Source organism: Sceloporus occidentalis, unplaced genomic scaffold (assembly GCF_023333645.1).
Source record: "Sceloporus occidentalis isolate IW3139 unplaced genomic scaffold, rSceOcc1.0.p SCAF_343, whole genome shotgun sequence".
In the NCBI taxonomy this organism is placed as follows: domain Eukaryota; kingdom Metazoa; phylum Chordata; class Lepidosauria; order Squamata; family Phrynosomatidae; genus Sceloporus; species Sceloporus occidentalis.
Window position 1 is genome coordinate 204277 of NW_028317323.1, and position 144179 is coordinate 348455.

The following is a 144179-nucleotide window of genomic DNA, read 5'->3' on the forward strand; positions in this document are numbered from 1 at the left end:
TACACCATGACATTGAGAGGTCCTCTCCCCGTAATCATCCCCAGAGTCCCTTTGTCCCCTCATTCACTAAACCACACCTCTCTTTTACTTACTCCCTGTAGCTCAGGTATAGATCAAATAAACAACACATGGAAACAGCTCTCCAGGTATTGATCAACTGAATAAGACATACAAATCCTGTATTTGCAGGTAAACATAAATAATGTATAGAAACATAGCATAGCAGATATAGACCAACACATTAACACACAAACCCAGCTTTGCAGGTATAGATCAATTGGAATTCACCTAAAAACTCAGCATTAAAGTTATAGATAAAATGCCCTAAATTACAGGCATAGATCACAGGTTGCACACCCCAAAGCCAGTGTCCACATTCCCCACATTGAACCTGACCAGCACCCAAATTACACACACATAGGACGTGTCATCTTTGACGCCAAACAGCCCAGCATGAGTCAACATTGTCCCCAAACAGCTGAGTGTACACCATCTTTGTCCCATAAACACCCTGCCTGTGCCATTTTGTCCCATAACCACCTTGCTTATACCATCTTTACCTTTTTGACAAATTAATTATACACCTATGATTTACACACTTTTACAGTCATTCACTATTTCACTTTCATTCACACAATTCATTCACACAATCATTTATTCTTTCACACAAATTATTTACACATATTCATTGATGCATTCACAAATTAATTTATTCTCTCACTCATTCACACAATGCATCCACACATTAATCGATTAATTTCTCTCATTCTGACTCTTTATTTCAATATTCTTGCTACCTCCTTCTCACTCCCTTCTGCCCTATCTACCCCCCTTCTCACTCCCTTCTGCCCTATCTACCCCCTTCTCACTCCCTTCTCCGTATCTACCCCCGTCTGGCCTATCTACCTCTTCTCCCTATCTATCCCCTTCTCCCTCCCTTCTCCCTATCCACCCGCTATCCCCCTGTCTCACTCCCTTCTGTTCTATCTACCGCCTTCTCACTCCCTTCTCCGTATCTACCCCTTTCTGGCCTATCTACCTCTTCTCCCTCCCTTCTCCCTATCTACCCCCTTCTCCCTCCCTTCTCCCTGTCCACCCGCTATCCCCCTGTCTCACTCCCTTCTGTCCTATCTACCCCCTTCTCTCTCCCTTCTGCCCTATCTATCCCCTTCTCTCTCCCTTCTGCCCTATCTACCCCCTTCTGGCCTATCTACCTCTTCTCCCTTCCTTCTGCCCTATCTACCCCTTCTCACTCCTATCTACCCCCTTCTCTCTCCCTTCTGCCCTATCTACCCCCCTTCTCTCTCCCTTCTGCCCTATCTACCCCCTTCTCCCTCCCTCCTCTCCCCCCTTTGAAGTTCACTTACCTTCCAGGAGTGCTGCAGTGCCAACTCTCCCAACTATACCGCGGTGCGTGCGGCTTCACTGCTGAGCGCCGGAATATTTACTCACATCATAAAATGCAATTAAATTGGTCTGACGTGATCTGTTTTTCACAAAACCGTGCTGCCTCCTACTGATGATATCATTGTTCACAATATATTCCTGTATGCCATCTCTTAATAAACTTCTTCCCCTGTTCCTGAGTAGCATTTAGTTAATTAAGACAGTTGCCCATTTATGCTACTAGCCAAACCTGTAATTCGTGGATGTTATTTTTTATCTTCCTATCATATCTATTATTTTTAATTGATAAATAAATATTGGTGACAAAACCAGGCATTTTACTTTCAGTTCCTGAGTACTGGTTTAATAGTAGCATATATGTGCTACCAGCCAAACCTCTAATTTGTGGACAACACAAAATATCTTATTATTGCTTTTGGCAATATATGGCATTTGACTGTTTCAAATTCTTGCATAGGGTGTATATGGGGGAAAAAAAAAAGGTAATTTATTTTCATTTTTACCAGCGAGTATAAAAAAACATTTCAAAATGTCCGTGAGGAAAAGTTATTTCAGTGTTTAAAATCTAGTGCACATCTTGTTAGCACCAAGGGCAGTTGTGCTTGTACTGGTAGTGATGGTTTTATTCTGTACTTCACTATAAAATAGTTTGCAAGCTATCTTCACCCTGGATACTGACCACTCAGTGAGTCCTTGGTTGTATTTGTGACTAGAACTGTGACTGTGGTAGGGAGTGGCCTGGAGTGGAGCTACCACTACCATAAGCACTGGCAGCACTTTCCAGAGCTAAGATGGGTAGCAAGCAGTGGCACTGTCAGATGAAAGCAGCAGATTTTTTTTTTTTTGCCCCAGAAGATACTGAGGAAGAAGAGCTTTCGGGTCCCAATAAAGTAGAAGATCCTTTTCCACTTGGGCAGAAGGTGTAGATTATGAACCAGGCTTAATAGTCAATAGACACATCTTCCAGTTTCTCTGTTGAATATGTTCCTCCTTCCACTGTGCAGAAATTCTACTATTTGTCCTGAGTTTACAAATACCCAATGTTTTTATGTTTTTTTGCTTTTTTTCTGCACGTTGTGGTGCAAAAAGTACCAGTAGCGTTTTGCTATTTCAAAACCATTTTTTCCCCAAAGCTGGTCATTCTGGCCCATGTTCTATTTCAGGTATCTTTGAAGCCGGCCAATGAAATTCACCCCATCAAACCATATATTTTTAAAAACTAGACACCCCAAGGTATTTCAAATGCTGGTATTTTAACCATTTCCATGCTCAAGTTCTACCATCAGCCTTTATCAAACTTTAGGGTAGTAAAAAAAAATTGTATTTTTCACACACGTTGTACTCCAGGTATAACTTTACTGCACCTGGTATATGTCACTGCCAAACACCACCCCAATATGTGTTCACCAACATCTCTTAAGTGCAGTGATACCCCACATGCATGGGTTTGTTAGATTGTTCGGGGACTAAAAGGCCGTTTTTGAGGTGTGCATTTTTCAAATTGGAATTTTGACATGTCAAAAAGTCTGCCCACATATCCTATTTCGGGTATCTTTGAAGCCGGCCAATACAATATACCCCATCAAACCAAATATTTTTGAAAACTAGACACCCCAAGGTATTTGAAATGCTGGTATTTTAACCTTTTCAATGCACTAATTTTACCACCAACCTTTGTGAAACTTCATAGTAGTAATTTTTTTTTGTATTTTTTTCACACACGTACTTCAGGTATGAATTTAACGCTCTTGGTATATGTCCGTGTCAAACAACACCCCAATATGTGTTCAGTAACATCTCCTGAGCGCAGCGATACCCCACATGCATGAATTTGTTGGGTTATTTGGGAGGTAAAAGGCCAAATCAAATCATACATTTTTTAAACCCATCAAATCATAAATTTTTTAAACGTAGACACCCTATGGGCACTTATAATGCCAATATTTTAACTCTTTCCATGCGGGAATTTTTGTGAAGATAAAGAATTGTAGGACTTGCTCATAAAAAAAACGTATTTTTTCTTTTTGGTGACAGTAGGGATTTTTACATGTTACGATTTTTTGAACATGAATTTTTTTTTTTTTTACTAATCACACTGATTAGTGAGCTGGGCTCCATTGACCTTGCATGGTTGGATGCAGTACCTGCTCGAGAGTTCTCAAGACCCTCTGTTTTCTATTGTTGATGCCATCTTGTGAATGATTTACACAATGGCACTTGTGGTTGCTCTTCGGAGCGATCACAAGGCAATCAGGGTAGGGGGATTGTGTTGCTACATGCCTCGATATCGGGCTTTGTCTTTATCACGTAAGATATCATGTACGGGCTTTGTTGTTAAGGGGTTAAATTCTATCCTGCTCCACTCTGGGGAACATTTTTTCTTTAAAACAAAAATTCTATAAACGGAAGGTACAGACGGTGTAAGGGAGCTCCCTCTTTGAGGACGCCCTCTAAATGCCATTCAGAATCAAAAAAGGCACAGCCGCGAAATGAAATTTGTTGCCCAAAAATAAAACAAGAATTTTGTCCAAAGCGATTTTGCTCGCCATGCGCAAGTCCAGTGGAATGCATTATCTATAAAAATAAAAAGTTAACAAAAACCCCAATTCTTAAAAAATATTTTTTTTTCCCTTTCAAAAAACTAAGGGAAGATTTTTTTTTTTTTTTTTTTTTTTTTCTATAATGCCCTTTAGTCTTTCCACTGTAAGTGGTTGTGCTGATCACAACGTGATCTTTTCGGAGGAGCAGTGGGAGAAGGTATGCGGTCTGACCCATCACTGCTGTATGAGCAATAGGGACCAGGAAATGTCGTATAAGTTGCTGGCTCTTTGGTACAGGCCCCCAACAGTGGCGACGCATTATAACCCTACTGTTGTGGATGCATGTTGGAGATGCAGAGCATCTCCTGGCTCCTTGCTACACCTGTGGTTGCCCACGAATTGTCCCCTTTTGGACGGCCGGCTGGCCAGCCAGCCAGCCAATCCCCTTTACACCAGGATTTTTTCTTCACCAGCATATGCCTTTTCTGATCTCATGGTATGTCTTCTGTTGTGTGTCACTTGGGTGACCAGTCCTTTGCAGTGGGGCGACCCAGCCCCTCCTTCATTGTTGGAGTTGGTTCCGGCGGAAGCAGATTCTGGAGGAATTGATACACTGACACTGGTTCCATTGGTCTCTCTCCAGCTCTCGATCCGGACCCTTGTGGGAGTAGAGTGGGCGGCGAATCAGAGGTTTCCCCCTGCGTGTCCTGCATTTCCCTTCTTTTTCTTTGCTTTCTCCCCCCACTTTTTCCTGTTGATTTACCCACAATTTAAGCTAATTTGACCAGGGCATAGACAACCTCTGCTGCTGCCTGCACTCTCGCCGGCGCTCCGTTGTAGCCACCCGCTGTAAGTGCTGGCAGTAGCTGAGGTTACCAGACAGGAGAATCCAGGTCCCCCACAGTAGGGGACCTTTATTAGAAGACGACCTCGATTAGAAGACAAGGGGTATTTTTCAGAGCATTTGCTCTGGAAAAACCTTGTCTTATAATCGAGCAGATACAGTAATAATCCACTCACTAACACTGCACAACTACTACAAAAAACATATTCCTAACATTTGACACCTTCATGGATATGGCATGTGTGAAATGGTTTTATGGCCCTCCTAACCAGGGAGTAAATTTATCGAAGATGCTCTGACTGAACTGTATATCTATTCCATGTTAGTCTAGCTAATTTACTGCAATAAATTCCTACTCTAGAAATTCTTGAAAATGCTCTACCCTTCCAAGGGGGTGGGTTAGAAGAATTTAGCCAGCGTACATGTCCTTTTAACATACACCTATCAGCCATTACATTATGACCACCTACCCAATATTGAGTTGCTCCCACTTCCGCCAGCAAAACCCATTGAGGCATGGACGCCACTAGACCTTTGAAGGTGTGCTGTGGTATCTGACACCCAGATGTTAGCAGAGCTAAGCTGTAAGGTGGGCCTCCATAGATGCATTCCAGTGCCACGTTCTCCAAGTAAGCAACACACACACCCCTAGCCATCCACACGATGTAAAAGAAAACATGATTCAGCACATTACCCCATCGCTCCATGGTCCAGTTCTTATGTTCACGTACCCATTGTAGGTGCTTTCTGCAGTGGACAGGGATCACCATGGGCACCCTAACTGGTCTGCAGCTACACAGCCCCATACGCAACAAACTGAGATACACTGTGTGTTCCGACATCAGAGCAAGCCTCAACCTTTCCAACAATTGGATCTGAACACACAGGCCAGCCTTCACCTACTCCAGTGGTGGTGAACCAATGGCACACGTGCCACAACATGCCCGCAAAGCCCTCAGTACTGGCACTCACCCAAGTTGCTGACTCACCAGCTTTTTCTGATTGTGTTCTGGTGAGCAGCTTGAAGGTGTTACAGGTGGGAGAAGGGCTGCCAATTATAAATTATTATATTGTGTTCTGTTATTTGCAGCTCCCTGGCTTCTTCACGGTTTTAGATATATATTGCTTTACTTTTAGTAACGTTGCTAAAAAGTTTAGTAATTTAATGTTCTTGATCCTGCAGGAGAGTTGGCAGACAATGCAGGACAATTACTGCAAATTGTTAGGCTCCATTTTGTTACACACCAATATAATTTCAGTGCAAACGTGAACGTTATTTAATAAAATCCTTTTCACGAATAGACCCTCTTTTCATGTGTTGTTCAGCTTGGGCAGGTCGATGGGCCAAATAGTTCTGTTGACACATTCTATGGAAAATTTAGACGGGACAAATTGATGAACTGTTGTGGATCGTAATTTTGTACCAAAAAAAAAACAAAAAACTTCCTCTCCATGTGTAATATGCATTGTTAGCACTTTGAGGTCTGCAACTTGTGTGTGTGTTGGGGGGGATAAATAATCAGGCACTCTGGCTCAAAAAACATTTGCCACCACTGACCTACTCCAATGATCCTTGGTCACCAATCACTCGTTCTACACATTTCCTAGTTACTGACCACTGCAGACCTGGAATACACCACAAGAGATGCTCTGACCCAGTGTTCTACCCAATTTGGCCTGTCGGTCACTCAGACTTATGCTTGGCCATTCTTTCCTGCTTCTAACACATCAACAATGACCAAGTGTTCACTTGCTGCCTCATACATCCCACTCACAGGTGCCATGATAATCTTATCAGTCTTATTTACTTCACCTGGCAGCAGTCATAATGTTATGACTGTTCAGGGTATATCCACCAAGAGAGGATAAGAGGAAAATAACACACAACCCTTCGAAAGGACTTTCTTTACTATTCATTTTTCATGAACAATAGCACTTTACAATTTCCTTTAAGACCATTCAGTAGTTGTTCCAACCCACTCAGATGCCTGAGCAGTTGGGGCAGCAGACCAGTCATCTGTGCTTGCTGGTTGGGAACTCCAGTCCTCTGCTATAGAAATTGAAGAGATTAAAGGTTAGAGACTTGCACATATTAGGAACAAATTCAGTGCCTAAATCAATTCAGCAGGGCACAAATATACCAGATATTAAAGCTCTAATAAAAATCACTTTTCTGGGAAATCAGAAAAGCTGATGTACAGAACTGGAAAGTCAAATTAAAATAGAAGTGCTAGTCATTGAAGCAGTTATGTAAAACCTGTTCCTCACCTTGAGGTTTTGGAGCAGCTTGAATGTCTGCACGTTCTGAAAATGAGAAAAAAAAAAAAAAAAAAGTAAAATAAAAGCCAAAATCAATAAGTGGGCCCCTCAGTCTTTTAGAGCACTGCAGCGTGGCAGTCTCACCTGGCGCAAACTGCTGAATAGGCACAGATGGAACCTGTACGCCCTCCGACCAATCCGTAACCTCTGCCGGTGGAAAATCTGGGACTGGTGCAGTCCATTCACCTTGGTACTCTTCTTTTGTAGCAGCCTTCTCTGCTGCAGCTTGTTCCTCTTTATCAATCTGAAAGCAGCAGAAATTTATCACAAGCCAGCAGTTTAACACCCCCCAGATCTCATGGAAACCAATTTCAGATTGAAAGGCATGTTAATCAGTTTCACACTCTCATGGCTGCTGAAAATCAGTAAAGTAGTTAGACCAAAACTAACCTCATCAGGATCCCTGTAGAAGTACAAGTCAGGCATAACCTCCCATGGGTGTTCACGAGAAATTGTACCCCTCATACGCAGGACCTCACGAGCCAACATCCACCACATGAGACCAACGGAGTGTGCACCCTGAAGAAGCAATGCCAAATATATCAGTGTGTAAGTAGAAGACTCAAAGATGTGAAAGGCTGTGGCAAAGTTACTATCCAACACCACTCACTGAAGCATTAGGGCTACTTGTGGTGTTGGCGAAAAACCTGCCATATCACTGTAGCACACATCCTACACTCAAGAGTTCATAGACCAGATTGGTCTCAGCTCAGAGTTCTAACTGTGTGCAAAGCGACCCAGTGTTATCCAATCACATAACAGATAAGTGCCACTTTTTGTGATCAGAGAAGGTATAATATGGCACATAAAATCCAGGTAAGCTGGAATGACTATTGCAAGAAGACAATGTTACCAAGTACCTCTGTAGCTTGCAGTCTTGGCAGAAGGGATTTGACAATAGAAATCCCTTAACTCGAAATAAGTCCAAGCCATTGCACAGTAACATTTTTCACACTAGAAGGTTTTCAGCAAGTAAAAAAGTCAGTCAACTGACAACTCCATGACTAGCTTTAAACAAATTAGTGCACAACCAGACCCCGAAGCTAAATTATGAACCATAGGATGTGTCACTTTCTTGCTATGGCATCTGAAGCAAGACAATCCTTACCTTATTGTTACAAGGAATAGCAATATCCACATAGCGCAGGGGTGAATCTGTATTGCACAACGCAATGGTGGGAATGTTGACATACGATGCCTCAGTGAGGGGTTGGTGGTCAGCCCTAGGATCGGTCACCACTAACAGCCGTGGCTCACGAAAGGCAGCCTGGATCTGGTTGGTGAATGTACCGGGTGTGAAACGCCCAGCAATTGGTGTGGCACCACACGCAGACGCAAACTTCAGCACTGCACGCTGGAGAGAAGAAAGTTGCAATGAAACAGTTCTTCCAGGTAGTAATGTCTCACTTCAATCTGCAGACAAAAACTGTAGCAAAGATCACTATCAAACTCCGATCATTGAGCACGGGCTCTGACGGTGTTAGCGAAAATCCTGCTTCTGTATTAATGTAGCACACTTCCGACACTCAAGAGTTCACCAAGCTATATTATACAGCTGAAGCTCTGAGCTTTAACAGTGTGCATGACTAGGTATCCCATTTAGTTATGCTATGGAAAGGCACAACAGATGTAGGTGGTGTGATTACAAAGATATTTGTGTCCACTAATTAGTTGAGCCAACTTTTACAGTTTATAGCATCTGAATATACCACCATTGTTAAATGTAGAGCATGACAAGGATTTATAATTCTAGACACATCTTAACTTTCATATTCATCTAGCACAGGATACCAAGCAATGTTAAAGACCAAAAACATAGGGTCAAGATTGGTGAAGAGGGTGTCCAGCAGACATTCAACACTTAAAAACGTTCAATTTGATAACCAAAGTTGCATACAGTTAACTAGTAATTACTTGACCAGTGTTCCTTGAAGAGATGACACAAACATCAGCAGGGTTTTCAATGGCTACGATGGCACGAGCTGCAAGTAGCAACTTCTCCCATGTGCGCTTTAGGTTTATTATGTAAATACCTAAAAAGACAACAGCCATGTTAAACTGGAAAAACCTGGCACAGATACAAAATTTGTGTGGGGGGCTCAGGAGGGTTTGCATTGTGCAGATTGTGAATAGACAGCCTAATCTCCCATGTTGCTGCAGGAGGATTTCCCTGCAACAAAGTGGTGACTTACAGGTGCTTCCTAATCGACTTCTTTGCACAGCTTTTTAAGAACATACTGATACATCCAGTCATGGAGGTACATTAGCCATAAGCCCTTTATTTGAAAATAACACCATTATATGCATTATTCCATTCTCCCCTGCAAGCTCATTATGGAACTCATGTGAAATTTCCCTGATCCTTGGCTTGCAGGCCATTGCCTGAATGCAGTTTACACTGCCAGCTCTGTACAGGGCATGCAAGAGCTCTAGAAGGTTTAATGAGACTTGACACATGGGCAGAACTAATTCACGTTAATTCAAATGCGAACACTTTCCAGCCAGTAACTTTTGATGGGGCTGCACAGGGAAAAGCACATATCTTTCAACATTGGCCAGCATATCAGAATATAAGCATTTGAGCATTCATGTCCTACAATGTCACTAAAATCACATAGGAAAAACTCAAGATTTAAGTGCACTTGTGCAGGTGTAAAGGGTAAACAAGATGTCACTTTATAGGGCACAACATTTTCACCTAAGCATTGTGCTTGAAAATGTAGAGTTACCGTAGCAACAAAAATAATTTATATTTGCTACAAGTTTGGCGAGCATAACACAAGTGTCCTTACATGCACTGGATCCTGTTACCCACTTTAAAGTCAACCGTACACTCACCATCACTTTTTCTCTTGTAGATATATTGCTCCATTTGGAAGTCGAGGTTTGTGCCACCCAAGTGAGTTCCTGCAGCCAGGAACTTGAGGACATCTTCCTCCTTCATTTGAAGGACTTCAAGACCTCCGGACATTGTTAATTACCCCCTTTAAAGCAACGATGGGGAACCTGAGAAAACAATTACACATAATTGAGGCATAATGAGCAGCTTATTAACACTGTAAATATTTTAAAATACACTACACGTGGCTCCTGGTGGCATATTCGTAAATAAACCACTAGTATGAAGGGGGTATACTGGTACATTACCACTGGTTATCACAATGGTATAACATTCGAAACACGTTGTTTAAATTATAGCTTCAGACCATGCGAGGCGCCATGTTTAATATATAGGAATACCTCACGTCTGACCCACCGGAGGACATTTTACCAAAACTCCGATAAACACCTCGACTTCCACAAACCCGCTCACGCATATTTACATCGTTGTATGGGCACGTTAAACAGAAACGTTTAACACATTTAAAGCAATGCGGCTCTAAACACATTGTGAAAGAACGTCATTCCCCTCCCCAACCCTTTACTTGACATATCAAAGGAATTCAATGAACAAGTGCCTAGTTATAACATTCAGCTTGGATAACAGTAACGAGCAACGTGCTACGACAGAGTATGACGCTTCCACAGCAGACCGCGGCCATTTCGAATAATCCATACGAACACATTTAATGTTAACTAGGGCAAACTTGATTGAGTAGCACTACGTTAATCGTTAGAATAATATTACCAAAGTAAACGCACTTCAGATACCATAGGGCAGAATGAAGGCGTACACGGAGGTGAACCGCTACTAAATTTCATGGCTTTAAAACTCAACTCTTGCACGCGTAAGAGTTGTTGTCTAGTGGTGAGTATTTAAACCAATTAACAAAACTCCAAAAACACTCACTGGACACAAAGCCGTATGGAGATCCCGCCTCGGCAGCTTGAGCAAAAGAGAACGTGAAATGGCAGCGATTCCTATAAGTATACTACTAATTGACCAATCACTTACAGTGTTGTACACCCATGCCTTAAGGTGTCCAATGAAAAAACGCTTTACTCCAAAAAGAAGGCAGGGCACCAGCCATATTGGTACTCCTGGAAAGGCGTGACGTACCTACCGATTGCTGTCTTCTTACGTCTAGTTTTATACGTCTGATGCGGGCCTTTGTGGTAAAGCATTTTTGGTAAAGATGATACCTTTATTGTCTGACGTATAATGGATTGCAAGCAAATGCATTGTTGTGCAGGTGGTGTCCCTCCATGTTAAACCTTTACAACGAACTGTCTGATATTCCCTGAGGTTATTGTCCGAAAGAGTAATGTGTTCGCAGAGCCAAGTAAATTACACACCCATACCTCCCAGCATTTCAAAATGTGAAAGAGGGACACTTTTTTTTTTAACATCGCTCTCGCTGATACATCAATACAATTGCACTTTACAATGCCGCCCTTGCATCGCTACTTAAAACACTCTACATTTTTGTCAGCACAGTCATACATATTAAAAATAAAGAACACATCGCATTCCCATGAGGCTCAGCCAAACATACTACTTCCATGATGCTGGCTGAGCATGATGGGAAGTGCAGTGAACGGTAGATATTAGCTGTGAATTACAATTCCCATGATGCTCAGCCAGCCAGGTGTCCACACAACTAGGCATCGTGGGAGTTTAAATTCACAACTAACGCTTGTCATATCATCTGCTGTTAACTACAGTTCACATGAAGCTCAGCCAGACATACTGCTTCCATGATGCTGCCTGAGCATCATGGTTAGTGCAGTCAACAGTAAAGCTGCAGATGCTAGATGTGAACTACAATTCCTGTGATTCTCAGCCAGCCAGGTGTCCGCCATAATGCTGACTGAGTATCATTGGAAGAGTAGTCAACAACAGCAGAGATTTTTTTTAATTAAAAAAAAAAGACTAATCTTCACACTGCCTTTATACACACCTGCCCATAAACACACACATATACACATACACTGTCCTTACACACACATATAAACATATACTGCCCTTACACGCAACTGCCTTTACACACATATACATATACACTGCCCTTACACAAACCTTACAAATACACTGCTCTTACACACACCTGTCCATACACACACACAAGCTTAGAAACACATACCATATTTTCTGGCGTATAAGACGACTTTTTAACCCGTGAAAATCTAATCAAAAGTCGGGGGTCGTCTTATCCGCCAGGTACTGAAACTTACCGAGCCGGACTGGAGAATCACGAATCTCTAGGGGAGGGGCGAGCGGGGAAGCCACCTCCCCTGGGCCGGTCTTCAGGGCCGCGCCGAGGTAGCTGCAAGATCGTGATCTCCCCAACTAGCCGTGATCAGCGGGCGCCCGATGAGCCGGGCTGGTTGGGGAGATCACGACCTCCCTCTAACTAGCCCAACATTAGGGAGATCGAGGTCTGGCACTTCAGACCTCGGCTTCCGTGCTCCCTAATCAGTACGCGCCGGCTATTGATGCCGAGCGCGGGGATGACGTCATGTACCGGCGCTCGGCATCAATTGCCGGCGCGTAGTGATGAGGGAGCAGTAAAGCAGAGGTCTGAAATGACAGACCTCACGCTCCCACAACTGGATGGAAGTTAGAAGATGAGAGGTAAGAGATGGGGAGAAAGGGGAGTAAGTGCAGTGTATGTGTATATATGTGTGTGTAAGGTTAGTGTATGTGTATGGTCAGGTGTGTGTAAGAGCAGTGTAGGTATTTATGTGTTTGTAAGCTGGCGTGTGTGTATATATATATATATATATGTGTGTGTGTGTGTGTGTAAAGGCAGGGGTGTGTGGTGAGGGCAGTGTATAAATGTGTATGTATGGACAGGCGTATGTTAGTATGTGTAGATATATATATATATATAATGTGTGTGTGTGTAAGGGCAGTGTATGTATGTATATGTCTGTGTATGGGCAGTGTATGTGTATATGTGTGTTTGTAAGCTGGTGTGTACGTGTATATGTGTGTAAAGGAAGGGGTGTGTGAGGGCAGTGTGTGTATACATGTGTGTGTGTGGACAGGGATATGTTAGGGAGAGCTGACCCACCCAATTCAAGCAGGCTTTGTATACAACAACCAGCCAATCATCGGTAAGGTACATCGCTTGCCGTGATTGGCTGGTTGTTGTATACTGGGTAGAGGGGTAGTCTTGTATGGCGAGTATAGCCCAAACTCTATATTTTAACTGGAAAAGTTGGGGGTCGTCTTATACGCCCAGTCATCTTATACGCCGGAAAATACGGTACATATTACACCCCATTCTCCCCATCTCTTACCTCTTCCACCATCCTTCTTCCTTCATTCTTCATCCTCCATCCTGTGTTGGGAGCATGAGGTCTGTCACTTCAGACATCGCTTTACTGCTCCCTCATCACTATGCGCAGGCTGTTGCTGCAGAGCGCAGGGATGATGTCATATCCCTGCGCTTGGCATTATTTGCCGGTGCGTAGTAATGAGGGAGCAGTAAAGCGAGGGCTGAAGTGACAGACCTCGCTCTCCCTAATGTTAAGCCGACTAGAAAGAGATTGGGATCTCCCAACTAGTCCTGCAGGCTGCAGCTGCTGATCGGGTGGCTGTGCCCCCAGCTGCACCTGAGGTGAGAACGGCTCTCACCTTACCCTAACCTCTGCCCCTGGGAGAAAGGTAGGGATAGAGACCCAAAATCGAGACTGTTCCGCTCAAATCAGGACAGTTTGGGAGCATGCAGATAAGTACATCAAAGAATATAAGAGTACAAGCTAATACAGGGCTCGACAAATCCCAGGCGCCAGGTTGCCATGGCGACAGAGAATTTTGTCCTGGCGCCTAGGTTTTGTCAGCCTCTTACATCCATTAAAAAATGTGGATGTAAGAGGCTGAGTAACCACACGGGGGCGCTGCTGCTGCTATCTGCCCAGGAGTCTGGGCAGACAGCACAGCTACTCCGAGCCCGCCCCCGAGCCTGAGATCCCTCCCACGGAATGATCCTGTAGGCTGAAACCGCGGTTGCTGCAAAACCAGCAATCGTGTTTATAGCTGCCACAGGCAGCTTCAGGGAAGGGGGTTGTGTGTTGATTGGTTCCCCACACAAGTGTGGGGACCTGACCCAACACCCCCCTGCTGCCTGATCGCTCCATGAGAGCTACAGTGCACCGTTAACCCCTTCAATGCCGCGATCGCGGCATTTAGGGGTTAATTCCCGTTTTGTACGGGGCTCTGCTGCTGGTGGTCTGCCTGGAAGCCCAGGCAGACCAGCAACAGCAAAAACGAGCCCCCACAAGCCCTTTGATGATTCCTGTAGGCATGGAAGCCTACAGCAGTCATCAAATACTCCCCTCCCTGCAATGGCTGCTCTATAGACCAGCAATTGAGTCCCAGCTGCCAGAGGCAGCTTCAGGGACAGGGGAGAAGGTTCTTTGGTCTCCACATGAGTGTGGACACCAGCCCCAACACCCCCCTGCTGCCTGATCGCTCCATGAGAGCAATAGTGCAGCGTTAACCCCTTCAGCGCCACACTTGTGTATGATACATTCGTGGCATTGCAGGGGTTAACATTTTTCCCCACAAGCTTGTGCGGACTAAATATCAGTCAATGCTGTGCTCCAATGGAACATCAGCATCGAAAGAGTTAAAAATTTTTTAATTAATAATAAAAAAAAACAGCACTGACCTGAAAGTCCAGGGTGCTTCCAGGTCAAACGCTGTGAGTTTAGTAAGTGGACTGATGATGATCAGATCACTCCTAACCAACTGTTAGTTTAAAAAAATCCTGGCTCCTAACTTTTTTACCTGGCGCCTAGATTCACAACAAATTTGTCAAGCCCTGAGCTAATAAGCTTGTATGGTTCCCTGGCAAATGTTTGGAATGAGGGAAAATCTACCAAAAAAGGGCTTGTGATAAGTTTGTACACCAGGCTTGTGATGAAGAGCATACCATTTTCTAAAAGGAGAATTAGCACGGTTTTGGGTTATATAGGCAGAAAGAGAATATAAATTAATATTCAAATTTTGGGGTCCGTCTTATAATCAAGCAAATACTGTATATAGATTCGAGGAAAGAATAGAGAGGGGCTTTGTGACTTGAATAGATTTAACAAAAGTACAAGAGGGAAGTTTTTTTATTTAAAATTTGGAGAAATTTTTGAAAAAAGTCAGTCTACAACTATAGGGTCAGAAGCTTAGATATAATGTCAAGAAGTTTAGTTTACGAAGAGAATGGTACAAACGTGGGAAAACCCTGAAAAAACCCTCACCTTATATTCAAGAAAATCGATTCAACTAATAGATAGTGAAAATGCTTTTCATTATTGATTATTATCAATTTTATCGATTAGTTGTTGCAGCCCTACCTCAATAGAAGAGTAGTATGGGAAAAAAAGATTTGGGTATGGATACCTGAATAGAATGTCATGAGGCTGAAGAAAACATGCAAGGGGGGGTCTCTCAGACTGTCTCAGGTGTTCCCTGGGTTCTCTCTTTGTTACAGAGACTGTTCTGTCTTAAACCCGCACAATTATTTGAATTTGTCTTTGACTATCTTAATGATGTCAGTATTTATCTGAAGGCCTGAAATGGTTCTCTTAGTATTTCTACCGACGGATATCCCTTCTCCCACACACAAATGTACTATTTGTTGGCTCATTTTAGTAAAAGTGGCCCAGGCTCATCAATGAAACACAATGTCCTGATATGGGGATATTCTTACTATTTTTGATTCCCATACACAGATGAACATAATGTTCCATACACTGATGAATTCTCTAAATAGGTATGATAAGGCCATTTAGCTATTGTGGGGTTGTCTGTTAACTTGACATTGTTGTCTCCTTCACTCACATAGTGTCCTTTCTCTCCCCCAAATGAGATTAATATCCAAATTAATGACATTTTACAGCTGCCACTTTCACACATTGGCTCATCACCCATTTTCCGTAACCTGTAGATTCTCCTCTTCCTTTTGGCTAAGATCAAGTGAGTACCCCACAGGAATGCTTGGTCCTCTGGGTTTGAGGCTGAGCTAGCTTGAAGTCCAGAGGGCGCTAGGTTTTTTTTTGTTTTAACCCCTTAACGTCCATTGACGGCACGTCATGGAAAACGATCACTTAACGACCTATGACGTGCCTGACAATCACTTTCTTCGCTTAAGCGCTGTAATACCTTGATGTCTAGGCATTCAGCAACACTGAGATCTGCATCATGGGCCATGTCTGCCCCCTCCCCGTGGGCTTCAACATCCGCCATACAGTGTATGGTGGCGGAGGCCCATTTTAAAAGTTTAGGAGGCGATCAACGATCACCTCATAAACTTCAATGGTGTTGCTGAAATGCCTCGGCGACACCGAACACTCACCCCAGGATGTGCTGTGACCGCTCCCGTGCGAGTGATTTTGCCACTCGCAAAATGGCGCCGCGTCCTTTAAAAAAAATAACAAAGTTGGAAAAGTTTGCCAGAGGGTTTCCAGATCCTCTAGAGAACTCTGGCTCCACTTGCAGGTTGAATACAGGTACAGCATTCAACCATGCAAGTCAATGGTGCCCAGCTTTCTTATCACTATGTGATTAGTAAAATATTTAAAAAATAATTAAAAAAATATATATGGGGGGGGGAGTGGTAACATATAAAAATCATTATGCATCAGAGGAACCATCCAGTTCCAGCAAAATGTAAAAAAAAGTCCAAAAAGAATAAAATTAAAAAATAAAGTTTATTATTATGAGCAAGTGCAAAAATTAGTGCTGTATCTTCCAAAAAATCTTGACATGGAAAGAGTTAAAGTAAAAGCATTTCAAATACCCAAGGGGTGTCTAATTTAAAAAAAAAAGAATGGTTTTATGGGGTAAATTGGAGTGGCACAGACTGACCAAAATGGGGGAAAAAAGCTCACTTCCCAAATGTGGCATTTTAACCCCAAACTCGGGAGAAGTTGCTGAACACACATTGGAGTGTTGTTTGATAGTGATGTATACCTCAAACTTTGGCAAAGGCTGGTGGTAGAATCTCATGCATGGAAAGGGTTAAAATACTAGCATTTGAAATATCTTGGGGTCTAGTTTTCAAAAATATATGGTATGATGGGGTAAATTGAATTAGCCGGCTTCAAAGATGGCCCTATTAGGACATGGGGTCAGTAAGACCAGATGTAAAAGTTCTACGTTTAACAATGTGCACTTCCTAAATGTGGCGTTTTACCTCCGAAACAACCCGACATACCCATGCATGGGTGGTATCACTGTACTCAGGAGATGTTGCTGAACACATATTGGGGTCTTGTTTGAAAGTGACATATACCAGGAGCTGTAAATCCATACCTGAAACACAATTTTATTGATAAAAAAACACTAAATAAATTATTACCACAAAGTTTGACTAAGGGTGGTAGTAGAATTAGTGCATGGAAAGGGTTAAAATACCAGCATTTGAAATACCTTGAGGTGTCTAGTAAATTGCATTGGCCAGCTTCAAAGATACCCAAAATAGCACATGAGGTAGAATGACCAGCTTGGGAAAAAAATGGTTTTAAAATAGCAAAACGCTACTTGTACTTATTGCCCAATAACGTGCAGAAAAAAGCAAAAAAAAACCCAAAACATAAAAACATTCGATATTTCTAAACTCAGGACAAATAGTAGAATCTATTTAGCAGGTTTTTTTTCATTAGCTTTTTTTGATGAGTGAAAGATTTTTAGGGTAAAAGTCAGAAAATGTGTTTTCTTTTTCAATTTTTATTTTTTTTATTTTTATGGAAAATTAGATAATATGATCAAAACTATGGTATCTGAAGAAAGCCCTTCTTGTCCTGAAAAAACAATATATAACTTGTGTGGGTACACTAACTGAGTGAGGAGAAAATTACATCTAAACACGAGCACCACAAAAGTGTTAAAACAGCCTCGGCCCAAAAGGGTACAAAAGGTAAAACACAGCCTGGTCCTTAAGGGGTTACAATTACTTGCATTTACAGATATCGAGTATGGGAATTTTGGAATCACCGAAAAGACCCTGGTGGAACCAGGTCCTCTAAAAAGAAAAATATTTTTTTCTGGTGCGGAAAAAATTAAGTACCCCTTATGAGTGACCCCCTCTCCCCCTTTACCAATGTTTTTAGCAGTCACAGAAGCACCTAAAAACAAATCACTATTTGCTGCTTTGCTGGCATCACACAGTGGCATTAAGGGAGAATGTTGGTGTAAAAGGGTTAATGGTACAAAACAGCCTGCAGGACTGCTCTCCCTGCAGGGCCCAGAGCAACTGCACCCTAACCCTGAATCTGTTCACCCCACGACCCCCAAACTTTATTTGCTACCATCACCAAGTTCTGTTGAGGGGCAGTGTAGATGGACCCCAAATTGCATGTTGTGACATGAATGCTCAGGATGTGGGAGTTCCCATCCACTGATATTTTAAGAAAGGTAAGAGTTGTGCTAAATCAACACATAGTTCAAAAAAAGGGAAGATGCCAGTGAGCGTTGTGGCAATAGTACAGTGGATTCATCTGTATGAAGACAGAGCTACTGCGCAATTGTTGTTTGAGGGTTTTTTGTCTGGTTTTTGTATTCCCTTTCTGGGCATTCCCAGTTCTTTCAAAGTTAAGAATTTGCATTCTGCGTTAAATCATCCTAATGAAGTTTGTGAGAAGCTCGATTTAAGGATTTAACCCTTGGAACTAGTGCCAAAAAAGGAACCTGGTGAATTTCATTATTATTCATCATCTATGATATCCCAGGAGGGATTTGTGTTTGGATTCATACACATCATTTGATGCGGTCTTAAGTTAGGTAAGACAATTTGGGTGCTCTTCTTGCTGAAGTATAGAATCATCCTTCCAGTTGTTACCGGTTAGCCCATCAAGCATACATTTAATGGGTTATATTTGGGAAGGCTTTTATTTTGTTGATTGTTGTTTACCTACGGGTTGTTCAATATCTTGTTCTTATTTTGAAAAATGTAGTTCATTTGTAGAGTGGGTTGTGTGTCGGACTTAATTAAATCCTGCATTATTTACACAATTTCTTACGTTTGGGCCCTCCAAATTCCAATGTGTGTGCTGTACTTTAAGCAACATGTCAGGCCATAGTAGGCAGACTCGGGATACCTTTGATACCTGAAAAAAACATGTACCATGTACCTGCAGGGGATATCCTGTCCTCCAATGAACTTCCCGCTCGATCGGGCAGTTTAAATGTAACAGCTTTCCGACTTTCATGGGGGGGGTCCAGGCTGTCAAACGACAGCCTGACCTTCCGTGCAGAAGCAGGGATGTGTCCCTGCCGCTGCAAGAAAGGCTGGACATACCGGTACGTCCATAGGGGATTCTTGGGATGCGTTTTTTTGGACGTACCGCTACGTCCACAGGGGACTGAAGGGGTTAAAGAGGATTTAAGGTGTGGGAAAATATACCGATATCTTATAATGGCAGATCATGGCTGTTGGAAACTACTTTAAACAGGGAGCTTGAGTTGTTCACAGATGCAGCTGGGTCTTTCGGGTTTTGGACTTATTTTGGGGGCACTGGTTATCAGGTGCATGGCTGGAATCTTGGTGAGCATGGGGCTGCACACATAATGTAACGTTGTTGGAACTCTTCCCTATTATTCTTGCAGTAGAGATATGGGCCGATGAGTTGCGTAATAAGCACATTTTATTTAGGTGTGATCACTTGGGGTGGAGGACGCTCTCAACCTGCAGTCCGGTTGTTGCTGCGGTATATTAGTAGGGCTTACAGTAAGGTTGGTCAGTAGCACTTATCAATAGAAAATGGCTGTGTTACCCTTTTTATTTAAGTTAAAAGGTTTTGTAGATATAATGAAAAATTTTTTGTATAGGGTATAGGCCTAGGGATTTGAGGTACTCGGTGTCTTTTTCTGTTAAATGGGGGGCATAAGGCATTTCTGGAGGCAGAGTGCTCTGTGAAATGCCTTTTAACCCCCTTAATGCCACTCTGCCTCCAGAAATGCCCTTTTAACCCTCTATACGCCACTCTGCCTCCTGAATGCCTTAAACCTCCCTATATGCCACTCTTCCCCATAATATGCCTTTTAACCCTCTAAATGCCAGAGTGGCATATAGGGGTATAAGGCATTTCTGGAGGCAGAGTGGCACATAGGGGGTCAAAAGGCATATCATAGGGCACAGTGTTATATAGGGTTAAAAGGCATATCATGGGGCACAGTGGCATATAGGGGATATAAGGCATTTCTGGGGCAGATGTGCATAACTGGGGGGCAGGTTGGAAAATAGAAGGAAATAAAACCAAAATATTTTCTCAATCATAGCTTTTATTAAAAAAAAAAATAGTTTAGATGAATTAACATTTACTGGTAAAACTTTTTTCCTATAGGGTCGTCTTATATTCAGGCTTTTTCTTTTTTTCCTAAATTAATATTCAGATTTGGGGGTGTCGTCTTATAATCACAAATTACCGTATTTGCTCGATTATAAGACGACCCATCTTATAATCGAGCAAATACGGTAATTTGTTTTTTCTTTTGGATACAGCATCCCAACACCAACAAATTGGGTCAGGGTTTTAATGTAGTTTTACATTTGGTAAAAGTTTGTCAATGGCTTCTTAGTTCATGAAGGTGAAGACATTATCTCAATATCAATTTGTAGCTTATTAAGTGATGAAGTTCATCTCAACAACGTTGGTTTAGACATATCTTGTTCTGGTTTTCAAGGCGGTGTTGAACAGGCTCTGGCGGTTTGGAGGGGTCCAGAAGTTAAACCCCTTAATGACAATTGACGGTCCGGGCACGTCCCCCGAAAACGAAGGGTTAACGACAGTAAGTTAAATTGGTGCGGAAGATTGTATAGTGAGCCGGCCCATAATAATGTTTGAAAGCTTCATGGATTTGTGCTGGTGCTAAAAGTGTATTATTGCATCTTATTCTTCTCTCTGTTCTCAATTTCAGTTTACTTGTAGATGCAAAGTAAACACATGTTGCAGAATCTTGTAATACCTTTTGGTTGTACCAAAAGTATTTAGTAACGATAACTTTTTGTCAGTCTTCCCTTAATCAAATCAAAAGCACGTAAAATAAAACACACAGGATAAGTCTCACAAGTATATGCCCTGATCAGGAAATTCTAGAAATTGCTGTACCTCTCTACAAAGATAAGTGTTAAAAGGATTCTGATGAAATCGAATAAATGTACTCTCTAACCTGGTCTGGTAGAATATTGAGGATTATCCCTGATGACCATGTACGTATGAGCGTGATCAGACCATAAGGCAGTAGCGTACCTGGCGGGGGGGCGGTCAGCACTGGGTGCCGCTCATCAGGGGGGTGCCAACTTGCCGGCACCCGGCACCCCTCCAGAGACGGACAGTAATGTCCGCCGCTGGAGGAGAAGGCTCGCAAGGGAGCGGTATATAGCAAGATAGCGCTCCCTCGCGATCCGCGCGGCAACTGCTGCTGTGCGCCGGGGTTTGTTGTCGGATCCCGGCGCACAACACTGAAGCCGCGCCCACCGCCGTCCGTGGCCTCTGAACTGGAAGAAGACAGAAGAAGAGGAATGTGTGGATTGGTAAATGTGGAATCTGTGGATTGGTATGTGTGGATTGGTAAATGTGTGAGAGTGATGGGTGTTATGCTGTACCATTTCCAATGTCTTTTTCATTATGCTCTAAAGTACATCATAACTCCCATCACTCTATACTGTTCCATACAGTGGCAGAGCTGGGAGACAGAGGCCTTACACCCCCACCGCAGGACTCCTGAAAGGTAAGTGAACTTCAAAGGGGGGAGAGGGTAGATAGTTAGGAGGGGTAGATAGGGAGAAGGGAGTGAGACGGGGGGATAAGGGGTAGATAGGGAGAAGGGAGTGAGACGGGGTAGGTAGGGCAGAAGGGGGTGAGAATGGTTAGATAGGGAGAAAGGAGGGTAGCAAGAATATTGAAATAAAGAGTCAGAATGAGAGAGCGAAAATGAATGGATTAATGTGTGGATGAATTGTGTGAATGAGTGAGAGAATTAATGAATTTGTGAGAATCCATCAATGAATATGTGTAAATAATTTGTGTGAAAGAATAAATGACTGTGTGAATGAATTGTGTTAATGAAAGTGAATAAGTGAGTGACTGTAAAAGTGTTTGTGTTAATCATAGGTGTATAGTTGATTTGTCAAAAAGGCAAAGATGGTATAAGCAGGTGTTTATGGGACAAAAATGGCACAGGCAGGGTGTTTATGGGACAAAGATGGCACAGGTAGCGTGTTTATGGGACAAAGATGGCGTACACTCGGCTGTTTGGGAACAATGCTGACTCATGCTGGGCTGTTTGGGGGCAAAGATGGCACGTCCTATGTGTGTGTAATTTGGGTGCTGGTCAGGTTCTATGTGGGCAATGTGGACGCTGTTTTTTTTGGAGGGTTATTAACCCCTTGATGACAATTGCCGCTCCTGGCACGTCACGGAAATTCAAGTCGATAACGACAACTGACGTGCCAGGACCGGCACGTCATTAAACGGGTGCAGAAAGCGATCTATTTACGCTTTCTGCACCGAAACGGCGTTGCTGTAATGCCTCGACCTCGAGGCATTCAGCAACGCCATTATCGGCAGAAAGGGGCCATCTCTGGCCCCTCCCCGGGGCGTCAACATCCGCCATACTTTTTAAAATGTTTTAAAAGCGTTTAGGAGGCGATCAACTTAAACTTAAATGGTGTCGCTGGAATGCCTCGATCAGGAGGCATCCAGCGACACCAAACACTTACCTGGGGATGGACTGTGACCGCTCCGGAGAGCGGTCACAGCCGCAGCTGCCGGTGATCTTCGCCATCAGCAAGATGGCGGCGGCCCGGGAAAAAAAAAAATAAAGATGAAAAGGTTCGCTAGACGGTCTCCTGACCCTCTAGAGAACTCTGGCTCCACTTGCAGGTTGAATATAGGTACTGCATTCCACCATGCAAGTCAATGGAGCTCAGCTTTCTAATCACAGTGTGATTAGAAAAAATTAAAAATAAAATTATTAGAAAAAAAATAGTAAAAAAACAGTAAAATGTAAAAATAATTTCCCACTGATGTCACTATCAGGGGAACCTTCAAGTTGAAAAAAGTAAAAAAAAATAAAAAAAAAAAATATATATATATATATATATAAAAAATATATTTTTGTGAGCAAGTCCTAAAATTAGCATATTAGCTTAAAACAATTCTCGCATGGAAAGAGTTAAAATACTGGCATATTAAATGCCCATGGGGTGTCTACTTTTAAAAAATGTATGATTTGATGGGGTAAATTGAATTGGCCGGGTTCAACAAGGTCCCAATTAACACGGGGGGGAAGGATGGCCACACATCTAATTTCCAATTAGAAAAATGCACACGTACCAAATGTGGCCTTTTAGTTCCCCCCAAAAATGACAAACCCATGCATGTGGGGTATCACTGTACTCAGAAAAATGTTGCTGAACACATATTGGGGTGTCGTGTGACAGCGGCATATACCAGGAGCTGTAAATTCATACATAAAGTAGGTGTGTGTGGGAAAAATACACACACAAAAATACTACTGCAAACTTTGAAAAAATGCTGGTGGTAAAATGTGTGCATGCAAAGAGTTAAAATACCAGCATTTAAAATACCCTGGGGTGTCTAGTTTTCAAAAATATATGGTTTTGTTGGGCACACTGAAATGGTCCGGCTCAAAGATGTACCAAATAGGGCATGGGCAGTGGATCCCCAAATGCCAAAGTTCAACATTGAAAAATGTGCATGTCCCAAATGTGGCCCTTTTGACCCCAAACAGCCAGGCAAAATCATTCATGTGAGGTGTCGCTGTACTCAGGAGATGTTGCTAAACACATATTGGGGTGTTTATGATAGTGACATATACCAGAACCTGTTTATTCATACCTAAAGTAAAATGTGTGTGAAAAAACAAATGCAAAAAAATTACTACCATAAAGTTTGACAAAGGCTGATGGTAGAATAAGTGCTTGGAAAGGGTTACAATACTAGCACTTGGAGTACCCTGGGCTGTCTAGTTTTCAAAAATATATGATTTGATGGGGTAAATTGCATTGGCCGGCTTCAAAGATACCCGAAATGGCACATGGAGGGAAGAATTACCAGATTTGGAAAAAATGGCTTTGAAATAGCAAAACGCTACCTGTACTTATTGCTCCATAACGTGCAGAAAAAAGCAAAAAAAACATTGGGTATTTCTAAACTCAGGACAAATAGTAGAATCTATTTAGCAGGTTTTTTTTATTACCTTTTATAGATGAGTAAAAGATTTTTCAACTAAAAGTTAGAAACAATTTTTTTCTAAATTTTTCACCATATTTTATACTTTTTTTAATAGTAAATAATATGATACAATCAAAACAATGTCATCTAAAGAAAGCCCTTCTTGTCCTGATAAAAACAATATCTAATGTGTGTGGGTTCAGTAAACGGGAAAGAAGAAAATTACAGCTAAACACGAGCAGCGCAGAAATGTTAAAACGGCCATTGTCACGAAGGGTACAAAAAGTAAAATCAGCCTTTGTCACGAAGGGGTTAAAGAAAGCACTATTATATGTTCAGTAAATGTTATTTAAACGTATTTATTTTACTTATAAGTTATTAATTTATTTTTTCAGATTTCTTGTTGTTTACAGTTGACATACAGTTTACAAATTGGTGCAATAAATATTCTTGTCAACATAATTTTGTAGATGTCTTTACATTTGGGGGGGGGGGGTGCCACTTACAGGATCCGTCCCGGGTGCCAAATACTCTAGGTACGCCCCTGCCATAAGGTATTACTAATATGATTATAAAAGGACAGTTTTTAAAAAAAGAAGCCATGGTAAAGAAAGCATAAATCCTGGAAGAAGAATAGTAGATTTTTGGAAAAAAAGAAAAATCTGTAGCAGTGGGATGTTGGGTCCTCCAGACATCAAACTATTTTTGAGAATACATTTCCCAAAAGATAAACGCCAGAGACTTGATCTTATATTATATCTATCGCACAATTCATATTGCCTCGATAATGAGCATTCCAATGGAAAGCCTATCAGATTTTTCGATCAAAAAGTTCAGAAACTTTACCTGGGATTGATTAGGAGCATGCATACATACAAGGTGTATGTAACCTTCTGTCAGGACTCGGGTGATCAGGTCGGGTAGGAGCCCATGCGCAGGGGATACTTGGGGTTCAGTATGTAACCCACGGTGCATGATTATGCAAACAAAGACACCACAAACAGAAATCCAGGTAATGCAGTGTATTTCATGTATATAACAGGACCAGCAAATAAGGGTAATATAGTCTAAGCAAGTAACCGGACGTATGGCAAAATAAAATACAGGTAATAAGTCTTTTGGCAGGGAGCCCGCTTGGAAGGGCACGACAGACAGAGAGCCCGCTTGGAAGGGCACGACAGACAGAGAGCCCGCTTGGAAGGGTACGAAAAGCACACAGCCCACTTGGAGGGGTACAAAAGGCACACAGCCCGCTTGGAAGGACACAATAGCAGGGAGTCCACTTGGAAGGACACAATAGCAGGGAGTCCACTTGGAAGGACACAATAGCAGGGAGTCCACTTGGAAGGACACAATAGCAGGGAGTCCACTTGGAAGGACACAATAGCAGGGAGTCCACTTGGAAAGACACAAAGCAGGGAACCAGGAACAGTACAGGTGCAGAGCCACAGCAGGAAAGTCCATAGACTACAATACAAAGGCCCTGACTGAAGGGCAGGGCAGGTTCATAAAGGCAGGGTAATCCAGGTAACAAGGCCCAGCTGGATGTAGACTAGGGCTCAACCCAGGTAACAAGGCACACCTGAGTTCTGAGTGCTCCAGAGGGTGGAGGGTGGCCACTAGTGGTTGCAGATGTAAACACCACAGGTATTAAAAAAGCCATGGTTCAGGCAGCGAAAAATTGGTTCCTGACAGTACCCCCTCCCCAAGGAGCGGTCACTGAACGCGAACAGACTGAACAAAATCTGTACACCTTTAATAAACTGAGCAGAAGGGTGTACTTAACGTGATTTCTTCTTCTTCGGTAAAGCTTGTTCACAGATCTCCAGGTCTTCCTTTCTGATTATATTGCCATTAGAGGTAATAACACAATCGAAGGAAAGGTTATCTGTGGTGCAATCGTAGGTCAAATTAGGACTGGATGCTGAAGAAGTTGATGAGAAGGTATGATTCAGTGCTTTCTCTTTCCATGTACCAGGGGTCACATAGCTGCCCTGTACCCAGGGCACTACTGGGGGCAGGGGGGTAGTACCAGAACTGCACTGGTTCAAAACGGGAGAAGCAGGCTTGGTATGTGAAGCACTGATGGAAGGCCCCTTCCTCCTCAGAGATGGAATAGGGTCATGTATCTTTGCTATCAGTCCAGAGGTGATACTAGGGGCTATGGTAGTCTCTGGTGTATCACTTTGCTGAGGTAGCAGTGATAGGAGTTGCAATCACGGCTGAACAGAAAGCAATAGGAAGTTCATCCATATGGGAGCAACCCACACTGCCACAGACTGTAGGATCACAGACGCTGCATTCCATCACAGAACAATCATCAGGCTTCAGCTGGACATCCACCGGAGTTTGAGAAGCACCAGGAATCACCAGGGTTGGTATATACTCCATGGGTTCACTATGCTGGGGAATAAAGCTACTTCCCCTTTTAGCAGAGCTCTGTGGTTGTGACGTAGACTGCTCAATCGGTACAGAGGGTTTAGGAGGTTTCAGAGGACATTGGGTGATCCAGTGTCCCTTTTTGCCACAGTAAAAGCAAGATTCCTCATCACGCCTTTGTTGTAATTCGGTTGTGGTAAGGGGTTCACGTTTCCTAGATTTCATAGGAGATTCCTTTTTAACACTGGTAACAGGCTTGTTGGATTTCTCAGGTGATGTAGCAGGTGTAGGTGAATGGTCTTCATGAGAGTGATTGGAGTTGGAGTCCCATATTTGCATTAATGATTTGCACAGTTCAAGCAAGCATTCTCCTATCACTTTGATGACTAAAAGTAACCCCGCTGACTCCTTGTAACGGCCTTTGTATTCTGTCAGGACTCGGGTGATCAGGTCGGGTAGGAGCCCATGCGCAGGGGATACTTGGGGTTCAGTATGTAACCCACGGTGCATGATTATGCAAACAAAGACACCACAAACAGAAATCCAGGTAATGCAGTGTATTTCATGTATATAACAGGACCAGCAAATAAGGGTAATATAGTCTAAGCAAGTAACCGGATGTATGGCAAAATAAAATACAGGTAATAAGTCTTTTGGCAGGGAGCCCGCTTGGAAGGGCACGACAGACAGAGAGCCCGCTTGGAAGGGCACGAAAGGCACACAGCCCGCTTGGAAGGGTACGAAAAGCACACAGCCCGCTTGGAGGGGTACAAAAGGCACACAGCCCGCTTGGAGGGGTACAAAAGGCACACAGCCCACTTGGAAGGACACAATAGCAGGGAGTCCACTTGGAAGGACACAATAGGAGGGAGTCCACTTGGAAGGACACAATAGGAGGGAGTCCACTTGGAAGGACACAATAGGAGGGAACCAGAAACAGTACAGGTGCAGAGCCACAGCAGGAAAGTCCATAGACTACAATACAAAGGCCCTGACTGAAGGGCAGGGCAGGTTCATAAAGGCAGGGTAATCCAGGTAACAAGGCCCAGCTGGATGTAGACTAGGGCTCAACCCAGGTAACAAGGCACACCTGAGTTCTGAGTGCTCCAGAGGGTGGAGGGTGGCCACTAGTGGTTGCAGATGTAAACACCACAGGTATTAAGAAAGCCATGGTTCAGGCAGCGAAAAATTGGTTCCTGACACCTTCATTCATTTTACAAATCAAATTTTTAAACCTACTATTGGCATCTGTTTAGTGGTGTATATATTGAATTATTAAAGCTCTAGAAATAATATTAGCAATCCCCTTTTAAGCTAGAAGCGTAAACTAGAGGATACTTTCGGTATCTCCAGTAAGAGGCTCCTTTAAAGTTCCAATGAGTTTCCTGGACAAAACAAATATCCATTTTCTCATGTATACATAAAGGCTCTTTTCTGAGGTGAGTTTAAACTCGGAAAGTTGATTGTGGGTATTTGCAAATGAAATAAAGTACAAAAAAAATTCCAAAATATGACAGTTTCATACATATAAAAAAAGCATGAGGTGGGTTTAAAAAAAAATCCACTACAACTTTCTGAGTATAATTGTATTAAATATATGTAGCATTAAGTATACTTTTGTAAACATATACTGAAAATTGATACGAACATAATTGACTTATGAGTTTTTTTTAAAGATACATATGATAAATTCCATAGTAAAACTGGTATCAAATGTGAAAATAAACAAAAATATTTTATTTCCCGAAAATGCCCATTAAGGGCAATAACGCAAACAAAAGTTTACCTTTTTAGTAACAGTGAGTCACAAGCAACTTTGAAATATATGTGTTTTAGCATGTTTTTTTTATTTTTTCTTATGCAACAAAAATAGCATTGGGATATAGGATTTATTTCTCAAATGTTAGCCAAATTAGCTCCCTTAGGCCTGGGGGATTCACGACCAAAATATTTATTTTTCATTTTTACCATAGGCTTGTTAAACCATGATTCCCCTTTTCCAGATTTGATGAAACCACTCAAATTATACATCATTTTCTTTTGAAATCATAGAAATACACAACATATAATTATTATTAATAGATAAAAAGTGCTTACATTTTCTTCAATACTGTAAGCACCACAGCTGAATTTTCCACTGTTTTCACAGTGCAGTATGGCTCAAGAACCCTTTGGGGATCTCAAATACATTTAATACCCTTAATTTTTAAAAAATGTTTTCATTTTTTTGGAAGGGGAAAAAAAGGATTCCTCCCCCTGATCCGTTTGTGCTGGTCACAATGTGATCAGCAATAAGAGCTCTATAGTCCTGCATTGCCGATTGCAATAATTGGGAACAGCCAGCAGGAGAGCCCAGCAGGGTCTCCAAAGACCGCACTGAACCTCTCCTGTCCTGTGAACTTCTGGTAGGGGTCAGCAGTGAGACTTACTGAAAGGGAATGCCCAATTGCGTGATCAGGCATTCTTTGAATGACTGTGTATTGGTGCTCAGTCCCTCTCTGGCTATTGCTGACAGGGAAGAGTCAAGGCTGCCTGTCAATGTAACAAAGTCAGGACGTACCTGTACGTCCTAATGGGCTTCTTGACACAGGTTTTAAGGACATACAAGTATTAAGGCTGGATGCTACATCCTGACCTACCGGGAACAAGAAAGTATGCAAAAAGAAACAACATACCATGTTATATGGTATATCAAATTATGTGTGCTAAGTTGGTATTACATGTCCATGAGAGACCCCAAAATCACAAATGCTCACAAGTGAAACAAAAATCCTCTCCTTGTGATTTTAGGGGATAACTTGAAACAGCATTTTGCATGTCAGGCACATTTTTGAAAAAAGATATGGTACAAGAAAGACACAAAAAATGAACTTCCATTAGATACACATAGATACCATATGTATGTAGTATGTCAGCAATACACTGTCACAATAGGACCTCAATCAAGTGAGCCTTCAGACTAGAGTGGTCTCCTTTTTGTTTTTGCAGTTAAATCAGGACCTCATGCTTTTGAGGGTAAAACTACCCGTAAACTCCAACATAACCCCACAAACCATATATTCCATGAAAGCATCGCCTGATGTTACACCTACCGTTCCCGCTGGGGTCCTGCTCACACGTCCTCTTAGTGTACTGTCCTGCGCTCGGCACGTACACGGAGGGGCGTGCGCACTGAGAGGTCACGCCCACCGGCCAGTGACAGCTATGCTCGAGCCGCCACAGTGTGTCAGCGGCGATGGGGTAAACGAACCGCCGCTACACGCTCACGGCGCTCGAATAGTACCTCTTCTGCCTGTATGGCGCTTCCGCGTCAATTGCAGAGGTAATACAGGCAGAACTTGTTTAGTGTTGCCACGTCATCTTACTTTCGATTGGTCCGCTCCCTGTTCTCCCACCATTGGCTCTATTTAAACATCCTTGCCCAGTGTTCCAGTGCCCTAGTTCAACAAGTCACTAGTACTGTTCTCAGGGTTATTGTTGCTTTGTCTCTATTTGCTTGACATCTTGTGTTAGGGCTGCAACAACTAATCGATAATAATCGATAATGAAAATCGTTGACAACGATTTTCATTATCAATTAGTTGAATCGATTTTTATCCATTATAAAAAGAGTTTTTTTTCAGAGCAAATGCTCTGAAAAACTCCTCTCCTTATAAAATCCTTAGAAAGCCTCCGTTACTCCTCTTCACTTCTGCTGGGGCTTCTATGAAGCTGCAGTGAAAGTGCCTGTCAGCAATGGAGGTTCACAAAACACCAGGGAGTCGGGAGAGAGGCAGAACGGTGTATGGGAGGGGGGAGGAGGCAGAGTGGTGTATGGGAGTATAATGAATTTCAGAGTGGCATATCTGGGGGAGGCAGTGGTGAATCAGGGAGTATAATTAATTTCATGGTGGTGCAGGGCATTTATGGGGGGGCGGAGTGGCATATCAGGGTGCACAGTGGCATATAGGGAGGTATAAGGCATAAATGGGGGCGAGTGGCATATTGGAAGTTATAAGGCATATCAGGGGGTACAGTGGCATATAGGGGGTATAGGGCATATCGATATTAGGCATATCAGGGGGGCATAAGACATATCTGGGGGTATAAGGCATATCGGGGGCACAGTGGCATATCAGGGGGCACAGTGGAATCTCTGGCATAAGGCATATCTGGGGGCAAGCTGGGGGTCAGATGTGCATAACTGGGGGCAGTTTGGTAAATAAAAGAAAATATAAACAAGGCTTTTTTCTCATAGTTTTTATTGAATATGAAAAATAGTTAACATATGAATTAATATTTACTAATAACTTTGTATTAAAACCTAGTTTGAGAAACACTGTTTGGGTCCTTGTAGCTTTTATTATGTCAGTAAAATAAGACAGTGAATAGAGAAATGCCATTGTGATAAAGAGATGAAAGTGTAAATTGTAAGTTTTTTTATTACATTATTTTAAATAAAAAAAATGTGCATTTTTTTTTATTTGATTAATCGAAAAAATAATCGGCCAACTAATCAATTATTAAAATAATCGTTAGTTGCAGCCCTATCTTGTGTACCAGAACTCGGCTGTTGTCTCCTGACATTGATCCTGTGCTGCCTGAATGAATTCTGCACACTGGGTTGACTAGAAAAGTAAAGAAAACACAAAAAAGGAGAGGTCATGCAGCTTTTTTCATGAGAAAAAAGAAGAGAGTGCAGTGTTTGAAGTGGCTCAAACCCACTAATGGGGCTAGGGAGGGTGAAAAGTGCTAGTGCGTACAGTATGTCATACTTAACTGTGAAAGCCCACTTTGCCTGCTATGAATGACATGTTTAATATAGTTTTATTAAGTTATTTAAGAACATCAAAAAAATTAAGAGGTCTTCAATTAAAGGGAAATAACACTCCTCGTTTCAAGGATCAGTGCAGTAAAACAATTTATTCTGCTAAGCCCAGCCTAGCAATTGCTATTGAGCCTCCCTCTTACCTTTATCAGTGCTCCTGTGGCGAATCCAGTGCTTTAGTGTGTTTTAGCATGCTATGTGTGATCTAAGAGCATAGTGTGCAACCACATGTTTACAGCAATCAGCCAAAACATTTAATTTTTTTTCAGTCTGTTCCTAATGATGTCTCTGTTCTGATGTAACCAGAGCAGGTTTTCACTGCTAAATTGAGTGTAATTACTGACAAATGCACAAAGGCATTAAGAGTTCATAAATGAATGCATTTCTTCTGTGTTACTGTATTCAGTAATAAACCTTATAGGGCCACAACCTCAATGCCGGGGGGACAATATGTATAGCTTTGATAAAAAAGAAGAGAGGGGTAGATTTGTTGGAAACATTAAAATATGTAAATGGATTTAATTAAGTGCAGAAGATAATTATATATTAGGTACACCTGACCACTTTATTAGGTACACCTGTTCAATTGCTTGTTACTCAATGCATTTGGGGATGTAGACGTGGTTAAGATAGCTTGCTGAAGTTCAAACCAAGCATCAGAATGGGGAAGAAAGGGGATTTGTTGATGGTTGTTGGAGCCAGACAGGCTGGTCTGAGCATTTCAGAAACTGTTGGATTTTCACACACAACCATCTCTAGGATTTATAGAGAATGGTCCGAAAAAGAGAAAATATACAGTGAGCGACAGTTGTGTGGATGAAAATGCCTTGTTGATGTCAGAGGATAATGGGCAGACTGGTTCGACATGACAGAAATGCAACAGTAACGCAAATAACCACTTGTTACAACCAAGGTATGCAGAATACCATCTCTGAACGCGCAACACGTCGAACCTTGAAGCAAATGGCCTAGAGCAGCAGAAGACCGCACAAGATGCCACTCCTGACATCTAAGAACATGAAACTGAGGCTACAAATTGCCTGTGCAAATTGTAGCCTCAATTTCGTGTACAATGGAAGACTGGAAGAACGTTGTCTAGTCTGATGAGTCTCGATTCCAGGTGTGACATTCAGATGGCAGGGTCAGACTTTGGTGTACACAACATAAAAGCACGCATCCATCCTACCTTTTATTAGTACCTTAGTACCAACTGAGCATAGTTTAGACGCGACAGCCTACATGAGTATTGTTGCTGACTATGTCCATGCCTTTATGACCACAGTGTACCCATCTTCCGATGGCTACTTCCATCAGGATAATGCACCAGCATCTCAAACTGGTTTCTTGAGCATGACAATGAGTTCACTGTACTTCAATGGCCTCCACAGTCACCAGATCTCAATCCAATAGAGCACCTTCGGGATGGAACGGGAGATTCGCATCATGGATGTGCAGCCGACAAATCTGCAGCAACTGCGTGATGCCATCATGTCCATATGGACCAAAATATCTGAGGAACGTTTCCAGCATCTAGTAAAAAGTATGCCACGAAAAATGAAGGCAGTTCTGAAGGCAAAAGTGGGTCCAACCCGGGACTAGCAAGGTGTACCTAATAAAGTGGCCAGTGAGTGTGTGTGTATATATGTGTATATATATTTATAGAAAGTTATGTTTGCATTTAATATCCAAAAATCCTTTTAACATTTCTATTTTAAATTATGTAATTCGTCTTATAAAGGCATCCGTATCTGATCATGGTAGTCAGAAAGTTTTAAGGCCACAAAAAATCATGTCTTCCATGTGTTATTGTGATATTTGTGTCTTCTCACTATTACAAATAAACAAAGGCTCAGCACTTCAAATTGTGAGGTGTTTTAATGTCCACACACAAACAGTGGCAATGTTTCGACCCCTTGAGGTCTTTATCAAGCCATGGCTTTATGCAGGGCCAGCTCAACCCTTGTAAGAGAAGGTCACTAGTGAGCCCTTCATAAATCTGTAATGATATCAAGTAGTTTACATTTTTAACTTTCCAGCAAACATTACATTCACATTACATTACATTTATTTTGAAAGCGCCGGCCAATTCTGCAGCGCTGTTACATTCATTAGAACAATTTATAAGCGCATACGATAACACATACATTAACAAACTGGTGTAAAGGAGGGCACTGTTCTTGCGAGCTTACAATCTAGGAGAAGACTGCTTGGATGGGGATAAATTGATCTGGTTGCGATAATGTGTTGAAGCTGTTTGTTCAGATGGCTTTGATTAGGATGATGATTGGGAGCACTGTAAAGGAATGTTGTAGGCTTCCCTGAACAAGTGATTTTCCAGAGAAGTTTTGAAAGTCACATACGAGGCAGAAAGTCTGATGGAACGGGGGAGGGAATTCCATAGGAGGGTAGCGGCGCGGGTGAAATCCTGAATACGGGAGCGGGAAGAGGTAACAACAGTAGAAGAAAGCCGCAGGTCGTGAGAAGAGCGAAGAGGGCAGGTAGGGGTGTATTTGGATAGGAGGATAGAGATGTAAGGGGGTGCAGAGTTGTTGAGGGTTCTATATGTCAGGGTTAGAAGTTTAAATTTGATTCTAAAGGGTATGGGGAGCCAATGATGTGATTGGCATAGTGGAGCAGCAGATGAGGAAGAAAAATTAATCTAGCTGCAGTGCTAAGGATGGATTGAAGCGGTGAAAGGCGGGAGAGGGGAGACCGGTTAGTAGGCAGTTGCAATAATCCAGGCGGGATATCACAATGGAGTGGATTAGTGGATTAATTTGGTGGTGTCTTGCGTGCGTGAGGAAAGGGCGGATTCTGGAGATGTTTTTCAGGTGGAGGCGGCAGGATTTTGTGAGGCACTGGATGTGAGGGATGAAGGAGAGAGCAGAGTCAAGGGTGACACCAAGGCAGCAAACCTGGTCTGTTGGTTGGATAGTGTAGTTATCAACAGTAATAGAGATGTCAGGAAAAGTGGACATAGCAGATGGTGGGATTACCATAAATTCGGTGTTAGAGAGGTTGAGCTTTAGGTAACGGGACTCCATCCATGATGCAATTCCTGATAGGCAGTCAGTGAGGCGAGTTAGAAGAGAGAGGGAAAGGTCAGGAGCAGAAATATAGAGTAGGGTGTACCAAAGTTTTCCGAGGGAAGACGTGTAGATGGAGAATCGCTGAGGCCCAAGAACTGAGCCTTGAGGAACACCAGTAGATAGCGGTAGGGGAGAGGAGCAAGTTCCAGTAAGTAAGACACTAAAAGTACAGTTAGAAAGGTAGGATTTCAGCCATGAAAGAGCCATGTCACGGATGCCATGAGCATGGATGGTTTGTAGGAGAAGGGGGTGGTCGACTGTGTCGAAGGCTGCTGAGAGGTCCAAGAGAACAACCAGTGAGAATTGGCCTTTCGTTTTAGCTGTGAGGAGGTCATTAGTAATCTTAGTCAGTGCAGTCTCTGTTGAATGCTGTGGACGGAAAGGGTCAAGTAGAGAGTTTGACGAGAGAAAGTTTGTTAGTTGATTGTAGGTTAATCGTTCCAGCAGTTTGGAAGCTAGCGGGAGAAGTGAAACTGGGCGGTAGTTTGATGGGGATGTGTGATCAAGTGAAGGTTTGAATGAGGATGGGAATACACCAGAGGACAAGGAGAGATTAAAGATGTGGGTTAGGGTTGGGGTAAGGACACTAGAGAGGGGTCCAGGGGACAGGTGGTGAGGTGGGAAGACAACAGGACCTTGGAAACTTTGAGTGGTGTAACTGGGATTGAGGTGAGGAGGGAGGTTGAGGTACCATATGATTGACACTATGGGGTAGAATGTTATCCCTGATGATGTCAATTTTGTTTTTGAAGTAGGTGGCAAGCTCTTGGGCAGAGAAGTTGGAGGGCAAGGGAGGTGCTGTGGGTCTGAGAAGGGTGTTAAATGTGGAGAATAGACGTTTAGGGTTATGGGAAAGAGGTAATTAACGAAATAAGTTTGTTTAGAGAGATGGAGGGCCGATGTATAGGAGCAGAGCATGAATTTGTAGTGAATGAAGTCTTCGGGTGAACAAGACGTCCTCGTACAGTTATTGCGTACAGTTACAGGGGCAATCATATCTAGGGCTGAGGCTAGCGTATGGTTATACTGATCTGTAGCTGTGTCAGGACAGGAGGAGGAGGATATACTTGAGAGGAGTGGCCGTAGTGTATCTGAAAGCTGTGGAGTGTTGAGGTTGCTGATGTTACGGTAGGTTTGTGGTGGTTTCTTGGGTAGGGAGGGTATGTGTGGTATGTCGAGATTAAATGTAAGCAGGCTGTGATCAGACAGATGGGAGAGTTGGAGAACTGAGATGTGGAACAAAGGTGGGAGAACACTACATCTATGACGCCACGTTGGGGAGTTAGTCCATTGTGAGAGTCCGAGGGAGGAGGAGAGTGAAAGTAGTTTGAAAGCGCAGGTGAGGATGGGTCATCAATAGGTATATTGAAGTCCCCTAGGATTAGTGTAGGGATGGTGGAGGAAAGAAAATGGGAAAGCCAAGCAGCAAAGTGATCAAAGAAATGTGAGGTAGGGCCAGAAGGCCGGTAGATCACTGCAACGCGAAGAGCAATCGGGAGAAAAGGTGGATAGAATGTACTTCGAAAGATGAGAAAGGGAATTGGTGGTAGACATTGAAAGGTGCAGCGAGGAGAGAGGAGAATACCAACACCACCTCCCTGTTTGTCTCCAGGTCTGGGAGTGTGACTGAAGTGAAGGCCACCGTAAATGAGAGCAGCAGGAGAGGTAGTGTCCGAGGGTGTCAACCACGTTTCAGTGAGTGCGAGAAGGCTAAGGTGGTTAGTGATGAAACGGTAGTTTGTGTTAGTTCGGCAGGTGCGGGGACGGAAGAAGGTGGGGATGGTGGGGCTAGGGTTACGTTCAATGTCACCTGAGCACAGAAGGAGTAGGATACAGACAGAAAACAAATGGGAATGTGATTTGTGGGCATTGGATGCCTTTACTTGTGAGTGCTTAGTGGTGTTGGGGTATGAAGAAAACAGAAAGGCATATGAGCTAGGGTGGGGTGATAGATGGGATAGAGTTAAGGGGCCTGTAGAAGGTTTGTCAAGGGGTGTAGAAGCTGCAGCGATTGTGAGATTTGTGGGAAGAGGACATGGAAACATGTATGAGTTCATAGTAGGGAAGGCAGTGAAGCAAGCAAGCGCTTATGTGGGTTACCTGCTTTCTGATGTGGTACTTGGTATGTAGTTTGTCGTTCCTCTCCTGTTTAACTCCAGTGTAACTCTTATCTGTCCACTTATGAAGAGTCCACTTGGGGAAAAGGCCACAGCAGCTACATTTCCAAGCAAGCTTGTTTCTAAGTGGGGTCAAACTCACTCTTTAGCGAATACAATTGGGTAAAATAGGGCAATTGTCCCAGGACCAATGGTAGCAATCCCACCCACTTGCTATAGTGTAATTTATGTATTTGTCTGCACTGCCTGAATACAGTACTTGCTGTGCTGGGTGAGATGGAGCCCCGGATGGCTGGGGGAGAAAGATGGCTGGGAAATAGGAAGCTGGCTTGGCTATCACTGATGGCCATAATAGAGTCTGTCTGTGTCTATGTACATACTCCTGCTGTAGGAGCCTTCTATGTGCCAAGGGTGTTCCAAGGGCGCCATGCATCAAGTGGAGTGAATAAAATAAACAGGAATAAGTAAAAACATGTAACATCTAATGACTTAAGCTTCATTAAACACTGAGATGAGGCAATTTCTATAAAACACTCAGCAAAACATTGTTCATCAAGTTGAATTTACAAAATTATAAATATACTGTATATATATTTAGACAACAATTAGAAAATATAATTCACAAAGCCCAACTTTGCTCGCTAATATCAAAGTGTTTCTACTACATGTATCTTCTACTTGCTTGAAATATCTTTAATATGTTGCTGTGCAAATCACTGCAAGCACTGTGTGAAATAAGTGACACACTATTCATGTCCTAGTTATCTCAACAGTGACACTATAAGAATTATCCATCGCCAAACAATAAGGCACATTAATCAATGGTCTTTAGTGTGAAGTTAATTTTTCCAGCACTATCAGTTAGCAGTGTATCAGAAAGATAAGTAACAGATTTACTTCATAGCCATTGATGCTCAATATCTTGTAATGTCTTCATATAGTTATATATGTTAATGGCTCAGCAATGTCAACATATAATAATGAGCATTATGGGTGTTCGTATTTACCATTTAACACAGGACAAGATAAAACATGAACACAATCATTCTATTCTCATTGTATTTAGAGTCAAACACTACTTTCTTCATTGCTGACAGGAAAACACATTTCATATTCAGCAACCAATAAATTCAGCAATGTTCAAAACGCCTGATGTTCATCTACATAAAAGGTAACAGATGCAATCTTTACCCAAACAACTTTTATTGATACACTATGTTAGACAGCTCTTCAGGTCAAGACTTCAATCCCATTTTCTTCATCATCTGTTCATACACAGTCCAAGCCATAGCAGCCATCAGGGTTCGTCTCAACGCACGTGGCAAGCCCCCTCTGAAAAATCCAGCTAGCCCATGGTTCTGTAAAATTAATAAATATCAAGACTTTGACTGACACACACACACTACCTTATTTCTTCTTTGTTATCTAAAATTTGTACATATCATAGATTTTAATTTATATGTGCATTGACCTCAGGAATTAATGGTTTAGTTGGAAGTGTAATGCTATTGTACTGTGCTGTCAATTGCATATCACTCTCTCCCTGCCATCTGTACATGCAGATGCACATAGATGGCTTCTTCATATGCATATTCACGTGCATCTGAAGAAGCCACTAGTAGTTTTATTTGTATTTGTGTTTTATGTGATGCTGCACATCATTTGATAATTTGAGGAAAAGTTTACATCAAGAAGGCATATTTAAAAAGGGAAGTATATATGTATATCTTTTATTTGGTTAAGTTGTTCACTAGGGTGGAATGGTCCTTATGTATTGTAAAACAATGTTATGTTTTTTCATGGTGTTTGTTCACTAAACAATGTGGTATTTTTACTAAAGGGAGAGTTGTGGTTTCAACTACAAGCTGCCTCTAACAAGATGGCGGAGCACATTCAAACTAAAAGATTTTTAAATTTTTTAATACTTTTTATTATTTTACTGATCATGTGGTAACTTGTGAGCTGGGCTCCATTGACCTGCATGGTTGGCTGCAGTACCTGTTGGTGGACAGACACTGCAGCCAACCATGCGGGTCAATAGAGCCCAGCTCACAAATGTAATCAGTAAAATCATTAAAAAAAAAAAAAAAGTATTAAAAAAAATAGAAATGTAAAAATAGTTAAATTATAATAAAATGTAAAAATACAGACTCCCGTGATTTCATGACACGGGAGTCTGTGTCATGACATCATAAGAGAAGCCATCTAGTTCAAAGAATATATGTCCAAAAAAGGTTTATTTTTATGAGCAAGTCCTAAAATGCTGGCATGGATACTCTGGGGTGTCTGAACTGAATTGTTCATGTCCCACATTAGCCCCCAAACAACCAGATAACCGTATGCATAGGTGGTATCAGTGTAAAGATGTTGAAGAACACATATCTAGGTGTTTGGTAGTGACACATACCAGGAGATGTAAATTCATACCTGAAGGACAGTGTGTTTGAAAAATCACAGAAAGTTTGACAGAGGCTGGTCGTAGAATTAGCATTTAAAAATACCCCAAGGTGTTTATTTTTCAAACATATATGGTTTGATTGGGGCAAATTGAACTTGACCGGCTTCAAAGATGTACCAAAAAGGACATGGGGCAGAATGACCAGATTTGGAAAAAATGGTTTTGAAATAGCAATATGTTATTTATTGCTCTAAAAATATCTAAAGAAAGCCCTTCTTGTCTTAAAAATGAAAATATAAATACAGCAGAAAAGTTAAAACGTAACTTCACAGTCACAAAGGGTATAAAAATACAAAACAACTCCTGTAAGCGGTACACTATGAACCAGATCTCTATGAAATTCTTTCCCAATACCCAGACGACTGCCATTATAAAGAAAAAAAAACATTGAAAAAGTACTTTATTGGGAAGGGACTGTAGTAGTGTGCTGCTATATGATTATCAAGGTAAAGGAATTCTCAGGTAACATTTAACGCTTTCCTAGGCATTTATGGCAGCACCCACAAATAGATGTAACAAAAATTAGTTTAGAGAACAGTGCAACACTTTCTTTCAACATGATGAGTCAGTAAATCAACATGACACACAGAATGTACCACACAATGATCTTGCAAATCAAAGCTGAAGCAGTTAATTTATACAATTGGTGAGGATGACACACAGGGGAGGTGACTCTTTCTGTAGTGACTGCTACAGAAAAGCCTAAATGCTTCATAATTCCCCTCTCAGCTTTCAGGCAACCGCATAAAAATTTTCTGAACTACTCCGGGTGACAGGGCCTTAAAGTAATGGATCTTTCTGCAGAGGAACTGGAATGCATGCAGCAACTGACAGTTATGGAAACAGATTCTTCTGAGCCATGCTGGAGTGAAAAGGATTAATTATTATTATTTATTGTTTTATATAGCACCATCATATTCTGAAGCGCTGTACAATAGGTAGACAGGACATAAGTAGTATATAACAGAACCATTTGACAGGTGTGAAAATACGCATCCTGGAAGTCCACTGATGCTAGCATATACATTTTCCATTTTAAAATTGGACTTCAGAGAAAAGGACATTTAGTTTTGTACCACCAACTTTGGAAGGGTGAAAACAGATGCATAAAAGCACAACACACTGCCTCAGATGAGACATGGACCAAGTAAAATCGATCAGTATATTCTGAAAAACTGCAATTTGCATATTCCAGTTTAGACCCTATAACATCCCAAAAACTAACCTATCTATGTATGGGGGACATGGCTATATGTTGTTGACTCATAAATAAGATCTTGTTCTGTATCTGCACATAATATGTTTAAGAAATTAGCTGCAATACCATGGGGGGGGGTATTTTTATCATCTTCCACACTTTTTTCATACTAAATAAATGGTTTCAGATGAGTAAAAAGCCCCCATCCTTAAGGGCTTAATATAGTTTAGTAAGATCAACATCCAATCAAGTCACTAAAACAGAAAAGATTCCTAAAAATTAACCTTTATTATAGATACCTTATTTGATCAATTATAAGATGACCCTGATTAAAGGAGGACCCCCCACACAATTTGAATACCGTAATGGCTCGGATATAGGCCGCCCCCGGATATAGGCCGCACCCTAAAAGTTTGGTGCTTTTTTAAAGAAAAAAAGTTTTTTTCTTTAAAAAAGCAACAAAAAAACATGCTGCCACTCTGTCCCCCTCCCCGAGATATGCTACCACTGTCCTCCCCCCCCCCCGAGATATGCTGCCACTGTCCTCCTCCCCCCGAGATATGCTACCACTGTCCTCCTCCTCCCCCGAGATATGCTGCCACTGTCCTCCCTCCCCGAGAAATGCTGCCACTGTCCCCCCCCCGAGATATGCTGCCACTGTCCTCCTCCCTCCCCCCCGAGATATGCTGCCACTGTCCTCCCCCCCCCCCCCCCGACTTACCGGAGCAGACTCCCGGGTGTCTTGCGGGGCCGGCGGGGGACATCTACGCCATACGCGTATACAACTTCCGGTGCCGGATGTGCCGGCACCGGAAGTTGTATACGCGTATGGCGTAGATGTCCCCCGCAAGACACCCGGGAGTCTGCTCCGGTAACTCGGGGGGGGGGGCAGAGGTAAAACGCATCGTGCGGACGGTCCGCACGATGCGCTTAGACAACCTCCCGTGCCGGCACCCCCCCCCGTGGGAAGGGCTGGCAGGGGAGGCTGTCTAAGCGTATCGGGGAGTAGGATGCAGGTCCCCTGCACCGCTGCGGGGGATCTGTATCCTAAACCCGCTGCCTGCCCGGCGCCCGGGACTGCATGTCCCGGGCGTCAGGCGCTAGACCCCGAATATAGGCCGCACCCCCACTTTAAAGACTTAAAGTGGGGGGAAAAAGTGCGGCCTATATTCGAGCCAATACAGTATTAACTTAGGGGGGAAAAAAAGAAAAAGCCTGAATATGACTACCCTATAGGAAAAACTCTGATATGCCTTATACCCCCCTTTAGACTTACCAATGCATCCCCAGACTTACTCCAGACTCCATGGTGTCTGCCGGAAGGTCTTGTCACGCCGGTGCTCCATCATAGAAGCCCCAGTGGAAGTGTTGGGCAGAAGCGAAGGTTGCGTTCACCGGCTGCCAGAGAGGAGGATCCAAGTCCCCTGCAGTGCTACGGGGGATCCTCCTCGCTGGCAGCAGGCATTAACCCCTTAAGACAGGGCTCGACCTATAGACCAGCAATTGTGTCCCAGCTGCCAGAGGCAGCTTCAGGGACAGGGGAAGAGGGTTCTTTGGTCTCCACATGAGAGACCGTCCCCAACCCTCCCCTGCTGCCTGATCGCTCCACGAGAGCGACAGTGCAGCATTAACCCCTTCAATTCCACAATTGTGTATGACACATTCGTGGCATTGCAGGGGTTAACATATCAGTCAATGCTCTGCTCCAATGTTCTGCTCCAATTAAAAAAAATAAAAAATACAGCACTGACCTGAAAGTCCAGGGTGCTTCCAGGTCAAATGCTGTGAGTTTAGTAAGTGATGATGATGATCAGATCACTCCTGACCAACTGTTAGTTTAAAAAAAAATCCTGGCTCCTAACTTTTTTAGCTGGCGCCTAGATTCACAACAAATTTGTCAAGCCCTGCCTTAAGGACCAGGCTGTGTTTTACCTTTTGTACCCTTTGGGACCGAGGCCGTTTTAACACTTTTGCAGTGCTCGTGTTTAAATGTAATTTCCTCCTCACTCATTTAGTATACTCACACAAGTTAGAAGGGCTTTCTTCAGATACCAAAAACACATTTTCTGACTTTTACCTGAAAAAATCTTTTACTCATCCAAAAAAGCTAATGAAAAAAACTTGTTAAATAGAGTCTACTAATAGAAATGTTTTATGTGTTTTTGCTTTTTGTAAGTAAGTTAGTTAGTTATTGGGCAATAAGTACAAATAGCATTTGCTATTTTAAAACCATTTTTTCCCAAAGCTGGTCATTCTGCCCCATGTGCTATTTTGGGTATATTTGAAGCTGGCCAATGTAATTTACCCCATCAAACCATATATTTTTGAAAACGAGACACCTCAAATGCTGGTATTTTAACTCTTTCCATGCACTAATTCTACCACCACCCTTTGTCAAACTTTGTGGTAGTAATTTATTTTATGTTTTTTTTACTGCACTTCAGGTATGGATTTACAGCTCCTGGTATACATCACTTTCAAACAAGACCCCAATATGTGTTCAGCAACATCTCCAGAGTACAGTGATAAACCCCCCCATGCATGGGTTTGCCAGCTAGTTTGGGAGGTAAAATATATAATGTGTGATTACATTCAAGGTGTGTACATGGAGAGTGTTACAAAGCAGTAGTATATGAATCCCTGCACAGTACAAAGCCATCATACCATCCATATAGAGAATCTCATATGGAAATCACATAAGAAACCGATCATTTGGCATTCATTATTATACGGAGTGAATATGTTAGGAGGTTATTTTCAGAGAACAATGCCCATAAGAGTAATATAACTAAAAAGAAAATGCCAAGCTGTCGCAAGTACAAGAAATTAAATAAGATCTCATTTGACATATAAATGAGCAGAGAACGTAGAGCTATAATCTACAAAACCATCATCTGTGAGGGCTATGAGATTAGATATAACAATAGACATCTGACAAGTTCAATAAGAAGTGGTGGATACGCGCAGAGATGGACCAAGAAGTCCTCAGAGGAGGTTATAAAGTCATTCCACCAAAACCATCTCCTGTTATGTTGGAACTCCATTCCTTTTGAGGACCACACCAAATTCTCCACGTGTTCAATGAATGAAAACTTCTGTAACCACATTTGTACAGGGGGGACTGAGGAGGAGCACCAGAATCTGGGAATAACCGCCTTAGGAGATGTACTGCTAAAGATTTTTTATATACAATTTGTGGGAGAGAATTGAAGTGTAAAAGTGCTGCCTCAGGGGAGGATAAGAAGTCAAGATCACAAACATGTTTAATAACCTGTCCAGTCCGGAGTTACCAGGGAATATGACCACCAGATATGATACAGGGTGCCCTGTTCCACATCTCCAGCAGACATCTGGTACCGTGGGAAGAAACCTATGTAAATCTACAGGAGTTTTATACCATCTTGCTAAGACATTCCTGAAATCTGCTGGAGATGGAGCCCTTGTGCACTGCATAGAAGACCTTGTCCCAGTCCTGTGGGGCCATAGGTATTGCGAGATCTCCCTCCCATAAACTCAAAAAGCAGGGTTAAGTCAACGAGACATCAGTAATGTATACAAAACAGAGAGTAAATGAGGGGGTTCCTTGACACATGTACATAGCATTTTGAAACTAGTCAATGGTCCCATTAAAGAAGGGATCTGTAGGGAGTGACAATACAAAGTGTTTGACTTGGGTTAGGGATTATGGGGTAAAGTGGACCAGGATCCGATGTCAGTGCCCCTTCGTTCAATTTTCCGGAAGACCCGAAGGGTCGAGACCATAGTGACGTGTCTCTTAATGCTCAAACATTTATATAGTTCGGGCAACCAAGGGAGAGCCTGAAGGGGAAGACCTGAAAGGGTTTCCTCAACCTGTATCCATAGTTTCGGGACACCAAGTGCGGAGGTGAGCTGCCTGCCAGTAACGTTCTATGTCAGGAAAACCCAAACCACCTTTAAGTTTAGGGCGAATGAGATATGCATGTGAAAGTCTGGGTGTTCTGGACGACCAGATGTAAGATCTAAAAATGGTATGGCACTTTTTAAAAAAGGAGCGGGGAATGAAAATGGGCAGTGTTTGAAATGGGTAGAGGAACCTGGGGAGAATATTCATTTTTAATACAGCGACCCTACCAAACCAGGAAATATGTTTATAATCCCAGCTACATAGATCTGAAGAGACCGTAGAGAGCAAGGGAAGGAAATTAAGAGCGAAGAGGAGGGAAAGGTCCTTAGGTATTCGGAGACCCAAGTATGTTATGGAGTGATCGCAGCGTTTGAACGGAAAAGTACAAGACAACTGAAGGACAGTCTCTGGTGGTAGGTCACAATGTAATAATTCAGATTCATTATGGAGGTTTATTTTATAATTTGAAAGTTGGCCAAATATCCGTAGTTCTTCCTGAATGTGAGAGAGGGAAGTGGTGGGATTAGAATTAATACATAGCATGTCATCAGCATATATTGCTAACTTGTGTTGAACGCTAGAATCTTTAATGCCGGTAATGAGAGGATTGACTAATAGCCATTGCTAAAGGCTCCATACCCAAAATAAAGAGGAGTGGTGAGAGTGGGGCATCCCTGTTTAGTGCCATTCGGCAGGGTGACCTGGCTAGAGAGGGACCCGTTTACTTTTATCAATGCCGTAGGATTGTGGTATAAGGCTCTAGTCCAGGTTAGAAAATGAGGACTCAATCCAAGCGCTTCAAGAACTCTAAAGAGAAAGGGCCGGGCCACCCCGTCAAACACTTTTTCTGCGTCTAGTGAAGTCAAGGTGATTGGGATGCGCTAAATTGGATTGGGCATCTAAGAGGGTGCCAGAAGTCAAGGCGTTAAATACTTCCACCAAACAGGGGCCTAGAATAGGTAGAATTTTTTTATAATAGGCTAACGTAAGGCCATCTGGTCCAGGGCTTTTACCCTTTTGCGTGGACTTGATGGCTGCTTCCACTTCCTTCAAGGTAATAGGAGAGTTAAGTGAGTCTGTGTCCTCAATCCCCAGAGGTCGTGGGAGATATTTATTTAAATAAGTTTCAAGGATTTGAGAGTAGTTAGAAATGTTATTTTGCACCAGTGGTAAATGATATAATTTCTGATAAAATTTCCGAAAACAGTCTGCAATTTATGGGGTGGAGGAATGAAATTTACCTGTGTCATCTCGGATTCGTGAAATAAAAGTCATCACCTTCTGAGCTCTGGCCAGTAGTTTTCTGGGTTTGTCGCCACCTTCAAAGAAACTCTTTTTAGCAAGAAGAAACTGACGCTTAAGACGCCTATTTGTAATGACAGCTAGCTGGGCCCGTAGTGCATTAATTTGAGCTAAAATTGCTGGATCCCTATTGTTTTTGTGTAATCCCTCAAGCTCCGTTATCTTTTTGATCAAGTCCAGCGAATTGGTGCGATCCAATTTGTATCATTTTGCCTCTGACCACGGCTTTATGTGCTTCCCAAACAGTTGGTAGAGTGACCTCAGGCAAGACATTTTCCTGGAAATAATGACGCAGAAGATCCGCCACCTCAAGGGAGAAATTTGGATCCGATAAAATGTTTTCATTTAATCGCCACATCCATGGCCTACTAGGGAAAGAGCAAAGTTTTATAGACATGAAAATTTGGGCGTGATCACTAAGGATACTCGGACCAATATTGAATAAATGTAATGTGGGGAGATGGTGATGTGATATGAAAAAGGAGTCAATGCAAGTGTAACAGTTATGTACAGAGGAATGATATGTGTAATCTTTTTCATTGGGGTGTTGTGTTCTCCATACGTCAATGAGTTGAGCCATATGTAACAGTCTCTTCACACAGTTTATCTGGGCATATGGAATATGGGAGGAACCAGAGGAGTTGTCAAGAGAGGGATTCCAAGTCATGTTAAAGTCGCCACCCTATATGGTTAGGCCTTCCTGAAAGTCCATAAATTTTTTTTAAGACGAACGCAATAAAGCTAGGTTAGTTACAGTTAGGGGAATAAATGGTAGCTAAAGTAATTTTATGTGAACCCAAGAACCCTTTAAGAAAAAGGCACCTACTCTCCCATGCAGGTTTAAATTCCATCACTGTCTTAAGTTCTACCACTTCTGTTTTAAGCCTTTTCCACTTATCCGCCACTCTTTCACTTAAGTAAAACATGCTTACATTACCGTGTCCAGGGCCTGAAAAAGCAAATGTGTATGGAGAAGAATTGCCACACCTTTCGTTTTTGCCTCCAGGTTACTGGATACAAAGGAGGTTACAAATTTTTTATTAGTGAGTTTGGGTCCTTTATCGGCCCGAAAACGTGTTTCCTGAATGAATGCTATTTTAACTTTAGTACGCTGGAGTTCAGCAAACAGTTTAGATCTCTGCTCAGGTTTATTTAAACCCCTAATATTTAGGGAGATCAGTTTAATTGGACCAAGAGCCATAGGAGGATGACTGGCAGGACCTGGAAGAAGTGACGGCAAGGCATATGGAGAGAAAGAAAAACCGGGCATACAAAATTAAGAACATAACAAACCAAAAAAACAACAAACAAAACCATATTCCTATTACAAAAATAAGAGCAAGATGCCAAAGCATCGACTAGAGAGCTCCAAGACCAGTAAACTGGACAAATACCATATGCCAGGGTCCTAAGGCACCCTGAGTGGTAAGCTCTGTGGGGCGTGGGTAACATCATGTAAATGGTAAAAAAAAATAAAACCATGAAAATAAAAGATAAGTGTATATGTGTAGTGCAGAGCATAGTCAAGGTGAGGACTATCGCATGGAAAAATAAGTGTAGTGTGGGTGCAAAAGCATACATAAGATCAACTAAATGCGACAAAAAAGGCTATGAGTTAGGAACCTCTGGGGGTCGCATACAAAAGTAAGAAAAGGAATACGATACCCATGTAATGACTCCTCACACAAAGGAGTGGGATACAAAAAAAAGAGTAGTGTCCAGAGGTATAGTCTCTCTACACCATACGGGAAGAGAAGGATTCGATGAGTTCTTCCAAACTGCCAACACCGCCGTCAATCCTCTGCATCAGTGTTCCTCTCAGCCCGTTGCTGGCGAGGACATCGTTGGGGCAGCGATGATCATGGGGTCGCCGGTTCCACTCGTCTAGAATAATTCAGCTGCGGTGATGTCCAATCCGGTATCTTCAGCGGAGGGAGTGCCAGGGTCTTCAAGAAGGTAGGTAAGTCTGACGGTTGGCGGAGAACCACCGTCTGCGTGCCCTTCCTTGCTATTAGAGAATGGAAACCCCCATTGATAGGGAATTGAAGCCTCCCGGAACACCACGGTCAGTGAACGTAGGTGCCTCCGATTTTGTAGCGTGATAGGGGAGAGATCTTGAAAGATGCTGATAGTGTTACTCTCGAATAGGAGAGGTGTCTTGGTTCTGCATTTCTTTAGAATCAGATCCTTCGTGCGGTAATCCTGCAGGCAACAGATTATATCCCGTGGGGGTTGGGAATGAGGACCTCTGGGTCTTAGAGCTTTAATGTTTCATACAAATTGTATTTGGGTATAAATTTATAGCTCCAGGTATACATCACTATCAAACAACACACCAATGCGTGTTCAGCAACATCTCCCGAGTACAGTGATACCACCCATATATGGGTTTGTCTGGTGTTTGGGGTTAAAAGGCCACATTTGGGAAGTGGGCTTTTTTTCCCCATTTTGGTTAGTAACATAGTAACATAGTTCATAAGGTTGAAAAAAGACCAAAGTCCATCAAGTTCAACCTATATACATATTGTGTCCCTACTGTGTTGATCCAGAGGAAGGCAAAAAACCCTTATGAAGCAGATGCCAATTGCCCCATACCAGGGGGAAAATTCCTTCCCGACTCCAAATATGGCAATCAGAATAAATCCCTGGATCAACGTTCTGTCCCTATTAATCTAATATCCATAACTTGTAATATTATTGCTTTCAAGAAACATGTCCAGGCTCCTTTTGAACTCTTTTATTGAGTTTACCATTGCCACTTCCTCTGGCAGAGAGTTCCATAATCTCACCGCTCTTACTGTAAAGAACCCCCGTCTGTGCTGGTGTAGAAACCTTCTTTCCTCCAGCCGTAGAGGATGTCCCCTTGTTACAGATACAGTCCTGGGTATAAATAGGTCCTGGGAGTGATCTCTGTACTGCCCCCTTATATATTTATACATAGTTATTAAGTCCCCCTAAACCGTCTTTTTTCCAAACTAAATAACCCTAATTCTGATAATCTTTCTGGGTACTGTAGTCCTCCCATTCCCCTTTTTACTCTGGTTGCCCTTCTTTGAACCCTCTCCAGCTCCACTATATCTGTCTTGTACACTGGTGCCCAGTTCTGTACACAGTATTCCATGTGTGGTCTGACTAGTGACTTGTACAGTGGTAGAATTATTTCCTTGCCGTGGGCATCTATGCCCCTTTTGATGCACCCCATGATTTTATTTGCCTTAGCAGCAGCTGCCTGACACTGGTCGCTACAGGTAAATTTACTGTTAACTAAAACTCCTAAGTCCTTTTCCATGTCAGTCGTCCCCAGTGTTTTCCCATTTAATACATATTCCCAGCCTGGATTTTTCTTCCCCATGTGCATAACCTTACATTTATCTGTGTTGAACCTCATCTGCCACATCCCAGCCCAAGCCTCAACCTATGCAGATCCATTTGTAATCGTGCACTGTCCTCTATAGTCTGTGCCTATGCCCTATCTTTGAGCCCGGCCACTCCAATTTACCCCATCAAACCATTCTTTGTTTTTAAAATTAGACACCCCTTGGGTATTTGAAATGCTTTTACTTTAACTCTATGTCAAGATTTTTGGGAAGATACGCTAATTTTAGCACTTGCTGATAATAATAAACTTTTTTTATTTTATTCTTTTTGGACTTTTTTTTTACATTTTGCTGGAACTGGATGGTTCCTTTGATGCATAATAATTTTTAAATGTTACCACTTTTTCCCCATATTTTTATTTTTTAAATATTTTACTAATCACAGTGATTAGAAAGTTGGTCTCCATTGACTTGCATGGTTGTATGCATACCTGTATTCAACCTGCAAGTGGAGCCAAAGTTCTGTAGAGGGTCTGGAGACCCTCTGGCAAACTTTTCGAACTTTTTTTTTTTTTTTTTTTTTTTTTTAACAGGACACCATGCCATGTTGCGAGTGGCAAAATCACTCAACTGGGGTGAGTGTTCGGTGTCGTGATGGAGGCATTTAGCAACAACATTGAAGTTTAGGAGGTGATTGTCGATCGCCTCCTAAACTTTTAAAACGGGCGTCCGCTGCCATACAGTGTATGGCGGATGATGACTCCCACGGGGAGGGGCCAGACATGGCCCATGATGCCGATCTCGGTGTGGCTGAATGCTTCGACATTGAGGCATTACAGCAACACCATTTAAGCGAAGAAAGTGATCATAGATCACTTTCTAAGCTTGTTTAACCCCTTCGTGACAAAGGCTGATTTTACTTTATGTACCCTTCGTGACAATGGTCGTTTTAACATTTCTGCGCTGCTCGTGTTTAGCTGAAATGTTTTTCTTTCCCGTTTACTGAACCCACACAAGTTATATATTGTTTTTTTCAGGACAAGAAGGGCTTTCTTTAGATGACATTGATTTGGTTGTATCATATTATTTACTATTAAAAAAAATATAAAATATGGTGAAAACTTTTGAAAAAAATGACTAACTTTTAATTGAAAAATCTTTTACTCATCTATAAAAGGTAATGAAAAAACCTGCTAAATAGATTCTACTATTTGTCCTGAGTTTAGAAATACCCAATGTTTTTATGTTTTTTTCTACACGTTATGGGGCAATAAGTACAGGTAGCGTTTTGCTATTTCAAAGCCATTTTTTCCAAATCTGGTAATTCTTCCCCCATGTGCCATTTCGGGTATCTTTGAAGCCGGCCAATGCAATTTACCCCATCAAATCATATATTTTTGAAAACTAGACACCCCAGGGTATTTCAGATGCTAGTATTTTAACTCTCTCCATGCACCATATCTACCACCAGTCTTTGTCAAACTTTGTGGTAGTCATTTTTTGCATTTGTTTTTTCACACACATTTTACTTCAGGTATGAATAAACAAGTTCTGGTATATGTCACTGTCATAAAACACCCCAATATGTGTTCAGCAACATCTCCTGAGTACAGCAATACCTCACATTAATGTTTTGCCTGGCTGTTTGGGGGCAAAAGGGCCACATTTGGTGCATGGGCAGCGGATCCGCATTTTTCAATGTTGAACTTTGGCATTTGGGGATCCACTGCCCATGCCCTATTTGGTACATCTTTGAGCCGGGCCATTTCAGTGTGCCCAACAAAACCATATATTTTTTGAAAACTAGACACCCCAGGGTATTTTAAATGCTGGTATTTTAATTCTTTGCATGCACACATTTTACCACCAGCATTTTTTCAAAGTTTGCAGTAGTATTTTTTTGTGTGTGTTTTTCCCCCACACCTTCTTTATGTATGAATTTACAGCTCCTGGTATATGCCGCTGTCATACCACACCGCAATATGTGTTCAGCAACATCTCCCGAGTACAGTGATACCACCCATATATGGGTTGGTCTGGTGTTTGTAATTTTTGGGGGGAACTAAAAGGCCACATTTGGTACGTGTGCATTTTTCTAATTGGAAATTAGATATGTGGCCATCCTGGCCAAATCGTACATTTTTTAAAAGTAGACACCCCATGGGCATTTAATATGCCGGTATTTTAACTCTTTCCATGCGAGAATTGTTTTTTCCTTTAAAAAAAGCACCAAAAAAACATGCTGCCACTCTGTCTCCCCCCTCCCGAGATATGCTGCCACTCTCCCCCCCGAGATATGCTGCCACTGTCCCCCCCCCCGAGATATGCTGCCACTGTCCTCCTCCCCCCCGAGATATGCTGCCACTGTCCCCCCCCCCCCCCGAGATATACTCAGCGGATGTGCCGGCACCGGAAGTTGTATACGCGTATTGCGTAGATGTCCCCTGCCGGCCCCGCAAGACACCCGGGAGTCTGCTCAGGTAAGTCTTGGGGGCAGAGGTAAAACGCATCGTGCGGACGGTCACCGGCTGCGGCGATGCAGGTAAACAACCTCCGCTGCCGGGACATCTGCACGATGTGCTTTAACAATCTCCCTTGCCGGGACTCCCCCCGTGGGAATTCCCGGCAAGGGAGATTGTTAAAGTACATCGTACAGACTTGCCGGCAGCGGAGACTGTTTACCCGCATCGCCGCAGCCGGTGACCGTCCGCACGATGCGCTTAGACAACCTCCCGTGCCGGCACCACCCCCGTGGAAAGTGCTGGCAGGGGAGGCTGTCTGAGCGTATCGGAGAGTAGGATACAGGTCCCCTGCACCGCTGCGGGGGATCTGTATCCTAACCCTGCTGCCTGCCCGGCGCTAGACCCCGAATATAGGCCGCACCCCCACTTTAAAAACTTAAAGTGGGGGAAAAGAGTGCGGCCTATATTCGAGCCAATACGGTATATATTTTTATATTTTTTTGCCTTTTTTAAATTTTAAAAATTTTTTTCAACTTGAATGTTTCCCTGATTTTTGAGACCATAAACAAAACTAACTCCACTGCATACAAATATATCTGAATTATTTCTTCTATGTCCTTCATTCAACCTATATCAAGTACCCTATCCTATCTAGTAAAGATTAAAATCCAGGGCTGTATAGTAATCGATATAATTGTTCTAAGTAAACTGCTACAGTAGCTATAAATATTCAAGAAAACAAAAACCCGACATGTTTCACTGTAGAGAAACTCAGCTTTGTCAGGGGTATTGAAAATGCTTCCGACTTGGGTAGACCACAGGGAGCTTGTCTATGGCAGTCCCAACTGCTGTCTTCACTCTTCTCGCTCCCCACCCGACACACGTCCTGAAACTGTGATCATGTTTCCTTGTTCGCTGTCTCACATCTTTGCTGTATAAGTGGGTGTCCAGCATAATCAATCTTAATCTAAGGAATTATTACCTAATTGATTTTAAAAAGAAGAAGAATAATTTAATGATTTAAGTGGTTGATTCACAAACATCAATGGATTCCTACTACTCGGTAAAAATAACTGTTTTATATTGCCCTCAATTGGATCTTACAATATTTTAAATAAACTATGCATTTTGTCACAGACCTCGAGCCCGCTACACCTTCAATGCCTCCTGGCCGGATAGTCTCCACACACATTCGATCCACCTTCCAAGATGACCGGCGTGTGTGTTCAACAATGCGTTCCACTGCACAAAATGGCGGACGTATGCGTTCTACAAGCAAAAACTTGCCTTCCACCATACAATATGGCGGACACAAATACACAATTAAAGAAAATAGAAACAACTGAGGAAGACAGGTTGTGGTGGTAGGGGATTCCATTATTAGGAAGGCAGACAGGGTAATATGTAACAAGGATCACATTAACCGGACAGTTTGCTGTCTTCCGGGGGCTCGGATTCGGCATGTTGCTGATCGTGTGGACAGATTATTGAGAAGGGTTGGAGAGGATCCGTCTGTCTTGGTTCATATTGGCACCATTGACAACGTTAGTGAGAAATGGAGGGTCCTAAAGAGTGAGTTCAGGGAATTGGGTAGCAAGCTTAAGAAAAGGACCTCCAAAGCATGTGCCACATGCAGCTGCAGAAAGGCAGCGGGAGATCAGGGAGGTTAATGTGTGGCTGAAGACTTGGTGTAAAAAGGAGGGTTTTGGGTTCTTGGAGCACTGGGCTGTTTTTTCACTTGGGTACAATTTTTATAATTGTGATGGACTGCACCTGAATGTAAGAGTCTGCTATGCTAGGGGATAGGATGGCCAGAAAGTTGGAGTATTTATACTAGGTAAAGGGGGGAGGGACCAAGGACATTAAATAGGATAGGAAGTAAACAGAGGGAGTATACCTTTTATAGAACCATGGAGAGTCGAGAAGGGGGGATGGGAAGCTCAGATTGTAGGCAGGTGACTGATGATATGGACAATAACAATGGAGCTGTACTCCTCCCAAAGGTTACCTTTTGTTCCATAAATAAAGAACATTTAAATGGCCAGAGTGAAGTAATGGGGGAGGTATCCATAACTATGAATTGTAGATATTCCAGATACAGCATTTATACCAAGAGGGGAGGGGATTTGTGTAGATAGAAGAGTGGTTAGTGAGGTTAAAGATAGTAGTAGCATAAAGAATGAGGTTGCACCTGATGCAGATTGTTTTCATGAGATAATAACCGATGGCAAACTAAATTGTCTACTAGCTAATGCAAGAAGCCTGGCTAACAAAATGGGAGAATTAGAGGTACTTGCATATGAGGAATATTTTTATATAATAGGTATAACCCCACGACTGGACAGTTCATTTAAAAGGCTATACACTGTTCAGGAGGGACAGATGAATGGGGAAAGGGGGAAGTGTGTGCCTTTATGTTAAGCCAGAGTGAATGCCTCCTATTAAGGATTCTGTATGTCAGATTGCTGACAACGTGGAAGCATTGTGGGTCAAAATATCCACTAGGAATAAAAGGGGCAATTCATTAATTGTGGGAGTTTGTTACAAACCCCCAAACAGCAACTAGGCTATGGAAGATTAGCTTTTTTTACAAATTGAAAAAGCTGAAATTATACTGACATTGACTGGTATTTTGGGGCTAGTAATTCAGTGAAAGGGAGGAGGTTTTTGAACTTGACAACTACATGTCTCAGTTAGTAGAGGCACCTACTAGAAAGGAGGCTTATTTGGATCTTCTGTTAAACAACGTGGAGCTGTTTTCAAATATTCAAGTACGGGAGCAATTGGGAAATAATAATCATAATATGGTGCAGTTTAAAATTAATAGTAAAAAGCAAACTGCTGTAACAGTCACCAAGACACTTAACTTTAAAAAAGATAATTTTAACAAGTTAAGGACATACTTGCAGATAATTAATTAGGATGACCTCTTTGTCCAAAGAGATACAGAGGACAAGTGGAGTATATTTAAACTCACACTTCACAAATATATTTATATACATGTACCATTAGGAAGTAAATCCACAAGAAAGAAACTAAAACCAATGTGGATAAATAACAATGTTAGTCAGGTAATGCGAAAAAAGAAATTGGCATTTAAACTGTACAAGTCAGAGGGCTCAGTGGCATCATATGTCAAGTATAAAGATGCCAACAGAGCTTGCAAAAGGGCTATTATACTGGCTAAATTTAACAATGAGAAGATCATAGCTAAGGAGAGCAAAACAAATCCAAAAAGCTTTTTTAAGTACATTAATGCCACAAAACTTAGGAGTGACAATGTAGGTGTTTTGAAATCTGGAGATGGTAAGTTGAAGTGAACACAGTTTTGTGAAGGACAGATCATGTCAGACCAATTTAATTGCATTTTATGATGTTGTGAGTACATTATAGATCAGGGTGTTGCTGTAGATGTTGTCTATTTAGATTATGCAAAAGAATTTGACACTGTTCCACACCAGCGGTTATTGTATAAGCTAGGACAAATAGGTCTTGGAGAAAATGCCTGTGTGTGTGGATTAGAAATTGGCTTAGTGACAGGGTGCAAAGAGTTGTTGTTAATTGTAAATTAGATAAGTGGTATAGGTATAGATAAGTGTAAGGTAATGCACTTTGGTACCAAAAATAAGTATGCAATTTACACTCTTAAGGGCATTGGATTAAGAAAAGCAGAAAATGAGAAGGACTTAGGTATAATTGTAGATCGTAGACTTAGCAACAAAGTGCAGTGCCAGTCAGCGGTTACAAAAGCCAGTAAGGTATTGGCATGCATAAAGAGATTAAATCATGAGATGAAAATATAATTTTACCTCTTTATAAAGCAATGGTGAGACCTCACCTTGAATATGCAAAAAACACAAGAGGTACATCATGAATAGGTATGGTTTTTGTTTGGAAGGGTTGCTAGGTTTTCAAAGTTGCATTCAAACAAACCCTAAAACTTCAGGAACAATGTCCTATGGACAGATGAGACCAAAGTAGAAATGTTTGGCCATAATGCACAGCGCCACAGTTGGGGAAAACCAAACACAGGATATTGGCACAAACACATCCTACCAACTGTCAAGCATGGGGTGGAAGGGTGATGATTTGGGCTTGTTTTGCAGCCACAGGACCTGTGAACCTTGCAGTCATTGTGTCTACTATTCTAGAGTTAAAAGTGAGGCCATCTGTCCGACAGCTAAAACTTGTTTTTTGTTGAATTTTGTTGAATAAATTATGACACTGTGTAATATGTCATATGTTGTTGTTGTACCTAATTTTTAGACCTGCTAAGGAACAGATAATTGTTATCTCCTGATATGGAAAACCTTAGAATTCAAAGTCTTTTTCACACATTGTGTGTGCGTCACATATAAATGCTCACAAATCACCAGATCCGCTGTATCTGAGTAATAAGAATGGGGTATAATTTGAGAGTGATCCAAGCTCTTTATGACAACCTGCTGGCTTCAGTGGCACTGATGGGACACGAATCTCTTCCCTTTGCAATCCAAAACGGCACCCGACAGGGGTGCCCGCTCTCCCCTCTGCTATTTGCAGTCTGTCTGGAACCCCTGGCGATTGCTATTAGACTCAACCCCGATATCACTGGGAGAACAGCACACGGTTGACAATATAAATTGAGCCTATTCGCAGATGACATCTTACTCACCCTGATGAGGCCTTCCATATCACTCCCTAACCTCTACTCCCAACTCCGTGACGTCTCTCAGATCTCCGGCTACAAAATTAATGATGCAAAATGCCCCCTAAACACAAAGGGGGCTTGGCTGTTCCAAACTTATACTTTTATTATTAAGCAGCAAGATTTTCACGACTGGAAGAGTGGTCCTTCCCAGAAGGAACTCTACCGTGGGTCGATATTGAACGCAGCTACGTTTCACAACATCAGCTACAACTGATACTTTGGACTGACAACACAGACTTCCCGGGTCCAGACACTAATTACCATGAAGGCGGACCTTCAGGTATAAATTACACCTTACGGAACGATCGTCCCCGCTGACCCTCATAGTATATAACCCCGCTTTCCCAGAGGGTACCGAACCCGCGAAATTCAAATGGTGGATTGAGGCAGGATTAGCGAGAGCTGGACAGATGATACAGAGAGGTAAAGTGATTTCGTACCAAGCCCTGCGTGACACTAAACACATGCGTCCAAGAGAACTTTTCAGATACCTCCAGATTAGACACTTTCTGCAGACCTTACTTGACCGGGGTTTCGTGGCTGAACCTACGCTTTTTCAAAGGAGATTTCTATACCACAAACGCCTGAAACACTCAATCTCGTCTCACTACAACCACTTCCTTACAACCAAATTTGATACCCCCCCTTCATATCGAGTATGCTGGCACCAGGACTTACACAGGGAATTCCCTGACGAAGTTTGGGACGGGGCTGCAGAAACCATGCATAAAATCACCACCAACACAATAATCAAACAACTCTACAAAGTAATAGCTCATTGGTACCTTTCCCCGGTAAGACCGTCTCACATGGTAGGCCGCGGTGACGACCAGTGCTTTAGAGGATGTGGGTCGACAAGCTCATATTTACATGCCTGGTGGACATGCAGACTTGTCTCGTCAATTTGGCAAAAATGTTTCCAGCAACTATCCCAAGCCCTGAAAACACGAATCACAGAAACCCCAGAAGTAGCCTTACTAGTGATGGATGTGGACATGCAAGAACTCTCTGCCTCTAGCCAAAAACGTATCCATAGGGTCTGTGCGGCTGTCAAACAGGCCCTAGCAAAAAGATGGAAGGGCAGCCCTCCTACGACGGAGGAAATTCACTCCAATATCTGGAACTTCATCTCCATGGAAAAAATAACTGCAAAAATTCATGACGAAATCACAAATTTGAAGGTATTTGGGACCCATGGCTCACTACATTTACCAAGAAGGAGGAGGTGACATCCTTGCTGCACCTCTGACAACAGTCAGTGAAACCGCCGAGACCATCTCGACCACCCCTTTTCTCTCTGTCTTCTCTTTTTCCTCTTTCTCCCCTTTCTCTTCTTTTTTATCCTTTTCTTTTTATAGCTTTTCATTGCTACGTTTGCTTTTCATTTGTTTTGACTCTTTTGTAAAATACAAAAATAACACATTTGTGATTTGTAGCACCTCCTCAATGCTCCCACTACTACAATTCATATTTGCCTCTCATAATTGGTTACTTGTGATTATAAGATGTACTTGAATGTACTACCATACCATTGTACCTGCTTCACAGAATGTAACCTGTCTGTTTCCATACTATATACGGCATGTCTTGTTACTGTTCACGAATGCTAATAAACAAGATTTAAAAAAGAAAAAAAAAAAAGAAAAAAAAAAGAATGGGGTATAATTTAATATATAAATCATTAATTACTATGGGTGCGAAGGTCTTCATTGTGCAGACTCTACCTGTAAAAGGTTTACATGCCACAACTGCTTTGATGCTTGTAAATGTCAGACCTGCTTTTTTTCTTCATTTTTTTCTTCCACACACATTGGAAACATTTATTAAATTCATAGATAACATTTTTTCCTGACACTTTTTTTTTTATTAGACAAGATTGACATAGTAGACCAGTGTGGATCAATTGCAGTTGAGAAGTCCACAGGTTGTGCCAGGTTCACTTATGGAATATGAATGTACATCCTTGGTTTACAGTCAATATTCAACTTAGGAAATAACATTCTTAAACATAAGTGTATACAATATTTATAATAAACTGAACTTATATATTAACGTAATTATGTGTCCGCTTGTCTCTGTCATTAGGTTGAGTATTGTCAGATATTTTATCATAGAAAACATGTATTTCATATATTCTGTACTTTACATGAACACAAAATGCAGTCAGAGCCATTTTATTTTACTTAATCATGTAGTGATGATTTCTTTTTGTGTTTGTTCCCTCTATAATAGAGAACAAAGAAGTATTCATGTATATAGATGTTTCAGTATGTATGATACAATTAATGTTATCTTCCATGAGAAAGTTAAGGAGTAGACGCTGCATATCTTTAGAAATGTAACTTGGAATGGGGGATACATGGTAAGACTACCAAGGCCTGAGTTACTATCTAGGAGGTAACACCTGGCGATTAGGGTGACCAAGGATAAATTCCAAACACATATGTTATGGTTTTAAGTTAATTCTTAGACCAGAGCGTCTCTCACAGGTAAATTAAGAAATTACAACGGTGTAAATATGAGTAGAAATCCTAATTTTAATGGGTAAAACCCACCGTTATGATTGGAGAATTCCAATCAAGAGGTGGAGGCTATGATAATAAGCTCTGTTTTTAAGCTTATGTCTTGGATAATTAAAAAAAGAAAAAGGAAAAGGACGGACTGATTCACCAAATTTACCCCAGAGTATTGGAATCTAAAGATCCTGGCACCATATTTCACTCTTGGAGTTACTTTGAGTTCTAACCTATATAACTTTTAGAAAGTTATATTCTTTCCCACTTAATTTCTTGCCACTGAACCTGGATTAACTTCTACAAGGACCAGTTGGACAACAGCAACAAGTGGTGGTAAATATAATTGTTTTATTATTCTGAATAGAGATGAATTTTGTCTTCTTCATATAGAATTCCCTGTTTCTGGGAAATAATATATTGCATTATTGTATATGACGGCTTGTGAGACTGCAGCTTATAACCCGTGATAATAACAATAATGAAAAGGTATTTTTACCTGTAGATGAAGTTTGACATCATTTGCAGCTATTAGAAATTTCACTAATACTCGTAGACATTAAATTACTTTTTAATTTGTCATATTAGTTAAACTAATATAAGAGAAATAGTGATATCTTTATTACTGCCCGGATTATTATCAATTTTTGGTTGCTGAGTGGACTGGAAATTAATTGTGTGTTAGACTCATATAGTACTAATTCATATTGATAACTATCGATAATATATTGTATTTAAATTGATTCAATTTTGACATGTTTTAAGAACGTTGTGTTTTATATTATGCACTGTGTGACTCATACATAGATTTTATAAATTGTATTCACAATAAATAAATATTTTTGATTGACTATCGTGGCGATATCTATCTAATTTGAATTATAATTTTCGGCGATCTGAAAGAATTTAGGATCGGAGATGAAATATAGGGTATCTCCTTAAATTAATATTGTGGATGTGGTACTGCAATGTTTGGTAGCGTCGTTATTTTGTGTGTGTGACGAAATATTGGTTTTGCCTATTTTGTCTCATTAATATCCCTAACATAATTGGAGGCACCGCTGGGATATTTCACATAAAATAATAGTTCCAATTCTTGATATACGGTAGTTGTTGTCATTTTCTGTTGTTTCACATAGTATATTTTTGGTACTGTGTATTGTATACTGATCAGTGCATAAAACATGTCTGTGTCCAGCAAATCGAGTGCTACTTCTGGTGAAGATGTTTTGCTGTCTAAAGCACAAATGCTGGTACATGTTAATAACATTAAACAGGATATTATGAGAGGTTATCATAAAAATATGAAAATCAAAGAGAATTATGGAGAGTGGCTCCAATCCCTTAAGGATGAAGTACAAATGACCCTAACAAATGAATGGTCTGACGAATCACCTTTGGTTGGACATTTGAATGCTATTGTTCAAACATCAGATTTGAAGGAACGCGAAGGGTTAATCTTTTCATTCTGGCCCTACTTTTTTGTATTGGCTTCTCGGTTGTTGCGAGATCGTGAAACTAGAGAAAAAGAAGTGTCTAGTCTCCAGAAAGAATTGCAAGATTCTAAAACAGCCCTGGATCAGTTAAATGATACCCAGGCAGAGTACAAACAGTTGAGACTAAAGTTTGATGATTTGACTGATAAGCAATTGGCACTTCATGGCCAGTACTTTGATGCTAAGAGCAGGGAAACGAATTGTCGCTATGATCTGGATAATTGTCGTAGGGAGATACGAGAACTCCAAGTCCAATTGTCTAAACAGGATAGTGTACAAATGCCTAAGCTATCTTTGTATGGTGAAGGTGATGAAGGGGTTAAAATCCACACCACCGTAACAGAGTCTGTAAGCAATTACAAACTCTACAAGAACAGGTTAACCAGGTGGTTTCTGTCCAATCACAGCGGAATCAGAAGATTAAATGATCTGATACACGCGATTCCTCTGACTCTGATGAGAATCAGGAGAGTGATAAAAGTGATAGTGAATCTTCCGTTTATTCAGAAGGTCATGTTTCAGGTGAACCCTCTGTGATGTTACAAGGTGCCAATACGGCCAAAACACACAGATCAGACGGGCGCTCCCGTAATTTGAAAGGAGCAACAAAGGGTACTAAGAAATTACCCGTACCTGTCTATGATGCCCCTAAGGTAATTAAATTCCTTAAGGAGACTGTTGCTGAATTTTCTAAAAAAAGCACAGCTAATATTGCTGCTCATTTAGAATCATTTGAAAGGGCAATGCAGTTTTTGGGAATGGATGATGATTCCCACAAAAAACACTATGTGTCGTGGACTTTTTCAAGTCATCACAGTCATTACTTTGAAGGCTTACAAAGTATGCGAACCCTATCTTGGTCTAAAATGAAATATGAGATTAAGATTGATTTTGGACAGTATAAAACTGTCTCCGCTGCTAAGAAGGCTGTGTATAATCTGCAATGTAGGCCTCACCAAAGTCCTAGAGAGTTTTTAACTGTTCTAAAGAACGCGTATTCTCTTACAGAACGTAAGCCCAGATATGATTCTCGAGAATTCCGTGATCTTTTCTTCTATGCAATGCCTTCTCCAATTCGGACAAATCTTGCTAGAGATTATGATAGCGATTGCTCATTAGACTGGCTTGTTAATGAATGCATGACGCTGTATACAGTACTGCATGCCAATGATGACTTGCCTGATAAAAAGAGTCAGAAATTGCAGGGACAAGAGGTGGCAGAAACCCAAGCCCATCTGGGATTAGAATCACAGAAAAAGAGAAGCTATGCTGAGGTGGTTAAATCCCCCAAACCTCAGAAACAGGAATCGGCTACAGCCTCACCTGTTGTCAAGCCTAAAACTCTTAATGTGGAATCCCAGGATAACAAAGGAAAAAGTCCTACTGCCAAAAAGAATCCACAGTGGAGGAAGGGTAATTCCCAATGGAATAAAAACCCTCAGGCAAGGAGGAAATTTTACAGGACTAATAGGGACAGATCCAGCCAATCTGAGTCTGATAACTCCCAACAGTCTCAGCCAAATAACTCCAAACCTAATAGGCAGTACAGGAATGGGAAAAACTATTTACGTCATCATGTAAATCAAATGAGTGACCAAATCAAATTGTTAACGGAGCAAATGACTAAATTAAGTCAAACTATGGCTACAGCGACCACCAATCCTTTTTTAGGGGCAGGTCCTGCCACAATGCCAGCTCCCCCGCAATAGATCATAACGAAGTTAAAGCCGATGTGGCAATGCAGGGATGGTTATCAGATTATATAATTCCTAACCCTGTTTTACTTCCAGATCCTCATCATCTATCAAATGATTGTGTTACTAATGATGGTAAAACCTATGTGGTCCCTCAATTTTTGGCTAGGGGGGACGTGTCTGTAACTTTTTCTTCTATTTTGCAGCAAGACCAAATGAGTCCGCAAGCTAACTTGTCTTTAAAAGCACCTAGTTCGCAGGAACCAGCTCTGAAGGAGTTAACCGATGAGATGCCGACTACTAGTAACAGCTTGAATGCTCAAGACATTTCTGAGAAGGAAGAACTAGTGGGTAAGAATGCGCACGCATCAGTACAGGTTGGAACTACTGCCGTGACAGGTAACGTATGGAAGACAAGTGATATGCTGACGCATTCTAAGTTCTTATGTGAACTAGAAGAATATGAAGGAAGATATTATGTCTCTGTAAACGTACAGGATTCATTACCACAACCCTTCATGGGGTTAATTGACACTGGGTCACAGGCAACTATATTGTCAAATGTGTACTTTCAGAAGGTAATGGACTTAGCAGCGGAAAAGCCGAAGCTAAGAGATTTTCCAAATACTCTACTGAGTGTTGGAGGTAATTCCCTTCATGTCGTAGGTTCTACCTGGTTAAAGTTTACCATAGGTAATAAGACCTTGAGACACCCGGTAATAGTGGTAAATCTCCCCTATGACCGATTGATTTTGGGTATAGATATACTCAGAAGACTTAATGTAATCATAGATTGTGTGAATGGGATTGTATGGTCACAAACCAAAGTACCCATTCCATATGCAGTGGCGTCGCTACAGGGGGGCAAGGGGGGGCAATTGCCCCCCCTAGGTTATTCCTTGCCCCCCCTGTTGCCCCCCCGCCGAATTTGGATCCAGATGTCCCGGATTCAATCCAGGACAGTGCACCTCACTGAACGGGGCTGTCATCACCCATGAACGTTATTGAGCCGCGCTGGCCAGCTGACTCAAATCTATTTCGGATCGACTGGGGTGTATTCTTAAAATGCCGCCCCTGTCGATTTGAAATTGAATTGAGTCAGCCGGCGCCGCTCAATAACATTCGTGGGCGGCGTCAGCACGGCTCAATTACCTTTGTGGGGCGGTGCCAGCCCCGTTCAGTGAAGTGGGTGGAGAAAGTTGGCAGTGGGAATTCAGCAGAGTCCACTGTCAGGCCGCGTGTCTTCAGTCAGGTAAGTTGACAAACTTGGGGCATGGTTGGCAGTGGGAGGCTGGCACAAAGATGGCTATGGGAAACTGGTGAGAAACTCTGTCCCCGGTTTCCCATAGGCATCTTTGTCACTAAATAGCTCCCCATGGTCCCATGTTTAGTGACAGAGATGCCTATGGGAAACTGGGGGCAAAGGCAAACTCTGTCCCCAGTTTCCCATAGGCATCTTTGTCACTAAATAGCTCCCCATGGTCCCATGTTTAGTGACAAAGATGCCTATGGGAAACTGGGGGCAAAGGAAAACTCTGTCCCCAGTTTCCCATAGGCATCATTGTCACTAAATAGCTCCCCATGGTCCCATGTTTAGTGACAAAGATGCCTATGGGAAACTGGGGGCAAAGGAAAACACTGTCCCCAGTTTCCCATAGGCATCTTTGATCCCATGTTTAGTGACAAAGATGCCTATGGGAAACTGGGGGCAAAGGCAAACTCTGTCCCCAGTTTCCCATGGGCATCTTTGTCAGTAAATAACTTACCATGGTCCCGTGTTTAGTGACAAAGATGCCTATGGGAAACTGGGGGCAAAGGCAAACTCTGTCCCCAGTTTCCCATAGGCATCTTTGTCAGTAAATAGCTTACCATGGTCCCATGCTTAGTGACAAAGATGCCTATAGGAAACTGGGGGCAAAGGAAAACACTGCCCCTAGTTTCCCATAGGCATCTTTGGTCCCATGTTTAGTGACAAAGATGCCTATGGGAAACTGGGGACAGAGTTTGCCTTTGCCCCCAGTTTCCCTTATGCATTCCAGGTATGCTGGAAAAATGCAATAACTCAATTATGCAACCATTGTGAATAATATGATATTGTAGAATGAAGCTATTTACACAAAACCATGTTGAATCCATTGCCTTATGTCCAGCTGAGCTTTCTGTGTGTAATTGTTTTGTTGTATTTTATTGTGTGAGCTCTAATCTAAAGTGGGGGTTTATCTATACCTTTAATGCTGTGTTTTTATGTGAATTCCAATTGATCTATACCCACAAAGCTGTGCTTTTGTGTTATTCTATAGATCCATATCTGCTATGTTATGTTTCTATACATTATTTATGTATACCTGCAAATACAGGGTTTGTATGTCATATTTAGTTGATCATTACCTGCAGTGCTGTTTCCATGTATTTATTTGATCTATACCCTCAGTGCTGAGTTTACATGTGATTTGCAGTTGATCTATACATGCAAAGCTGGGCTTGTATGTTAATGTGTGGACCTATACCTGCTATAGGCAGCAGGGTCTAATATATATATCTATCTATATATCTATCTATATATATCTATCTATATATATATATATATCGGTGGCAGGGCCTAATATTAATATATATAATAAATAATATATTAAACTGCCAGTTCAGCTGTTATTTTGAAATCATATTTCAATTTCAAGTGATAAGTACTTATTATGATAGTTAAAAATGCATGTCTAACGCATATATGTGATGGGGCCATCACATAAATCAATAATAAAGGGAGGGGCTCGCTGGGGGCATTAATACAAATAGTGCTGGCTGGAGGAGATCATACAAGGGTGTGGGGGCACCACATTAATCTATACTAAAAAGGGTTCTGGCTGAGGCATCAATACACAAGGGGCAAAAACACTAAGAGGGGTATCATCAACAATGCAGTGTGGAATTTCCATCCTGGTGTAGATGTCTGTGTCATAGATTGTGTCCTGCTGTTTGTGTATTTTGGTTATCAGTGTAGCAGAGCCTGTCCTGGTGTGTGTCTGGGTGTCAGTGTGGCAGAGCCTGTCCTGGTGTGTGTCTGGGTGTCAGTGTGGCAGAGCCTGTCCTGGTGTGTCTGGGTGTCAGCGTGGCAGAGCCTGTCCTGGTGTGTGTGTCTGGGTGTTGGTGTGGTAGAGCCTGTCCTGGTGTGTGTTTGGGTGTTATTGTGGCAGAGCCTGTCCTGGTGTGTGTTTGGGTGTCATTGTGGCAGAGATTGTCCTGGTGTGTGTGTGTTTGGGTGTCGGTGTGGCAGAGCCTGTCCTGGGGTGTGTGTTTGGGTGTCGGTGTGGCAGAGCCTGTCCTGGGGTGTGTGTTTGGGTGTCGGTGTGGCAGAGCCTGTCCTGGTTTGGGTGTCGGTGTGACAGAACCTGTCCTGCTGTGTGTGTCTGGATGTTGGTGTGGCAGAGCCTGTCCTGGTGCATGTGTCTGGATGTTGGTGTGGCCGAGCCTGTCCTGGTGTGTGTGTTTGGTAGTTGGTGTGGCAGAGACTGTCCTGGTGTGTTTGTCTAGGTGGCGGTATGGCAGAGCTATATCCAGAGATAAAACGCCCTCCTGAATTTGTAGTGACTTCAGGGGACAAAACTTTCAAGGCCCAGAAATCATTTAGTGGAAAAGTTAAGGTATTGTGTTATTTATTTGTGGCTTCAGGCTTTCCATGTTGAAGTATTAGTCCAATAACAAAAGTATCATTACTTTTGGGAATATTATATATATATATATATATATATATATATATATATATATATATATATATATATATATATATATATATATATATATATATATATATATATATATATATATATATGATTTTTTCAGTGGTATGATTTAATGGTGGAAATTATTAATGCCCCCCCAGTTTTGACTGTGGTATCTTTTGTGCCCTCCCTATATATTGTTTCTAGAGTCGCCACTGTCCATATGATAAGTCTCATCAGCAATCCAGGCGTAATTGCCATGTGATTGAGGAAAGGCCGGACTCAATTGAAATTCATTTTAGGCATAGTCAGTCATCCGATGTTACTGTTTTGCAGGTTAATGATTTTATTTCCCCTGCAGATGATCATTCCATAAAAGTTCAACCGGAAAGGATCCGAAATGTATCTCTGGAAGGCGATATTTTAACCATTTCTCTTCACAGGGATTATGTGGAATCTGTGGAATCAGCAGGTCATGTTCAATTCCTTGATAAAATTGAAAGGGTTAATAACAATTTATTTTTTCCTGTTCAAGTGAATGATCTAGGGAGAAGTAAGAATGCCAAGCTGAATTTGGAGATCGAAAACAGCTATATCAGCAAAAGTCTGTTAAAACAGATCGCTAATCCTAAAATTATCCGGTATCTTTCTCCCCAAGACAGGTGGATCCATAATCTGGACGGCGAATCGGATAGCCATAATATTATAGCAAAATGTTTGTTATCCATTTCTATCGGAAATAAGACAGCCAAACATTTGTTTCTGGTGTTGGACGAACCTCGTTACCAGATTTATGTGGGAAATGATGTCATACATCGCTTTGCTATCCATCTGGATCTGATTAATTCTAATCTTTGGACCAGGTTAAAAGGCGATCCTTGTGAATTTCAGGATGAAGATGAAGCCCTGAAATCGGCACAGTTATTGCCATATGCAGTCAGTGTTCAAGTACCTGAAGATGTAACCATTCCACAAGGGAGTAGTAACTTTCTTCTACCCATACAGGTTAAGAAAGGCCAGAGATTGAGAAATCTCAATGCATTTATCTGCTTATCCAATCCGATGCAACAGCTAGGTATCATGGTAACACCTACACCAATGGTAAATATTCATGGAAACCCTATTTATGTTGTTATAAACAACATTGCACCTCATAATATTACCTTATCCAAAGGTACTGTTGTAGGTTTGGCATTGGATTCAGAATATTATACTTTTGGATTTCAAAATCATGTAATAGGTCTCATTCCTGAAGAATATCTGACAGAAGAACAAATAGTGGAACAAACGTTTAATTCTATTCCAGAAGGTTTATTCACTATCCAATCTGTTTATCCTTTCAATATAGGTGAAGGTTCGTGCAGGATTGAAGAATCCTCCATCGTCTTTGACCACCTAATTGATGAACAAGAATATCATGACCAAAAGAAGACCGATCCACCTGGAGAGGATCTAACCTCTAAACTTGAGGAATCCTTTGAAATAGGTCAACCTGCAGTTTTTCCTGGATTTCAGGAAAGGGTGGAAGAACAGATATCCATGGCTGATGCTTGCTCTAATGACAGTGAACGTCAACAGCTAAGGGAAATTCTAATGGAGTTCCAAGAGATCTTTGCCAAAGATTCTTATGATTGTGGTTTTACTAACCTTCATGTCGCTAGGATCCAGACTGATCCCGATCTACCACCCGTATGTATCAAGCAATATAGACTACCTTTAGCGTCCTATGATGCGCTACAGGATATCATTCGGAATTTAAAGGACCGGGGCATTATCCGTTCGGTGCACAGTTCGTATAATAACCCCATCCTAGGAATTCTGAAGCCTAATGGTCAATGGCGTTTGTGTGCTGATTTAAGACAGCTAAATAAACGTGTGTATATGTCTGGATGGCCTGTACCCTACATAGACCAATATTTGGTACAAATGCAAGGATCCAAAATATTCACTGCCCTAGATTGTGCCCAGGGATACTGGACTATTCCGGTACACAAGGAGGACCAATACAAGTTGGCCTTTACATTTGGAAAACAGCAGTATACTTGGACCCGGATGCCTTTTGGTTACATAAATTCTGGTCATGAATTTGCTATATTCATGCATAAAGTTATGCCTGATGCATTTGAAAGGGGAACCTTGGCCTATGTGGATGATATTTTACTTAAAAGTACATCTTTTGATAAACATATTCTGGAGATCCGACATGTTCTTACTCAATTAAGAGAGGCAGGAGTTAAACTCTTATTACAGAAAGCCCAATGGTGTCGTACCAAAGTCAACTTCCTTGGACACGAGGTAACTTCTGAAGGGTTAAGTCCACAGAATAAGAAAGTTGAAGCCGTTCTGAATGCCAAAACTCCTACCAATGTCAAGGAATTAAGATCATTCTTAGGAATGATTAATTATTCCCGTAAGTTTATTGATAACTATGCAGAACTAACAAAACCTCTTTTACAGCTGCTTCAGAAAGATGTAAGTTGGAACTGGGGGGAAGCCCAGAACAAAGCCATAGACGAGCTGAGGAGAAAACTCACTCAGGCACCCTGTTTGGCATATCCGGAGGGAGGTAAGCCTTTCTATCTGGAAACAGGATTTACTAACTTAAGCATAAGTGCGGTTTTGTATCAAAAACAGGACAATCTGAGAAAGTCATCGCATATGCAAGCAAAACCTTGTCACCTGTTGAAATGAAATTCAACAACTGTGAGAAAGCTTTATTGTCTACAGTATGGGCATTGCAGAATTTTCGGAGCTATATCCACGGCGAGAAGATCATTGTAGAAACTGCTCACCAACCTCTACAATATTTGCAGAGCGACAGGATACGAGACGGTAATCTTTCTAACCGTAGAATTACTGCATGGACTACATGATTGTGCTGCTCTACCTCTGGATGATAACTCTACCGGAGATGATTTCCTAGAGGAACAATTACTTTCTCCTTATAAAGCGTATGACGAGGAATATTGTCGACCACTATCGTGTGTATACATAGATGGTTGTTCATATCATATCACCATTGATAATGAACGGAAATTGGTGGCAGGTATTGGAATCACCTGGACAGGTGATTATCCAAATATATCTGTAGGATACAGCATTGGTGCTAAAAGCAGTCAGATAGCTGAACTTTGTGCCGTATATAAGGCCATTCAAATGGCAATTGAATATGGTGTTAAAGAATTTGTTATCATAACCGATTCTAACTACGTGCGCAATAGCTTTGTCGAGTATCTGCCTAGCTGGAAACGGAACCAAATGCTGAGACGTAACAACAAACCTGTGAAGCATGGTAAGCTGTTTTGTAAGATTGATGAATTGGTAATCAAATATGGTTTGACCATTTACTGGAAGAAAACCAAAGGTCATTCTAAGATACAAAGTATCGATAAAGAAGGTAATGATTTGGCTGATTCATTAGCAAAACAGGCAGCCATCAATGGAGAACTTTTTAACATTGATGATCTTATTGGATCAATTCAGATTGAAGCTATAACTAGACAGCAAGCTAGAAATGAAGTGGACCTTAATATTGCACAATGGAGTCAAGAATTTCCCAATGAGGATCTAATCACTAGTCAAAAGAACGATCCCGTTATTGGTCGATTTTATGAGTATATAAAAGATCCTATTGCCAATCCTATCACTGATGATGATTGTAAGGATAATGAGGACTTGCAAATTTTAATGAGATATAAAGTCCAATTCAATTTAATGGATGGATTGTTGATCAGAACATCCAAACATGGCATACAACAATGGATGTTCCTACCACCTTTAGAGGTTTAATGTTGCAACACGCACATGATGCACCTACATCTGGTCATCGTGGGGATAAGATCACCTACGAAATACTGCGTGATTATGCCTATTGGCCACATATGCTAAGAGATGTGCAAACTTATTGTCGAGGATGTTTGATTTGTCCGCAATTCCAACCTCATGCTCCAACTCATCGTGCACCACTTCAGAAACGAGGAATGTCTCTACCTTGGTCTGACATACAAATCGATTTCATTGGACCTGTAACTAGATCCTCAAGAGGTAACAAGTATATGTTAACTGTTACATGTATGTTCACCAAATGGGTAGAATGTATCCCATGCAGAGAGAACACTAGTTCTGTGTGTGCAGCATTACTAATTAATCATGTATTTTCCAGATTTGGCCTTCCTCAGAGAATCGAGTCAGATCGTGGAAGTCATTTCACAAGCGAAGAGATGACAAAAATGTGGAAAATCCTAGGTGTGAAATGCAAGTTACATATCGCCTACCGTGCAGCTTCTAGCGGAGGGGTAGAGCGTTATAACCAGTCCATAGTAAATATACTCAAAAAGTATGTGAAAGAATCTGGCAAGGACTGGGATGTTAAATTGCCCTTGGTTCTAATGGCTATTAGAGCTACACCTAGTACTGCTACTAAGATGTCACCTTTTGAATTGATGACAGGCAGGAAGATGGTTTTACCACAACATTTGCTATATCGCACATCTGATCATAATTTGATCAACGCTGCAACAACTCATCAGTATGTTGAAAATCTACGTAAACATCTTCAACATGCATTTGCTTTTGCACAAAAGAATCTAGGAAAAGCAGCAATCAGTGCTAAAACCTATTATGATCTGAAGACTACTAAGAAAGAATATGAAATCTCCGACCAAGTTTATCTGTATAACTTTGCACGAAACCAAGTGAAGGAAAAGAAGTTTCTACCTTCTTGGAAGAGTCCATATGTCATAATTGACAAGATTTCACCAGTAGCTTATAAGATCAAGATTCCTAAAGATGGTGATTTTGTTGAAAAATGGGTTCATATTAACCAATTGCGTGTTTGTCATCCTAGATCTCGGTTAAGAATTCTAGATAATGATTCTGAGATGGAAGACTGAACATCGGTGTGAAGTCAGAAGATCCAAATCAACAATGTGGTATCGTATACAACTTGAAATGTTATGTTATGCGATAATGTATATCCATATCATTAATTTCCATACCATCCAGCAACTATATTAATATTGATAGGTAGCTTGGATAGATATGTCTTAATGTCAAGTGATATTACAAGTATGTATACTCATACTATTCTTCTTTTTGAAGATTAAGACAAGGATTCGAGTTCTGAAAGATGTCCAAGAAGGATGAGGCGATCGTCTGGATCGTATTACTCCTGTGTCACGAGATGCGGATGGAACCGATCGCAGAGTCTGGACCATCCTCTGGCATCATGATCCAAGAGACTCCTGGATACATCCTTACAGAAAAGAGGATCCTAACACAACGTGTGTTTGTCAGCTTAGACCCGAAGATCTCCATCGAAAAACAGTACAATGTTTCGTCAATGCAGCTCCCTGAATTAAAGGCCTGGTACCAGATGCATCTTGAAAGAGCACAAAGACACGTTCAAGAAATTTTGGAACAAGCCAGGAAGCTGTTTGTATCGAGCTCTATTACATTGAATCATCGAGCTAAAAGATTCCTTGTTGCCTTAATTGTTGCCTTGGTATGTACAGCCATAGGTGCAGTCGTTGCAACCGGTATGTCTGCTGCAAACTCTGTTTCTGTTCAAACTTTGGAGAAAGAAATTCAAGGCTTAAAAGGAGAAATCAATGCTATTCATCGGGAAATGGAACGACAAAGAGAGTATCTAGTAGACTTAATGGTTATGGTAAATGATACCATTGTAACCACGAATATGCATTCCAAATTAATCTCTCACTCCATTAATCTGCACCAAAGTCATGAACAATTTAAACGTGAACTTTTGTTTATGCACGACCCGATAATATTCCACACAACTTTCATTTTTGGACGAAGTGCAATCTGGAATGACTGATTTAACCAGAGGACACATTCCTTTATATTTTGTTTCAGAGACATCGTTCGTAAAATGATTACTGAAAGTGGATATCGATATAGAAAGTTTTCATTAATGACTTCTCTTACAGGAGCAAAAGTGTTCCCATCCGTGCATTATACCCCTGCAAGTACCATGTCGGACAACAATCTGACGTGTGTTTAGATCATTCTAAAGCAAACTGGACTTTGCTTTGTCATAATCTAAAGGGGGGATTATGTCAGATATTTTATCATAGAAAACATGTATTTCATATATTCTGTACTTTACATGAACACAAAATGCAGTCAGAGCCATTTTATTTTACTTAATCATGTAGTGATGATTTCTTTTTGTGTTTGTTCCCTCTATAATAGAGAACAAAGAAGTATTCATGTATATAGATGTTTCAGTATGTATGATACAATTAATGTTATCTTCCATGAGAAAGTTAAGGAGTAGACGCTGCCTATCTTTAGAAATGTAACTTGGAATGGGGGATACATGGTAAGACTACCAAGGCCTGAGTTACTATCTAGGAGGTAACACCTGGCGATTAGGGTGACCAAGGATAAATTCCAAACACATATGTTATGGTTTTAAGTTAATTCTTAGACCAGAGCGTCTCTCACAGGTAAATTAAGAAATTACAACGGTGTAAATATGAGTAGAAATCCTAATTTTAATGGGTAAAACTCCACCGTTATGATTGGAGAATTCCAATCAAGAGGTGGAGGCAATGATAATAAGCTCTGTTTTTAAGCTTATGTCTTGGATAATTAAAAAAAAAAAAAGAAAAAAGGAAAAGGACGGACTGATTCACCAAATTTACCCCAGAGTATTGGAATCTAAAGATCCTGGCACCAAATTTCACTCTTGGAGTTACTTTGAGTTCTAACCTATATAACTTTTAGAAAGTTATAATCTTTCCCACTTAATTTCTTGCCACTGAACCTGGATTAACTTCTACAAGGACCAGTTGGACAACAGCAACAAGTGGTGGTAAATATAATTGTTTTATTATTCTGAATAGAGATGAATTTTGTCTTCTTCATATAGAATTCCCTGTTTCTGGGAAATAATATATTGCATTATTGTATATGACGACTTGTGAGACTGCAGTTTATAACCCGTGATAATAACAATAATGAAAAGGTATTTTTACCTGTAGATGAAGTTTGACATCATTTGCATCTATTAGAAATTTCACTAATACTCGTAGACATTATTAAATTACTTTTTAATTTGTCATATTAGTTAAACTAATATAAGAGAAATAGTGATATCTTTATTACTGCCCGGATTATTATCAATTTTTGGTTGCTGAGTGGACTGGAAATTAATTGTGTGTTAGACTCATATAGTACTAATTCATATTGATAACTATCGATAATATATTGTATTTAAATTGATTCAATTTTGACATGTTTTAAGAACGTTGTGTTTTATATTATGCACTGTGTGACTCATACATAGATTTTATAAATTGTATTCACAATAAATAAATATTTTTGATTGACTATCGTGGCGATATCTATCTAATTTGAATTATAATTTTTGGCGATCTGAAAGAATTTAGGATCGGAGATAAAATATAGGGTATCCTCCTTAAATTAATATTGTGGATGTGGTACTGCAATGTTTGGTAGCGTCGTTATTTTGTGTGTGTGACGAAATATTGGTTTTGCCTATTTTGTCTCATTAATATCCCTAACAGTATGCTGCATAGAGTGTGAATACACCAGTCTCCATGGATGTAACCATATATTTGGGTTGTTATGCATCCTGTGTCGAGCTTTTAAAACCCTGTACGCCATTTCTGAGCCAATTGCAAAATGTGTCTCTTTAAGTACCTTTTGACTTATTCTACATTGACCTTGCCCCGTTTCTATTACCTTTACCGACTAATTTCTGAAAATGAAGAAAAGGAACATTTCATTTTTACTAACCCATTGTATGGTATTGCAGAACCAGTAAATGCTATATGGACTGTAATATAATCCAGGTCCAAAGTCATGAACAATTTAAACGTGAACTTTTGTTTATGCACGACCCGATAATATTCCACACAACTTTCATTTTTGGACGAAGTGCAATCTGGAATGACTGATTTAACCAGAGGACACATTCCTTTATATTTTGCAGAAATATAAGTATTGCAGAACCAGTAAATGCTATATGGACTGTAATATAATCCAGGATCTGACAATTAAGCTACACAAACTGTACCTAAATACCTTGCCCTTAAAAGCACCAAACGTGTATTCAAGGAGTATGGGGCCCCCAAAAAAAAAACCTCTCAAATGACCCAAATAATATTTATTTATGCATATAAAAGTCTTCCTTTTTACGGACACCTTTGTTTTTATTGCTTGCCTAGTTTTTTTTTTTTTTTACATAGTTGAAAGTCACATGTTCTGATCCTAGTACCATAGCTTTTAGTTATTCCTGCATAAGATCTTGTTGCTGAAGTAGTTGTGACATGTGCCAGGGGTGTGTTGAAATGTTGATTTGACTGCCTTCTGTGTGCCAGGTGGAAGGCAATCGATGTATTCTCACTGTGTTATAAGCTTCCGTGTATGCGTCTTTTGTTTTTTGTGTTGTTAGCCAAGACATTCTGAACAACTAAAATACTTTCGTGTGAAAAGAGCCAATGGTGGTAAATTATTTTCAATGCAAACACCCCTAGGATGTGTTGCAGCTGTACTCATCTAGCGTTGGTGAGTGTATTCATGGTTTAAATTTAATGTAATTCTAAGGGTGGTTCTTGTGTGTCTCCAGATGGTTTGTATGTGGCTACATTGCCATGCATGGGGTCCGCAGTTGATCTTTGGCATTTAAGCCCATTTTGTGGCTTTGCGTGGGTGAGATTTGCTCTGTGCAACATTTTCCAGAACATTTCCTGTACATTGTGGAGGGGATAGAGTGTAATTTTGGTATAGGCTTTAACTATGTCTAGGACGGTCTATGTTTTGTCGTATACAACAGGAGATAGTTGAAATGGAATAGTCTGTGTTGGGGGCTTTTTCTATTAGGCCATCTCGGGGGGGTTGGTCTGATCCATGTCTGTGAGTGTTTGAATTTTGGTTGTATTTCTGCTAAGGTCGGGATAGATTTGGATGCAACTAGGGCTGCAACTAACGATTATTTTAATAATCGATTAGTTGGCCGATTATTTTTTCGATTAATCGGATAAAAAAATTGCAATTTTTTTAAATTTAAGATAATGTAATAAAAAACTTACAATTTACACTTTCATCTCTTTATTGCAATGGCCTCTCTCTATTCACCTTCTTATTTTACTCACATAATAATAAAAGCTACAAGAACCCAAACACAGTGTTTCTCAAACTAGGTTTTAATACAAAATTATTAGTAAATATTAATTCATATAACTATTTTTCATATTTAATAAAAACTATGAGAAAAAAGCCTTGTTTATATTTTCTTTTATTTACCAAACTGCCCCCAGTTATGCACATCTGACCCCCAGCTTTCCACTCACATATTTGCCTTATACCTCTTATATGCCAGAGATTCCACTGTGCCCCCGATATGCCTTATACTCCTTATATGCCAGTGATATGCAACTGAGCCCCCTGATATACCTTTTACCCCAGATGTTTTATGCCCCCCTGATATGCCTAATATCGATATGCCTTATACCCCCTATATGCCCTGAAATTAATATCCCCCATACACCACTATAACTCACCCATACACCACTCTGCCTCCTCCCCTCCCATACTCCACTCTGCCCCCTCCCCCCTCCCATACACCACTTTGGCTCCTCCCCCTCCCATACACCACTCTGGCTCCTCCCCCTCCCATACACCACTCTGGCTCCTCCCCCCTCCCATACACCACTTTGCCCCCCCTCCCATACTCCACTCTGCCCCCCCTCCCATACTCCACTCTGCCTCCTGTCAGCAACGGAGGTTCACAAGACACCAGGGAGCCAGGTAGAGAGGCAGAGTGGCGTATGGGAGGGGGAGGAGCCAGAGTGGTGTATGGGAGGGTGGCTCCCATATACCCCTCTGACTCCTCCCCCCTCCCATACACCGCTCTGCCTCTCTCCCGACTCCCTGGTGTTTTGTGAGCCTCCGTTGCTGACAGGCACTTTCACTGCAGCTTCATAGAAGCCTCAGCGTAAGTGAAGGGCAGTAACGGAGGCTGTCTGTGCACATCGCGCAGACCCCCACCGGCTGACAGAGAATCGAGGTCTCCTGCAGAGGATCATCCTCTCTGTCAGCTGGTGGGGGTCTGCATCGCACAGACAGCCTCTGTTATATCGCACCTTGATTATTGCAACCCCCTACTAACTGGTTTCCCCCTCTCCTGCCTTTCACCTCTCAAATCTGTCCTCAAAAATGCAGCTAGGCTAATCTTTCTCTGTCACTGTTCTTCATCTGCTGCTCCTCTGTGCCAGTTGCTGGCTCCCTATAACCTTCAGAGAAAAATTCAAACTTCTGACCCTTAACAACTAATACCCATATATATCTCTGCCCTCCTCTCCAAATACACCCCTAACCGCAATCTTTGTTCATCTCATTACATCCGTCTCTCTTCCACCATTATTACCTCTTCCTACTCCTGCATCCAGGGTTTCACCTGTGCTGTGCCCCTTTTCCGGAATTCCCTGTGAGATTTTGTGAGATATACACATTTCAAAAGCTCTCTTTCCTCAGCTAGAATCCTGTCTAGGCCCTCTGCTTCTTTTGTACAGTTTGTTTTTGTTTGTGATTAAATTAAATGTATTCTACTGACTCTAGTTTGAGTTCACTGCACTTCGGAATATGCTGGCACCATATAAACAAATGTAATGCAGAGCACACCATCTATGACTTTAGAAGATTGTAAAGGGGTTAAACTTAGCAATTAGCTATTTAAGGAATAATCTTTCCAATGTAAAAACACCTTGCTTTCAAATGTGATGTTACCTTAAAGATGTAGTTGGCAGCCTGGCCAGTCCAGCGATACTTCTCATGAGAAAGTTGCATGTGAGTCTTTATGACATCAGCAGGCTGAGTAACCACAGATGCCAGGATGCCAGCCATAATTCCACACATAAAGTTCAGCAGAGGGGTCAGTGCAGGCTCAACCTCTTCTGAAGTAGAGACAAGTATAACAGTTTTAAATCAAGCTAAAGTGTATTCTTGGGTATAAACAGATATTTGATTTAACCTGGTCCAACAAATGTGTACACATATTTTTTTATGCAGACATCTAAAAATAGATGTTTAAAAGTGAGTTATATGTATGGGCTCATAATTCACTGATCATATTCCACAGATACCAATTGACTTATGAAGTCAAATCAGTACAAAACACGTTAACATAACAGATACAAACTCAAACAGAAATAATGAATGGTGATACACAAAAAATGTATTGCTTTATAGGGCTGTCCAAATAGGAGCAGCCTAGATGAACATTGTCTAAAAACTGGCGTAAAGCAAATGACAGGCCAATACAAAAGTACGTTTTGTACAACGTTTTGCTTTTGTATCATCCTCCCTTTATCAAGTCAAAACAATATTAAACAGAATTTGCAGGTTGAGTATGCGCTACCCGAATTAAATTTTGTTTTTAGTTCAGATAAGGGATACCCACGACTAGGGGGAGGAAAGCTCCTGATGATGGTGTCTGACCCCTCCAGTAGTCCGTAAATCCTTTCCACATCTTCTTCTGACACGCAAGGAGCTATGGAGGCATGACCCAATGCTGTGCTCCGTACATCTGACCAGAATGTTTAAAATAGCCCTGGTCCCTAAGGGGTTAAATCAGCCTCCTTACTAAGCCGTCCATCTCACACTGACATAATACAGGTTGAGTGGGGCAGATGTGCATAACTGGGGGACAGATTGGCAAATAAAAGGAAATGCATTTTTCGCAATCATAGTTTTTATTAAATCTGAAAAAATAGTTTACATGTAATTAATATTTACTAGTAAAACGTTTTTCCTATAGTGCAGGCTTTTTTGTTTTATTTTCTAAATTAACATTCAAATGTTGGGGGGTCGCCTTATATCGAACAAATATGGTAAACATTTGTATTTTGGATAAATGTAAGACATGTTTAGAAATAACATTTTTAAAAAGTGGGATTAAAAAAAAAAATATATATATACACACAGCTAGTATAAATGGGGAAATAAAATATCAAAACTATATTTGTTAACTTGCCATGATTTGGAAACCACACTATATTCCTATATAATTTTAATTTATTGTAAAACTTCTACATTTTTTTTTTAAAGCTTTTTAATTTTTAAAATAGCTGCACTACACAATATTAACTTAAAAGTGCAAAAGAACAAAAGTATTTTGTTTTTTAACCTTGACAATGCTGTTTCCTACTGAATTGTCTCCAGTTCACAATAACCGAGACAAAGGCAGTGTTTATCAATGGACTGTGTCTATCATGTGATTGGCTGTAAACGTGATCACATGTACAGAAGGGCAGGGGGACCTCCTGGAGACTGACCACCCGTGTTATAGAGCCGTCAGTAGCAGCGGTGTCCCCGCAATTGCAGCGATGTGGGATTGTTTTCTAACTGATGACGTACCCGGTACGTCATTGGTGACAAAGGGATCAAAAGAGAAATGCACAAAAAGCACTGAAATGTAGATGAACTAGAATTAAGTTTATTTATGCTTAAAATGTTTTAGTAATGTCTAGTAGGATTACATTTAATGAATTTTGAGAGGCTGTCCCAGTGTTGAGGCGTTCACTTCCTTTCCTGCGTGGCTCCATCTGCATTATTTTGGCCTGCTTTGGTACTTCCCTAACAGGGCGGAGCCTCAGTACACCCCCTCTCCCTGATTGGAGCAATGGAGTAGAGGCTCACACACCATTCCATTGCCATCACCATCTTTCTTCAGTTACCATCCTCAAAATCCTCTTGTTCCTCCTTTCACCTTCATCTATTATTAGTAGAACAGTTATCTCTCTCCAGCCACCAGCACCTCAACACTATGTCTGTATTGCACCATCATTACTTTCTTCTCCCCTTCTCTCATCCCAAGCACTCTTCAACTTCACCTCCTCCCTTTCCGCCACCTCTCCTCACTCCTAGCAATCTCTCCGCTCACACAAGTCCTACTCCCACCTTCTCTCACTCTCTCTTCTACTTCTTTTAGCAGCAGGGGATATTTCCCCAAATCCTGGCCCTTCTGTGGTGCTCTTCCCCAACCTCTCCCAGTCAACATTGCAGAAACTTCAATAATCTTGTCCACATACCCTTCCTCTCCTCCTACCCCCCATTTACCTTTGCACTTTGGAATGCACATTCTGTCTGTAACAACGACCACTTTGCCTCTAGTTCCCTGCACCTTCTTGCTCTAACTGAAACCCGGCTAACCTCTTGTAACACTTCTTCTCCCGCTGCTCTCTCTATGATGGCCTCCACCTCACTCACACTCCCACATCTGATTACAGGAAGAGTGGTGTGGAAGGCTTCCTACTCTCCTCAACTTGTACTTTTTAACCTATTTCCTTTGCTCTATCACTCTCTTTCTCCTCATTTGAAGTCCATGCTATCCAACTATTTAATCCCACCCCCCCTACTCATTGCTTTTATATACTGCCCCCCTGGCCCGACTAACATCTTTCTTGACCACTTCTCCTCATGGCTTCCTCTCTTCCTTTCCTTTGATGTTCCTTCTGTTATCCTTGGGGACTTCAAAATCCCAGTTGACAACCCAGAGTCCCATGGCTTTGAAATTTCTATTACCTCCTCTTTTGATCTCCAACACACCCTGGACTTTTTTTTTTTTACATGTGCTCTCTCTCTAACTTCTCTAATTTCCCTTTCCCCCTCTCTGACCGCCACTTTCTTTCCTGCTCCCTAACCTTGCCTCATACTTACTCCCTTGCACCATAACCTCACCTAACCAAAGATCTCAGCTCTGTTAACCTTCAGAAATTCTCAACCAATTTAGTCCCTCTCCTTTCTCAAACATGTTGTGCCCTAACAACGCTACCTCTCTCTATAACTCCACTCTCACATCTGCTCTTGAAGATGTAGCCCCAGTTACTAATCGCTCTGCACAACGTTCACGTTTCCAACCCTGGCACACGACTGTAACCCAACACCGACAACATTGTTCCCGCAGTGCTGAACGTAGTTGGCGAAAGTCTCATTTTATGTTTGACTTTCTGCACTATAAATTAATGCTGCTTTCCTATTACTCTGCTCTCAACCTTGCTAAAGAAACCTACTTCACCTCCCTCATCGCCTCCCTGTCTTTCAATTCCCTTCTTCGACCTGTCCCTACTACCCCTTCCACTAACCGTAATGCCTCTGACTTTGCCACATACTCCAGTAATAAAATTGAAACTATCAGATATGACATATCTGCACAGTCACCACCCTGCCCTCGCCCCCTCCCTCTGACTATGCACCCTCCTATCCATTGACATCTTCTCCCTTCACTACATTAAATCAATTATCTGCTGTCACTGAAGAGGAGGTACATGCTCTTCTTCTTTCCTCTTGTCCAACCACATGCCCCCTTGACCCGATCCCTTCCAACCCCCCCCTGTCTCTTTCGTCTACTCTTGTACCTACTCTAGCTCAAATCTTCAACCTCTCCCTCACTACTGGATCTCTCCATCCTCCTTCAAGCATGCAACCATTACTCCAATCTTGAAAAAGCCCCCCCTTTACCCGACTGATCTGTCTAATTACCGTCCCATCTCTCTACTTTCTATCACCTCCAAACTTCTTGAAAGAATTGTTTATACCCAATTAACTACGTTTCTTGAGTCCAACTCCCTACTTGACCCTCTTTAATCTGGTTTTCGCCCTCAACACTCTACTGAGACCACCTTACAAAACTTACAAATGACCTACTGACGAAATTCAAGGGCCGCTACTCCATGCTAATCCTACTGGACGCTGACTTTTCATCCCCTCTCCCACATTCAGTCTGTCTCTAAAATCGTCTATCTCCATCTTAAAAACATTTCCCGCATCTGTCCCTTCCTAACACAGCATGCCACTAAGGCTCTTTTCCATGCCCGTATTATCTCCCACCTTGATTACCGTAACTCTGTCTTAGCTGGTCTCCCTCTTAACCTTCTCACCCCTCTACAATCCACCATGAATGCTGCTGCCAGACTTATCTTTGCCATCACTTTACTAACACTTCTCCCCTCTGTCTGTCTGTGCGCTTCAGGATTACCGTATTTACTCGATTATAAGACAAGGTTTTTCCAGAGCATATGCTCTGAAAAATACCCCTCGTCTTATAATCGAGGTTGTCTTCTAATCAGACCTCAGGAGGTCTGACTATGAGACTAAGATCCAGATCCCCCACAGCACTGCAGGGGACCTGGATCCTCATGTCTGGTAACCTCGGCTGCTCCCCGTACTTCCACCGGGCTTCTATCACTGAGCGCCAGCGAAAGAGTGGGCAGCAGCGGAGGTTGTCAACGTGCATAGCGCATACCTTCCCCAGCTGCCAGAGAGGAGAATTCTCTTCTCTGGCAGCCGGTGAACGTCCGCTCGATGGACGCAGACAACCCCCGCTACTGCTGGCACTTCCGCTGGGCTTCTATGACAGAGCACTGGCGTCAGATGATCTTCCGGTGTTCAGTCATAGAAGCACCGGTGGAACTAACGCCGGCCTCCACCCTCTGCCCCACCAGAGAGTCAGAAGCATTGGTAAGTCGGGGGGGGGGGGTTATATGGGGGTATAAGGCATTTCTGGAGGCAGAGTCTCATATAGGGGGTTAAAAGGCATATCATGGGGCAGAGTGCCATATGGGAGGGTATAAGGCATATCAGGGAGGCAGAGTGGCATATAGGGGGTATAAGGAATTTCTGGGGCAGATTGGCAAGCCTGGGGGCAGATGTGCATAACTGGGGGGACAGGTTGGCAAATAAAAAGGAAATAAAAACAAAAAATATTTTTCTCAATCATAGCTTTTATTAAATATGAAAACATTTTTTTACATGAATTAATATTTACTAGCAAAAAACTTTTTCCTATAGGGTCATCTTATAATCGGGTTTTTTTTCCCTAAATTAATATTCAAACTTTAGGGGGGTCATCTTATAATCAAGCAAGTACAGTTATTTCAAAATCCTGACTCTTACTTTCAAAGCCCTTCACAGCGGTTCCCCTAGAGACATCTCTTCACTCATCTCTAAATACACTCCTAACCGGTCTCCTAACCGGTCTCTCCGCTCATCCAATGATCTCCTTCTATCCTCTCCTCTGATTTCTAGCTCTCCTGCGCGCTTACAAGATTTCTCAAGGGCTGCCCCTATCCTCTGGAATGCCTTCCCCCGGCTTATCCGTCTTTCCCCGTGCCTTCATTCCTTAAAAAAAGGAACCACAAGCGCCATCAGTGAGTGACGTTGCTGCAACTGATACACCAAAGAGTTCACAGAGGGTCTATCCAAACCCTCCTCAGAACTCTCGAGCTTCTCATGCAGGTTGAATACAGCTACAGCATTAAACTATGCAAGTCAATGTAGCCCAGCTCACTAATAGTAATAATAATTTAGAAAAATTTGGTAAAATGTAAAAATAATTCCCCACTGATGTCACCATCACGGGAACCACCAGTTGAAACAAAACGTAAAAATTATATATATTTTATTTTTATGAGCAAGTACTAAAATTAGCACAGAAATCATCACAAAAATTGTTCCATGGAAAGAGTTAAAATATTAGAATTTTAAATGCCCATGGTGTGCCTAGTTTAAAAAAATGTATGATTTGATTGGGTAAGTCGCATTGACCTGCATCAAAGATGTCCCAAATTGATGTCCCTATTGAAAGAGTTAAAATACTTTGGGGTGCCTATTGTTAAAAAATATATGATTTGATGATGTGAGGACGCACGGCAACGCACCAGGAGGCGGACAGACTAGGTGATGGAGCGAGGCTGCTCGAGCGGGCGGTAGCGTTGAGGCTTTCCCAATCTGTGCCATCGAGAATACCTCCATTGGATACAAATCCTTGGCATGCTCTTCTACCCTCCTGCGGAGGCTTTACTTAGTAGAGGAGAGAGAACTATGAAAGGACGAGCATTCTGGCAGAAGTCCCCATGTTTAATCGCGTGGCAAAAAGCAGATCTACAGCAAAGACCAAAACGAGAGTTATGCGACCCATGAATAGGTACTCAAAGGAGAGTGAGCGTAGGAAACGAAAAAGTCCAGCAACACCTATGCAAGAGGGCAATTCTAAAAAGAGCAGTCAGGGTCACTGTCCAGGGATCGAGGCAGGCAGCAAGTATCAATAACGGGGTCACAATCCAGGGGGTCGAGGCAGGCGGCAATATGACAATATTGGGGTCACAAAGCAAGGGTCAAAACCAGGGAGACTTCAAGGTAGCAAGACCAGGTAACACACAGGTACACAGCTTAACCAGTAAGCCCTGTGTGAGGTGTCTGTAGAATTTATATAGGGGTAGGTAGCAGGATCCCCTCTCTTATGGTCTCCTCCCCCCTTGGCACCTGATAGGAGGTGAAGTCAGAAGACTCCGCCTTCCCTCACTTCCCCCTAGCGTCTCCCTGCCAGGCTGCCACACTCACTGAGGCTAAGCCACGCCCCCTCCTTGTCGGAGGTGCGCTGACCGGCAGGTCGAGACTGCGGCCTGCCTTGTGGCAGTGCAGCCGTGCCGCGTAGAGACCGGCGGATGGCAGCGATTCGGGGTGGCGGTCCCACAGGTGAGGAAGGAGGTGTTACTGTTACTTCCTAAAGCACTCATAATTTGAAAACCACGCTGGTCTGAATCTATTGTTGTACTCCCCCTGGGGAAACACTGGAAGGGGTCGCACCACGCAGTTGTCATCTATTTGAACTAGGGCTGCCACTAATGATTATTTTTTCAATTAATCAGATTAAAAAAAAATTTATGTAAATTTAAAATAATTTAACAAACAGAATGTTAAAAACAGAGAATAAAAAAAACTTTTGAGAAAAATGCAATTTTGTTATTTCCCAACCTGCCCCCCAGTTATGCACATTTGAGCCCAGGCTTGCCACACTGCCTCCCAGATATGCCTTATACCCCCGGATATGCCACATAAACCCAGATATGCCAGTGTGCCCCCTGATATGCCTTATGCCCCAGTATGCATTTAACCCCCAGATATGCCACGCCCTCCTCCCAAGATATGCCTTATACCCCCTGATATGACACTCTGCCCCCGATAAGCATATGCCCCCAAATATGCCAGTGTGCCCCGATATGCCTTATACCCCTTATATGCCACTGTGCCCCCCTAAATGTCTTATAACCCCCTATATTCCATTGTGCCCTTGATATGCCACTGTGCCCCCCAAATATGCCTTATAACCCCCTATATACAACTGTGCCCTTGATATGCCCCCCCCAGACTTACACACAATATCTCACAAAAGTGAGTATACCCCTCACATTTTTGTAAATATGTTATTATATTTTTTCATGTGACAACACTGAAGAAATGACACTCTGCTACAATGTAAAGTAGTGAGTATATAGCCTGTAGAACAGTGTAAATTTGCTGTGCCCTCAAAATAACTCAACACACAGCCATTAATGTCTAAACCTTTGGCAACAAGAGTGATTACACCCCTAAGTGGAAATGTCCAAATTGGGCAAAGCGTCAATATATTGTGTGGCCACCATTATTTTCCAGCACTGCCTTAACCCTCTTGGGTATGGAGTTCACCAGAGGTTCACAGGTTCCCACTAGAGTCCTCTTCCACTCATTATGGCGACATTATGGAGCTGGTGGATGTTGGAGACCTTGCGCTCCCCCACCTTTCATTTAGGTCTGGAGACATGCTTGGCCAGCACATCACCTTCACCCAAGGCAGTGGTCGTCTTGGAGGTGTATTTGGGGTCGTTATGTTAGAATAGTGCCCTGTGGCCCAGTCTCCGAAGGGAGGGGATCATGCTCTGCTTCAGTATGTCACAGTACATGTTGGCATTCATGGTTTCCTCAATTATTATCTTTTATTTATATAGAGCCAACAGTTTACGCAGCGCTTAATACAATACATAAATTCAAGGGGTATGACAAGACAAGAATTGACAGACTAAGACAAACCGATACATTAGGTGGAGAGAGCCCTGCTAGCAAGCTTACAATCTTGAGGGAATGGGGTGACAAACATGAGGCACAGAGAAAGGGTGAGAGGTAGTGTGGTGGTTGTACTAATGACAAGGAAGTTCTTGCAGCTAAGATGGTATGCTTCTCTGAAGTGGGTTTTGAGATGTTTCTTGAATGTTGGGAGGGAGGGCGAATGCTGAAGGTTCTTTGGGAGTAGATTCCAGAGATATGGGGCAGCTGAAGTGAAACCTTGTGATAAGTGAGGAGGAGAGCCTTAGCCCATGGGAAGAATGTAGTGTTCGAGTAGGAGAGTATTTGCTTATGAGTGCAGAAATGTATGGAAGAACAGTATTATTGAGGGCCTTATATGTCAGTACCAGGATTTTAAATGCAATTCTAAAGGTAACTGGGAGTCAGTGGAGGGTCTCACAGAGTGGGGAAGTGTGTTAAGCGTGTTTCCTTGACGTGCAAGGAAGATAAGTCTAGCAGCGGCATTTAGGACAGACTGTAGAGGAGAGAGTCGATGCAGTAGTCAAGACAGAAATTATAAGTGAATGAACCAGAGTTTTTGTGGATTCTTGGGAGAGATGTTTTTTTTTTAGGTGCAAGCGGCAGGATCTGGTGAGGAACTGAATATGAGGGATGAAGGAAAGGTTAGAGTCAAGGATGACCCTAAGGCATCGGGCCTGGTTAGTAGGAGAGATAGTCGTGTTGTTAATGGTGATAGAGAATTCAGGTAGTGGAGTGGAGATGGAGGGAGGGAAGATAATGAGTTCAGTTTTAGAAAGATTACGTTTCTGGTAGCGTTGTGAAACCCATGAAGAAATAGCAGACAAGCCATTGGTAATACGGGACATGAAAGATGGAGAGAGATCAGGAGAAGACAGGTAGATTTGGGTATCATCCGCATATAGATGATACTGGAGGCCAAATGAGCTGATTAGTTTGCCAAGAGATGAAGTATAAAGAGAGAACAGCAGAGGGCCAAGGACTGAACCGCTGATGGTACAGTTCCAGATGATAGAGAAAGATTAAACAGGTGGGTAAGCGATGGACATAGAGACTTTGTGAGGTGTGATGGGATGGGGTCAAGGGGACAGGTTGTTGGGCGAGAGGAAGAAAGAAGAGTGGCTCTCTTCTTCGGTTGTAGGGGAAAAGGCAGTCTCGATCTTCTCTTTGAAGTAGGTAGCAAGATCTTGGGCAGTGAGAGAGGTTTGTGGTTTGGGTGTGGAGGGACAGTGAAGGGAGTTGAAAGTAGAAAAAAAGGCGTTGTGGGTTGGAAGAAAGGGAGGATATGAGAGTGGAGAAGTAGAGCTGTTTGGCGGGCAGAGTTGTAAGTGTGAAGCATGAATTTAAAGAAGAGTAAAGTCTTCGCTGGATTTGGATTTTCTCAATGAACTGTAGCTCCCCATTGCCGGCAGCACTCATGCAGGCATAAACTATCACACTCCCACTACAATGCTTGACTGTAGGCAAGACACACCTTTGTATTCCTCACCTGGTTGCCCCCACACACGCTTGACACCATCTGAACCAAATAAGGTTATCTTGGTCTCATCGGACCACAGGATATGGTTCCAGTAATCCATGTCCTTAGTCTGCTTGTCTTCAGCAAACTGTTTGCGGGCTTTCTTGTGCATCACCTTTAGAAGAGGCTTCCTTCTGGGACGACAGCCATGCAGACCAATTTGATGTTGTGTGCGGCGTATAGTATGAGCACTGACAGGCTGACCCCCCCACCCCTTCAACCTTTGCAGCAAGGCTGGCAGCACTCCTCCATACGTCTGTTTCCCAAAGACAACCTCTGGATATGACACTGTGCACGTGCACTCAACTTCTTTGGGCGACCATGGCGAGGCCTGTTCTGAGTGGAACCTGTCCTGTGAAACCGCTGTATGGTCTTGCCCACAGTGCTGCAGCTCAGTCTCAAGGTCTTGGCAATCTTCTTATAGCCTAGGCAATCTTCTTATAGCATAGGCCATCTTTATATAGACCAACAATTCTTTTTTTCAGATCCTCAGAGAGTTCTTTGCCATGAGGTGCCATGCTGAACTCCCACTGAACAATATGAGACAGTGTGGGAGTGATAACAACAACCTGCTCCCCATTCACACCCGAGACCTTGTAACACTAACGAGTCACATGACACCGGGGAGGGAAAATGGTTAATTGGGCCCAATTTGGACATTTCCAGGCTATACATTCACTACTGTACATTGTGTCATTTCTTCAGTGTTGTCACGTGAAAAAATATAATAAATAAAGGCTCCAGGCACTCAAGGGTTCCAGCTCAGGCAGAGTTGATAAAGACCTCATTGTGAGGTCGAAACGTTGTTGCTGTCTTCCTTTAATAACTCTGCCTGAGCTGGAACCCTTGAGTGCCTGGATCCTTTATTTGTTTTGATCTACTGGGGAGCTGGCCCTTCCTGGCACAGTTAAGCACCCGAGTTCTTTTGGTGTGTGTGCAGATTCCTCATTCTGGTGACTCACATGAAAAAATATAATAACATATTTACAAAAACGTGAGGGCTGTACTCACTTTTGTGAAATACTGTATGTATACATATGATTGTTAATAGCAATCACACTGCTATCATGCCCAGGCAACCAGTACATGCTAGAACCTGGGCATGATAGAAGTGTTAGCAATCACACTAGCCTATCGTGCTAAGTCAGCCAGTACATGCTGGAATCTGGGTATGCCTGGGCATCATATGAGTGCGATTGATGTTAATTTATATATATATATTATATATATATATATATATATATATATAAATAGTTATTGAATTTTTTTTGTCCAATTTTGTTGTTACTTACTTTTATTAAAAAGGCGTGGGGGGGGTCATTTTTTGTTTCAGCCAAGCGAATCCTGAATTTTGCATCCCTAGAACTGGATGATTCCCCTTATGTCATGGTGACATTACTGGGGTTTTTTATTTTAAAATTTTATTACATATTTTATTACACAGGGAGGCACTTTAGCAACACTGCCTGAGCTTAAGAGGCGATCAACGATTTTTTTTTATGCATATAACCTTTCAATATGGTACGCGTAAATTTTTTTGGTGTTGCTGGATGCCTTTTGATCTGAGCAAAGCTACGCTAACGTTTAACAAGGAGTCCTGGAAGTGATGGTCTAACCCCCACCGAGAGGGGATTACATGACCACAAACCATTAACATGTTCATTTTTTATTTTTTTTAACATTATTTTACAGCATATCATGTAATCCCAACTCTCTGTGGGCCACGTCATCACTTCAAGGACTCCTTGTTCTTTACAACTGAAATTAGTTCTTAATGACTTTGGCTGTGTGCTTGGGGTAGTTGTCATGCTGCAGGATGCCATCAGATGCCTCCCTGATGGTACTGCATGGATAAGTATCTGTCTGTATTTCTCAACATTGAGGAGACCATTAATTCTGATCAAAACCCCCACACTTCATTCGCGGAAATGTTTTAAATCACTCGCTTTTGTTTTTTTGCATTTTTAAATGATAAAAATAAACTATTAACATGCATTCTTACTTTACAGAATTTTTTTCACCCTGCCTAGACTATTTGTCTGAAAGAAAGAAAAAAAAAATTGGGGTAGATAAACAAAATGAGGGGATTACAGTGGGATTAAATTGCTGTAAAGGCCTCCCCTAGTACAAATATGTAAAACAGTTTATGTCCTCAAGGGGTTAAAAGAAACAATCTTTGTTCTGGCCTTATCCATAACAGTCGATATGCACTACAGAAAGCACAGTTTTTACCTTGTGGCACAATCGTTTTTGCTTGGGTGTAAAACATTAGATATATGCCTGAAAAAGGGGCATCACGCAGGAGTGTAGCAGTAAGACCACTGAAAAGGCCACGTGGACCCTCTGTTCTGTAAATATTCTGCAAAGCGCCATACACGCTTCTGTAGCCATATTTGCCACTCTGTGAACAGGGTAAGATGTGAGACAAACAGTTAGTACATAAAAAATAGCCATCCATATACAGTACATTCCCTTTGCTATTCTGTGATTTGTATTAAATGACAGCGCTACTCTTGGCCATTCAGAGGCAGCACCATCCTGCACTCCACTGCAAATTTACCGTAGAATATGCAGCATTATGGGCAATCCATGCCGCTTCCCATGCACATCTTTTCTGTTGTACTCTGAAGTGTCTACTACGTAGCTAGGTGAGACCACAAGATGTGTGCAAAAGAAGCACACATCTAAATGTATAGGTGAAATATACATAAGTCAGAGAGAGAAAAGAAAAACATGGAAGGGAAGGAGAGAAACAGAAAAGATCAAAAGAGGGATAATCGATCAGGTAGAAGAATAAAGTGGGAGATGGAACAAGGAAGGGGAGGGAGAAAAAAAATGCACATCATTATAAGAGCATAGAAAGGTTTGCATACATCCCACTCAATTGTATTTTACACACTGAGTTTTTGCAATTTATGACAGTTATACCATTCTTACCTCATAACGTGTCTTTACAACTGTGAAAGGTAGCATGCAGACACCTGCAACGGTTCTGGACCCTGCCCCCAACAGAACAGACTCCACAGGGGTAGGATCTTGTTCCTTGAAATAATGTTGCTTCAGTGCATATAAGGTGCTGAAGTAAAGACCAACACCAGGAATACAACGTAGAAATGACTATAGGGGGAAAAAGTCCATAAAAATGAATTAATATGATTAAGGAGGAGAAAAGTTCTACCAAATACAAATATTTTCATGAGAATTACAAAAAGAAGAGTGGACCTTCCCATCACAATGATATTTTCCCATGCATCTAGTGGACAGCATATGCTATAGTGGAATATGGCTGTCCTGTACAGTACACTAGACATCAATATCTGCATAAAAGACTGCAAAAATGAAATGAATGGAACATACATCTTAAGCAACCATAAAAATTAGGGAATCTATTTTTAGATAAGGTACTGTAACACATTATTTTACTTTACATGTAGGAAGTGCTTGTGGGTTGTTTTTCCATTAATTCTTTCAAAGTGCAAGTAAAATAATCATAATGTTTATTAATCCTACCAATTTTTCAGACAGACATGGTCTTTGTCAGGGCAAAGCAATATTTTACAGGAAAATGTAAAAATGAACCGACCTTTAATACAGTTAGGATGTTTTGGAGCTGTTCCTTGGGTGCCACAACACTCAAGGAGTCCCTCCCTTTTCATGGTCAAAAAATTCCCTTATTTTTAGCAAAACTAATTACCAATTCAAAAGAAATCCATATACCGTATTTCCCCATGTATAAGACGCACCTTTTTTTTCAAAAAATCCGGGGTCTAAGAACTAGGTGCGTCTTATACAGTGGTTGTAGATTGCAGTTACTACTTCCCAGTCCTTTCTGATTAACAGTCTCTCCCACCACACTGATGATTGGCCCCACCCCCTTCCTGATAGCGTCCACATGGCTAAGCAACTCATCTAACAGTAAGTAAAAAATGTATATTTGGGCTGCTGGAAGTTAGGGGAAGTGGGGGTTAATTTCGGGGCAGTTATGGTTGATGGGGTCTTAAGGGTTAATGTAGGGGCAGTTATGGTTGATCGGGTCTTTAGGGTTAATTTAGGGGCAGTAATACATTTTTTTTCAAATTTCGGGCCCCAAAATTAAGGTGCGTTTTATACATGGGGAAATACGGCATTTCATTCTGAAATAATTTGACACGTCTGGTAACTAAATTATTTCAGATCACAAAAGGAAATACATTTTAGAATTACAACAGTAACTCATGTTCCTCAATATTCAGTACATATATAAATTTTTAATAGGAAAAGCCACTTGTAATTGGAATACTAACCTAAATAAGTCTTTAGCTGGACAGGCAGTAACCATGGTGTCCCTTGGTATATGGTTGACATTTAATACAAATATCATACATAAGTTATAATTCACACACATTGGCAAAAAACTTGTGGGCGCAGGCTTTTTTTTCGGGAGTTGTAGGCGAGAGTGGGCGGGCATACAATGTACCTGCAGGTCCCGGTAATCCCGTGCATTCCCGCAAGGCTGCCATCGCGTTGCTCCCTCACAGCGTCTCTTCTCTTGTCACGTGATTTCACGTCATGTCACATGACTCTGCTCCGTTTTGGGGCGGAACAAGAGAAGAGACGCTGTGAGGGAGCACTGCGAAGGCAGCCTTGCGGGAAAGGAGTGGGCGGGATTGACCACATATGTGGCGGGACGGGCAGGAATGGAACACACACATTGCGGGAGCAAGCATACATATATCCTTTAAATGTAAACCTAGTCCAATAATCACAATCTCAAATGTTCAATATAGGCAGAATCTTAATATTTGTCCCCCTTGTCATCTTGAGGTTTTAAGAACTAATTTGTTGTATAAATAAACATTTGAAATTGTGATTTCACACCCTTTGTGCAACTGTTAGCAATGGTGTGGCCGAAACACCTAAACTCAATAATTAGGAGGGGTGTCCACATGCTTTTGGTCATATAGTGTATAAGGTACTTCTAAACTGAAAAGACATTTCATCAACCCAACTACTTCATAATAGTCACTTCAAAGTCATACAAATGTGGTTTCTAATTTTTTTGTAAATATATTTTACATGTTAAATGGGGCATCAAAAGAAAGCCCTACCTGCCCTTGGAAAAACAATGTAACAGGACCCAATACTGTTACTCTATATTATTATTATTATTACCGGTATTATGCATTTTGCATCAGAGCCTATTGGCAGATGTCTTTCTTGTCTTGATAGCCCTAGCTATACTCGAGTTTAGTTGGCCCTTTCCACCTCCAAACTAACTGCAAGCCTGTGGCTGGTCCCTGTGTTTAACCATAATGAATTTGAACCTGGGAAGGTAAAACAAACATTTAAAGGTTTTTGGGTTCAAAAAGCCTCAGTACTGAAGGGGGATATTTTAGCCTGTTTTTTTATTTTTATTGGGGGCTAGCGTTGTGGTAGGGGTGCTGTGATATCACAATACCTGACCCCTGCACGGTAGCAGGAATCAGGCTTTTTTTAACGGACAGTTAATCTTATGGTAAAATAAGAAATACCATGGATTCACTTTTTTTTGTTGCAAAAGGGCTGATGATTGTCTGTGAATTACAACTCAGTCATACTGATGATAAAATTGTTGTAGTTGTAACCCACAAAAGCAGGTGTACCAGAGGAGCAAAAGGTTGGCATGCAGGGGAGGGCTGGCACCACCTGACCTGGTGTCAGTTAAAGGCAAGTAGACTCCCCCTCCTTTAACCCCTTGATGACAATTGCCGGTCCGGGCACGTCACGGAAAATCATGTCGATAACGACAAATGACGTGCCAGGACCGGCACGTCATTAAACGGGTGCAGAAAGCGATCTATTTTCGCTTTCTGCACCGAAACGGCGTTGCTGTAATGCCTCGACCTCGAGGCATTCAGCAACGCCATTATCGGCACAAAGGGGCCATCTCTGGCCCCTCCCCGGGGCATCAACATCCGCCATACTTTGTATGGCGGCGGACGCCCGTTTTAAAAGCCTAAACTTAAATGGTGTCGCTGGAATGCCTCGATCAGGAGGCATCCAGCGACACCAAACACTTACCTTTGGATGGGCTGTGACCGCTCCGGAGAGCGGTCACAGCCGCAGCTGCCGGTGATCTTCGCCATCTGCAAGATGGCGGCGGTCCGGGAAAATTCAATAAAGAAACAATAAAGTCTAAAAAGTTCGCTAGACGGTCTCCAGACCCTCTAGAGAACTCTGGCTCCACTTGCAGGTTGAATATAGGTACTGCATTCAACCATGCAAGTCAATGGAGCTCAGCTTTCTAATCACAGTGTGATTAGAAAAAATAAATTAAAAATAAAATAAAATTAATAATTAGAAAAAAAATAGTAAAAAAACAGTAAAATGTAAAAATAATTTCCCACTGATGTCACTATCAGGGGAACCTTCAAGTTGAAAAAAAATGTTAAAAAAATAAAAAAAAAAGGCAAAAAAAAAATATATATATAAAAAATATATTTTTGTGAGCAAGTCCTAAAATTAGCATATTAGCTTAAAACAATTCTCGCATGGAAAGAGTTAAAATACTGGCATATTAAATGCCCATGGGGTGTCTACTTTTAAAAAATGTATGATTTGATGGGGTAAATTGAATTGGCCGGGTTCAACAAGGTCCCAATTAACACGGGGGGAAGGATGGCCACACATCTAATTTCCAATTAGAAAAATGCACACGTACCAAATGTGGCCTTTTAGTTCCCCCCAAAAATGACAAACCCATGCATGTGGGGTATCACTGTACTCAGGAGATGTTGCTGAACACATATTGGGGTGTCGTGTGACAGCGGCATATACCAAGAGCTGTAAATTCATACATAAAGTAGGTGTGTGTGGGAAAAATACACACACAAAAATACTACTGCAAACTTTAAAAAAATGCTGGTGGTAAAATGTGTGCATGCAAAGAGTTAAAATACCAGCATTTAAAATACCCTGGGGTGTCTAGTTTTCAAAAATATATGGTTTTGTTGGGCATACTGAAATGGCCCGGCTCAAAGATGTACCAAATAGGGCATGGGCAGTGGATCCCCAAATGCCAAAGTGCAACATTGAAAAATGCGGATCCGCTGCCCATGCACCAAATGTGGCCCTTTTGCCCCCAAACAGCCAGGCAAAACATTAATGTGAGGTATTGCTGTACTCAGGAGATGTTGCTGAACACATATTGGGGTGTTTTATGACAGTGACATATACCAGAACTTGTTTATTTATACCTAAAGTAAAATGTGTGTGAAAAAACAAATGCAAAAAAATTACTACCATAAAGTTTGACAAAGGCTGATGGTAGAATAAGTGCTTGGAAAGGGTTAAAATACCAGCATTTGGAATACCCTGGGCTGTCTAGTTTTCAAAAATATATGACTTGATGGGGTAAATTGCATTGGCCGGCTTCAAAGATACCCGAAATGGCACATGGGGGGAAGAATTACCAGATTTGGAAAAAATGGCTTTGAAATAGCAAAACGCTACCTGTACTTATTGCTCCATAACGTGCAGAAAAAACAAAAAAAACATAAAAACATTGGGTATTTCTAAACTCAGGACAAATAGTAGAATCTATTTAGCAGGTTTTTTTATTACCTTTTATAGATGAGTAAAAGATTTTTCAACTAAAAGTTAGAAACAGTCATTTTTTTCTAAATTTTTCACCATATTTTATACTTTTTTTAATAGTAAATAATACGATACAATCAAAACAATGTCATCTAAAGAAAGCCCTTCTTGTCCTGAAAAAAACAATATCTAATGTGTGTGGGTTCAGTAAACGGGAAAGAAGAAAATTACAACTAAACACGAGCAGCGCAGAAATGTTAAAACGGCCATTGTCACGAAGGGTACAAAAAGTAAAATCAGCCTTTGTCACGAAGGGGTTAATCCACATAAGCACTAGCCAATAAATCTACACACACTAACATTTACACACATTAATGCTGACACACAAACACATGTGTTAACCACACTTTAACAATGGTACATGACACTGCATTCCTGCCTCCCCTGGCTGGTACAAAATTGTTCACAATGTGCTGGTACAACCAGGAGGTCCACGTTGTGCTGGCCCTTTGTGAAAATCTTTGGACTAGCCTGGGCGGCTTTTTATCTAAAGTGAGTTTGTATAGCATATTTATTATGTAATTGAACCCCTTTTTTTCTATGTGCCTAACCTGTCCTATGCTGTGTGCAGTGAAATGAGCCTGTCCATTTAATGAGCCCTGTAGATATAAGAAGATTATACAACAACAAGTATTTTGTAATCTGGGGGTGCAGCTGAACAGGGTTTGGTCATTTTATTGTTTATCCACAAAACCTGTGCAAAAAATGGTAAATGCAAAAAAGTTTTTAGTCGCCTAATGGTTGTATAACAAAAGCCTAATAGCTCCCAGCTGAATACCCCAAATTTGTCTACTTTTTTGTTTTATTTGTTTGTGATTACCATGACAAGCCAGTATACTAACAGTTAAAATAATGAGATGATAATGTTTTTAAAAAAATACTTTAAACAGCAATATAGGTAATCTAATGTTTGCGTTATAATTGCCAAATGGTAGTGCATGTACATAAAAAGGTATTTCCAAATGAGTTACCTAAATTAATGTGTTTTGGTGAATTCTGCTATTTAAGTGACAATTATCATAGAAAAATAAAAAATTTGGCACTTTTATCAGTTTTTTCTAAATAGTTATAAATAACTACTTATAAATGTTAAACTATACATCTAAACGTGGTATTAAAAGAAAGCGGCGGTTCCTATTTTTCAAAAATACATGGTTTGATGGGGTAAGTAGAATTGAGCAACTTCAAAAATAAGGCATGGGGGCAGAATGACCACGTCAAAATTCAAAGTAAAAAAACTGAATTGCGCATGTCTCAAATGTGGTCTTTTAGCCCCCAAACAACTAGGCAAACCTATGCATTGGTGATATCACTGTACTCAAAATAAGTTGCTGAACACATATTGGGGTTTTGTTTGGAAGCGACATACATCAAGAGCTGTAAATTAATACCTTAAGTTAGGGACGCACCAATATATCGGTGGCTGAAATATATCGGCCGAAAATGGCATTATCGGCAAAATGCTGAATCAAAAAAAAAAAAAAAAAAAAGGCCGAAAATAATCGTCTGCAGGGGCTGGGCTGCTTACTTGTGCGAGCAGCGTCTCTTGTACCGGCAGGAACTCACCGGAGTCATGTGAATGCACATCACATGACTCTGCCCACTTCCTTCTTCCCCTGGGGGCGGGGCTAGAGAAGTTGCTCGTACAGCCGGGACCCTGCAGAAGTCAGCCAGTACATGCTGGAATCTGGGTATGCCTTGGCATGATAGGAGCGTGATTGCTGTATATATATATATATATATATATATATATATATATATATATATATATATATATATATTGTTGATTTTTTTGTCTAATTTTGGTGTGTTACTTACTTTTAATAAAAGCGTGGCTATTTTATTTTTTTATTTTGATTTTTTAAAGGTTGGGGGTCATTTTCAGTTTCAGTGACTCCTGAAATTTCGGTACAACGTGTGTGGCGCAAAAAAAAAAAATTGCTACCACATACTTTGGCAAAGGCTGGTGGTAAAATTAGTCTATAGAAAGAGTTAAATTACCAGTATTTGAAATACCCTGGAGTGTGTAGTTTTGAAGACTATATGGTTTGATGGGGTAAATTGAATTGGCCGGCTTCAAAGGTGTCCCAAATAGCACATGGGTGTTTTTTATTTTTTTGATTAATCGGATAAAAAAAAAAATATGTATGGCTGCAACTAACGATTATTTTAATAATAGATTAGTTGGCCGATTATTTTTTCGATTAATCGGATAAAAAAAATGCAATTTTTTTTCAATTTAAAATAATGTAATAAAAAAAACGTACAATTTACACTTTCATCTCTTTATTGCAATGGCCTCTCTCTCTCTCTATTCACCTTCTTATTTTACTGACATAATAAAAGCTACAAGAACCCAAACACTGTGTTTCTCAAACTAGGTTTTAATGCAAAGTTATTAGTAAATATTAATTCATATGTTAACTATTTTTCATATTTAATAAAAACTATGAGAAGAAAGCCTTGTTTAAATTTTTTTTTATTTACCAAACTGCCCCCGGTTATGCACATCTGACCCCCAGCTTGCCACTCTGCCCCCATATATGCCTTATACCTCTTATATGCCAGATTCCACTGTGCCCCCTGATATGCCACTGTGCCCCTGATATGCCTTATACTCCTTATATGCCAGTGATATGCAACTGAGCCCCCTGATATACCTTTTACCCCAGATATGAAATTCATAATACCCCCCGATATGAAATTCATAATACCCCCCATACACCACTATAACCCACCCATACACCACTCTGGCTCCTCCCCCTCCCATACACCACTCTGCCTCCTCCCCCCTCCCATACACCACTTTGCCTCTTCCCCCTCCCATATACCACTTTGCCTCCTCCCCCTCCCATACACCACTTTGCCTCCTCCCCCCTCCCATACTCCACTCTGCCTCCTGTCAGCAACGGAGGTTCACAAGACACCAGGGAGCCGGGTAGAGAGGCAGAGTGGCGTATGGGAGGGGGAGGAGCCAGAGTGGTGTGTGGGAGGGTGGCTCCCATACACCCCTCTGACTCCTCCCCCCTCCCATACACCGCTCTGCCTCTCTACCCGGCTCCGTTACTGACAAAACTTTCACTGCAGCTTCATAGAAGCCTCAGCGTAAGTGAAGGTGAGTAACGGAGGCTGTCTGTGCGATGCAGACCCCCCCCCGGCTGACAGAGAGGATGATTCTCTGTCAGCCGGTGGGGGTCTGCACGATGCGCACAGCCAACCTCCGTTACTGCCCTTCACTTACGCTGAGGCTGCAGTGAAAGTGCCTGTCAGTAACGAGTCGGGAGAGAGGCAGAGTGATGTATGGGAGGGGGGAGAGAGACGGAAGCGAGAGACCAGCCGACAGTGAGGGGAATCCAGGTCACCTGCAGCGTTGCGGGGGATCTGGATTCTAGTATTATAATCCGATCTCTGTTTGAGGTCGGATTATATAAGGAGAGGAGTTTTTCAGAGCATTTGCTCTGAAAAAAAACTTCTTTTTATAATCGATAAAAATCGATTCGATTAATCGATAATTAAAATCTTTGAAAACGATTTTCATTATCGATTATTATCGATTTTATCGATTAGTTGTTTCAGCCCTAAAAATATGCAAATATTTTGTTTAGTTAAAATTTAATGGGTGTTAAAATCAACCACCAGAATAAAAAAGTTAGTGTCATTGTACTTTTGTGCACACAACACTTATCTCTATCACAACGGCATTTCTCTAATGGAGTTCTTGTTTAAGTGAAATAATAAAAAAAGCTATATTTTACAAGAACCCAAACACAATATTTCTAGAACTAGGTTTTAATACATAAAAAGGTTTTACTAGTAAATATGAATTCACATGTACACTTTTTTTTTTTTTATATTTAATAAAAATGTATTTCCTTTTATTTGCCACTCTGCCCCCCCCCGTTATGCACATCTGCCAGATGTGCCACTATGCCCCCGATATGCCTTATACCTCCATATATGCCACCCCAGACTTGCCCCCGTGCTCCCTTGTGTCTAGTGGGGGTAGCTGGTGAACATTTGTGCAACGCGCATAGACAACCTCTGCTGCTGCCTGACACTTTTGCTGGAGCTTCTATGATGGAGCACTGGAAGGTCACGTCATGCTGACAATGGAGGGCAGTAGGGGAGGTTGTCTGTGCACATAACACAGGCGTCCACCGACTGCCTAAGAATGTCTACAGCAGGTCAATGTCTGCGCAATGCACGCAACCTCCGCTGCTGCTGGCCGGCACTTCCGAAAGAGCACCAGAGGGTCATGTCATGCCGGCCCTCTGTCATAGAAACCCAGGCGGAAGTGGAGGGCAGTAGAGTCCACCGGCTGCCAGAGAGGAGGATCAAGGTCCCTTGCAGCGCTGTGGGGGATCTGGATCTTAGTGTTATAGTCCAGGTCGGGCGAGAGAGAGAGAGAGAGAATTACAGGAAGGACGCAAAAATAATAAAAAAAAAAAACAGCTTGGTCTTTAACCCCATGATGACAATTGCCGGTCCGGGCACGTCACGGAAAATCATGTCGTTAACGACAAATGACGTGCCAGGACCGTCATTTGTTAAAACGGGTAAAAAAAATAAATAAATAAAATCGATCCGTGATCGATTTTGTTACCCAAACGGCGTTGCTGTAATGCCTCGACCTCGAGGCATTCAGCAACGCCATGATCGGAATCAGGGGTCATGTCTGGCCCCTCCCCGGGGCGTCAACATCCGCCATACAATGTATGGCGTACAATGTACGTTTTAAAAGCGTTTAGGAGGCGATCAACGATCACCTCCTAAACTTAAATGGTGTCGCTGGAATGCCTCGATCAGGAGGCATCCAGCGACACCAAACACTTACCTCTTGATGGACTGTGACCGCTCCGGAGAGCGGTCACAGCCGCAGCTGCCGGTGATCTTCGCCATCAGCAAGATGGCGGCACCCGGGAAAAAAAATAATAAAGACGAAAAAGTTCGCTAGACGGTCTCCTGACCCTCTAGAGAACTCTGGCTCCACTTGCAGGTTGAATACAGGTACTGCATTCAACCATGCAAGTCAATGGAGCTCAACTTTCTAATCACAGTGTGATTAGAAAAAAATAAATTAAAAATAAAATAAATAATCATTAGAAAAAAAATAGTAAAAAAACAGTAAAATGTAAAAATAATTTCCCTCTGATGTCACTATCAGTGGAACCTTCAAGTTGAAAAAAAATCTTAAAAATGTTTTAAAAAAGGCAAAAAAAATTTAAAATATATATATAAAAAATATATTTTTGTGAGCAAGTCCTAAAATTAGCACATTAGCTTAAAAAACAATTCTCGCATGGAAAGAGTTAAAATACTGGCATATTAAATGCCCAAGGGGTGTCTACTTTTAAAAAATGTATGATTTGATGGGGTAAATTGAATTGGCCGGATTCAACAAGGTCCCAAATAACACGGGGGGGAAGGATGGCCACACATCTAATTTCCAATTAGAAAAATGCACACGTACCAAATGTGGCCTTTTAGTTCCCCCCAAAAATGACAAACCCATGCATGTGGGGTATCACTGTACTCAGGAGATGTTGCTGAACACATATTGGGGTGTCGTGTGACAGCGGCATATACCAGGAGCTGTAAATTCATACATAAAGTAGGTGTGTGTGGGAAAAATACACACACAAAAATACTACTGCAAACTTTGAAAAAATGCTGGTGGTAAAATGTGTGCATGCAAAGAGTTAAAATACCAGCATTTAAAATACCCTGGGGTGTCTAGTTTTCAAAAATATATGGCTTTATTGGGCACACTGAAATGGCCCGGCTCAAAGATGTACCAAATAGGGCATGGGCAGTGGATCCCCAAATGCCAAAGTTCCACATTGAAAAATGTGCACGCTCCAAATGTGGCCCTTTTGCCCCCAAACAGCCAGGCAAAATCATTCATGTGGGGTATCACTGCGCTCAGGAGATGTTGCTGAACACATATTGGGGTGTTTTGTGATAGTGACATATACGAGAACTTTTTAATTCATACCTGAAGTAAAATGTGTGTGACAAAACAAATGCAAAAAAATTACTACCACAAAGTTTGACAAAGGCTGGTGGTAGATATGGTGCATGGAAAGAGTTAAAATACTAGCATTTGAAATACCCTGGGGTGTCTAGTTTTCAAAAATATATGGCTTTATTGGGCACACTGAAATGGCCCGGCTCAAAGATGTGCCAAATAGGGCATGGGCAGTGGATCCCCAAATGCCAAAGTTCAACATTGAAAATGCGCATGCCCCAAATGTGGCCCTTTTTCCCCCAAACACCCAGGCAAAATCATTCATGTGAGGTATCGCTGTACTCAGATGTTGCTAAACACATATTGGGGTGTTTTATGATAGTGACATATACCAGAACCTATTTATTCATACCTAAAGTAAAGTGTGTGAAAAAACAAATGCAAAAAAAATGACTACCATAAAGTTTGACAAAGGCTGATGGTAGAATTAGTGCTTGGAAAGGGTTAAAATACTAGCACTTGGAATACCCTGGGCTGTCTAGTTTTCAAAAATATATGATTTGATGGGGTAAATTGCATTGGCCGGCTTCAAAGATACCCGAAATGGCACATGGGGGGAAGAATTACCAGATTTGGAAAAAAAGGCTTTGAAATAGCAAAACGCTACCTGTACTTTTTGCCCCATAATGTGTAGAAAAAAGCAAAAAAAACATAAAAACATTGGGTATTTCTAAACTCAGGACAAATAGTAGAATCTATTTAGCAGGTTTTTTCATTACCTTTTATAGATGAGTAAGATTTTTCAACTAAAAGTTAGAAACAGTCATTTTTTTCTAAATTTTTCACCATATTTTATACTTTTTTAATAGTAAATAATATGATACAATCAAAACAATGTCATCTAAAGAAAGCCCTTCTTGTCCTGAAAAAAACAATATCTAATGTGTGTGGGTTCAGTAAACGGGAAAGAAGAAAATTACAACTAAACACGAGCAGCGCAGAAATGTTAAAACGGCCATTGTCACGAAGGGTACAAAAAGTAAAATCAGCCTTTGTCACGAAGGGGTTAAGGGATTAAATAATGCATATTAAAATACAGAATACTATAATATGCATGCTTTTTTTGTTGGGATGCCAAACAAACTCTCTCTTTAATATAAGTGCAAAAAGTTTCAGGCTTATGTACTTAACACAAAATGCACAGTATCAAAAGTATCAAAAGGTGGTACTTACCGGTGAGACACCTTTCCACAGCCCCAAAATGTTTTCATTACGGATAACATTGAGAAACAGGTTTAACATCCCAGGACGGATTCTGTAGAAGAGTATGGATGTCAAACAATTTGTAACTAAAGATACTGTATATGTCCTGTGTGCATTGTTCCACAGATGGCTGTGTAAACACCCTAATTTAAGAAAATGTTTGTTTTTATACATAAATAGATGTATTGGTTTTATTAGGTAAACAAATGTAAATGGTATCATAAGTACAGTTGCATACACTAAGTACACTGGTATACTCATACTCGTCTAGGTCCGCCCCAGTTTATCATTCTAAGCCGCCCCGTGGCAACCCCAATGCAACTTTAACTTGTCAAGTTGCTGTGTGATCGAATTCTATATTCCTTAGTGTGGCTGACGGCACCAACGTGACCAATAACAATCCACGAATGTTCTTCCAGTTCTATGGCTCATGGGTAAGATTTGTACCCTTTCAAAAGAAAATCTCTGGGAGAATCTTTTCACATGGATAAACTAAATAATGAGACCATGACACCTCCGCTACGACAGCTATCTATGTAGATTGTTTTATCGAGTATCTTCGTATGCTTTTGAGAACAAAAAAAATACCTCATTGTGGAGAACTGATGACTCTGTAACCTGGTTTTGACAAGATCAAGAGGCTGAAACAGGAGTGTGGAGCATGTACCGCTGACAGAGCCACATAAGAAAGCCTTAAGCACTGGATGCATCTTGGAGAACCGGTCACTGGGAATAAGCGGCTCGACCGACATCGCCAAATTGCACATCTCCTCGGGGATGGTTGTTCTACACACACATTTTTAGTGACCAGCTCTTCATTCGTCGACGTTGGTTGTATAATCCCGCTGCTAACGCCGTTTTACCATGCTTTAGCAGAACAACCAATAAAAAAAAAAGAGCAGGAAACGTGAGACTTACGATTTAGCGTCTGTCAAAAAAATAAACAGTCAGCCAATCCTGGTTGTTTTAGGCGTGACACAATAAACAAACCTGTCATAGGACAACTGCTGCAGCTATAGGAAGAGGAAGTGAAAATAATGAAAGTTGGTGGCCGCCATCTTTATTCGGGGAGCGAGATCATTTGTTGCCACACTATGGAGCTTTGGGCTCTAGATAATTGTACAAAAAGGCTGGATCTCCCCTCTATCCTTTAGTCTTCTGTTCCATTTATCCCTCTTTGTCATTTTCTTTTATCTTCATGCCTGCCTTTTACATTTAACAATTTTTATTCTGCCCTCTCCCGGGACGTACTAAACAGCATATTGGGGATGATGGGATGATGGGATGATTGGCTGCAATGTTCAGCACTATCAATAGGTGTCAGTATACTTTTTACACTCATGGTAAATCAAAGCATGTTCTTTTTGGTAGTTCTTGATACTAAGTTGCAACGAATACATTGCAAAAAGAAGCTGCAAATGTTTAACTATTTACTTGCTGAAATATATACAGTTTTATAACGGAAACATTTTAAGTAATCAACATATTGATATAATATGGTACATGTATGTGCAAACACCATATTTTACCTGTTTTGATTGGCACAATATGGGAATATATATTATTATTATTTTTACATGGGGATTATGGGTGGAATATTATAGTTACACATGCCAAGGAACACATTTGACCCATTTCTGATAAGAATATGGGTATAATTATTTTTTTACATGGGGATTATGGGTGGAATATTATAGTTACACATGCTAAGGAACATATTTGACCCATTTCTGATAAGAATATGGGTATAATTATTTTTTTACATGGGGATTATGGGTGGAATATTATAGTTACACATGCTAAGGAACACATTTGACCTGTTTTTGATAAGAATATGGCTATAAATATTTTTTTACATGGGGATTATGGGTGGAATATTATAGTTACACATGCTAAGGAACATATTTGACCTGTTTCGGATAAGAATATGGGTATACTCATATTTTACATGGGGAATATGGGTGGAATATTATAGTTATACATGCTAAGGAACATATTTGACCCATTTCTGATAAGAATATGGGTATAATTCTTTTTTACATGGGGAATATGGGTGGAATATTATAGTTATACATGCTAAGGAACATATTTGACCCATTTCTGATAAGAATATGGGTACAATTATTTTTTTACATGGGGATTATGGGTGGAATATTATAGTTACACATGCTGAGGAACATATTTGACCCATTTCTGTTAAGAATATGGGGATAATAATTTTTTTACATGGGGAATATGGGTGGAATATTATAGTTACACATGCCAAGGAACACATTTGACCCATTTCAGATAAGAATATGGGTATAGTTATTTTTTTACATGGGGAATATGGGTGGAATATTATAGTTACACATGCTAAGGAACATATTTAACCTGTTTTTGATAAGAATATGGCTATAAATATTTTTTTACATGGGGAATATGGGTGGAATATTATAGTTATACATGCTAAGGAACATATTTGACCCGTTTCTGATAAGAATATGGGTATAATTATTTTTTTACATGGGGATTATGGGTGGAATATTATAGTCACACATGCTAAGGAACATATTTGACCTGTTTTTGATAAGAATATGGCTATAAATATTTTTTTACATGGGGAATATGGGTGGAATATTATAGTTACACATGCTAAGGAACATATTTGACCCATTTCTGATAAGAATATGGGAGTATTATTTTTTTTATATGGGGATTATGGGTGGAATATTATAGTTACACATGCTAAGGAACATATTTGACACATTTCTGATAAGAATATGAGTATAATTATCTTTTTACATGGGGATTATGGGTGGAATATTATAGTTACACATGCTAAGGAACATATTTGACCTGTTTCGGATAAGAATATGGGTATACTCATATTTTACATGGGGAATATGGGTGGAATATTATAGTTATACATGCTAAGGAACATATTTGACCCATTTCTGATAAGAATATGGGTATAATTATTTTTTTACATGGGGAATATGGGTGGAATATTATAGTTATACATGCTAAGGAACATATTTGACCCATTTCTGATAAGAATATGGGTACAATTATTTTTTTACATGGGGATTATGGGTGGAATATTATAGTTACACATGCTGAGGAACATATTTGACCCATTTCTGTTAAGAATATGGGGATAATAATTTTTTTACATGGGGAATATGGGTGGAATATTATAGTTACACATGCCAAGGAACACATTTGACCCATTTCTGATAAGAATATGGGTATAGTTATTTTTTTACATGGGGAATATGGGTGGAATATTATAGTTACACATGCTAAGGAACATATTTAACCTGTTTTTGATAAGAATATGGCTATAAATATTTTTTTACATGGGGAATATGGGTGGAATATTATAGTTATACATGCTAAGGAACATATTTGACCCGTTTCTGATAAGAATATGGGTATAATTATTTTTTTACATGGGGATTATGGGTGGAATATTATAGTCACACATGCTAAGGAACACATTTGACCTGTTTTTGATAAGAATATGGCTATAAATATTTTTTACATGGGGAATATGGGTGGAATATTATAGTTACACATGCTAAGGAACATATTTGACCCATTTCTGATAAGAATATGGGTATAATTATTTTTTTACATGGGGATTATGGGTGGAATATTATAGTTACACATGCTAAGGAACATATTTGACCTGTTTTTGATAAGAATATGGCTATAAATATTTTTTTACATGGGGAATATGGGTGGAATATTATAGTTACACATGCTAAGGAACATATTTGACCCATTTCTGATAAGAATATGGGAGTATTATTTTTTTTATATGGGGATTATGGGTGGAATATTATAGTTACACATGCTAAGGAACATATTTGACCCATTTCTGATAAGAATATGAGTATAATTATCTTTTTACATGGGGATTATGGGTGGAATATTATAGTTACACATGCTAAGGAACATATTTGACCCATTTCTGATAAGAATATGGGAGTATTATTATTTATATATGGGGATTATGGGTGGAATATTATAGTTACACATGCTAAGGAACATATTTGACCCATTTCTGATAAGAATATGGGCGTATTATTATTTTTATATGGGTATTATGGGTAGAATATTATAGTTTAACATGCCAAGGAACACATTTGACCCATTTCTGATAAGAATATGGGAGTATTATTATTTTTACATGGGGATTATGGGTGGAATATCATGGTTACAGATGCCAAGGAACAAATTTGACCTTTTTCTGAAAGGAATATGGGAGTATTATTATTTTTATATGGGGATTATGGGTGGAATATTATAGTTACACATGCTAAGGAACATATTTGACCCATTTCTGATAAGAATATGGGAGTATTATTTTTTTTATATGGGGATTATGGGTGGAATATCATGGTTACAGATGCCAAGGAACAAATTTGACCTTTTTCTGAAAGGAATATGGGAGTATTATTATTTTCATATGGGGATTATGGGTGGAATATTATAGTTACACATGCTCAGGAACATATTTGACACATTTCTGATAAGAATATGGGTATAATTATTTTTTTACATGGGGATTATGGGTGGAATATTATAGTTACACATGCTAAGGAACATATTTGACCCATTTCTGATAAGAATATGGGTATAATTATTTTTTTACATGGGGATTATGGGTGGAATATTATAGTTACACATGCTAAGGAACATATTTGACCTGTTTTTGATAAGAATATGGCTATAAATATTTTTTTACATGGGGAATATGGGTGGAATATTATAGTTACACATGCTAAGGAACATATTTGACCCATTTCTGATAAGAATATGGGAGTATTATTTTTTTTATATGGGGATTATGGGTGGAATATTATAGTTACACATGCTAAGGAACATATTTGACACATTTCTGATAAGAATATGAGTATAATTATTTTTTTACATGGGGATTATGGGTGGAATATTATAGTTACACATGCTAAGGAACATATTTGACCCATTTCTGATAAGAATATGGGAGTATTATTATTTTTAAATGGGGATTATGGGTGGAATAATATAGTTACACATGCTAAGGAACATATTTGACCCATTTCTGAAAAGAATATGGGAGTATTATTATTTCTGTATGGGGATTATGGGTAGAATATTATAGTTTAACATGCCAAGGAACACATTTGACCCATTTCTGATAAGAATATGGGAATATTATTATTTTTACATGGGGATTATGGGTTGAATATCATGGTTACAGATGCCAAGGAACAAATTTGACCTTTTTCTGAAAGGAATATGGGAGTATTATTATTTTTATATGGGGATTATGGGTGGAATATTATAGTTACACATGCTAAGGAACATATTTGACCCATTTCTGATAAGAATATGGGAGTATTATTATTTTTATATGGGGATTATGGGTAGAATATTATAGTTTAACATGCCAAGGAACACATTTGACCCATTTCTGATAAGAATATGGGAATATTATTATTTTTACATGGGGATTATGGGTTGAATATCATGGTTACAGATGCCAAGGAACAAATTTGACCTTTTTCTGAAAGGAATATGGGAGTATTATTATTTTTATATGGGGATTATGGGTGGAATATTATAGTTACACATGCTAAGGAACATATTTGACCCATTTCTGATAAGAATATGGGTATAATTATTTTTTTACATGGGGATTATGGGTGGAATATTATAGTTACACATGCTAAGGAACATATTTGACCCATTTCTGATAAGAATATTGGTATAATTATTTTTTTACATGGGGATTATGGGTGGAATATTATAGTTACACATGCTAAGGAACATATTTGACCTGTTTTTGATAAGAATATGGCTATAAATATTTTTTTACATGGGGAATATGGGTGGAATATTATAGTTACACATGCTAAGGAACATATTTGACCCATTTCTGATAAGAATATGGGAATATTATTTTTTTTTATATGGGGATTATGGGTGTATTATTATAGTTACACATGCTAAGGAACATATTTGACACATTTCTGATAAGAATATGAGTATAATTATTTTTTTACATGGGGATAATGGGTGGAATATTATAGTTACACATGCTAAGGAACATATTTGACCCATTTCTGATAAGAATATGGGAGTATTATTATTTTTATATGGGGATTATGGGTGGAATATTATAGTTACACATGCTAAGGAACATATTTGACCCATTTCTGATAAGAATATGGGAGTATTATTATTTTTATATGGGGATTATGGGTAGAATATTATAGTTTAACATGCCAAGGAACACATTTGACCCATTTCTGATAAGAATATGGGAATATTATTATTTTTACATGGGGATTATGGGTGGAATATCATGGTTACAGATGCCAAGGAACAAATTTGACCTTTTTCTGAAAGGAATATGGGAGTATTATTATTTTTATATGGGGATTATGGGTGGAATATTATAGTTACACATGCTAAGGAACATATTTGACCCATTTCTGATAAGAATATGGGAGTATTATTTTTTTTATATGGGGATTATGGGTGGAATATCATGGTTACAGATGCCAAGGAACAAATTTGACCTTTTTCTGAAAGGAATATGGGAGTATTATTATTTTTATATGGGGATTATGGCTGGAATATTATAGTTACACATGCTAAGGAACATATTTGACACATTTCTGATAAGAATATGGGTATAATTATTTTTTTACATGGGTATTATGGGTGGAATATTATAGTTACACATGCTAAGGAACATATTTGACCCATTTCTGATAAGAATATGGGTATAATTATTTTTTTACATGGGGAATATGGGTGGAATATTATAGTTACACATGCTAAGGAACATATTTGACCTGTTTTTGATAAGAATATGGCTATAAATATTTTTTTACATGGGGAATATGGGTGGAATATTATAGTTACACATGCTAAGGAACATATTTGACCCATTTCTGATAAGAATATGGGAGTATTATTTTTTTTATATGGGGATTATGGGTGGAATATTATAGTTACACATGCTAAGGAACATATTTGACACATTTCTGATAAGAATATGAGTATAATTATTTTTTTACATGGGGATAATGGGTGGAATATTATAGTTACACATGCTAAGGAACATATTTGACCCATTTCTGATAAGAATATGGGAGTATTATTATTTTTATATGGGGATTATGGGTGGAATATTATAGTTACACATGCTAAGGAACATATTTGACCCATTTCTGATAAGAATATGGGAGTATTATTATTTCTATATGGGGTTATGGGTAAAATATTATAGTTTAACATGCCAAGGAACACATTTGACCCATTTCTGATAAGAATATGGGAATATTATTATTTTTACATGGGGATTATGGGTTGAATATCATGGTTACAGATGCCAAGGAACAAATTTGACCTTTTTCTGAAAGGAATATGGGAGTATTATTATTTTTATATGGGGATTATGGGTGGAATATTATAGTTACACATGCTAAGGAACATATTTGACCCATTTCTGATAAGAATATGGCTATACATATTTATATCTTAATGGTTTAATGGCCAATTACAATGAAAAATATATCAAAACATCATAGTGCAACTATGCTATTCCACCATTATTCCCAATGAAAAATATTAATTATAGCCATATTTCAATCAGAAAAAGGTCCAATGTGTTCCTTACCATGTGTAACCATGATATTGCACCCATAATCCCCATGTTGAAACATGATAGCCATATTCTTATCAGAAAAAGGCCAGATATTACAGTTAGCATGTGTAACCATGATATTCCACGCATAATCCCTTTATATGAAAATAATTATACCCGTTTACTTAAAAGAAACACATCAAATATGTTACTGGGCACGTGTAGCCATGATATTCCACCCATAATCCCCATGTAAAAAATATCTATAACTATATTCCTATCAGAAACAGGTCAAATGTGTCCCTTTGATCATTCTATTCCTCCCATAATCCCTATGTAGAAAAAATATACCAACATTCTTATCAGAAATGGGTCGAATATGTTACTAAGGGTGTGTAACCATGACATTTCACCCATAATCCCCATGTAGAAAAACATTTATAACCATTTTCTTAACAGAAATAGATCACATATGTTACATGGCACATGCAATCATATCATAGTATCCATAATATCTATGAAAAAAATTAATCATACCCATTTTCTTACCAGAAACAAGTGAAATACATCACTAGCCATGTGTAACCATAATATTCCACCCATAATCCCCATGTAGAAAAATTATTTTACCCATATTCTTATCAGAAACAGGTCAATTATGTTCCATGGCATGTGTAACCTTGATATTGCGCCCAAAATCCCCATGTAGAAAATAATTATAGCCATATTCTTAACAGAAACTTGTTAAATAAGGTACTAAACATGTGTAACCATACTATTCCATCCATAATCCCCATATATAAAAATTATTTATAGCCATATTCTTATCAGAAACAGGTCAAATGTGTTCCTTAGGATGTGTAACTATAATATTCCACCCACAATCCCCATGTAAAAATAATAAAATTCCCATATTCTTATCAGGAGCAGGTCAAATGTGTTCTTTGGCATTTGTAACCATGATGTTCCACCCATAATCCCCATGTAAAAAAATATTTATAGCCACATTCTTATCAGAAACAGGTCAAATGTGTTCCTTAGCATGTGTAACTATAATATTCCACCCATTATCCCCATGTAAAAAAATGAGTACACCGATATTCTTATCAGAAATGGGTCAAATGTGTTCCTTGGCATGTGTAACTATAATATTCCACCCATAATCCCCATGTAAAAAAATATTTATAGCCATATTCTTATCAAAAACAGGTCAAATGTGTTCCTTAGCATGTGTAACTATAATATTCCACCCATAATCCCCATATAAAAATAATAATACTCCCATATTCCTTTCAGAAAAAGGTCAAATTTGTTCCTTGGCATCTGTAACCATGATATTCAACCCATAATCCCCATGTAAAAATAATAATATTCCCATACTCTTATCAGAAATGGGTCAAATGTGTTCCTTGGCATGTTAAACTATAATATTCTACCCATAATCCCCATGTAAAAAAATGAGTATACCCATATTCTTATCCGAAACAGGTCAAATTTGTTCCTTGGCATCTGTAACCATGATATTCAACCCATAATCCCCATGTAAAAATAATAATATTCCCATACTCTTATCAGAAATGTGTCAAATGTGTTCCTTGGCATGTGAAACTATAATATTCCACCCATAATCCCCATGTAAAAAAATGAGTATACCCATATTCTTATCAGAAATGGGTGAAATATGTTCCTTAGCATGTGTAACTATAATATTCCACCCATAATCCCCATGTAAAAAAATAATTATACTCATATTCTTATCAGAAATGTGTCAAATATGTTCCTTAGCATGTGTAACTATAATATTCCACCCATAATCCCCATATAAAAATAATAATACTCCCATATTCCTTTCAGAAAAAGGTCAAATTTGTTCCTTGGCATCTGTAACCATGATATTCAACCCATAACCCCCATGTAAAAATAATAATATTCCCATAGTCTTATCAGAAATGGGTCAAATGTGTTCCTTGGTATGTGAAACTATAATATTCCACCCATAATCCCCATATAAAAAAAATAATACTCCCATATTCTTATCAGAAATGGATCAAATATGTTCCTTAGCATGTGTAACTATAATATACCACCCATATTCTCCATGTAAAAAAAATAATTATACCCATATTCTTATCAGAAACATGTCAAATGTGTTCCTTAGCATGTGTAACTATAATATTCCACCCATAATCCCCATGTAAAAAAATATTTATAGCCATATTCTTATCAAAAACAGGTCAAATATGTTCCTTAGCATGTGTAACTATAATATTCCACACATAATCCCCATATAAAAAAATATTTATAGCCATATTCTTATCAAAAACAGGTCAAATGTGTTCCTTAGCATGTGTAAATATAATATTCCACCCATAATCCCCATGTAAAAAAATGAGTATACCCATATTCTTATCCAAAATGGGTCAAATATGTTCCTTAGCATGTGTAACTATAATATTCCACCCATAATCCCCATGTAAAAATAATAATATTCCCATATTCTTATCAGAAATGGGTCAAATGTGTTCCTTAGCATGTGAAACTATAATATTCCACCCATAATCCCCATATAAAAATAATAATAATATATATTCCCATATTGTGCAAATCAAAACAGGTAAAATATGGTGTTTGCACATACATGTACCATATTATATCAATATGTTGATTACTTAAAATGTTTCTATTATTTCTATATAATTTACCATAATTCCGTTATAAAACTGTATATATTTCAGCAAGTAAACAGTTAAACATTTGCAGCTTCTTTTTGCAATGTATTCGTTGCAATTTAGTATCAAGAACTACCAAAAAGAACATACTTTGATTTACCATGAGTGTAAAAAGTATACTGACACCTATTGATAGTGCTGAACATTGCAGCCAATCATCCTATCATCCCATCATCCCCAATATGCTGTTTAGTATGTCCCGCCCTCTCCCTATACCCCCCCCCAATGTTTGTGGAAGAGGTAATGATACAAAACCTAATGTCGAAAAAACCTTTATGAAAACGCTGTCATCTTTATTTGGAAAATACCACAAAAGCAAATGCTGAATAAGGCTAGCTAGATTGCTTATACAAACAGAAAAATATTAACTCACTTTTTACTTTGGGTGTATTCTTTTTAGTATGTATCTTTCTTTTTTGGACAATTTGCTTGTTTGACCTCAATTCCATGCCCCCCAAAGAGCCCAGGTTTTTAGGGGGGCAGTCATAATTTGTTTTAGCAGTATCTTGCTATTTGCTGGTAGTGTCCAGATTTGAGCACCTGAAATGTTGAGGGATATGTTATTTTTCTCCTCCATTTAGCACATCTATTCCACTTTCATTTACTGTGTAGCAAGATGGCAGCCCTCTAATGCATGAGAGAAAATTAAAGCAATTTACGCACAAGCTGCGAGTTAACGACCAATGATGTGTCTGGCATGTCATGGTATTAAACAAGCTTAGAAAGTGATCTACGATCACTTTCTTCGCTTAACACCTTCAGTCCCTGGGGTTTTTGGTAACTCAAGTTCCGGAGCAATTTTGCCATTTTTGCGCTATGTCGGTTCAGCGATTATTCTCTTTTCCTGTGAATGGTGTACCCATGTAAACTATGTATTGTTTTTTCAAGGAGAGATAGAGCTTTCTTTTGATACCATAGTTAGATGATTAGCTGAAAATTTAGAATGAGAAATTTAGTAAAAACTAGCGAAAATTAGAAAAAAAAAACTAATTTTTTATAAATTTTCCCTCTGAATCCTCACAAAATTAGGTAAAGTGATGGAAAATGCCCTCCAAGTTTATCAATTCAGGTGTCCTGATTTCAGAAATACCTAATTTATATAGATTTTCCATACTTTCCCAGCACTTATAGAGAACATACTATAAGGTATACATTATTCGTAGAATTTGTATGCTTTTGGGTGTTGTGAACGGGGGCAGGAGGGTTATACTGGGTAGATTTTTTTTTACAATTTTTCTTTATATATATATATATATATATATATATATATATATATATTCTTTCTTAGGGACCTCTTGAACATGTTATTAATGTCACAATGACATCACTTAGCTCACTTTATTTAATTATTATTTATTGTATTATTTTAGTGTATTTTTTTTTTTTTAAATCACTAACCTTTTTTTTTCTCCATTTCGTTTTTCAGCATGGGAGGAGGGTGAGAAACATAGTTTCTCGCTCTCCGTCTGCGATCCCCCTGCACCGATCACGCTGTGGGGCCTTGCATAGAGATCACAGTGTCTGTGCCTAATCGGATTGACCACATATCCCTGTCCTCCGATGACCTTCGAAAGGCAATGCCCGATCGCGCCATCGGCATTTTAAAATGTAACAGTTTTCTGGCTTTCATGCCCGAAGCTGTTACATCAGATCGGGCAGCAGAAAGCTGGCTTCTGCTGTCAGGGGGGAGTCCAGGCTGTCAAAGAAAGGCTGCAAGAAGGGCAGGACGTACTGGTATGTCCATAGGGGATTCTTGGGATGCATTTTTTGGACGTACCGGTACGTCCATAGGGGACTGAAGGGGTTAAACTGTGTTGCTGTAATGCCATTCAGCAACACCGAGATCGGCATCAGGGGCCATGTCTGGCCCCTCCCTGGGGCATCAACGACCGCCTCCTAATCTTCAATGGTGTAGCTGAAATGTCTCGGTAGCGGGGCATTTAGCAACACAGAACACCCATCCAAGGACGCATTGTGACCACTCCGGAGAGTGATCACAACCACCACTGTGAGAGATAAATTGGAGTGGCCGGGTTCAAAGACCAAACAACCAGACAAACCCATGCATGGGTAGTATCCATACCTGGGAACTTCTGGTCGCCGGAGACTTCCCTTGCGGGACGCGGCCAGGACTGCCCACTGGTGTGGGGGCGGTCCCGCTGACAGTGGGAAACACCCCCTTTTAAAGGGAAAATGGGTAGGGGAGTGTCGAGACCCGCAGAATTCGGTTCCTGACCCAGAAAAGCGGTGCTTCACCCAGCGAGTTCCCGGGTATGGTGTTATCACTGTACTCGAGATGTTGCTGGACACATATTTGGGTATTGTTTGACAGTGACATATACCAGGGTCTGTAGATTGATACTTGAAGTACAATTTGTGTGAAAAAAATACAAAAAAACCAAGGTAGTAGAATTAACGCATGGAAATTGAGTAACGTTGAGTATTTCTAAGCCCAGGACAAATAGTAGAATTTATTTAGCAAGCTTTTTCATTACCTTTATAGGATGAGTAAAACATATTTCCAATAAAAGTGAGAAAAAGTGGGTTTTTCAATTTTTTATCATATTTTCATTTTTTTCTTGGGAATTAGATGATATGATAAAAAAAATTGTATCTGAAGAAAGCCCTTCTTGTCCTTAAAAAAAACCCAATACATAACTTGTGTGAGTACACTAAATGAGTGTGGAGAAAATTACATCTAAAAACGAGCACCGCAAAAGTGTTAAAACAGCCTTGGACACTTTTACCTGCACCTTGCAAACTTTCTCATCTCCCTTTGGCGTAGCCTCGATGATGAGCCCCATTGGCCATTGATTTTAGTCAACATCTTTGTCTAGGACAAACTTGGGTGTTTGGTTTGCATGTTTGCCATTTGCTGCAACCTTGTAAGGTGATGAGGTGCTCTTGTCGCCAGCAATTCTAGAATGAATTGGCAAGATGCTGGACAAGTATCATCTGCAACTTCTTGCATGTCCTAACAAAGTTTGCGCTGCAATCAGAACATAGTTGCTTGGCAGATCCTCTAATAGCAAAAAATCTTTAGGGCATTGATAAAACTTTGTCCATTGAATCAATGACTTCAATGTGTAGAGCAGGAATGCTCAGACAGAATTAAACAGAACCAGCCATCTCTTCTTGTTGGCATGCCCTCCTCTTGTTCTACGTGTGAAATTAAGGACTACATTCGGTCGGTAAATCTGCCATCTGCTGTTCTTGGTGTTTTCCTTTTAGCCTTTTACAAATTTATAAAGTATAGTAGTGATGTGTTGTTTTACACTGGTGATCCAAAAACCTGCTGCTCTTATTGCACCTTCTGTAAAATGATAACCTTGATGTTTAACTTGCACATGGTGATGACCAGGTATAATGTAGGAATTTTGCTAATTTCTCTCCAGTTGAGCATTTTTAAGCGGCCACCAATCCGAAGCAAGTTGTCCTCAAGTATAGGGTTCAGTTTTTTAGATATGTTAGTTTTCTTATAATGCATTTAAATTCTTCCAAATACATCTCTTGTTGCATACAGTGAATTTTTTGTGTGATTGAGTTCATTTACAGTTAAGCTCAGTTTGCATTGATGTCAACCGTTTGATTTATCAATAGACGTCTGTAAGAAGCAATAAACAATGTGTAAGAGACGTACAATGGTATGTAGCAGTACTGACCATTTGGAGAAACATGCAAAACTTTGTGAACCAAGATCAGCTACTTTAACCCCTTCCGAACCAGGACGTTCCTGGTACTTCCTGATCAGATGTCACCACCAGACCGGGATGTACCAGGTACGTCATCTCCAAAAAATGCCCCCACATTGCCACAATCGTGGTGATCGTGGGGGCGCTGCTGTTGCTGTCTGCCCGGGTGTCTGAGCAGACAGCCCAGCCACCTAGAGCCCGCCCCCGAGCCTTAGATCACTCCCACGGAGTGATTTTGTCTGCTCAAAATCCGCTTTTCATAAAGTGCCTCAATGAATTCAAGGGTTAATACCCGTTTTGTATGGGGCTCTGCTGCTGGTGGTCTGCCTGGAAGCCCAGACAGACCAGCAACAGCAAAAACGAGCCCCCACAAGCCGTTTGAAGAGACCATCTCCGGTCTAAGGGAGACTGTGTCCCAGTTGCCAGAAGCAGCTTCAGGGACAGGGAGACAGGGTTCTTCGGTCTCCACATGAGGGTGGAGACCAGACCCCACCCCCTCCCTTGCTTAATTAACCCCTTCAATGCCGCGATTGTGTATGACCCCCATCGCAGCATTGCAGGGGTTAATATTAGTCCCCACAAGCTTATGGGGACTACATATCAGTCAATGCTGTGCTTCAATGGAGCATCAGCATTGAAAGAGTTAAAAAAAACAAAGAACTAGGGTGGTTCCAGGTCAAATGCTGGGCTAGGCAGCCCCTGGATGACCCTGCCCTACAAAGAGAGAGGGGTCATCTAGGGTAATTATGAAAAAACACAAATTATTAATAAAAAAAAATACATAATTATTACCTGATCACTTGTCAGTTACATTTTAAATCGCTGATTATTGATCGGTCTGCCTGATCAATGTCAGCGGCCTAAACTTGTCACTTACAAGTAATCTGATAGAAAAATATTTTAAAAAGCGCATGTTCCAGTTTTGACTCGACAATGTCTGAGAAATATGACTTATCTATGCAGTGGGGTATTGCTGTACTCAGGGGGTATTACTGAACACAAATAAGGACCTATTTTGTTTTTTTCACACAATTTTTTTTATTTTGTTATTTGGAAGGCGCCGGTGTGAAATCAGCTGCATGGGATGGGCCAATACGCCCCTAACTAGATTCCCTGAGCTGTCTAGTTTAAGGAAATATATAGTTTTAGGAGGTTAACATGAAATATGGCACATCTACCGTGTCTCAGATGAGACCTGGACCCAGCAAACTGATCTGTCAAAATTCAATGTTTGAAAACTGAAATGCTCAAGTTACAATTTTGAACCCGTAGTACCAAAGAGACATGCCCTACCCAAATGTTTCAGTCATTTTATGTAGACTTGCGCATTCGTCTTCGGGCGAACATGAAAACGAGCACGAAGAGGCCGTTTTTTTGTTCGTTCCGAAGACACGCCGAAGAGAATACAGTGCCGGCAAAACGTAGGAGAAGACGAAGACTCACAACCACGAAGAATCGAAGATCGTCTTCGTTTTTGCAGCGCAGCCGCCAAAATTTCAAACAGGAGTGAGCTGATCTCGTCTGTCCAATCAGCTCACTCTTGTGACGTCACGCTAAGGGTCTCGTCCAATGCCTGTGCTGCTGTTTTTTGAATTCTGAAGGCGCCTTTATAAGACCAGAGCTTGCCTGAGAGATCCATTCATTTTTCGCTGTGACTGCTTTGGCAACACTGCTGTGCTGCATCCGAGCGTTACAGAGAGATTGTTCTGTTCTGTGTGAGACTGGTAAGCCTTAGCCTGCCATTTCTCACAGTGTACTTCATCCTCACTTCAGTGCTACTTAATATAATTAATAATAATAATTTGATTAATTTAATTTTTTTTTTATTTCATTTGTCATCAACTGTAGTGTAAGTGCTGTTGAGTTGACAGTGCACCCAGTGTCTCAGTGGCACAGGGGTGCCCTTGCCCTGGGCTGGCACTAGTGCCTACTGCCTGTCCTGCTTAAATAAATTAAATAGAATTTATAAATAATAATTTAATAGAGTCTATAATTTAATAGTTCATTATAATATTATATATATATATATATTTGTCAGTCATATATATATATATATACTATAGTATACTAGTGTAGAGTGTACTGTAGACATTCATCTACTAGTGTCTAATTTAAAATCAGTAATATTAATTAATATAATTAATAATTGAATTCATTATAAAATTATATATATATTTGTCAGTTATAGTTAGTAATAGTATACTAGTGTAGAGTGTACTGTAGACATTCAAGACATCTACTAGTGTCTAATCTAAAATCAGTAATATCAATAATTCTATAATTCTTTCTTATCTTAATAGTTAATTAAATTAGCTATAAATAAAAGTAATAATATTAATTAATTACTACTAGCGTATAGTTCAGCTAATCTTATTAGTACTGGTGCTGCAGCTCTATAGTTTGTGCTTTGTTTTAGCAACAGCAAGAGACCAAGTCAATTTTTCTTAATAATCTTTCATTTTATTTCATTTGTTTTGCTCACCTCAGTCCATCAGTGAAGTGAACTTGTTGGGCTAGTGAGTGCAGCCGCATAAGTGCTGTGTTTTTTTTTGATCAGCAAGCAGTGACGTTAACTGTTTTGCAAAGATTTTCTCATTTATTTTACATTTTATTTCAATTTTATTAAAAGTACCCTTAGTGTTTTGCTCACCTCAGTCCATCAGTGAAGTGAACTTGTTGGGCTAGTGAGTGCAGCCGCATAAGTGCTGTGTGTTTTTGTTCAGCAAGCAGTGAAGCTAACTGTTTTGCTGTGACATTTTATTTTATTTCTAATTCTTTTCAAGAAAAATTGACTGTGACGAGCTGTACTAAGCAAAGCTTCAAGCTACTAGCTGTAGTACTAAAATAATTCTAATCTTCTTTAATCTTAATCTATAATATATTATAAATAATATATAACAATATAAATTCTAATTCATAATCTATAATATAAATAATTCTAATTCTAAATTCTAATTCATAATCTATATTCTTCTATAATACATAATATATAAGTAAATTATTTCTAATCTATTAATATTATATAACTTAATATTAATTAATAAATCATACTGAATCTGATTTAACCTCACTTTAGCTTAGTGGGTTTGAGAGCGTCTGCCTAGAGGTAGACTTATAGTAAGGAAATATAGCTTTAGGCTAGCATAGTAGTAGGCTAAGCTCTTAGGCCCGTGTAAATTCAAATTAAAAATAAAATACTGCTAGTTATTAAATAGTTAATAATTTAAATAACTTTAGCACTTTGCCAGATTGCACACAACAGCACAGTGCAGTAGTGCATAGTTTTACTTTTTAAGCAGTAGCACTGAAGAGAACTTCCTCTAATTTTTTTGTCTTTAATTCATTTTTCCTTTTTTTTATTTTTTTTTTATTTTTTATTTTTTTATAGTTTTTTAAACACTACACTACACTATACACACAACACAAAATTTGAAATGGATCCTCCTTTTGGGACTAAGGAGGGACAAGCTCCATCTACCACCACCACCACCACCACCACCACCAGCACCACCACCAGTTCTAAGATGCAGCCTTTGCGTCAGTCTAGTCGGCCAAGTAGGCCAAGCTCTCGCTTATCATTTGGGGAAGCATTGCTTGAAGGATCATCAAGTAAAGGAAAGGCACCAAAAGCAGGCAGTAGTAGTGCGGCTAGGCCCACAAGCTCTATGGTTTTTTACGGAAAGCCTAAAGCACCAGAAGCACGTTCAAAGTTAAAGGGTAGCACAAGTAGTACCAGCCCAGTGACTAAAAAGAAGTGCCTTTTGCCCCAAGCAGCATCTTCCCCATCCACAAGCAGCATGCAAGGTACCAAGCAGAGCCAAATTAGCAGCAAGACTCAGAGGGGTCCCAAACAAAAGCGATCTCATTCCTTTGTCGGGAAAACCACCACCACCACCACCACCACCCCCACCGCCTCTACCACCACTAGTGCTGCGCCTACTGTTCCCACTGGTACCGCCACGCCATGTCCTCCTAGTACCTCTAGCAAGCCACCAAGTCCTTACAAAATTTTTGTAAAGACAGTTAGAGAGAGGGCTACACATAGTGGGACTCCACCTAGCGAGGTAGCAGAGGAGCCTGAGACTGAGAGGCCAAGTGCAGAGTCTATTCTTCCTGCTCGCACTACTACTAGTCACGAGTCTCACGACGATATCAGTCTTAGCTCCAGCCTAGCAGGAATTCCATTCGATCTGGCTAATGAAGAGCTAGACTATGAGCCAGAGGAACTAGAGGAGATGAGTGGTCAGGAATCAGATTCCTCAGGGAGCAGTGTCCAAATGACTAGTGCACAATTTTCCCCTGAGCCTCCACCTTCTCCGCTACGATCATCACCATCACCACCACCACCAGCAGCAGCAGCAAAACCTAGCAAATCTAAAGCATTTAGCAGTCCCACTATGGCCAGTACTGTTACCACCAGTCCCACCACCACTAGTTCTGCCTCTGTTCATCCACCCCGAGCAGTAGGAGCAGCACCCAAGGCACACTCCAAGGCTATGCGCGCCCCAATTTGGGAGCACTTTGAAAATGTTGAAGAAGGGCGCTATGGAAAGTGCAAACATTGTGGGAAGCTAATAAGCAGAGGGAAAGTGTCTGGCCATTTTACCAGTGCTAGCATGAAGCATCACCTCAGCACTCAACACAACGCTGTGCTATTGGGGAAAGATGCAAAAGTAAAACTTAGTGCAGGCAGCATAGCTGGTGGCCGTGGAAAAACCCCAACAGCTTCTTCTTCTGAGCCAATAGCAGCAGCAGCAGCAGCAGCTAGTGCTGGCAGCCAGAGACCAAGGCAAGTTGGAGCACTGCATGTCCAGCCCACCCTGGAACAATTTGTGGCATTCCAATCCAAAAGGTCAATGCCCAAACAGCAGGCCAATAAAGTAACGCGACTGATTGGTCAGTTCATTGCTGTTGGAGGGGCATCCTTCTCTATGATCGAAGGGGAGCCTTTCAAACAATTGATGGCGGCTGTGGCTCCACAATATACAGTTCCGTCACGTTCCACTTTCAGCAGGAACATTGTCCCCTCATTGTATCGGTCCTGTGTTGCAGCAGTGAAAGAGGAGCTTTCCAAGGCTGCTGGTCAGTGTGTTCATTTCACTACAGATTTGTGGAGTGCACCTAGCGGCCAGCATGCCTTTCTTTCTTTGACAGCACACTGGTGGCAGCCCGGTGTGTCTAAGGAAGCTGCTGCAGCAGGCTACCGATCTTTCCTTCTCCATGCAGAAGTGATGGATGAAAAGCACACTTCCCAAAATATTCTGCATGCAATGAGGAAAATGTTTAGCCTTTGGGTGGGAGCAGAGGCGGGCACCAATGTTGAAGTTGGTTTTGTGGTAACTGACAGAGGTGCCAATATGGTGAAAGCGCTGCGAGATGGTCATATTGTTGGTGAGCGCTGTGCAGCCCACATCATCCATCTTGTAGTGAAGGCAGCAATGTCAGAAGGAACTAATGTGGCAGCAGTAGTTCTGTCCCGCTGCAGAAAGATCGCTGGGCACTAGACTTGGGCACCAGGGGGCTCTTCGTGTTCGTCTTCGTGCTCGTCTTCGGGGAAAAAAAAATCTTCGTATTCCGCGAATATTCGCCCGTTCCTGTCTTCTCTTCGGGCGAATATTCGCGGACATTCTTCGTGCTCGTTTAATCTTCGTTTTCCTCCTGGTTGCCTAGCAGGGGTTAATACGGGGTTAATAACACATCACAGCAGCAGCAGCTGCCGTGAAGGTACGTGTGTGCAGCTCTATTGGTCGTTTCGGCAGGGGGCTGGTCTGGCATCAACGAGTGAATTGCAGAACTGCAGAATGCACTTCATTCGTTGATGGCAGGCGAGCCCCCTGCCGAAACGACCAATAGAGTTGCACACACATACCGAGGTGTACTGTCCATAGATGTTTAATAAAAGAATAGGGAATATTTTACATTTTTAAATTGATTTTGGACCACTTTACATGCCTAACATTTGCTACCTATTTACAATGGCATACTTTGCAACAACCCAACTTACTTATTGGACAGGACTGGAAAATAGCAGGACTGTCCACCAAAATCTTGGGTGTGTTGGCAGGTATGCTGATGGAAAAATGTTGGACAAGAACTAAAAAATAGCTTAGGGTTAATGTACGGTTATGTTTAAGATTAGTAGCAGTGCACTGGTTTGGTTAAAGATGGATTATGTCTAAATAATAATAATTAAATATTATAGTTTTTTTTTTTTAAAAAAAATAGGGGTTTATTTAAATGTATTTTAAAGTTAGATTTATTATTTAGTACTTGATTATATTTATTAAATGTTTATAGTAGCGTTACCTACCGAGCTATAACTACCTATGTGTATTTGCATTTTGCATACCTAGTTTAGCTAAATTAGATGGGACAGGACTGGAAAAAAGCAGGACTGTCCCTGAAAAAGTTGGGTCTGTTGGCAGGTATGTGGATGGAAAAATGTTATAGGGTGAAGTGTGAGTTATAGTGTTAATGTAATGCTATTAGTGAGTGAAGGCCAGGGCAAATAACAAGGAAAAGGTCCTTGTGTTTTGTGCATTGTAAGTGTGTGTGTATGTGTGTTATGTGTGATGTCACTGTGTGTTATATGTGTTATATGTGTTATTGTGTGTGTTATGTTTGGTTGGTTGTGTATCAGAAGGAAAATAATGAAATGGAAAAGGAAATGGGAAAGGCAAATGAGTGGGCAATTGGCGACCCGCTCACCTGTTTCACCCCAGGGCAAAGCACCCAAACACTGTCAGTCTTAGACGTTTGGCAGCAGACTTCCAGAGCTCAGACACAAGGCCCTAGCGTAAGCTGGCCACTCCGGCGGAGGTAGCAGGCGTTGCCACACCGCAAACAGAGGCAGCCAGGGGGGAGAAACTGCCCTTACCATTAGGGACATTTTGGGCATGACTCTAGCCAGGAAGCGAACTGGCAGAGAAGAGATGCTGGCACCACCACCAGCAGCAGCATTGAAAAGGCGAATGAGTGGGCAATTGGCGACCCACTCACCTGTTTCACCCCAGGGCAAAGCACCCAAACACTGTCAGTCTTAGACGTTTGGCAGCAGACTTCCAGAGCTCAGACACAAGGCCCTAGCGTAAGCTGGCCACTCCGGCGGAGGTAGCAGGCGTTGCCACACCGCAGACAGAGGCAGCCAGGGGGGAGAAACTGCCCTTACAATTAGGGACATTTTGGGCATGACTCTAGCCAGGAAGCGAACTGGCAGAGAAGAGATGCTGGCACCACCACCACCACCACCACCACCAGCAGCATTGAAAAATTGGAAAGGCGAATGAGAGGGCAATTGGCGACCCGCTCACCTGTTTCACCCCAGGGCAAAGCACCCAAACACTGTCAGTCTTAGACGTTTGGCAGCAGACTTCCAGAGCTCAGACACAAGGCCCTAGCGTAAGCTGGCCACTCCGGCGGAGGTAGCAGGCGTTGCCACACCGCAGACAGAGGCAGCCAGGGGGGAGAAACTGCCCTTACAATTAGGGACATTTGAGGCATGACACTAGCCAGGAAGCGAACTGGCAGAGAAGAGATGCTGGCACCACCACCAGCAGCAGCATTGAAAAGGCGAATGAGTGGGCAATTGGCGACCCACTCACCTGTTTCACCCCAGGGCAAAGCACCCAAACACTGTCAGTCTTAGACGTTTGGCAGCAGACTTCCAGAGCTCAGACACAAGGCCCTAGCGTAAGCTGGCCACTCCGGCGGAGGTAGCAGGCGTTGCCACACCGCAGACAGAGGCAGCCAGGGGGGAGAAACTGCCCTTACAATTAGGGACATTTTGGGCATGACTCTAGCCAGGAAGCGAACTGGCAGAGAAGAGATGCTGGCACCACCACCACCACCACCACCACCAGCAGCATTGAAAAATTGGAAAGGCGAATGAGAGGGCAATTGGCGACCCGCTCACCTGTTTCACCCCAGGGCAAAGCACCCAAACACTGTCAGTCTTAGACGTTTGGCAGCAGACTTCCAGAGCTCAGACACAAGGCCCTAGCGTAAGCTGGCCACTCCGGCGGAGGTAGCAGGCGTTGCCACACCGCAGACAGAGGCAGCCAGGGGGGAGAAACTGCCCTTACAATTAGGGACATTTGAGGCATGACACTAGCCAGGAAGCGAACTGGCAGAGAAGAGATGCTGGCACCACCACCAGCAGCAGCATTGAAAAGGCGAATGAGTGGGCAATTGGCGACCCACTCACCTGTTTCACCCCAGGGCAAAGCACCCAAACACTGTCAGTCTTAGACGTTTGGCAGCAGACTTCCAGAGCTCAGACACAAGGCCCTAGCGTAAGCTGGCCACTCCGGCGGAGGTAGCAGGCGTTGCCACACCGCAAACAGAGGCAGCCAGGGGGGAGAAACTGCCCTTACCATTAGGGACATTTTGGGCATGACTCTAGCCAGGAAGCGAACTGGCAGAGAAGAGATGCTGGCACCACCACCAGCAGCAGCATTGAAAAGGCGAATGAGTGGGCAATTGGCGACCCACTCACCTGTTTCACCCCAGGGCAAAGCACCCAAACACTGTCAGTCTTAGACGTTTGGCAGCAGACTTCCAGAGCTCAGACACAAGGCCCTAGCGTAAGCTGGCCACTCCGGCGGAGGTAGCAGGCGTTGCCACACCGCAGACAGAGGCAGCCAGGGGGGAGAAACTGCCCTTACAATTAGGGACATTTTGGGCATGACTCTAGCCAGGAAGCGAACTGGCAGAGAAGAGATGCTGGCACCACCACCACCACCACCACCACCACCAGCAGCATTGAAAAATTGGAAAGGCGAATGAGAGGGCAATTGGCGACCCGCTCACCTGTTTCACCCCAGGGCAAAGCACCCAAACACTGTCAGTCTTAGACGTTTGGCAGCAGACTTCCAGAGCTCAGACACAAGGCCCTAGCGTAAGCTGGCCACTCCGGCGGAGGTAGCAGGCGTTGCCACACCGCAGACAGAGGCAGCCAGGGAGGAGAAACTGCCCTTACAATTAGGGACATTTTGGGCATGACTCTAGCCAGGAAGCGAACTGGCAGAGAAGAGACACTGGCACCACCACCAGCAGCAGCAGCAGCAGCATTGGAAAAGGCGAATGAGTGGGCAATTGACGACCCGCTCACCTGTTTCACCCCAGGGCAAAGCATCCAAAAACTGTCAGTCCTTGGCGTTTGGGAGCGGACTTCCAGAGCTCAGACACAAGGCCCTAGCGTAAGCTGGCTACATTGGCGGAGGTAGCAGGCGTTGCCACACCGCAGCAAGTGCAACCAGGGGGGAGAAACTGCCCTTACCATAAGGGACATTTGAGGCATGACACTAGCCAGGAAGCGAACTGGCAGAGAAGAGACACTGGCACCACCACCAGCAGCAGCAGCAGCAGCATTGGAAAAGGCGAATGAGTGGGCAATTGACGACCCGCTCACCTGTTTCACCCCAGGGCAAAGCATCCAAAAACTGTCAGTCCTTGGCGTTTGGGAGCGGACTTCCAGAACTCAGACACAAGGCCCTAGCGTAAGCTGGCTACACCGGCGGAGGTAGCAGGCGTTGCCACACCGCAACAAGTGCAACCAGGGGGGAGAAACTACCCTTACCATCAGGGACATTCGAGGCATGACACTAGCCAGGAAGCGAACTGGCATTGAAGAGAGACACTGGCACCACCACCAGCAGCAGCAGAATTGGGAAAGGCGAATGAGTGGGCAATTGACGACCCGCTCACCTGTTTCACCCCAGGGCAAAGCATCCAAGCACTGTCAGTCCTTGGCGTTTGGGAGCAGACCTACAGAACTCAGACACAAGGCCCTAGCATAAGCTAGCTACACCGGCGGAGGTAGCAGGCGTTGCCACACCGCAGCAAGTGCAACCAGGGGGGAGAAACTACCCTTTCCATTAGGGACATCTGAGGCATGATTTCAGCCAGGAAGCGAACTGGAAAAAGATACTGGCACCACCACCAGCAGCAGCGTTGGAAACGGAAAAAGGTGAATGAGTGGGCAATTGACGACCCACTCACCTGTTTCACCCCAGGGCAAAGCATCCAAAGACTGTCAGTCCTAGGCGTTTGGGAGCGGACTTACAGAGCTCAGACACTAGGCCCTAGCGTAAATTGGCTACACCAGCGGAGGTAGCAGGCATTGCCACACCGCAGCAAGTGCAACCAGGGGGAGAAACTACCTTAAACATTAGAGAGAAAAAATTTAACTTTCCAAGCTAAGAGCTGGGTAACCCAATTTGGGCAGATTGAATTTAAGAAAGGCAATCTGCTCCATCAGATGAGGTGCCATGCGTGAGCGCTGTGGACTCAGTATGTTTCCAGTCATAGAAAACACGCGCTCACTTTGAACAGTGGTTGGCGGACATGATAGAAGCTGCTGCGCAACCCATGAGAGTGCAGGCCACACACTCTTCTTTTCATCCCAGTAGCTAAGAGGATCAACATTAGGAGCAGAAGGAACTTCACAGAGGTAAAGTTTGACCATTTCAGCAGCACTACTCTCCTTTCTGCTGCTAGCTCTGTCAGATGGTCCAACTATACTGCCAAGTGCCTCTTCCCAAAACGCAGCTGCTCCACTCAGCTGTGTTGTGCTGCTTGTGGCACTGCTGCTGATGCTGCTGCTAGGGGTAGCAGACCACATCATCTCTTCCTCCTCCTGCACCTCACCCTCCTCGGACAGCATTCCCATTTTACGCTGCCAGTCACGCACCTTGTTGACCAATTGCTCCCGGTAGCTACTGAGAACATTGAATTTCAAAGCTAGCTTTCCCTTAATTCTTGGATCACAAAGGCACGCTAGCATCATTTCGGGACTCTCTTCCATTCGCTTGCGAAGGTGTACTTTTAGCAGATCCTTCAGCTTCCTGACTATGGCTGCTACGTCAGGATGTAGAGTGCCACCTTGAACAGCCTCACGGTTTCCAAGGAACACATCCATCTTGCTGCCTAGATGGGAGAACACTGGGATTACCTGGGCCAGACTGGCAGTGTTTGAGCTTAAATTTTCTGTGGCATCCCTGAATGGTTTAAGGACTGCCACTAGCTGGGCGATCACTGTCCAATCCTCCCTATTCAATGGAGAGGTAATCCCAATATTGTGCTCTGAGGCAAGATTATGGATTGCCCTCTGCTGCTCCAAAATCCTCTCTAGCATGTCTAACGTGGAGTTCCACCGTGTACTGACATCCTGACGTAGGCAGTGTACGGGAAGACCTGACCTCTCTTGCTCTTCCCTCAAAAGTTGGCTAGCCTTAACACTATGGTGAAAGTGCCCAGCGATCTTTCTGCAGCGGGACAGAACTACTGCTGCCACATTAGTTCCTTCTGACATTGCTGCCTTCACTACAAGATGGATGATGTGGGCTGCACAGCGCACACCAACAATATGACCATCTCGCAGCGCTTTCACCATATTGGCACCTCCGTCAGTTACCACAAAACCAACTTCAACATTGGTGCCCGCCTCTGCTCCCACCCAAAGGCTAAACATTTTCCTAATCGCATGCAGAATATTTTGGGAAGTGTGCTTTTCATCCATCACTTCTGCATGGAGAAGGAATGATCGGTAGCCTGCTGCAGCAACTTCCTTAGACACACCGGGCTGCCACCAGTGTGCTGTCAAAGAAAGAAAGGCATGCTGGGCGCTAGGTGCACTCCACAAATCTGTAGTGAAATGAACACACTGACCAGCAGCCTTGGAAAGCTCCTCTTTCACTGCTGCAACACAGGACCGATACAGCGAGGGGACAATGTTCCTGCTGAAAGTGGAACGTGACGGAACTGTGTATTGTGGAGCCACAGCCGCCATCAATTGTTTGAAAGGCTCCCCTTCAATCATGGAGAAGGATGCCCCTCCAACAGCAATGAACTGACCAATAAGTCGCGTTACTTTATTGGCCTGCTGTTTGGGCATCGTTCTCTTGGAGTGGAATGCCCCAAATTCTTCCAGGGTGGGCTGGGCATGCAGTGCTCCAACCTGCCTTGGTCTCTGGCTGCCAGCACTAGTTGCTGCTGCTGCTGCTGCTGCTATTGGCTCAGAAGAAGAAGCTGTTGGGGTTTTTCCACGGCCACCAGCTATGCTGCCTGCACTAAGTTTTACCTCTGCATCTTTCCCCAATAGCACAGCGTTGTGTTGAGTGCTGAGGTGATGCTTCATGCTAGCACTGGTAAAATGGCCAGACACTTTCCCTCTGCTTATTAGCTTCCCACAATGTTTGCACTTTCCATAGCGCCCTTCTTCAACATTTTCAAAGTGCTCCCAAATTGGGGCGCGCATAGCCTTGGAGTGTGCCTTGGGTGCTGCTCTTACTGCTCGGGGTGGATGAACAGAGGCAGAACTAGTGGTGGTGGGACTGGTGGTAACAGTACTGGCCATAGTGGGACTGCTAATTGCTTTAGATTTGCTAGGTTTTGCTGCTGCTGCTGGTGGTGGTGATGGTGATGATCGTAGCGGAGAAGGTGGAGGCTCAGGGGAAAATTGTGCACTAGTCATTTGGACACTGCTCCCTGAGGAATCTGATTCCTGACCACTCATCTCCTCTACTTCCTCTGGCTCATAGTCTAGCTCTTCATTAGCCAGATCGAATGGAATTCCTGCTAGGCTGGAGCTAAGACTGATATCGTCGTGAGACTCGTGACTAGTAGTAGTGCGAGCAGGAAGAATAGACTCTGCACTTGGCCTCTCAGTCTCAGGCTCCTCTGCTACCTCGCTAGGTGGAGTTCCACTATGTGTAGCCCTCTCTCTAACTGTCTTTACAAAAATTTTGTAAGGACTTGGTGGCTTGCTAGAGGTACTAGGAGGACATGGCGTGGCGGTACCAGTGGGAACAGTAGGCGCAGCACTAGTGGTGGTAGAGGCGGGGGTGGTGGTGGTGGTGGTTTTCCCTACAAAGGAATGAGATCGCTTTGGTTTGGGACCCCTCTGAGTCTTGCTGCTAATTTGGCTCTGCTTGGTACCTTGCATGCTGCTGGTGGATGGGGAAGATGCTGCTTGGGGCAAAAGGCACTTCTTTTTAGTCACTGGGCTGGTACTACTTGTGCTACCCTTTAACTTTGAACGTGCTTCTGGTGCTTTAGGCTTTCCGTAAAAAACCATAGAGCTTGTGGGCCTAGCCGCACTACTACTGCCTGCTTTTGGTGCCTTTCCTTTACTTGATGATCCTTCAAGCAATGCTTCCCCAAATGATAAGCGAGAGCTTGGCCTACTTGGCCGACTAGACTGACGCAAAGGCTGCATCTTAGAGCTGGTGGTGGTGCTGGTGGTGGTGCTGGTGGTGGTGGTGGTGGTGGTAGATGGAGCTTGTCCCTCCTTAGTCCCAAAAGGAGGATCCATTTCAAATTTTGTGTTGTGTGTGTAGTGTAGTGTAGTGTAGTGTAGTGTAGTGTTTAAAAAACTATAAAAAAAAAAATAAAAAAATAAAAATAAAAAAAAGGAAAAACGAATTAAAGACAAAAAAATTAGAGGAAGTTCTCTTCAGTGCTACTGCTTAAAAAGTAAAACTATGCACTACTGCACTGTGCTGTGTGCAATCTGCCAAAATCCTAAAGTTATTGAAATTATTAACTCAAGATTAACTATTTAATAACTAGCAGTATTTTATTTTTAATTTGAATTTACACGGGCCTAAGAGCTTAGCCTACCACTATGCTAGCCTAAAGCTATATTTCCTTACTATAAGTCTACCTCTAGGCAGACGCTCTCAAACCCACTAAGCTAAAGTGAGGTTAAATCAGATTCAGTATATGATTTATTAATTAATATTAAGTTATATAATATTAATAGATTAGAACTAATTTACTTATATATTATGTATTATAGATAGAAGAATATAGATTATGAATTAGAATTTAGAATTAGAATTACTTATATTATAGATTATGAATTAGAATATTATTATTTATAATATATTATAGATTAAGATTAAAGAAGATTAGAATTATTTTAGTACTACAGCTAGTAGCTTGAAGCTTTGCTTAGTACAGCTCGTCACAGTCAATTTTTCTTGAAAAGAATTAGAAATAAAATAAAATGTCACAGCAAAACAGTTATCTTCACTGCTTGCTGCACTCACTAGCCCAACAAGTTCACTTCACTGATGGACTGAGGTGAGCAAAACACTAAGGGTACTTTTAATAAAATTGAAATAAAATGTAAAATAAATGAGAAAATCTTTGCAAAACAGTTAACGTCACTGCTTGCTGATCAAAAAAAAACACAGCACTTATGCGGCTGCACTCACTAGCCCAACAAGTTCACTTCACTGATGGACTGAGGTGAGCAAAACAAATGAAATAAAATGAAAGATTAATTAAGAAAAATTGACTTGGTCTCTTACTGTTGCTAAAACAAAGCACAAACTATAGAGCTGCAGCACCAGTACTAATAAGATTAGCTGAACTATACGCTAGTAGTAATTAATTAATATTATTACTTTTATTTATAGCTAATTTAATTAACTATTAAGATAAGAAAGAATTAGAGAATTATTGATATTACTGATTTTAGATTAGACACTAGTAGATGTTCTGAATGTCTACAGTACACTCTACACTAGTATACTATTACTAACTATAACTGACAAATATATATATAATTTTATAATGAATTCAATTATTAATTATATTAATTAATATTACTGATTTTAAATTAGACACTAGTAGATGAATGTCTACAGTACACTCTACACTAGTATACTATAGTATATATATATATGACTGACAAATATATATATATATATAATATTATAATGAACTATTAAATTATAGATTCTATTAAATTGTAATTTATAAATTCTATTTAATTTATTTAAGCAGGACAGGCAATAGGCACTAGTGCCAGCCCAGGGCAAGGGCACCCCAGTGCCACTGAGGCACTGGGTGCACTGTCAACTCAACAGCACTTACACTAAAGTTGATGACAAATTAATTTTAAAAAAATTAAATTAATCAAATTATTATTATTAAATATATTAATTAAGTAGCACTGAAGTGAGGATGAAGTACACAGTGAGAAATGGCAGGCTAAGGCTTACCAGTCTCACACAGAACAGAACAATCTCTCTCTGTAACGCTCGGATGCAGCACAGCAGTGTTGCCAAAGCAGTCACAGCGAAAAATGAATGGATCTCTCAGGCAAGCTCTGGTCTTATAAAGGCGCCTTCAGAATTCAAAAAACAGCAGCACAGGCATTGGACGAGACCCTTAGCGTTACGTCACAAGAGTGAGCTGATTGGACAGACGAGGATCAGCTCACTCCTGTTTGAAATTTTGGCGGTTGCGCGGCAAAAACGAAGACGATCACGAAGAATCTTCGAATCTTCGTGATTGTGAGTCTTCGTCTTCGCCTACGGTTTGCCGGCACTGTATTCTGTTCTACGTTCCTTCGGAACGAACAAAAAAACGGCCTCTTCGTGCTCGTTTTCATGTTCGCCCGAAGACGAATGCACAAGTCTACTGGGCACTTTCACCATAGTGTTAAGGCTAGCCAACTTTTGAGGGAAGAGCAAGAGAGGTCAGGTCTTCCCGTACACTGCCTACGCCAGGATGTCAGTACACGGTGGAACTCCACGTTAGACATGCTGGAGAGGATTTTGGAGCAGCAGAGGGCAATCCATAATCTTGCCTCAGAGCACAATATTGGGATTACCTCTCCATTGAATAGGGAGGATTGGACAGTGATCGCCCAGCTAGTGGCAGTCCTTAAACCATTCAGGGATGCCACAGAAAATTTAAGCTCAAACACTGCCAGTCTGGCCCAGGTAATCCCAGTGTTCTCCCATCTAGGCAGCAAGATGGATGTGTTCCTTGGAAACCGTGAGGCTGTTCAAGGTGGCACTCTACATCCTGACGTAGCAGCCATAGCCAGGAAGCTGAAGGATCTGCTAAAAGTACACCTTCGCAAACGAATGGAAGAGAGTCCCGAAATGATGCTAGCGTGCCTTTGCGATCCAAGAATTAAGGGAAAGCTAGCTTTGAAATTTAATGTTCTCAGTAGCTACCGGGAGCAATTGGTCAACAAGGTGCGTGACTGGCAGCGTAAAATGGGAATGCTGTCCGAGGAGGGAGAGGTGCAGGAGGAGGAAGAGATGATGTGGTCTGCTACTCCTAGCAGCAGCATCAGCAGCAGTGCCACAAGCAGCACAACACAGCTGAGTGGAGCAGCTGCGTTTTGGGAAGAGGCACTTGGGAGTATAGTTGGACCATCTGACAGAGCTAGCAGCAGAAAGGAGAGTAGTGCTGCTGAAATGGTCAAACTTTACCTCTGTGAAGTTCCTTCTGCGCCTAATGTTGATCCTCTTAGCTACTGGGATGAAAAGAAGAGTGTGTGGCCTGCACTCTCATGGGTTGCGCAGCAGCTACTATCATGTCCGCCAACCACTGTTCAAAGTGAGCGCGTGTTTTCTATGACTGGAAACATACCGAGTCCACAGCGCTCACGCATGGCACCTCATCTGATGGAGCAGATTGCCTTTCTTAAATTCAATCTGCCCAAGTTGGGTTACCCAGCTCTTAGCTTGGAAAGTTAATTTTTTTTCTCTGTAATGTTTAAGGTAGTTTCTCCCCCTGGTTGCACGTGTTTGTGGTGTGGCAATGCCTGCTACCTCCGCCAATGTAGCCAGCTTACGCTAGGGCCTTGTGTCTGAGTTCTGGAAGTCCGCTCCCAAAGGCCAAGGACTGACAGACTTTCATGCTTTGCCCTGGGGTGAAACAGGTGAGCGGGTCGCTAATTGCCCACTCATTCACCTTTTCCAATGCTGCTGCTGCTGCTGCTGGTGGTGGTGCCAGCGTCTCTTCTCTGCCAGTTCGCTTCCTGGCTAGTGTCATGCCTCAAATGTCCCTAATGGAGAGGGTAGTTTCTCCCCCCTGGTTGCACTTGCTGCGGTGTGGCAACGCCTGCTACCTCCGCCAATGTAGCCAGCTTACGCTAGGGCCTTGTGTCTGAGTTCTGGAAGTCCGCTCCCAAACGCCAAGGACTGACAGTCTTTGGATGCTTTGCCCTGGGGTGAAACAGGTGAGCGGGTCGTCAATTTCCCACTCATTCACCTTTTCCAATGCTGCTGCTGCTGCTGGTGGTGGTGCCAGCGTCTCTTCTCTGCCAGTTCGCTTCCTGGCTAGTGTCATGCCTCAAATGTCCCTAATGGTAAGGGCAGTTTCTCCCCCCTGGCTGCGTCTGTTTGCAGTGTGGCAACGCCTGCTACCTCCGCCGGTGTAGCCAGCTTACGCTAGGGCCTTGTGTCTGAGCTCTGGAAGTCTGCTCCCAAACGCCAAGGACTGACAGTGTTTGGATGCTTTGCTCTGGGGTGGAACAGGTGAGCGGGTCGTCAATTGCCCACTCATTCGTCTTTCCCAATTCTGCTGCTGCTGCTGGTGGTGCCAGCGTCTCTTCTCTGCCAGTTCGCTTCCTGGCTAGTGTTATGCCTCAAATGTCCCTAATGGTAAGGGCAGTTTCTCCCCCCTGGTTGCACTTGCTGCGGTGTGGCAACGCCTGCTACCTCCGCCGGTGTAGCCAGCTTACGCTAGGGCCTTGTGTCTGAGCTCTGGAAGTCTTCTGCCAAACGTCGAAGACTGACAGTGTTTGGGTGCTTTGCCCTGGGGTGAAACAGGTGAGTGGTTCGCCAATTGCCCACTCATTCGCCTTTCCCAATTCTGCTGCTGCTGCTGGTGTTGCCAGCGTCTCTTCAATGCCAGTTCGCTTCCTGGCTAGTGTCATGCCCAAAATGTCCCAAATGGTAAGGTCAGTTTCTCCCCCCTGGCTGCCTCTGTCTGCGGTGTGGCAACGCCTGCTACCTCCGCCGGAGTGGCCAGCTTACGCTAGGGCCTAGTGTCTGAGCTCTGGAAGTCTGCTGCCAAACGTCTAAGACTGACAGTGTTTGGGTGCTTTGCCCTGGGGTGAAACAGGTGAGTGGGTCGCCAATTGCCCACTCATTTGCCTTTCCCATTTTTCAATGCTGCTGCTGCTGGTGGTGGTGGTGGTTGTGGTGGTGGTGCCAGCATCTCTTCTGTGCCAGTTCGCTTCCTGGCTAGAGTCATGCCCAAAATGTCCCAAATGGTAAGGTCAGTTTCTCCCCCCTGGCTGCCTCTGTCTGCGGTGTGGCAACGCCTGCTACCTCCGCCGGAGTGGCCAGCTTACTCTAGGGCCTAGTGTCTGAGCTCTGGAAGTCTGCTGCCAAACGTCTAAGACTGACAGTGTTTGGGTGCTTTGCCCTGGGGTGAAACAGGTGAGTGGGTCGCCAATTGCCCACTCATTCGCCTTTCCCATTTTTCAATGCTGCTGCTGGTGGTGGTGGTTGTGCCAGCATCTCTTCTGTGCCAGTTCGCTTCCTGGCTAGAGTCATGCCCAAAATGTCCCTAATGGTAAGGGCAGTTTCTCCCCCCTGGCTGCGTCTGTTTGCGGTGTGGCAACGCCTGCTACCTCCGCCGGAGTGGCCAGCTTACGCTAGGGCCTTGTGTCTGAGCTCTGGAAGTCCGCTGCCAAATGTCTAGGACTGACAGTGTTTGGATGCTTTGCTCTGGGGTGAAACAGGTGAGTGGGTCGCCAATTGCCCACTCATTCGCCTTTTCCATTTCCTTTTCCATTTCCATTTCATTATTTTCCTTCTGATACACAACCAACCAACCAAACATAACACACACAATAACACAAATAACACAGTGACATAACACACAACACATATAACACACAGTGACAACACACATAACACACACACGTACAATGCACAAATCACAAGGACCTTTCCTCTTGTTATTTGTCCTGGCCTTCACTTCTACACTCACTAGCATTAACGCTATAACTCACACTTCATACTATAACATTTTTCCATCCACATACCTGCCAACAGACCCAACTTTTTCAGGGACAGTCCTGCTTTTTTCCAGTCCTGTCCCATCTAATTTAGCTATCTAGGTATGCAAATACACGTTGGTAGTTATAGCTCGGTAGGTAGCACTAGTATAAACATTAAATAAATATAATAAAGCACTAAATAATAAATCTAACTTTAAAATACATTTAAATAAACCCCTAATTTTTTTTTTAAAACCCATTAAAATTAAAATTAAATTATTATTTAGACATAATACATCTTTAACCAAACCAGTGCACTGCTACTAATCTTAAACATAACCGTACATTAACCCTAAGCTATTTTTTAGTTCTTGTCCAACATTTTTCCATCCGCATACCTGCCAACACACCCAAGATTTTGGTGGACAGTCCTGCTTTTTTCCAGTCCTGTCCAGTAAAAGTTGTTGCAAAGTATGCCATTGTGAATAGGTAGCAAATGTTAGGCATGTATTACAAGTGGTCCAAAATCAATTTAAAAATGTAAAATAATCCCTATTCTTTTATTAAACATCTATGGATGTGTGATTGTGTATGATAAACGGAGGCCAAGTTCCTTGGAGCATTTGTCTCTAGGTCATTTTGTGTACAGTACACCTCAGTACGTGTGTGCAACTCTATTGGTCGTTTCGGCAGGGGGCTGGCCTGCCATCAACGAATGAAGTGCGTTCTGCAATTCACTTGTTGATGCCAGACCAGCCCCCTGCCGAAACGACCAATAGAGTTGCACACACGTTCCTTCACGGCAGCTGCTGCTGCTCCGATGTGTTGTTAACCCCGTATTAACCCCTGCTAGGCAAACGAGCACGAAGAATGTCCGCGAATATTCGCCCGAAGAGAAGACAGGAACGGGCGAATATTCGCGGAATACGAAGGTTTTTTCCCCCCCGAAGACGAGCACGAAGACGAACACGAAGAGCCCCCTGGTGCCCAAGTCTAATTTTATGTACCCAGGAAAAAAAAATACTGAAATACTGTGTTCGGGTTAAATGGGTTTGTTAAAAATGAAAAAAATGAAATTTTACTGCAATGTTTAGGACAGACTGGAACTAAAATGGTTAAATAAAAAGTGTTAAAATACTAAAAAAAACATCTTTCAAAAAATATATATGAAAATACCAGGCATATGAGGTGTTTCCAAAAACAGGACAAATACCCAAATACACTTTTGGAGTTTTTTCCCATTTGCACTGGTTATATTAAGTTTTTATAGGTGAAACTGAAAATATTTCCTTTTTTTCCTAATTTCCCCGACATTTTTAGATATTTTTCATACTTAATGATGGTTTATATATATAGAAAGCCCAACTTGTGCTGAAAAAAACAATATATGATTTGTGTGAGTGCACTAATTGATAAGAGAGAAATTACAGTTGAAGAAAGACATAGCAAAAACAGCTCCAGTCTTTTAGGTCCACCTTAGTATCAAAATCCCGGTCCTGAAGGGGTTAAAAGGTTGGTAAGAAGCGTAGTAGCTAACTACAAGTTCAAAGGTAGTGTGGCTCCGTCGTTCGCAGCGGTGTTCGCAGCTGCGGTGTTTGCAGCTGCGGCTCCGTCGTTCGCAGCTGCGACTCCGTCGTTCCCGGGCTCACCTTTCCAGAGTGGTCAACATGTTAAAAGAACTCGGCTGGATTCTGAACTGGGACAAGTCTTTCACCGTTCCCTCTCAACAACTAGTGTTTCTGGGCCTACATCTGGATTCCTGCTCCGGGATAGCCTTCCTTCCTCCTGCCAGGATCGAGGGGATTTGTTTCCTAGTACGCAGGGTTCTCTCTGCGCACAGAAGCTCTTTGAGATCATGCATGTCCCTGCTGGGCAAGATGGTCTCAGGGTCGACAAATACGGTATTTTAGAACAGGATCTTGAGGCAACAGGTGGTAGTATCTTGGGATGCACCGATATATGGGTGGCCGAAATATATCAGCCGAAAAGGGCATTATCGGCTGAAAATAATCGTCCACAGGGGCCAGGCTACTTACCTGTGCAAGTAGGTGTTGAATTCATTGAGGAAATGAATTAGTATCTGTGATGAATGAGTGAATGAATGTTTGTGAATGAGTAAATTAATGAGTGTGTGATAGCATAGATGCGTAAGTGGGAGGGAATAGCATGGCATAGGGAGTCTGTAATCACACTCCTAGTGTGATTGCTGTTAGCAATCATAAATATATACATATGAAATATCGTTATAGATTTTTTTTGGTCCAATTTTGGTGTGTTAACCACACTTGCTTGGAGTATGTGATGGAACCCTCCATCACTGAGGCCACTGGAGAGGCCTGACAGCCAGCCTCCTCCCTATTGACTATGGGCCCTGGCTTTGTAAAGACTTCTGTGTCTACCCCCAGAAGTGTTTGATCCCATCGTTTTCTGAGGGAATTATCTCTGGCAGACAGCAAGGATATGCAACCAGCGAGTGACTACCATTGTTTTAGTTTAATGGCAGACCCCCATGCTAATCAGGTCTAATATCACAGATGTGAAAAAGTAGTTGCCACAACCTTAAAATCACCTTTGGCAGCAACTGCAAACAAATGTTTTGTCCCACTCTTCTTGGCAGAGTTGTTTTAATTCAGCCATATAGGAGGGTTTTAAAGCACAAACTGCCTTTTAAGGTCATGTCACATTAATTTAATCAGATTCAAGTCAGAACTTGGCTCCACTCCAAAACCTTTATTTTGTTTCTTTTGAGCTATTTAGAAGTGTACTTGCTGGTGTGCTTGGGATCATTGTCCTGCTACATAAGCCAACTTTTACTTTTTCAAAGTTAACAACTGATGGGCACATATTCTCCTATGATTTTCGGATAGAGAGCAGAATTTATGGCTCCATCAATCATGGAATTTCACCCAGGTCCTGAAGCAGCCCCAGACCATTGCATTATCACCGTCATCACTGTTGTGAAATATTGTGTTGGTTCACAGTCATTAAGATTTTTTTTCAGAAAATGACGAGCCTGTGTTCTTTTTGGTCAGCAGTGGATTTCAAATTGCAACTCTCCCATAGATGCTATTTTTGCATAGCCTCTTTGTTATTGTGGAATTGTGTACACCAACCTTAACTGAGGCAAGTGATGCTTTTACGTATTAGTCTGGGTTCTTTTGTTACCTCATGAACAAGTTGTCGATACGCTCTTGGTGGAATTCTGGTAGGCTGGCTGCTACCAAAGAGGTTCACCACATTATATTTATTTATATAGCACCAGCAGAAGAAACAATTTACAGTGAAGGAGACACTAAAGTTACTGTCAAGAGAGGTAGGATTTGAGCTTAGAAAGAGCTGTGTCACAGATTGAAGAGTATAAGTAGTGAAGAGTGGCCTTTTGTTTCAGCAGTGATAAGGGTTACTATAATTAGTTTAACACACGCAATGGGTCTACAAAATACACACAGTTCTCAACAAGGTCCACACACCAACTCACATTAACATATTAAAATTTTTTTCTAAACATGATTGTGTCTCTGGCACCTGACTCTGGGACCCTCCTGTGGCGAAATAGTCTGGGGAACATAAACATGTTGTTTCTGTGCCTTTCCCTAAACACTTACTCCATTCATTCATTCTCCCACACCCCCTTACCTCTTGCAGCTATCACTGGTCCGGGGCTCACTGCTGCGGCACCTGCGCGCTGTGTGAAGGAACTCTTTCCCCGCCCAGGTTCCTGCTGCAGGCCCGCGATAGGCGGCCGTTGCGGCATCCCCCTGATGAGTGGCACCCGGGTTGGAGCACCCCTCTCACCCACTTACTGAGAGCAAGAAAGGGGAGGGGTAGCCCTATATGTGAAATATAACATAAACTCTAACCTAACACAAGTTGATGAGGAGAACATAGAGAATGTTTTAATTTAAGCCCTGTGCGGCCGCAGACACCTAAGGGCGGCCCCTTAGAGTGGCGGACCCGGACGCAGTTGCGGCGGGCTTAAGGGGTCCTGTGTTAATGCGGCCGTTGAGGCCGCATAGGCCCAGTCAGTCCGGTCCTGACTCGGCCTATTTTAAGGTAGGGGCCTGGAGCTGCAGCTTCATCAGCCCCTAAGTCAATCCGGCCCTGCCGCGGGCCCGGTCGCAGTTGCTGCTTGCTCCGGCAACAAGGTAAGTAGGGTGAGGGAGGGGGGTGCAGTGAGAAGGGGCAGAGGGAGGTTAGATAGTGAGAAATGGGGAGAGGGGATAGATAGTGAGAGGGGGTACATATTGAGAAGTGGGGAAGGGGGTACATAGTGAGAAGGGGCAGATAAGATGGGGAGAGGGGGTAGTGTGAATGCGTATGAGAATGAATGAATAAATGTGTGGATGAATTGTGTGAATGCGTATGACAATTAATGAATTCATGTGTGGATGAATTGCTTGAATGATTTGTGAGACTGCATTAATGAATGTGTTAATGATTTGTGTGAATGAGTGAGTAAATGCAAAGATGGTACATGAAGGGTGGGCTTTAACAATAAATAAATAAAAATGGGCTGCTCAGGTTTAAATGCCCGGGCCTATTTTTTGTCCTAGTCCGGGCCTGATCATGGGTGACTTTTATCTTCCTGATGTGAACTGGAAAACCAAAGTAGCTGGTTGTACCTGGAGTGCAGATCTTCTAAACTCCCTACTGGCATTATCTTTAAAACAAATAGTTGAGGAGCCAAATCATAAGGAGGCAATATTGGATTTAGTGTTCACAAATGGAGATTTGTTAACGGATATTTCTGTAGGCAAAAGTTTGGGATCTAGTGATCATCAGTTTGTGTGGTTTAATATATGAACAGTATAGTCACACCACACAAAAGCAAAAGTTTTAGAGTTTAGGAAAGCTGACTTTTCTAAAATGAGAAAATGTGTAGAGAAGACTGGGGCCGTTTAAATTGAGTCCAGGAGAAATTGGATTATTTAAAAGTTGAATTATTAAGATTTTAAGGCAAGACAGGAGGCTTCCTATTTTTCATCTCTTCCTTTACTCTCACCACAGCAGCAAAGAAAGAGGACACTTCGTTTTTCCCGGCCCCGGGTCCTCGTTTCCCCCCTCCCTTCCCTCTTCTATCCTCTACATACCTGGGTCTGGTTCTCCCAGCACCCTTCCTTCATTCCTTCTCGTTTCCCTCCAGGTCTCGCCCCTCCTTTTTAGTCCTTACCTGTTCCCTCGATCAGGTTCTGCTTCAGCTCGCAGCACTTCCTCCTTCTGGGGCGGCGGCCATCTTCATTCTGGGCTTCGTTCGCCGTTCTCTCCCTTTTGCCTTTGCGGCGGCCATCTTTGTTTTGGGCGGCGAGGTCTTGCATCGTGAGATTTCACCGCCATCTTGTTTATTTCAGTTTTCTTTGCCGCGGCGGCCATATTTTCTGTACGAGAGTCACGTTTCCTGCGTTACTCTCGGCGGCCATCTTTGTTTAGGCGCCGGATCTCGTGAGTTCCGGGTTCCGGACGCAATTTTGATTTGTTTCTCGTGTCCTCCGGTGGTTTTTCTCTCGGCTGACTCGCGTTTTCTCTTGTGGAGTTTCATCTAGGCTGTTTTTTCTCTGGATCTTCGCTTAATAGGGTGAGCCCCTGCCACTATCTCGTCTGGCATCCTCCTGGGTTTCCCTGGTCTTCACATCCCCAGGTTTAATCAGGCTATTTGCCGGGGTGAGCCCCAGCTTTACCACACTTACTATAATTTAAGGGTGAGCCTCCTCTAATACCTCCATACTCAATCAGGGTGAGCTCCTGTTGTTCTTGTCTCAGGGTGTGCCTCTAGAATAACACTATGTCCCAAGAGAATACTCCCAAGATGGCTTTATGGCCTGGTTGGAGTCGAAGTTTTCTACCTCCATGGAGTCCTTCCTAACCAAAATGTCTGCTTCTATGCCTCAAGGGCAGCCTCCTGCTCATATTAGACCCTCTGCTGTTCCCTCAGATTCAGATTCTGAAAAGTCAGACGAGGAGGCTCCGGGCTCTAAGCGCCCTTGGAAAGGCAGCAGTGTGTCTGCTGGCAAAGGTAAAGCCCCTGCCAAGCGGCCCAAGACCTATGACATGCCTCTCTCTTCAGGCCTAGCCTGCGATGAGGGCTCTTCCCAAGACCCACTTGCTATAGTGGATGAATGGCAGGCAAACTCCTCCAATGGCTCTGAAGCCTCAGTGAATCTGGTTTCGTCCAGAGATTTCGACTCACGCTTCGTTCGTGAGTGCTTGGTGGATGAGCCCCACCTGGCCGAATCCCAACAGGCTCTGGCAGCCCATACGGCCTCCACATCTACGGACCTCCCGGTCCTGGACCCTTCGGGCCCCGCCTTATTTGATCCTACTACCATGCGCCAGCCTAGAGCTACTGAATGGGCCCCGCCTGAGCACATTGCTCTGTATTTGCACAAGTGGTTATGCAAACCCCTGCCTAAGGAGGTACGTAATAAACTTAGGGCTGAATGCCCGCGCCCAAACATACCAGACAAGGTTGCGGTCACACCTGAGTTCGACCCTAACGTGGTCGCACTGCTGGCTCTTAATAAAAGAGACCCCAGGAAGGGTCTAGAACAGGGACTTAAATCGGCTCAAGACAAACTCCTGGACCTAGTGGGTCCTGTCACACAAATTCTGTCCCTGGCCGACAGAGCTTTCCTGCAAGCTGCCCCCCTTGACCCCAAGCTCGTTCGTGACTGGGCTCTACGTGTGGTGTGTTTACTTGGCAACGCCAATGTGGCCATTGCGACCGAACACAGCAGAGCGGCCTTATTCCGCATGGATGCACGTTTAGCCGAATTAGGCTCTAAGGATCTGGGGGCAGCCGCTAACGGCCTGCTTTTCTGTGACGCTTTCGTCAAAGAGTTGAATCGTCACGTGTCGCTCATGACATCCTGGAATAAGGCGAAACTGTCGATGCGAAAAGTCTTTCAGACGGGCCCTCGTTTTTCAGCCAGGGCTGGACGGCCGCGGGGCCGGGTCGCCAGCCGCTCATCTTTCCAAGGCTCCCGAGGATTCCCTCAGGCTTAGACGTCCTACAGGGCCCCGTTCCAAAACCAACGCTCCTTCATTCCACGAGGCGCTTCCGGATTCCCTAGAGGTCGCTCCGGATTCGGTAAGCCCACATGTCAGACCCTTTGATCCTCCAAATGGTCCAGGGTTTTCAGATAGATTTTGTATCTCCCCCCCTTCAGGTGCGCAGGCCCCCTCCCTTTCGCCGCTCCGCAGCCGATCACACTCTAGTGGATGCGGAACTTCGTTCCCTTCGCGACAAAGGAGCCATTCAGCAGGCCTCCGGCCCGATCGGTTTCCTCAGCTCCATTTTCTTGGTCCGGAAAAGGTCCGGGGAGTTTCGCCCGGTCATCAATCTCCGGGCCCTCAACGCCTTTGTTGTGTATCGCCACTTCAAGATGGAGGGCATCCATCTTCTTCGCGACCTTATGTCGGAGGGCAACTGGTTCACCAGACTGGACCTTACAGACGCGTACCTTTCCGTCCCAATTCACCCAGATCACAGGCGATTCCTGCAGTTTCGCTGGGGCAGAGAAATCTGGCAATTCAAGGCCCTGCCTTTCGGCCTCAGTTCTGCTCCCTGGTGCTTTACAAAGCTCCTAAAGCCGGTCATGGCCCTCTTCCGCTCCAGGGGTATCAGGTGCATCATCTACTTAGACGATATCCTGCTTTTCTCCAGCTCCAAGGCGACTCTCCGATGCCAAACGGACTTCGTGGTCCATGTCACGGGCAGGGCTATCGGCCGAGCCACCACGCTGCCACCACCAAGAACTTTAAAACCGGGCGTCTTAGGTTACCCAAAAACAATCAGACCGCGATAACTACACAATCCCCAAACTGATATCTATATAGTTAACCGCTTAGTAACGTGACGTATTTCTATGTATACAAAAGGCTATCTCCAGGCTGAATTCGATTAGAGGACAAAGACAGAACTGATTAAAAATGTTTAATCTGAGTATAAAATGGGTCACAGTGCTGTTACATAAAAATGCATATAAAAAGAGACATAGACTTAGATAGTACAAAACAGTGTAAAATAAAAGGGATAAAACAGAGTATCATACCATACTTCCTTGGAGCCTTGATGTTGTCTCTGTGATGGTAAAAACAGGCTCTCCCTCCATTACCAAATGCCCACCTTTTTATCCCCCCCCAAGACCGCCCTTTTCCTGTTACCTGAGCAAGGGGATGGGAGTAGGGGGTTCAGAACTATGACCTTCTGAAGGCGGGGTTATATCTTCTCATCTTTGGTCTGGGATCACAAAATATGTAATATGACGCTGGCTGAGCTTGGCATAATTATGACACCAGGATCATCATAATTCTCTGGTCCTAGTGATCATTTTCATACCAAACTCCACACCTGTATCACAAGGACACGTTCGCATAACACTTGTTATGGTCATGCCTGCATGGCGTGTTTGGTCTCCCTGAAACCAGCACGTCACAGGCATAAGGATGCAATGTACGATGGGGCCCAAAAGTTATGTACCCATCATATTTTGGACATTATACATTTAATAATTTTACCCTGTGTCTATTGATACCCTGTCTCCACACCCCAGGGAGATGTTGCCAGGATGTCTGGCCTTTCACTCTTCCACAGGAATCCCTTCCTGTCCCAGGTGACAATACCCAGCATGGGGTAATCAAGTTTTATTTTGGGTTCTGGCTCCAAAAGGAAAGGTGTGAACAAATGTTACTGGACTTAGCATCAGTCAAGTGCCTTAACCCATTCAGTGCCAAGCTCCAGTTACTCATGCCGTGGCATGACAGTCCAGTCCCTCCATCAGCTTGGTTTCCTGGTCAACGCGGCCAAATCAGAATTGTCCCAGAGTCAGTGGATCCTCTTCCTCGGTTTCGAGATAGATTCCCGGGCGGCCATGCTTCGTCTCCCGCGGTCCAAAATAGTCACCATCCGCAAAGAGATCAGGGCCCTTCTTCGCGCGAATTCTTGCTCCCTCCGCCTCCTGGCCCGAGTGGTAGGTCTCCTCTCGTCGTCCATCCAGGCGATATTCCCGGGCCCTCTGCACTGCCCTGCAGCGCCTCAAGGCGCAACACGTCCGCAGGATCCCGTCCTACGACCAGCCGGTTCAGGTCTGCTCTGGAGGCTCCGGCATGTGGAGGCGTGGAATGGTCGAGCGATCTTCGGATCCCAGCTGGACTTCGTCCTCGAGTCAGACGCCAGCATGCTGGGCTGAGGCGCGGCCTCCGCTTCGGAGGCGACCGGGGGCCTCTGGTCCCCGGAGGAGCGCCCCCTCCACATCAATTGCCTGGAGTTGATCGCGGGGTCGTTCGCAATCAAGAGTCTGGTGAAGGACCGCACGGACTACTGTCTCCTTCTCCGGAAGGATAATGTCTCGGCGGTTCGCTACATCAACCGCCTCGGTGGCACGTGCTCAAAGAGACTCACGGAGGTGACCAAGGACATCTTCGAGTTTTGCCTGGCCCGCAATATCACCCTGCAGGCCGAGTATCTTCCGGGCGCGGAGAATCTCCTGGCGGATTGGTTCTCGAGACATTGGCGGGACGCCAGCGACTGGAGGCTCCATACCCAGGTCTTTCAGGCCATTCATCACCTGAGGGGTCCTCTGCATCTGGACCTTTTTGCGTCCAGGACGAACCGTCAGACGGAGGACTTCTTCAGCTGGCTTCCGCATCCGGAAGCCCGCGCGACAGATGCCTTTTCCCAGGACTGGCCTGCGTCAGGCGCTTACGCTTTTCCCCCGTTCGCCCTCATTCCCAGGGTCGTTCATCACCTGCGTCGGGCGGGGGGGCTCCCTTGTCCTGCTGACCCCCCTTTGGCACTCTCAACCATGGTTTCCGGCCCTGCTGGAATTGTCCTTTCAGGATCCTCTAGCTCTCCCTCTCTTGCCGTCTCTCTTATCCGGCCCAGAGGGTCAGCCTCACCCTCTCGTCGTGGAGGGCCGCCTATCCCTGGTGGCTTGGACGGTTTCGGGGGATCCCGACCGCTCCCGGGCCTATCGGAGGACACTCAGTCGCTTCTCAGAGAGTCGTGGGCTCCAGGCACCAGAAAGTCGTACAGGTCTGCTTGGCGACGCTGGGCTGCTTGGTGTATGGGACGGCAGGTGGATCCCCATTCGGCCCCTTTAGATTCCGTTCTTAATTTTCTGGCCGACCTTTTTTCGGCCGATTAATGTTTTTCGTTCCGCTATCTCGTTCGGGCATGTGGGGTTTGCTGGCGACCTGGTCGGTAAGGGTCCCTTGGTGTGTTGCGTGGCATTCGCCTTTCTAGGCCCCCGGCCCCCCGCTACAAGTCCCTTTGGGATGTGGCGGTGGTTCTGGATTTCCTTCGGGCCTGGCCTGACAACGACTCTCTTTCCCTTCGACAGTTATCAGCTAAGCTTACTTTGCTACTGTGTCTTCTGTCCTTTCGCAGGGTTTCGGATGTGCGGGCTTTCGATGCCTCCGCCATCTCTTTCTCTCCGGAGGGTGTCCTGTTTCGGGTCCATAGACGGACTAAGTCTCTGTCTTCCTCCGTGTCTTACCCGTACCTTCACGACGACCCTCGGCTTTGTGTAGCTCGGTGCGTTCGTTCCTACCTGTCTTGCTCTGCAGCGTTTCGTCCCCCTTCTGTCTCTCAACTTCTCATCTCCTACGTTAAACCGTTTAAGGCGGTTTCTTCCCCTACGTTAGCCAGGTGGGTCCGGTGGCTCTTGTCCCTGGCGGGGGTAGATGCGTCTTTTGGAGCCCACTCGGCTTCGGGCGCCCTTCAGGCCGGTGGAGCTCTAGGGGATATTCTCCAGACGGCTGACTGGTCTCGTGCCTCCGCTT

General features: G+C 42.1%; 2 protein-coding genes and 2 non-coding genes across 5 annotated transcripts; all 4 read right to left on the reverse strand.

Moving 5' to 3' along the window:
- Positions 1-6740: 6740 nt before the first annotated feature.
- Positions 6741-10929, reverse strand: LOC149274205 (small ribosomal subunit protein uS2). Its single transcript, XM_089505704.1, has 8 exons — positions 10901-10929; positions 9949-10116; positions 9025-9143; positions 8219-8464; positions 7501-7629; positions 7195-7354; positions 7060-7095; positions 6741-6841 (listed from the first exon to the last, which is right to left on the reverse strand). Exons 2-8 carry the CDS (start codon positions 10079-10081, stop codon positions 6741-6743), a joined length of 924 nt encoding a protein of 307 aa, XP_089361830.1. The 5' UTR covers positions 10082-10116; positions 10901-10929.
- On the reverse strand, positions 7687-7842 carry LOC149274206 (small nucleolar RNA SNORA62/SNORA6 family). Its single transcript, XR_016279438.1, has one exon. It is a non-coding gene; the product is annotated as a small nucleolar RNA SNORA62/SNORA6 family (small nucleolar RNA).
- On the reverse strand, positions 8535-8695 carry LOC149274207 (small nucleolar RNA SNORA62/SNORA6 family). The gene has a single exon (XR_016279439.1). It is a non-coding gene; the product is annotated as a small nucleolar RNA SNORA62/SNORA6 family (small nucleolar RNA).
- A 26890-nt stretch (positions 10930-37819) lies between the features above and the next one.
- LOC149274208 (mitochondrial glycine transporter-like) lies at positions 37820-101353 on the reverse strand. Of its 2 annotated transcripts, none has more exons than XM_089505707.1 (6): positions 101175-101353; positions 100557-100638; positions 88679-88858; positions 87974-88142; positions 76093-76259; positions 37820-37942 (listed from the first exon to the last, which is right to left on the reverse strand). In XM_089505707.1, exons 1-6 carry the CDS (start codon positions 101351-101353, stop codon positions 37820-37822), a joined length of 900 nt encoding a protein of 299 aa, XP_089361833.1. The 2 variants fall into 2 exon arrangements, with proteins under 2 accessions (XP_089361833.1, XP_089361834.1); XM_089505708.1 differs by having other exon boundaries at positions 101190-101296.
- Between the last annotated feature and the right edge of the window lie 42826 nt (positions 101354-144179).

Bases quoted from the DNA above. Each gene is read 5' to 3' on its own strand.
- LOC149274208 (XM_089505707.1), bottom strand. From the start codon at position 101,353: ATGTGCAATTTGGCGATGTCGGTCGAGCCGCTTATTCCCAGTGACCGG. The intron at 88,859-100,556 runs GTAAGTACCACC...TTCCCCCTATAG, and splicing joins TGTGGAAAGGTGTCTCACCG to TCATTTCTACGTTGTATTCC. The intron at 37,943-76,092 runs GTAACATCACAT...TTAATTTTACAG, and splicing joins CTGCCAACTACATCTTTAAG to AACCATGGGCTAGCTGGATT.
- LOC149274205 (XM_089505704.1), bottom strand. From the start codon at position 10,081: ATGTCCGGAGGTCTTGAAGTCCTTCAAATGAAGGAGGAAGATGTCCTC. The intron at 7,630-8,218 runs GTAAGGATTGTC...TTGCTTCTTCAG, and splicing joins CTATTCCTTGTAACAATAAG to GGTGCACACTCCGTTGGTCT. The intron at 6,842-7,059 runs GTGAGGAACAGG...CAATTTCTATAG, and splicing joins AGCTGCTCCAAAACCTCAAG to CAGAGGACTGGAGTTCCCAA.